This window comes from Hermetia illucens, chromosome 3 (genome assembly GCF_905115235.1).
Source record: "Hermetia illucens chromosome 3, iHerIll2.2.curated.20191125, whole genome shotgun sequence".
Lineage (NCBI taxonomy): Eukaryota > Metazoa > Arthropoda > Insecta > Diptera > Stratiomyidae > Hermetia > Hermetia illucens.
Genome location: NC_051851.1, coordinates 63687703 through 63819778, shown reverse-complemented (window position 1 = coordinate 63819778; position 132076 = coordinate 63687703). Strand labels below are relative to the sequence as shown.

Here is a 132076-nt window from a genome sequence, read left to right as displayed (position 1 = left end):
GAACTCCACCAGGGTATATCCCGTTTCTGATATTATCGCCCCTTTGTAGATGAGCCATTTTGAGCCCCAATTCGTTCTCCTGAGATCATCTGACACTGTCCAATTCTTGATCACCTTGAATCTAACTTATTGTTAAGAATAAATTCAGAAGATACCTCTTCGATTAGTGTCTCTGCTTTCCCAGACTTCATGATGGGTATTGACATCGAAGCGGTAGAAGTGGTAGAGCCTTCACCTCACAGAACTTCACCAATCTAGCGACTAGCTCCGGTGGGATCCGGATGTCGTCTCCTGGGAAATAGCCCGATCCAACAACTACTCCCTGAGTTCTCCCCCGGTTTCTAGTGAAACTTGGACAGGGACAAGGTATCCATTGAGAAACTCTGACAAAGATTTATATTTTAAATTACATTTAAGAATGATGTAAGCTCTCAGTTTCTCGCAAGATAAGTCCCAAATTACCTGCATACTTCCTTCTTGCACACCACGAATCAACACTAACCCAATATTGACCTTGGAAAATACCTTGCAATCATTGCAGATGCAGCTCTTGTATGATGGAGGTTTACCTAGGCTATCTTAGTGCTGGCCGTTGGCTCCGTAGATGTTTGGAGCTGTCCTTTCAGCTTCTATGCGTTTGAGATTCCTTCGATCCTTCCCTTCCACCTCCTCCGAAGTATCTTTTCTCGGCTTCTGCCTGTGCATATGCAGAGGTATGATGCCAAATCTGCAGTTTATATAGCAATTTTGTAATTTGATTGCTTCCAGGGGTCGGCAATCTAAGTACCCTGATTGAGAGGAATTTGGCTTTGTCTCCACAATCGCACATGGACGACATGATTTTGAACAATAAGGAGGTCCACAAGACTCTCCGTTTCTAGCGCTGCGACTTTAGGAAAAAATACTACCATGTGTGTGGAAGGGTTGATATACCATATCAACCCTTCCACATGTTGACAATTCTGCTCCTTCCCAGTCTGGCAATTTAGAGACTATGATCCTAAGCCACTTTTCAATATCTTCCGTCGCGCAGTCCACCAGTATATGAACTAGTCGAAAGCATATGTCGGTGAACACGAGCTGCTCTTGCACATCTCCTCGACGACAAGGTCTTCGATAATTTCTTGTTCCTCATGAGTGAATATTTACTCCGGAAATGTTTCCGGCAGTGTGAGCGGTCGAATGCCCTTGATGGCACTACCATAGTTAATGGCCGGCCTCCTGACTCAAGCGGGCTGATCTCCACTGCTCCTGCTTTCTTGGCTCCGAAATCGAAAGCTTAGGTTTGTCCTTAGCCCTCTTAAAGGCATCTTCTGGTTTTTGGCCCTCTTCAAACAACGTAGATAACATTTTGAAATTGCGCCACTGAGGCCTATCTCCTTCCTCTGATATGAGATTGTCCATGTCTCTGTTGGTTGCGGTCTTCGCAGTAGGCCAATGTTGACCTTGGTTCCACTGCTTGACTCCTCAAGTTCTCCCTATTTGGGACGTAATCACCTGGCTCTCAATGTTGCGGAGATGTGCCCCCGCACGGTGGGCCAGTTAGTATGCGGTGCCGGGTTTCGTCTGTTTATTATCATTTGTCTTTTTTAAATTACTCATTCATTTGATCAAATTTATTTACTGCAGCCAGTGAAGTATCAGTGAGGCACCGTTCGGATACAGTCAGTTACCCACGACTGCAAAATATCCATTGGGCATGGGCATGATACTTTGGAGTGAGGGAAATGTTTTTCGACTCCCCAGTCCAGATCCGTAGCGTTTTGTTAATAGTGGCTATCACCAAACATTAACGGTCTTGGTAGAATGGAGATTTGGGTCCTGGAGAGCCACATATCGTTCTCGATAGGTTGGCTCCCAGCTGTATATCACCTTCAAAGAGAGGCAGGTTTGGTCCCAGGGAGCGTCAGTCTATCCTGCAGTCCATACGAACCTGCTCTTAGGGAGTCTTAGAGGATTTCTTGTGGCATTACTATTACATTTTATTAACTCTATACCTAAGGATTAGGTGGATGTTATCAATATATGTAATTCATATAAGTTTTAATTTAAGTTTACGCACCCGGCACGAGATCAGAACACCAAACCTGACGAAAAACTCCGAACCTACTTGGTTTGTGCCTCGATTACAAAACTGTAGAGAAACAGCAATTTTCGATGATATTTACTTTGTTTTCCCGGAAGTTTACATAAAGGTGGCGCTGCCATGTATTGAGTTTTAATATTCAAGATACAGGTGAGCAAACTTGAAAAAATTGAAAAGAAGAATCACATTTCTTTCCCATTTGTCAAAAACGGTGTTAAAAATTTGTTTCATGTATAAAATCACTACGTAAATTTAAGAACACATAAATAAGGTTTGTGGAAATCGCATCATGAATTGCTGCAAAGTGATCACATGTTGTCATCTTGGGGGTTTTGTGCGTCCGTGAAGAAATCTTGTAGAACTGTCGGTGCAGGTTAAAGTTCCCAATTTCTGCTGCAATGTCGTGCTAGAACCTCGAAATTACGTATTTAGCACTCTCCATTCGCCGCTGATACTCAAAATGCGTTCAATCAGGTTTCACAGCTGTTCGCGCAAATACTCTTAGATGGCAACTGCGCTCATAATGATTATATAATTCGACCGGACGGCGCCAGACCCGCCAGCTTGCTTTGCATCTACTTATTCTAATCGGAAGATTTACATTTACTTTCGATTTCAGAAGACACCATGGAAGAGTACGCAAGAGAACCATGTCCATACCGTATCGTGGACGACTGCGGTGGCGCCTTTGCCATGGGTTGTATTGGTGGCGGAGTGTTTCAAGCAATCAAGGGCTTCCGGAATGCCCCGTCAGGAATAAGCAGACGAATGGTAAGGGTAGCTTGATACATGGTGGACGGTGTGCCTGATGCTCTGTTTGCTTTCAGCTCGGCAGTTTAGCCGCTATAAAGACCCGATCACCAATAATAGCCGGAAATTTCGCTGTCTGGGGTGGGATGTTTAGTACCATTGACTGCACATTAGTTCACTTACGAAAGAAGGAAGATCCGTGGAACTCAATCATTAGTGGCGCAGCGACAGGCGGAATCCTAGCAGCTAGAAATGGTAATTTGGTTAGATAGAGTCTTATATCAGTTACTCGACGCGTTCAAGGTCAGCTTTCTCCGGTAATAGCTAGGGAGCGCTCCCTGTATGGTGCATCACACGAACACGTTAGGACTTTATTTTGGGGATAACGTGGTGGGCCGAACACAACAATATTCCCAAAGGGGCCTTAGAAGCTTCGATTCTTTTTTATTATCTTGATTTATCGTTTGATTTTAAAGAGATTCCATTACATAAAATGGCTAACAACGAATAGCACTCAAAGACTAAAAGTGCTTAGCTTGCGTTTGTTCAAGATTTGGATTTATATTGTCGGACAGGCTCCGATTACGCTATGTCGGTAAACGTTCTCAAAACGGAATTTTTTATCAGAATGATGATGGCCGGGCATTGTTGCTACCAGCACCCAAACGGAAGGCAGAATAATGCGAACAAACATTATTTAAATGGAATTGCTAAGATGCCGAGTGAGGACATCTCACATATTACTTACTCTTCAAATCATTCGGACCTCACAGGGTGCAAAATAGTGAACATTTTTTATTTTATGATGTAGGGCTTTAAAAAGCATCTACTTTCTTTATGAACGTTATCTTCATGCTGAAGAGAATAGGAAAAGCCTTGATGATCTGTATTTCTGTGGGATCATTACTTCAGCATTAAAGGCATGGTGGTAGGTAGGCATCAGTGGTCACTTCGAGGAGCTCAATTAGGGCTGTGGTGCGCCGTTTTGATGCAATGACTGCGGTAGCAGAAGAAGAAAGGAGGCGGAGTTCAGTCTTTTCAGATCTCCAGAGCCAATCCGTAGCATTCACGAAGGACTGCAACTAGAGACCTCTTTGAGTTCCTCAAGGCCTTCCTAGTGTTTTTAGCCCGGCTCTAGCTAGAGCTGGGTAATTGCAAAAGAAGTGCCTCAGGGTTTCTCTCTCTTCTCTGCAGCATCGGTATCGTGAATCGTAGAGTATGCCAAGTCGGGTTCTCCAACAACTTCCAATGAATTTGTGCTAAGTGAAAAAGTAAAGCGCTCAAATATGAGGATTTTATTTCCACAAATTTTCATTTACGGATTTGGCATTAGGAAAAGAATTTGCGTGTCATTTACAGCTGATAAAATACAGAAAGCAGTGAGACCCGTTGTAGAAACGGAAAGGACGAACCTTTCCATAAGCTGTTGTATCCTAGATCCCTCCACTGTTTGCACGTGGGAATAATTCATACCTAAGCGCAAACAACGCACAAAATTTGTTACACTAGGTTACTCGGTTAAATTCTACAAAGCCACTACGAAGATGTGACTTAAATGATGAAGTGATAAATGCATTGCAATCATCATCCCACCAATTCGATATCCCTAAAAGTTGTCTGGCGTCCTGGACTACGCCATCGATTCATCTGAGGCAGGATCTGCCACGTCTTCCTTTTTTATCATACATATTGTCCTTATAGTTTCTGGGCTGGACTATCCTCTTCCATACGGATTAAGTGTCCGCCACACCCTATTGAGCCGCATTTGGTCCACAATCAGACGGTCATGATATCGCTCATAGATTTCATCGTTATAAAAGCTACGAAGTCGTAAAACCTCATGTAGGGGGTCAAAGAGTTCGCAATTTTGCTTGCTAAGAACCCAGAAATTATCAACGATCTCAAAGTTGTAGTCTTCTACCTTTATTGTTCTTATTAGACCAGTACCATTTGATGTTGTTGCCTCTTTGGCTTTGGTGCTGACGTTGCCATCATATATTTCGTTTTGCCTTCGTTAATGTGCAGCCCAAGATCTCGCGCCGTCTGTTGATCTGGATAAAAGTAGACTACATGTCTGTTTATTCTTTGCATAATGTCAATATCGTCAGCGTGGGCCAGTAGTTGGGTGGATTTGAAGAGGATGGTGCCTCTTGTATTAACATCTATATCGCGGATCACATTTTCTAGGGCTAGGTTAAAGAGGACGCATGACAGGGCATCTTTTTGTCTTGACGGTTGTTGATTTGAATGCAAGGTTAATAAATATTACTAAGGAAAAGAAATGAATGATAATGAAATAATTTAATCGCTAAAAACACCGCGAGATTACACTTAGACCGTTGTTGATGTTGCATGGTCTCAAGAGTGATCCTGCTGCTTTTATCTGGCCTCGCATATTGGTCAGAATCAGCGTAGTCAGTCTTCTGAATTTCGTTGAGATAGCGAATTCTCTCATGGCCGTGTACAGTTTTACCTTGGCTATGCTATCATACGTGGACCCTGAAGTTGATGAAAAAATGGTGCAACTGACGGCCATGTTTCAACAGGGATGCTTGCCACAGGGAAAAATCTGATCTGTTGCTGATTTGACTGGAGTCAAGCATCTTTTGTATAAGCCAATGAAGTTCTGAGCATATGAGGCTATCTGTCCTGGCAAGGTGACGGAGAATATTTTATAGTTATATATATAATTGCTACACTGCATAATATCCCCCTTTTCATGTATGGGACAGATAAAGCCTTGTTGCCAAACGTCAGGCACCTCAGCATAAGTTGATTAACCGCTTGGTGTAATTGGTCACTTCCATATTTAACCAATTCGGTTGTAATTCCATCGGCTCCTGGGGGCTTATGATTTCCCAGCCGATGAATTGCACGAACTGTTGCATCTATACTTGGTGGTGGGAGTGTTTGTCCGTCGTTTTCAATTAGCGGCATCTCCATGCGCTTCCTGCTGAGTTGTTGTAAAAACTTTCGTAGCTGGTGCGGTTGCTGCCTGTATTTCTCGAATTTACAGACTTATTGGTTCTTCCAGGCTTCCTTTTTCTGTCTGTGAAGTCGTTTCTGCACTCGGCGGAGTTCGTGATAGCTCTCTGCGCGTGCCCACGTTCTTTGAGAGTGCAGCATTGCCCGGTGTACAGCATTCTTCCGTTCTCTTGCTAGCTTACATTCATCGACGAACTATTCGTTCCGACTTTTTTTGCGATTGGGGCCAAGTATGTTTGCATGCAATGATTGCAATGTCAAATCACATTTCGCGAGTGGCACTCACAAGTGCAATCAATACATGGAGCACTCCAACATGAATATGGTTGCCATTATCCCCTAAATGGAGCATAGGGATCAACCACACCATCGCTGTTGGTTCGCTGAAATGTGCTTCTGCTCTTTCCAGCTTCTCCCGAGAAGCCTACACTCTATTGTTCTGTGCCATATGCTTCTGGGATAATAGATACCACTGCATGACATAGTCAGCAATGAAGTTCTTGCCTTTTCTTAAAGTGTGATTTATCCCTAACCACTTCCGCCTTCTAGTCAATATGTCTTTCGGTACTTGATCCGTCCATCAAAGTAATTCAGTCGAGATTGTATCGGAGGAAAGTATCTCAATGGCACGTCAGAAATAAGTGTTAATGAAGGTTCGGAAGCTAGTGACTAGCAGAACTGGCCACTTGCCATGTGTTGCGGTACATTTCAATCAAATTTTCCTGCAATGTGTCGAGTAAAGATTTTTATTTCCCATTTATCCTTTTTTTTAATTAATCGACGCCTTCAAATGCTCTACCTATTAACGCAGATTGGAAGGTCCTTCAGATTGAGAGCCTGGAGTTTGTTGGTATTTGTTTTCAGCTGAACAGGCCACAAAGTAACTTCTGTTGAAGACATACATACATAGTGAGGTTTTTGCACCTCAAAGAATAAAGGTTTGCCATTCAGAAATCTATTAAAGGGCGTCAATAAGATCGGTTTTAAAATATACAGCATCTGAAATCGTCCTTTAAGAAAATCAAATCTACAACTAAGGAAAGGATTGAATGATTCTTGAAATACGATATATGCTTTCAATATAAACATGGAAAGTTTTTACAATTGGTTTCATTTAAAAGACCAAAAATACTCAGATTCAAGAGTAATGTCATCCATGTATGAGCAATAACTAAACCTTCTGATCAAATGTGAACCAATTCTAACTTCTATTGCAAGTCGTCAGTGGGTCACTAAAATCGTCATGTGTTCATGGAAATTGTAATAGCGATCGGGAAATCATTGCCCGAAACCATTTGTCCTAAGGGAAAGTATGTGTCCTCATTGGACATCAACTGTTTTTGAGTATCAAGTGGAGTAACCCGTGGATAAAAGTATATTCGATAAGTCGTAGTAAAGCCTGTGCTAACCTGGGTTGGCCAACGACGGAGCTAAAGCAAACTATCAAGAAACTGCAAGCTTCACTTGAATGACATGTGGACACTTTGGGCATACGAGGATATCAAATTCATCAACGTAATAATAAACCCAACCCCGTCAATTAAATACTGCTCTGACTTTAGAGAGAGCACTGGAATAATTGAAATGATGACCATTTGAGGAACTACGTACTGTATACAAAGATAGGGCCAAATTAGAAAACTGGTCTGGGATTAGGACACATGAATTGAATCCAAGGCACGGCATGGTGCAGTCAACAAACCACTATTTTTCAGGCAGAGATGTATCTGATAGGCTTGTCTCCCAGGGATAATTTATGAAGGAAATAAAAACGTGCTAAAATCCACATCCACTCGGACAGCCAAACCGTTTTAAAAGCAACAAAACGTCAAACCACTGGCTGCCAAAAATGATCCCTTAGTGGGGTATAGCGCGTCAAGTACACTTGGGACAACCCCTCTGTCGGCTATCTTTGGAGAGTAGAATCCACTGTATGATGTAGCCAGCAACATATAACATAGAGAGAACACTAGCATAGAACACGTCTCAACTTAATTTTGGTATTTTGGTGTTGAGATAACTGCGTTTCCAGATTTGAGGTAGGCAATGAACGTAGATCTAGCACTGTTAATGCGGCGGGCAATATCCACTTGGGTGCCACAGTCAGCAGAAACCACGCCTCCCAGATATACATATGTGAGCTCGCGATCAAGCCTCATAGTTGGTTTTGAATCCGTTTGGGATTCTTCCCCGGCCCACCAGGAATTCCAACTGTGTTCCGGCTACAGTCTGGATTTGCATGCTGTTTTTCTGCCACAGTCAGCAGAAACCACGCCTCCCAGATATACAAATTTATCAACGCCTTCGATGCTGTGCCCATTAGTGCATTAATAAGGAGAGTGCGATGACCCATCAGCCTGAGAACCTTAGTTTTTTTGGTGTTTATCTTCAGTCCAACCTTACTTGCCTCTCTTTCCAAAACCAGAACCATTTGGCGAAGATCGGTACGAGAGCAAACAGATGTCATTAGTGTAGTCAAGGGATTTGAGGAAAGATTTCATCGTCCATTGAATTCCTCCACATCCTCCGGACAAGGTATCATGAAGAACGTCACCGATAACAAGAAGAAATAATATCGGTGACAGGATGCAACCCTGACGGACTCCGCTTTGGACTTTAAAATCCTCCGAAATTTTACCTTGGTGGAATACGTGACATTTTGCGCAATCATATCGCTCTGATAGTAGCTATTAGTTTCTTGCGAATGTCTCTTCTGCGTAGAGCAGTCGAGATGCACTCCCTGTTCACGCTAATGAAGCGACCACATACAAGTTCTTTCGTGATGCGGTATGCACTTCTGAAATCATTGCGTTCTGCGGCAATATTCCGCTTCCTTTCTAAATATAATGCGAAAATGAGTGATCTGATTGCTCGTACGGTGTCGGCCAAATAAAATCCAATTTACCTTAAAACAAATTGACAAATCAGACGCTTCCTTACCCCTACCCTGGGAGCAGCGTGACCGAAAGCGGCAACAGATGGTATTCGCTCCATTTATATATAATCGTAAACACGATATAAGTGTAAGTGGTTAGCTCTGTCATCAATTGGATGCGGACTTCCTGCATCTTCAACCAATTTACCTTAACGCTTGAACGATGTGCCACCAATGATGCTCTGGTTGTCGAGGAGCGTGCGCGCATTTCAGAAATCAAACATAGTTCGTTTTCGATAGCCAAAGGCCTTCAGCGTGAGGTGAGTCCTTATCCTGGTTGCTGACTCGCAAATTTCTATCTCTTTTTGGTCGCGTCTTACGACAAACAAGGAAGAGTTTGAGTGTATTCTTGAGTCCCAGCTTACAGGGCATATTGATTGAAATGACAAATTTTTGGAAAAAAAACATCCCAAATACCATTTGTGGGACCTGAATCTGCATTTGTAACCAGCAAAGCCGCGAACATTTGCATACGGGGGAAGTCTAAAAATAAAGATCCAATATGCAGACTTTGTAATGAAGAGGACGAAGCAGCATCCCTTATCTTATTGGATTGCCTTGTACTTGCGCCGTGGAAACACATCTCTTAAAAAATAACCAACCTCGAGGAAGGGTATGATCGGTTGTACCTAGCCTTACAGGTAGAATGGAAGTTTTTACATAAATTAAGTTTGGTAAACTTACTCGGAGGAGAAAATCGCATGTACATTGCTCGATTTTCTGGGAGTTTTAATGTGATTCAATTGAAACTACGTTTCGTTAAAAATATTCAACATCCCCACAAAATAAAAATCAAATCGGGTAATGTCTTTTTTGTGGATAAAAACCATTATTTCCAAATTACGACCGTCAATTTTATGGTAGTGCGAAAAGCTTAATAATATTTTTAATCAGTCAATAGCATCTAAATGTGAAATCTAACGCGGAGAGCGCCCAAAATATATATGTGTAGATGGTCTCGTTCTCAGAATCTATTCAAATCTGAAAAAATTCACCAAGTTGCATCAACACGAAATCTAAGCCTCAAAATACATTCCATTTCGATATCTGCTCAAATAAAGTTAATAATTGTATATTACCACATTTTAGAAATTTTCTAAAAAACCCCTCTTTATATTCATCCCAGAAGTACAAACTTTAGCACCCTTAATAATAATATATACACAATTTTGGAAAGTTTGAAGAAAATCCAGCTAATATTAACAAAGTTAAGGAAGGTCAAAATTTGGTATTTCACGCGAACATTATCATATAATCATTATCGGTGTCCGGATAGCTGAGTGGTTAGGGCGCAAGGCTGTCATACGGAAGGTCGTGGTTCAAATCTCACTGGTGGCAGTGGAATTTGTATCATGATTTGACGTCGGATACCAGTCGACTCAGCTGTGAATGAGTACCTGAGTTAAATCAGGGTAATAATCTCGGGCGAGCGCAATGCTGACCACATTGCCTCCTAGTGTACCGTTACGGTCTTGAATGAAGTGCTCTAACACACTTCAAGGCCCTGATCCAACATGGATTGTTGCGCCAACGATTATTATTATTATTATTATCATATAAAGTGAACTCATTTGAGCAAAGGAGTTGTTGTTTCATGTCATGGAATGTTTTGAATTTTTAGCTCTTCAAGAATGGAAAAACATGCATAGGAAATTTCTCATACAAGATGAGCCTTTATACCCGAAGTGTCCAGTTTCTGGTACTTCAATTCCACCAAACTTGGTATTATCATGCTCAATATTATAACCTATATTACTGCAAAATTTGATTCTGGGATAAACTTAGGGGGAAGGGTTCCCAGTCAAATCTTGAAAAATATAGTAATATAATGTTGTTAACTTTATTTGAACAGACATCGGTAGATAGGGAGGGATAGAATTTTGAGGCCTAGATACCATTTGTTTGGACCACCATAATTTAAGAGTAGTTTCTAAGAAGGGGTTCTTCAAGAAGTACCCCGGTCGAACGCCTAGTTGGTGTGGAGTTGCCTCTACTTGCTGAGACTTGTTTGACTAAACGAAACGTCCCTGAGGTGTACACCAGGACTCTTGAATTTCGTTTTCCAGTGAAAAGGCTGACAGACTGGCTCGAATAGGGTGTGGTATCACAATGTTGAGAGCTTTTTGCGTTCGGTTATCCATCGTCAAGTTTATTCCGAACGTTGTTAGAGAAATTCGTCGTAAGACGAAACGAAAATCTTTGTGAAGGAATCGGAGACCTCTAGAGTGGCAATTTTTTGTCCTTTGAATACAAAACCTTTATACCCAAAGCATCCAACTTCATCCCAATTTGTTTTCTCTAAGTCAGCGCTATCAGCAAACCTTATTCAATAGTAGTTGGCTGTTTTAAAGAGCATTCCCTTAAGTTATAAAACTAATTTCCTTCTTTCTCTGTTCACAGGTGTTCCAGCTATGGCGGGAAGTGCCATTATTGGCGGTGTTCTACTTGCCCTTATTGAAGGTGTCGGTATCTTATTCACACGATTATCAGCTGAACAATTTCGAAATCCTGCTCCTCCCACTGAGGATCCAGCAGCATTAGGTGACCCAAATCAAAGCAGTGTCGGCGGCGGAGGAGGCAGTTTTAGTTTTGGCCAGCAACCACGACAATACCAATAGTTTTTTCCTTTTACCAGAAAATTTAGTTAACTACTTTAATTTTTCATTAACTCTTAAAAGTGATTTTCTTGTTTTCTCCCTTCTGTCTCGTCACGAGAGAGAAAAACTGAAAATTTCAGTGCTACTGTTATATAATAGAGTTGACCGAAATTGAATGCGTTTGATTGAGCTAATGAATGGGTTTTGAATGTGTTCTCAAATTTACAATGGCTACAGAACAAGATCTGTATAAGTTCCGATAGATTTTTAGATAATTTCTTTCAATGTAACGATAAGCGAACTTTCACGGAAGGGGTGGCGAGGGCTAACAATAAGATACGAATTCAGGGCGATTGTTCTTCTTGTGTGCCTACGATAGCTTATTGCTAGTTTTTGCCACAGTGTATAATATATAGTGCAAACTGAATTTAATCGAAACGAATTTTAATTAACAGCCGTTTTTGATTAAACTAGTCACGAGTGTAGACCAATGGGAAAATGTAAAAAGATTACAAATTTATCTTAAAATACGACACCGCAACTCGAGGAAATAAAAATTTTCCATTTTTCATTTCATTTTGTTTTATTTAAGACTAATAAAATATTTCCATCGTATATTTACAAAATAAAGGTTGTTTCAGTGGTACTATAGTCTTATAGCGCTTGCCTTAAGGATGTTCGTTGTCTGTAACGCCGTCATTGGAACTTGTTTCGATTTTATACATTGATCTGTTCGGGTGAAATGCCTGTTCCACTATAGCTTTGAACGCTTCGTCAGTGGAAATCAGATGCTGACTTGAGTTTTCTAAAGCCTGAAATTATAATGCAAAAGAAGAATGAATTTGTGGTTTGTTGTTTATATAGTAAACTGCAATACCTGCGCAGCTAATTTCTCAGCTTCCGTCAGACTGTCTAAAGAGTCTAAATCCAAGTTTTCGGGCATGCCGATTCCTGAATGTAAAACCAGTTGTTGCAAAATGTTAAGGCACTCGGCAGATAAGTCAGATATATTGCTTGTAGGGATATTCAGTGTCCTAATCCTTGCTAGAAACTTCAGGTTCCTCAGAATATCAATGATCATGTTCCTTGTTTGTGACACCAATTGGAGCATTTGCTTATTTGATTTCGTTAGCAAAGTATTCTTATGTGATAGGTCAGCTTTCCATCGCGCTAGTTCCTCAACCATTACACTGCTTGCGAGGAATTTACTTCTCCAAACTTCAGATTGTCCCGCAAGATATTCAATTTGTTCCTAAAACATATTTATAATGAAGGTGCATCAATAATTGATAACTATCTTCGAAAATTATGGTCAAATGCAAGTGCGTGCAGTAGATTTTCATTCGAACTAAAGGAACATTTTCGATGAATTAGTAAGAGGTCCCTTGGGAAACCTGGGAACTACCCCGCACGAATTATTCTCTTCCCCTTCTCACCCTGCAAAATCTGCATACCGCGGCGTTCATTTCGTTTTTTGATTTTTTTAATTTTTAATTTCAAGTCAATAATTTTTTAATTTATAGTTTCGGTTTTATAACAGTTTTAAAATGATACAATATATTTATACGAGCTGAAGCTAAAGATAGGCATAGGAATGTAAGTAGAAACAATTGAGTACAGGAAATACAATACCGCCGGTTTTAGCCTAAATTGAAGACGGAGTTTATAATGGTTCGGCGGTAGAGGCAATTGAGCTTTGGCCTATCGATTCGCTTGCCTCAAATTCGAATTCTGGCTTTCATCACGAATATTAGTATACTTTTTTGTACATGTCTCCCTGCTATAGTGTTATCATTGGCACAGTTCTAAGGATGCTAATAAAGAAACCGAAGCATAATCTCATGGAAAGTGGAATAAAAACGAATAAGAAAGAAAGGGCTATATGGCGGGAGGTAAGGCAGCTGTTGCGTCGGATCAACAACCAACGTAACGATAAGGAAGCTCTGAGAATCTGTATCAGAAAAGAGACTAGGTTCTGCAATTGGATAAGGGTTGCGGACAGTTTCTGTCGTAAATTAAGGAAGATGTCAACTGAGGAAGTAAGAGGTGAAAGATCAAAGGTAGCAAATAACCAGAGATCGAAAAAAATATCCGCGCCTTCAACCCTTTAAGAATTAATTAAATGCAATCAAGGTATCTTAATGTATAAAGATTGACTACTATTACTTCATTTGCCATGTCAAGTGAGGGTTAGTTGCGTCATATTCGACCACCCAAGGATTGTATCGGAAATTCATGTTATGCAGTACAAGTGCAAGTTTCAGATAGTGGCATATAGAAAAGCGCTAGACTGTACAGGTATAGTCCTTGATAATGAAATAATCGTAAGTCAACCTTTTATAAGTGTGCCTTCTTAATCAGTTATTCACAGTTGTTGGTGTACTTTTTGGTATACTGATATGATCTAAGAGCCCGTAAACTGTTGTCAACGAAACTTCCGCGAGAAGAAAACTGAACCAAGCGTTCTAATCGGCTTGCTATGACATGCTTGGACACTGCACAACTATGGATGAATGGTTTTTCCTGATGAGGGAATTTGTTTTAGTATCGGACAGTCCATAACTATGAGGACTGAAAGAGTAGAATTGAAAAATTAGACCTGCCATGGAGCTAGTACTGTACATTTTAGTTCGCCCTGTGAAAATTTTCATTCGTTTTCTCCTTAATGCATGTCCAATTAACAGGTAAAATTTAGGCATATAGTCAATTGTATGGCCAAGAAATAGCCTAGAAAACTTGGGGGTGAAGCGAAATGGCAATTACAGAAAAATCGATGACAAACAGTTGCGGGTGAGATACATTAAGCAATGTTGCGAGACTATCCAGGCTAGAGTTCAAATCCACTTCCCCTTTCCGGGAAGTTTTTTCAATAGCTGCGATCACCGGAGAGAGATTACGGAAGTTTTGTAGACGTAGTGTGGAAATCGTTGCTGGCGATAATTGTGAATTGTCAAGCTGACCATTAAAACCAGGAAAAATGTATGATATATGATGAACGAGCATTTCCCCATATAATATCTTCCTCTTGTCATCATAACTGAACTGACTCATAGCTCGGGGCTCATTAGTCATATGTTACTACCCTTAGATGTTTATTGAAACCATTTCCTGCCTGAAATGTTCACATGCTCTCTTATCTAATACTAAGTACACACGGAGAACCAAGTTGGTAATCAAGTTGCTGTCTGTGGGTAAGTTACAAGTTGATATTTTGGGGGCGGGGCTTCTGAATGTGAACGAGTTCGGTATGTGCTGTGTGATTTGAAAACTTGCTGCGAACGATCGAGCAGTCGAGATGTTCGGTTAAATGCGAACATTCGCTGCTAGTAAGTTTTGAACAGCATAGTCACTGTCTTTTCAAAGTTTTGAGTATAGCGACTACACCGATTGACCCGAATTTTGGTCGAAAAGTGGAAAATATGAACGCCCATACATGCAGTGCGTTACATTTTTCCATATTGAGATTGCGGGGTGGTCCCGGCACAAACAAGAGGATTGGTGTAAAATTTTTTGTCCACCGAATATAGACATATGGGGTATCAAATTAAAGGTGTCGATTGGTGCTTTCTAAAGCCAGCCCTAGTTTTGGCATTTCTTGAAAAGGCGCGGAGTACGGGGGCCTGAAAGTAATCAATTTTTGCACGGGCAGATTCTCAGAAACTATTCAACCGAAAAATGCGCGAAGAAAACGGATGAGTCTGTAAATTATATGATCTACAGACCTCAAAGTGAGGTTTCACCTGTTTTCCTGGTTAGTTGATTTCATTTTTATGGAGCAGTAAGATAGTCTGAATGCCGCAGCCAAATTTGCTGAAGCCTGTCGAATTTTTGGTTATTTGCGGCACATAATATAACTAGTCCCCTGCTCTGGGTTCGTCATAGTTGTCTGTGTTCGTCTTATGTTTGCCTCGCTGCTGTGCATAGCTTTAAGTGTGATGAAGTGAAACTGAAGCACAATCTGACTGCGTGAATGCCCTATACTCCACCAAGGAGTGAACAGAAAACACTAAACCAGACGATGCGACACGACATGAAAATGGGCTTTATTATGGATCTGCAAAGTACATTCCTGAATATTTGCCTGACTACATTATAAAGCTTTTAAATGCTCTACTCTGTCAAGTTTTCGCAGTATAACGAAAACACCTCGATAGTTACAACGGCTATATCGTTCCCAAATGTTTGGGCAGCGACACTTTTCTCTCACAGAAGCCATAAGAGGGTATCCACCGCCGGGAGCCATGACAATAGAAAGAGAACTCTTTCCCGCAGAGAGCTCCTAAGACACTCAAGCACTTCCTCTCGTCTACAATGCGGATCTTCTTCCACTCTAGCATGTGAAGAACATAATTGATTAACAGTCGATTGATTCCATAGCGTCTTGCCACTTCACAAGTCACTTATTTCTGCCTTAGGAATTATATCATTTGGGCCTGCCGATTTATTTCAACGGATCAAGTCGAATGCAATTCAAAGATTTCTTCTCCAGAATATTGCTGTCAAGATCCTATCAGTAACCGGCCTTCAGACCAAAAGAGTGTGGATTGCGGTAGCATTCAGTAACAATCCGACGTAAGATTCGCGTCTGCTACACCACTTAGCATTCCAGAGTACAAAAGCGCAGTACGGCAAAGTCCCATCATTTCACTTTGCTTAGGCCCAGAATCTACAGTTTATATCGTTGGAATTCTGGCAGGGGCTGGAGAAATTACGCGTTCTGGAGACCTTCGATACTGTCGTCGAGAAGGAGGATCAACCATTAGTCGTTTTCGATAGCTAAAGGACATTTGACCTTGACCTTATCTGGTAATTGTTGCCGTTTCAGTAGCAGTAAAGTTCCGAAATTTGCAGGTAGTTAGCCCACAAATGTCTATTCCTTTTAGTCGCCTTTTACGGCAAACAGGGAATACTTTGAGTGTATTCTTAGTTTCCAGCTAACAGGGTGCAAACTATGTATACTGCAAATCTTTGTCAAAACCTTAAAGTTTGACATCAAGTGGATAGGACCCAAGAACCCTCAATCCTTAAATAAAAAACTTGCCCCGGCCAAGCTTGAATCTGCTGCGTAGGTGGAAGGTGATGATGTTTCTTTGAAGAGGGAGTGCCTTGGGCGAAATTGTTGCAGTTTGCTTCAGTGGAAGATGATGTGGTTATTGGTTTCAACTTTGCCCGGTCCGTGATTGAGGCACCTATCCTGACCAGGAAGACTTTGTTGAAGGTATGGTTGGTGACACGGCGGGTAACCATTTTGGTGGTTTCAGATTTTAGTTCTAACGTGGGGAACTAAGCCAAGGAATTCGTAGGAAGATATTGGCTAAGACCTTTTCTTTCGTCCTGAAGGTTTGTTGGTACTCCTTATTCCAGGTCTCCATGACCTGTTTGGTGATTGTTGCCAATCCATCGTGAGAGGACGGGGGGACGTTTGAGGGTGTGTCTGCTTGGTGTGATAGATCATTAATCGGCACCCCGTTGTGTGTTGAGTCCAAATTCTCCTCAAGGTGAGAATCCTCAACTAAGGCTTGAATTTCTGCACCTTAGTAGTGGGTGGATGTTTGAGATGCCATGGATTTACACGCTTAGAGATCTCGGTCCTGTGCTGCACGGACTGCAAATATGATAGCCGTTAGCTCAGCGGTGAGGATCGAAGCTGCACTGAGATTGAATAGTAAACATTCCCGAGATATAGAGAAAATAACAGTGCTGCTTCTGGAGCCCGCCGAGCATGTTGCATGAGTTCCAAGCAGATGGAAGCTCTAATTTATGAGTTCATTCACAAGCTGGCCATAATTTGGGGCCGTGACTGGTTAGTTGGAGTGTTGTGTTCCAATATGGTTTGGATTTTGGTGGACTTAGCGGGAGTTCGACCGGGTTTGATTTGATGAAAGATGTTCCCAAAGGCTCTGAAACAGTGCGTGTGACCATTTTCAGTTGCAAGGTTGGGATCGATATTCTCAAAAACTTTCCTGTTGTAGGTTTTTAATTTGATAAGTTTTTTTCGCAGTGAGAATCATTCTTCGGTGTTTGGCGGAAGGTTCGCCCGAATTGGCGAAGATGGGATGTGTCGGGATGGAACTAGCGAGTCCTGCACAACGTTGCAGCTGAGAGGCTGCAAAGCTGTCTAGCTTCTTGTTAATGGCTGTGAACAGCGGACTCTGCAGCATATTCAAGCCTGGGTCTGATAAAGCTCCTATAGAGCGTTAAGTTTTTGTTGGAATGGAGTCCACACTTTTCGTAGAGCGTTGGTTGCAGCTGATGCATTTGTTAAGATATCGCCAAAATGTGAGGAAGCTGTTTATCGTTCTTTCAAGGATATGGCTGGTGTGTGAGATCAGCTGATCTCCAACTCTGATATTGATTCTTACTTTTGATGTCTGACAAATCTTATGGTGCTGGAGTTTTCGACTTTGATGGGGAGCGCTAATCTGTTGTATAGGCTGACGAATTGATTGGCCTTCAATTGGAGGTTGTTGGCTGCAATTCTCTTGTCTTCCCGGACGAAATTATGAGGAAATCGTCAGCATATTGAAAGATTGCTGTTGAGGCGTCTGCAATAGTGTGTAGGCTAGAAGTATCCAGATTGAATAACACAGGACTGAGGCAGCTGCCTTGTGATAGGCCATCCTGAATGCGTGGCAGTTGCCGACTTTGAGTGTGTGTTCATGCAGGAAGTTAAGAATCCACGACAAAAGATCTATATGAGTAGCCTGAGATTCAAAGCAACATTTCAGTTGGTTTAACTCAACCTTTCATAGGTATTTTGGATGTAAAAGGAAAAGGCAGAAACATGCAATTTTTCCTGTTTTTCTGAAGTTATGTGTAACAGAAGTTCATTCAGACATGTACTTGTGAATTTTTGCTTCCTATACGCATAGTGTCGGCTTAGTAAACATTCAAAATCTTCTAGGAAATTGTAAAGCCGATCTTTAATCATTGCGTTGAGTGTTTTGACAAAAACGTTGATTAGCAATATTGGTCTGAAATTGCGGACATCCGTGAGATCTTATATCATAGCATGGGGGATGCCATCTACCCTTGGAGAGGCTGTTTGGAAAGTACTTTCATCAAATCCGCAAGTACAAAAGGTTGGGGTACACCAGCCGTGGCCGGTTTGGGCGGAGGTAGCCGCGACGGAGGGTGGTATTGACCCATAACCAGATCAAAATATATACCGTTGTTTTTAGTCATTCGATGAGAATTTTGATTGAGTTTCTTGTGAGGAGTTCCGGATTCGTTTCATGATGTTTCAGAATTTTGAGATATTAGAGGATTGAGTTATTTCCTCAATTTGGGCGTTCCAATGTTGATGGAGATGAAGCATCAACAAATGATCTTCACAATCACCTGGAAAACGTTATCATTGATATGGCCACAAAGATACTTGGCCCCAGCCGCAAAAAAAGTCGGAATGTAAGCTAGCTACCTGATTGGAAGAATGCCGTATACCGAATAATGTTGCATTCTCAAAGAACGCAGACACGCGCAGAGACTTATCACGAACTCCGTCGAGCGGAGAAGCGTCTTCACAGGCGGAAAAAGGAAGTCTGATAAATAGTCTGTGAACTAGAAAAGTACAGGGAGCAACCGCACCAGGCGCGGAAGTTTTACCAACAAGTAAGCAGGATGAGGCCTTATACACCTCGATGCTCATCCTGCCGAGACAAAGACGACGGACAAATACTGCCGCCACCAAGTATAGGAGAAACAGTCCGTACAATTCATCGGCTTAAAAATCATAAGTCGCCAGGAGCCGATGGAATTACAACCTAATTAGTTAAATATGGAGGCCACCAGTTACACCAAGTGGTTCATCAACTTGTGCTCAAGGTATGGGATAGCGAATCAATGCCTGACAACTGGCAACGAGGCATTATCTGTCTCATACATAAACAAGTCGGGAAACCGGAAGCTTGACGCTTCAGGTATAAAAGGTTTTGTGTTTCGCTATGTGAGAAGCATAACGTAGTTCTCCATTGGCTTATAGCATTGGTCCGACATATTTAAATCGCTCAGTTCTGGGCAGGTTACGACCATTGCCAGAACTCAGCGATTTAAATATCTGGAGGGGCAGATTACTGCCATTGAAAGAACTGAGCGATTTAAATATCTCGAGTCAATGCTACCAGCCAATGGAGAACTGCGTAATGAAATGTTTCAAGCACTAACGCCACCTGGATGAACTGGTGTTCTTTGTTATCGACGTATCAGCGCACGTCCCAAATCTAAAATTTACTGCAATGTCGTCCGCCAGTCCCTCTTTATAGTTTGAGTGTTGACTATAAAGGACAATGAACGGCGTCTTGCGGTATAGGGGACAAAGACGTTGCATTGCACTGGTGGCGTGACACGTTTTGATCACGTCTGAAATGAGAATATCCGCGATCGATATGGGTTTGCACCGATCGTGGAAAAACTGCAAGAGAGGCGTTTTCGATGGTGTGGTCACGTAATTCACGCTAACGAGAATTCAACAATCAGTATTGGTCAGAACATCTATTTTTTAGAAAGTAATTTAAATAAATCATTTGATGGAAAGCCCTGTATTGAAATAATCGCTTCACACTCTGAGTTTACTATTATTAGCAAATGCCAACAATTTAACCAACATCAAATATAAATAAGGTTTTGTTTTACACAAAACCTTAAAACCTATGCTGGTACAAAATTCAGAAGTCCTAGGAGGAGGGGAGGGGGGGGGGGGGGGGGGTTTTTCAGTAAATTTCTAAAAAGTAGTAATATACTATTAGTAAGTTAATTTGAGCAAATATCGGAATGGGACATATTTTGAGGCCTAGATTTCATCTAGGCGCACCACCCTGATTTTTTTCGGATTTTTAGGTTGGCTAGTTTCCGAAAATGAGTCCTGTCTCACTTCAAGTGCGTACATTTTGACTCATTACGCACGCACTTTGCAATTTCGCAGTTTGCAGTTTCGGAAAGTACAAATCGAGGCCTTTCATTTGATACCCTACACAACTATATCCGGTGAAAAAATTTTTGAATCCTCCCTTTGCATGTATGGGGAGCCCCCCTTTAAACTCCACCTAAATTTATGCCACTCGCTGTATGCGTGGGATTTCATAGTTCCCATCTGTCCACCAAATTTCGTTCGGATCGGTTCAGCCATTTTGGAGAAAAATGCGTGTGACAGATAGACAGACATTGAATCGATTTTGTTTGTTTTACACAAAACCTTAAAAAGAAGATATCACACGTTGCTGAGTAGCATCTATAAGATATTCTTCGCTATCTTGCTAGGCTGGATAGCCCCATACGCCCAGAACATCACTGGCCCATACCAAAGAGGCTTCACTCCAGGCAAATCAGAAACAGATCAGATATTCACTCTGCGGCAAGCGATAGAAAAACTGTTGGAATATGGACATCAGTTGCACCATCTATTCATCGACTGTAAAGCCGCCTATGATAGCATAGCCAGGGTAAAACTGTACACAACCATGAGAGAATTCGGTATTCCGACGAAATTAATAAGACTGACTAGGCTGACCCTGACCAATGTGCGAGGCCAGATAAAAGCAGCAGGATCACTCTCAAGACCATTCGACATCAACAACGGTCTACGACAAGGGGATGCCCTATCATGCGTCCTCTTTAATCTCGCCCTCGAGAAAGTGATCTGTGATGCTGAGGTAAATGCAAGAAGTACGATCATCTTTAAGTTCACCCAACTACTGGACTATGCTGACTAGACGTACAAACTGCCTTCATCCAGATCAGCAGGCGACGCGAGATGTTGGGCTGCACATCAATGAAGGCAAGACAAAATATATGGTGGCAACGTCAGCATCGAAAACCAACCAACTAACAACATCAAACCCCACTGATTAAATGGGAAGAATAAAGATAGGAGAATACAACTTTGAGACCGTTGATAATTTCTCCTATCTAGGGTCGAAAATCACAACCGATAACAGTTACGATGATGAAATCCGCACACGGCTTACAGCTTACAAAAACTGTTCCGCTCGAAACGTCTCACCATAGGGTCAAAGCTCTTACTGTACAAGACTATGATCTTGCCAGTCCTCATGTATTTCTCGGAGACTTGGGTTCTTAGCAAGACAAATTACGAACTCTTGGCCGCGTTCGAGAGAAGAATCCTGCGAAGAATTTTTGGCCCCCTACATGAGGATGGACGATTCTGTAACGTACCTAACGACGAAATCTATGAGCGATACCATGACCGTCAGGTTGTGGATAAAATCCGGCTCAATAGGTTACGGTGGGCGGGTCACTTAATCCATAGCCCGGAAAGTCTATAAGGGCAATATCTATGGTAGGAAAAGAAGACGAGGCAGACCCTGTCAGAGATGGAGCGATGGCGTAGGTCAGGACGTTAGACAGCTTTTAGGGATATCGAATTGGTGGACCTCGGCGCAAAACTGGAATATCTGGACTTCCTTATTAAGGCAGGCCTAGACCGGGTACCGGTTGCTGCGCCGTTGATGATGATGAATGTTGACGCTTGGTCTCCCGGACTTTTCGTTCTCATTCCTCTGAAGCTTTTTTGAATAAGCTAAAACTAGTTGAATTTAATATGGCACAAAAGGCTTTGTAGTAACGTTGCTTTTCGTCGAAAAAAGGTTTTAGAGAAGGATTCCACCAGACTTTTGGCTTCCTAGAGTTGTTTTTAATGTGAAAGGTGACTTTACGCACTTCGGACTGTGGGCATGAGGTTATACAGTTTATTTCTGCAATAAGTGGTATGTTCTAGTAGTTTGTGACTTTTGGATGGTAGAAATGGATGATAACTCGCTTCCAAACAAGGCAAAGGACTGTTGAATTGGAGGTGTGGAGGGCACAATCAGAAACCGCTGTACAAGATATCAACTAACTGCCAAAACATTTGCAGTGATTGTTTGGGATTGGTTCAGTACAGGTTAGCAAAAGGTTTTGACTTCGTAACTAATAAAATTACTCCGAGCATCTTTTTACTTACAGTGTGTGTTGACAAATTATTTGCAGTGTCCAGCAACGCACGAGCCAGTTGCAGTTTATCTTCAGTGAGAACATTAACTCTCGTCTGTAAATCCTCACCAACCGCGGCCACCAGCAAATTTTTCAGCTCCGAATTCACCTGAACCTGGAACTTCAACTGCGCCGTCGTTCGATCCTGTTGCTTTTTCAATTCCTCAATTTCCTTTTGTAAGCTTTCTTTTTCCTCCTCAAATACCGTTTTTGTTGTCTCCAAATCATTGTTGGGTCCCTCGTTCAGCTTCAACTCGGACGTTTTCATGTTGCTCATTTGCTCAACGAGCACGTTGATATCTAACTGGTTCTTATTCGGTCGTGGCATTTTCTTATGCTTCACTGGTACGATTGGTTTCACGGCCGCCTTGTACGGCTCGAACGGAATGAAACGTGGCTCCCTATTGGTTGTTGACTGCGATTTGTCCTTGCGATGCACTAGTCTCGGAATTATGAGGACAAGTTTACCTTTTGGAATGACTGGCGGCAACGACACAGATTCGTCGAATTCAGGTCGGTAGATGGTGTCCTTACCAGGGATTTTTATGGGTTTCTTACTTTCTGATTCTCGTCTCTCCGGAATTTCTTTTTTGTACGTATGTTCCACTTTCAATGTCGTATTTTTTGGTGCCACATTACAATTCTCCGCTTTCGACGAAGGCTCCTGTTCCATGCCATCCCCACTGGTACGAGCTGATATCCGGAAAATTTCTTAGATTTATTGCGGTAAAAATTATGTAGACGTCTTACTCATTGCCAAATTGATTATCGAGCTCATGTTGATGATTTAAGAAAGGAAATACACGGACAAACTTTATCAACTCCTTTGTTTACTCATATCAAACTATATTTTCTGACCCAAATTGTTTTGACGGGAGGTGAAACTTTGCTGGCAAATTATTGACATCCAGCTGTTAAGCTATGTTCACAATGGATGACAAGCAAACCTTCTATCTAAAAGGCAAAAATATTAGGACAATATAGATTATTATTATAAATTATTAAAAAAGGTTATTAAGTTTTCTAAGTTACAAAATTATAGTTTTTCAACACTTTAATTTAGTTCAAGCGCGTTCCCTATGGATATCTTCTGAAAATCAAAACAAGGAGGGGTTGTGATTGAATCTATTTTCAGAACGCGTCATCAAGCCGACATATTCATACTTGCTAGTTGACTGACGGTCTTCGGCTCATCTCTGGTCTGATTAATCGGACATGGTAAGTAAATATCCATTCAATAATAATTTTGAGGGAGTCATTCTAACGCTATTCGAAATCTTCACATATTTGCGCAGATGCTTTTTATGCTGCTTTTCAGTCGACAAGGAAAACTCCGGTTACAAAAATGGTACATGGCGTATCCGGACAAAGTCAAGAAGAAAATTACACGCGAACTGATCACAACAATATTGGCGAGGAAGCCGAAAATGTGTTCATTTCTGGAATGGAAAGATTGTAAAATTGTGTATAAAAGGTATAACCTCACTAGGCAACGTGTATTTGCTTGGATAGTTAACATTATCATTGCATTCCAGATATGCAAGTTTGTACTTTTGCTGTGCAATCGAGCAGAACGACAATGAGTTGTTGACTTTGGAAGTTATTCATCGATATGTGGAGCTTCTTGATAAATATTTTGGAAGTGTAAGTATAGATAGCGAATGCATAGAATGAACGTGAAAAAAATGTTTGGATTCAGCTGGATTTTGGATTTCGCTAAATTCGGTTAACTTTTTCAACGTCGGGAACGCTACATACGTTTATGTTTAGGCCAGTAACCCATTTATATGTAGGAAATCGCCATCAATCAATGCCAGTTCATTCCTCACGCAGGTTCTTGGCTGGTCTAATTCGCAAGAGGGCAATCAACGGTCGCTATTGAGGTGCGATGTTCTCATAGGGAACGGCTTTGTAGTTAGTGACAATGATAAAATGTTGGCTTCTTGTCAGGATATTGTCGATTTGCGTTTTACTATTCCCATTATGAAATGTAGGAAGATGGAACAATTCTTAAACTATTTATTAACAGGTACAAGGTAGGGAGTATCCGCAAAATCCACTATAAGCCACCCTCATTGCTTACTGCAAACCCTTTCTTTCTATGGCACCTGTTGCCGTGTAACTTTACACCCACATTACCATTAAGATCGCCCGAAATGGAAATGGAATCATCAGCAGGCACACTACAGGCTTTCGTATAGAGAATTACCAGAAGTGTTTTTCTCTGTATGAGGTCATCCTGTGTGGTGTGTATGCGGTGAGTGAAGTGAGTGAATCGTGCGATCAGCTGATATAGTGGTGAGCTTCATCAACCGATCATCAAATCGCCCGACTTCTTTAATGGCACCCCGGAAACCCTCAGAGATAGGGATGCCCACACTATATTGTGTGTGGGGGCTACCAAAATAGAGAAGTTTATAGCCACTCTCACTACGTTCGCGTTCTATGTCGCAGCTTTTGGCACCAAACTATCGACTTTCAAAGTGCTTTTTCCGATGGGTTTTTACGAGTTCCATCGGTTTTCTAGTGAAGGTACCAATATTTAGTATGAAAACTCGCATTTGTTTCGCTGGGACTGATTTCCATGAGTCAAGAATCCTTGCTCAGTTTTCAATAGGACCACGGCCCGTCCTGCCTCGGCGACAGAGGTGAATGCCATAATATTTCTCTGAGGCTTTGAATTCAACACGATAATTTTCATTTTTAAAAACATTGCGTGCATTGAATGCATTTTCTTTGATCGGCCTGTCAGGGGACCTGTCACCAAAAGAGATCTCTTCCCCTGATCTCATTATAGTAGAAAGTACGGGGTATCAAACCATCCCCCTGGATTCGGGATACAGGATTCGCAACGATTTCTCGAACATTTCTCATTTTATAACTGGCGAATAGGTTACATATAGTGGTCATGTTTCTGGCAATATGTTTTAGTTTCTTTCTGGATTTCCCAGAAGCTCATTCTTTTCTCAATAGCCGCGTTTCATTAAGCGCGCGACATTCGGTATGCCTTCAGCACCGTTTCATTTGGCGCCGACATCTCGGAAACACTGAAGACCCCGAAATAATACATTTGTTTTTTTTAGCCCGTTAAACTTTGGCTAACTAGCACCCTTTTAACTCAAACCAAAAATGAGTAGTTCAGACGAGGATGTATCACTTCTTGTTTTAGCACTTCAATGCAACAGAACAAAAAGACAATGTTGGGTGTATGATATAAACGGAAAAGAAGAATTTTTGGAGAATACAATCGGCTCAGTTATGAACTGCAATAACATGAAGATAGGATTTTTCTAGCATTTCTATTTGGCTTGAGAAATTTTAAAAAGAATTACATCGCCTATTACAACCTAGCACTGAAAAGTATACAATGATGGAGAAAACAAATAGAAACGAGGGTAAGATTAATAATCTGTTCAAGGCAAATCATGGAAAAATGCTTTATAAACAATTTAAATTTCAAAGATTTTACTATGGAAATTCAAAACAATACAAATATCACCTTCTTTTCTTTCGGACGCTGGTTATTACCTCAAGTCAGACTACCCCGATGATACCACACAAACATGAGTTGCTGAAAACCTGTAACTTTTGTGTAACAGCAATAATATACTGTTTCCATATAAGAAGACAGAGAAAACATTGGCGCGCGGGAACTTCGGAAAAAACGCTATCTAGATATGCGAACCCTGCTTTGCCCATTTCTGCAAATAGAAAGGATGCGGTGGCTAGTCAGACTTTATTTTTTGTAGGTTTTGATCTTTAGTTCGGCTTCTCAATATTCAGAGTCATGGACCCTGGCATGACTTATGAGAAATGTTATTGAGTTATGTTATTGTTATATGAGAGCACTTGGGCAAAGCTGATCTGGCCCATTGAAATGATCCATCCAAGACAGCATAAACGATGACTTTGGTAACGAGATGAAAATGTACACTGTACACTAGTGAATTCCACATTGGATTTCAAATTCTCTTCTTTAGCTTTTTTCCCGTTTGGGTTTCCGGAGTCGGGTCATCTTGATTGGATGCGCACCTCTTTTCGCTAGCAGGCTAGCGTATAAAACCAGTTTTAGCCGGCTTTAGCCATTAATCACCAAGTAAGATGTTGAGGTCAATTGTAACAAGGGAACTCTGGTCAATGCAAACTACCTAACAGTAGCATTGAAGATGTTTCTCTGGTAATGTTCTACTATGATTGCAACCCCATATGAATCGCGAATGTCCTCATTTCGAACGTCTTTTTTAGTCTCAATTGCCGCGAGACGGTATTTGCTCAATGTTTGTGGGTCTGCACTCGAAACTTTAGAGCCCAACTGCGGTACATTTTGGATTTAAACTTTCGTTGATGCGTCGATTGTAGCAGAACATACAGTGCCGGAAAAAAACGTGCTCAAATTTTTTAATAATTTTTTTCATTGAAGAACGAATGTGTGGCGCGGCAGGATCTGCAGCATTCGAAATTTATTTCGGATGTTGCGGATGCGGACGGGTAGATGGCGCTGAACTCAGAAACTCTCCACTCACTCGTTTTCAGAACGCACCAGGGGAGTGGAGAACCAGCGGTAAAAAAATGCCGTTGGTTGGGACAGTAAGGACCGCATGGAAATAAGTCGGTCTCTTCTGTTTCCAACCGCGGCGCTATACACTTCGGCTCGCTCGTGACTTAAATTCAAAATAAATAAATACTTAATACTCATCTTTGGAAGTTAAATATATTGAATTTCAAAACTCAAGTATAAATAAATTCACTAAAAAGTAATACTTAAGTGGTGACCCCGATAAAAAAAGAAAAGTGACAAATTGTCCGCCATCGCCGCCATTGGTGAAGTTCTATTAACGACAAAATTCGTCCGAGCAACACGGCAGAAATAGAACTTCCAAACACTGAGAAATCCATCAAAAGTATCAGTAGACCTTACGGCAAGCGATTTTCACACGTTCGCATCTACAGTTGAGTGTCGAGTGCCGTTGTAAACATCGCAAAAACGTGTCGCATCTCCACATCCCGAGTCGGAGCAGAGGCAAAAAAAAAAAAACGCGAGAAAACTTTCTCTACACAGTGTACTGCGCGACCCACGACGGACCCTCACCAGAAGTAGATTTTCACGCGACTTCCCGTACGCGCGCCCTCCTGCACAACACCTTTCACGCACCGGACCAGCCATCATTGCCACGACCTTCCGACAATCTTTGCAGGAAATACTATCCGCGCTTCAAAAGTGTTCCCAATGTGTGTGGGCGGATTAATGACGTAAAAATAATAAATCCGGAAAATCAGAATTGGGCAGAGTCCAGCCCGCGAGCAGGTTCAGAGCAATTTGGCGCTGCAGCGTTCGGAAAGGATAAGTAGAACAACCGCCCGGTTTCCTCGCAGTCAGTGGCCGCGTCATTGCCGTCGTCATTTTGGTGAGCACATTTTCCTTGAGAATTTAGGAGTAGTACATCGGGCAACCGTGAGCACGAACGGCAGAGTTTTCCCTACTCGATCTCATACAGGCGGAAAAAAAAAGCGAACGCAGTGGACATCGCAAGAAGAAGTAGATAGAAAAGAACGCGCCGCGCCCAATCCAATCAAAATTCGTTGCTCCGTGTTTTGAGAAACATTAAAACTTGAGATAAACGAACCACAAATGATGGAATTGAATGCAGACCAAGTGTGAATTAGGTGGAAAAAGAATTTGGCGACGAGTCGATAGTGGTTTGGTGTAGTTTGTCACGACAACGATCAACAACAGCAGCAAACGGACGTCCCCAGCACCGCCAACGCCGCAGCTACAGCCCGACGAATTTGAACCAGCGCCGCCGTCGAGGAGGACCCCAGCTCGGCTTGAAATTATTATATATATTATTATCTCATTATCTCATATTATCTCATCTCTGTAATCATTTTATATCCAAATTCAATTGTAGCATTAGTTGTGCACTATTCGCACTAATTGTTCATTAGATTAAAAGTAAAAAGTGATAATAAAATTAAATCCGCTGCAAGAGACGGCGTTGAGGTGTTTAGCATCGCGAGTTCTCCGTTTTCTTTGGTGTTTTTGGTCTGCGCTGGAGAGCGTCCGCTTCGGTTGTCGTTTTTCTCGTTTCGTGCGTGCATTTGTGGGTGCGGCCTGCCGTGTCGGTGTAAAGTTCACCGCGTTTCAGTATAAACTCACCGCGTTTGCATCTCAATCTCGTACTTCTCGGTAAGAAAAATGTCGTTTGACAATAAAGACGCGGCAGGCCCATCGGACCCACAAGTGACCGCCCTCGCCGTACGCGTTCCTCCGTTTTGGCGGCGGAACCCCGAGCTGTGGTTCGTGCATTTGGAAGCACAGTTCCAAATGTCCGGCATCACATCGGACGCGACCCGTTTCAACTACGCGGTGGTCGGCCTGGACGAAGAGTCCATACTTCTGGTGTCCGACGTAGTGAAGTCGGCATCGTACTCTCAGCTCTAGAGCGAGTTGATCAGGCGCCTGTCGGCAAGCGAGTCGGCAAAATTAGATCACTTGCTGGCGGGTTTAACGTTGGGTGATCGGACTCCCAGCCAATTGCTTCGTGAAATGAGGCAATTGGGTGGGAGCAAGATCGGCGACGACCTGATCAAGTCGCTCTGGCTGCGTCGGCTCCCGGAGGGCACCCAGGCGATCCTAGCCTGCGTCTCCGGTTCCTTGGTGGAACTAGCAGCAACGGCCGATCAGGTACAGGAGGTGTACGTTCGCCCAACCATAGCGGCCGTTCAACCACCGTCGGATGAGGTCAGCGACTTACGGCGCGAGATCGCGGCCTTAACTGCCAGCGTGTTTAACATTTAGATATAATTTTGTAGAATATTTTATGTGAAATAAGATAATGTTGAAGCATGGAGACGGCAAGCCTAAAAATCAGATTTATTGGGAGTCCCGCTCGCTTTTGCTTATTGGCAGTGCATAGGTTAGTTGTTTTTGTGAAATTACTTTCTCTGGTGTTTTTGTCAACAATTTCTCAGAGATGTTCAATGGGATTCAAGTCCGGGGTTTGTGCAGGTCATTGAATGGCGTTTACATCGTTGTTTGCCAGCCAACTCTCGGTTATTCGAGTTGAAAGTTTCAGATTATTGTGGTGTATAAAAATCCAATCGTTGCCAAATTTGTCGGTGGCATAGGCCCCGATTATAAATTACAGTCTTCGGCTGCAGTCACTATATCTACCAATTGTATCACGAGAAAAACAAGATCGTACCATCATAGATCTGCCTCCATGTTTCACCGTGCGTCTTAACCTTTTCCAAAAGGTAGTCTAACATGACAAACCCCTTCTGTTGAAAGGGGCATATATTTTAATCAGCTCAACTATAAGTGCTGCACCGCCGTGGTGCAGCCTTTGATACTCGATTAACGTGCTCACGAATTTTGCGTAATAATTTTTTTCTCATGTTTATAGCTTTCGAATGGGCCGAACAGCAATCGGTTTGGCATGCCTAGATATACAACAACATAATGCAACATAAATTAGACATAAAAAAACAAATTTCATTGTCAAACACAAAATATTTCCAGTCACGCCTGTCGTGACTCACAACTTCCACGAGTTGTCGGCCTAATCTGCGACATGGGGACGCCATTTTAACCGATTTTTTTTACACAATACGGACAAACAGATGGATCCTGGGTCTGAATTGATTTCCTCGGGTGTCCGCTTCTTCTTTCTTGCAACGGGGTTGGTGTTACGGAATCGAACTGCAAGATGTTAAATTCTCTAACAACTACTCTCTAAATAGGGTTTTTTGTACCACTTTAGCTATAAAGGGTTTCAGCTCCTCGGGCAATTGTTTTCTTTCAACATATTAGATCAACAATGAACTAAGAAAATTACTTTGAGCATGTTTTTTTCGCGATAAATCAACCATAAATTGGAAAAATTACTTTGAATAAAAGTTTTTTTCCGCCAAAAAAAATTGATGAAAATGGCTAATTTATGACACCTTTTTTACGCATCTAATTGTATACAAGATATGCAACAAAATCATATATAACATAGATAGATAGATTAAAAATACATTCGTTTTTGAACGGAAAATTTCTTTAGAAACTTTGATTACCATTTTTTCTGGCACTTTAATGATATACCTGCCACAGCCCAAACTTTTCAGATCGCGGTGTTAGTATTTAATCAAGCATACGCTCCTCTAGCACTACGTGTTGACGCAATGCGTACCAGATGAGTTTGTGTGGCACACGGTTAAGAATCTCTAGATCCAGGAATGACGAGTAACTGCACATCGGGTATTTTGTTATACGTCTATATTTCTTGATGATTTCGGTAATTTGATTGATGTCGCGAATGCTATGGGAAAACAATTCATCTGACTCTAATTTGAGCATTCCATGTTGAAACGATTGTTTCCTGATTGTGTTCTTCCCTTAATAACGTGATTGAAGAACTGGCTGAGCCAGAGTGTTCGGGCCCAGCTATCCGCTTTTTAGAACTAAATTATGTATGCAGTTCTGTTACTTTATCCGGTTTCTGAGGCGCTGACAAGTGGAATTGCTTAGGAATGTCCTTTATGTCGAAAGCTTTCTTGAAGTCGATGAAGAACAGTTCCATACATTGCTTCACATTATTTTGAAGGGTTGTTATGTCAATTTCACAGAAGGATAACTCCATTTGTTGCACTTATGACGGTAGCCCTTTTCGGGAGCTTAATGATTATTCTCTTTTTCCATTCTCTAGTAAAGATCTCATATTTCCAGAGACTACATGGTTGCAAAGAACAGTTTTGCGGTGAGACAGTAACAGTTGACTTTACCTCGCTTGGATGCATTAATGCTCAATATCGCTTGTTTGAAGTAGCTTGCCGATAGCTTGCCATTTATCAACGAATTGTGGGGCTTCGGAAGTTATTCGATTTAGAATCGTGGTGAACTTAGGATCATCTGCAAGCTCTTTGGTGTGTGTTATTAGCGGTAGTTTCTACTTTCCTGGGAATAGTGGAATTCCTTTTGTCATGCTATGCTCCACTTATCTACCAACTCAGCTTTTAGCGCGTTACGTTTATCGATCCACCTTCACGTTTTCACAGTCAGCCAGTTCTTTTGGGCCGTGGCCGACAACTTGACCTGTAAAGGCACTTTTGAAGGTGGCCCAGCGCTTACTAATATTTCTCTGGTTCAGATTTTGTGTCTTTTGAGATACATGAAAGCTTTCTCGAATTGGTGGACCTCGGCGCCAAACCGGGATGTCTGGAATTCCTTATTAAGGCAGGCCTAGACCGGATACCGGTTGTTGCGCCGTTGATGATGATGATGATGAATGCTTTCCCAATACTCGATGTGAAAAGGGCGAAGATGCCTCGTATTGAATTTGGGGGCGATAACGATGTGTTTAATTCAATTTGGTTGGCTAGCGCCTTTCTTGGTCTGCTTCATCGAATGTGAATTTTCTAATCACTTTACTTGGTTTGAAAAAGCGGCTTTTTGATGGTCGTTTGTTCTGGGTTATTTTAGTAATTATCTTCTGGGACTAAGGAGGAGCAATGAATATGCAGAACTGTAACTCCGAAGTAATGACAATGTTTGCTATTATTATATTTTTTAGGAAAAGGGCCTGAATCATGAAAAACGGTGCAAAAAATATTTGTCATTGAATCATTGGTCCCTTTCCTCTAAACTACGGGGTGGCGCAAGTTTCTAGGTCTTTTGTTTTTTGTATAAAACTTAGGTGAAAGGGATATGTGCCCTACTTAATATAAAAATAATAAGAAGGGGGTTTTCTTCTGTTTTTATGTAGCCTAAAATTTGCTATATGAAACTTTAGGTCAAATTTGGTAAAAATTGCGTCCTACCCATTCGTTCAACGACTGATACCTACAGTTGTATCCACGAGTTCTTCGTAAACGCTCGACCACGGGCGTTATCATCAGGCAAGCTCGAGTTTAGGAGCTTCCGGCGGAATTTCTGGCGATCGCAAAGGTTTTTTGCTAGAAGTAAAGGCACGTATGTACGTCTTTTAAACCTCTTTGGTTGATCGAAGGCACCATATAGTTTGCATCGGCACTTTTTTACCGAGCGCATTCAACCGTTTCCCCATAGTTCGCGTGCCTATTCTTGGCTTATTGTCAACGTCCGGATCTTTTCGGTTCTATAATACCTAAAGTGACCATGGTCAATCACATCTTTTGCTGTCTTCAGCATTTGCTCCTTCTGAGAAAATTCACTTTTTCATGGTTTACTGGGGGTATTTTAAAGATTGGTGTAAACAAGCCAACGCGTCCTTGCAATTTGCATTCGTTTTTGGATTTGGATGTTCACTATTAATGTCGTCGTCGTTGACACATTCAAGATTTGCAGACTTAACGTTGTTTTATAATGCTTACCTGAATGGACAATGTTAATGTCAAATGACGGTATCTACTTTTTAGAGATCCATACAAATCATCTTCAAATTTTCTCGCCTGTTCTTTGGGATTTTTATATATATTCCCACCTATGTAAGATGTCAATGTTTCCATAATTAGAATTCTGGTGTTCGCTGCTCAATCAAACATTCGCACCTTCTTACGAATGGAACGCATAGCTATCATGGATTTGTTTCACTTCATCGCCTAACACAAAAAGAAATAACCTGCTTTGATTGAATTTATGGCTCCTCCTTCCAAACGATTTTCGTTACAATATTCCGTCAGCTTGGCTATGGAAGCAGAAGGTCAGGGTTCATATCTCACTGGTGGCAGAGGGATTTTTATTGTGATTGTATGTCGGATTCCAGTCGAATCAGCTGCTACAGTGTATCGTTACAGCAAATGAAGTACTTTAACATGCCCAGTTCCAATTGGATTGTCGCGTCAATTACCTTATACGAGATGACAAACCGAGAAATATTTATCAGTATTTTATTATTTTTCATCTCCACTCCAACTGAGGGCTTTAACACCATATATCTATTCTTACGCTGAGGATAATTTATTTTTCACTCTACTTTATGTCCGGTCTATTATTTGAGGATTTGCGAACAATATTTTCCGAAGATGAATGGTCCAATAATATGCTGTTGTGTTAATTAGGCGATTGTTCAATGATGGTTCGATTTCATGATATGTCATATGAGAGCAATGTTAAAAATAATGCCTGGAGGTATTAGGATTTGATTTAATTACTGTTTGAGCAATGCTAATTATAGGTAATAATAGATTGACCTGCACCGATCATCCACTTGAAGGTGAAGCGGACCAGTTGGGGAGAAACCTTCGGTTTCTTCTAGGGCTGCAAGTCGTCTGTCCTTAATAACCACTTCGGTCACGCTGTTATCAAGACAAAGGTGCGGCATCGTTTGATGAGTTGCCTGAGTTGGGCGAAATCGCAAGTCGTATGATTTTTAAGGCTTTCTGAGACGAAGAAGCATCGGATGAAAATGCGATCCGTTGTCCAGCTTTCCATCTCCTTTCGGATGCAGTGTTGTTACATGTAAGGTTCAAATCGGCTATAAAGATATTTCCGTCTATCGGCAATGGGAACAGTCATTTTCAAACACTTAATAATAGTCGATTTTAGGCAACCTATAAAAAATTAAATTGTAGTCCTGCTATTTCTAAACCACTTTTTACGTTCTCATTTCAGGTATGCGAGCTAGACATCATTTTCAATTTCGAGAAAGCTTATTTTATACTCGATGAACTTCTCATCGGAGGTGAAATGCAAGAAACCTCTAAAAAGAATGTATTAAAGGCGATTGCATCGCAGGATCTTCTGCAAGAGGTCAGTACTCCAGATGATACATATGATTTGTAAAAAAACATGTTTACCGGCTTATTTGGTTTTGATTGAATTGAAAGCATTTTCGAGAATTTTGGACATCATTTTTTTGTGAGAATTGAATACGCTTTAATTTCTGTTGCATCAATTCTTAGTTCATTATTGAACAACAGCATGCCATTCGTATGTTATAATTTCTATAATTCGTAACTATTTAGAGACTTGAAAAACAGCAAATATTTATATGATGGAATTTATTTATTGTGTATCTTGAATGGTTGTGAAATATCCATTTTTAAAATTTTCAAATATTTTATTCGTTACCCGTTTTATATATGAATAATTATAACTTTGCTTGCCATTCTAAATATTTACTAATAGACCTTGATATCTTTAACTATTGGTTAGCATAGCATTTTAGGTGATATGAATAATCAATCCTTAATCAGAAAGATCCGCATGCCCAACAATTAGAAAATTTACCAAACAATAATGATAAATCACACCGAACAGTATGCATCAATGACTGGGTTAAATTTTTTGCTATGAAATTGAGTATGAATAGAATGAAATTTACATTATTTTGGTGTCCGATACCAATACGGATTAAATTCCGTACTCCATCCGATAAATTTTGAGAAAAAATTATGAGAAATCAAAAAAGTTTATTTATCTATTTGGGGTCAAATGAGGTTTCGAAAAGCTTCTTTAATAGGTAATATATTTCTTGAGGCGAGGAAATATCTGAATCAAAGTATTTCCCGCATCATACGCAGAGTACGTTTTAACTTCTGACAAAATTGCATTTCCTTGGTATTGCACCTTTTTTTCCCGGATTCACTTGGAGTATCTTTGGATTAGGCTTTGCCGTGGATCCAATTTCTACTATCAAAGTTTGATATAAGAATCTCCTTTACTTTTTACTCTTTAAACAGTAAACCACACGAAATTTAATGCCTTTTTGACTTTTTGTCCACTTCTACCACATTCAATTACTGTACCTTCAAATGGAAATAAATGCTGAAAAGTACCCTGTAGGGTAATATTCTAATCTCATTTTACTCATAATTTAATTTTTTGACGTCCCCAGCATATTCAACATTAAATCTTTAATTCCAAATTAGCCGAACCGTTACAAGCTTCCCATGAACAATGCACATTCTAAACGTCTGATTTTTTTCCTTTTTCGGCACAAGCGGCTTAAAAATTATGTTTGCACGTGCACCAAATCACTTTATACGTATTTTTAGCACTTTTATATACAACCTTATAGCTTATTGCACATCCGAAACAAAAATTTAAGAGCACGTGCTTTCAGCAAAATGATTGCAAAATATTTCCAAATGTTTATGCTGAAAATTATTCTTTCAAATCTTCATCTTTACTTAATAACAGTATGATTTGGTTTAGACACGGATGGTTTTATACCGAAGTGAAATTTAATTGAAATTTCTTAGAAATCTCAGAAACCAGTACTTCCTGGAGTTTTGCTTCCATAGAAATGTTTATGAGTAATCCTTTTTATTACGTTCGAAGTCAATCTCAAGTTCTAATTCACTCACACTCGATTTTCCACAATGAATTGCTTCATAGGAAATTTCTCCATATGGAATCATAATAATTATTATTTAGAAAATATAACGAGAGAAAAAAATAAAAAATATGCAATGGCTCTGGATTTGGAAAAGATCATCTAAATGTTATTATTATCTTTTTTTTGTTTACTTAGTCTTTACATTTTAAAAATTTTCTAACGAGGACTAGACAGGCGGATTGTCTTTTGCATGTATATTTGTTGCATGCTTCCTTGTTTATGATACGTAATTTTGATGTCCTTTATGCCATATATACATAAAACAAGTAATATTTATTGATTTCTCATGCGTCCTTCTGAGGCAGGATTTCAATGAATACTTGAATTAATTGAAAGACAGCAAACACAGTACACAAAATGAGTCCTCAACTTTTATTCACAAAAATACATTAATGGTTTTCGTTATACATATGTGAGAAACCGACATTTTTGATTCTAATTTCTCGACTTTTTACGGGTAGTTATCTCTCTCTGTAATCATTGTTTGGTGAATTTGTTATTGATTTTAGTTCTAGATGGAAACATTTGAAATAAATAGGATATGACAATAACAAGAAGATATGCTACGTAACTTAGAATTAACCAATAATTTGAACCATTGTAATTCTTTGTTAAAATATACTAATTCAGCGTATGAGGCAGATCTATGGATATGTCACCTAAGGGATTGCGCATATTATCCAATTACATATTTAAACTACTGACAAATTGATTGCATAATTTATTGAAATGCCTAACAGCCACTTATTTATAAAGACTAAAATAAAATTGCCAATCGTGTTTTATTTCTTAATTTTTAATTTGGATCTCTTGCACGTTTCTACGTGATATGTAAGAAATTGTATTACAGTTTTTAGCTGTACAATTCAAGCAGATGTTTTGACGATTGGTATTCTGGTAATGTTGTGTTAACAAATGTAGGTAATATTCGTCGCATGCTTGAGTTTCCTTGTCGCGAAACAGTTTGGGTTTTGACTGAAAATTATAAAGACAACTTCGTCAGTTTGCATACAGTAGGTTCATACTGTTTTCAGTAGTAAACATTTATATTTTAGGACAAGCCGGATTATTGGTTGCAAAATTGTCATCATAGTAACTCAGTGCGCAGAGTTGGCTTTATTAGAATATCATATGAACGCCAGGCTGAATTCTGAGTGGTTTTTGATCACTTTATGAAACCGTTTAACATAATTCTACATTTCTGTCTATAAACGCAGAAGCAAGGAATGTACTTTGGGGTATCTGTTTTTATTTTAACTCGTTTCTATTGTATTTACATAAGACTACTTTACAAATTTTGGAAGTAGTTGCTAATCTACTTTGCGCCAAACTGTAACTGCACATTGCATTTGCGTCATAAATATGCATCAGAAGCCATATTTTTACCTAACTGGAATTGAAGGAATCCTAAGGGGAAAAGTACTTCTTGCAATTTTATGCAGCTTCAAAACAAGTTGAAATCCAATGGAATAATATCTGTTGAAAAAACTATTATAGATAAGGATAATATTCTATGGTTGGTTCCTCTAGACCTTTCTCCAGGAATACTCGGTAATCGGGTATTTACTTTTAAATTTGTCGAAGTCTATTGTCGACAACAATTTCTAGTAGTAATTCTACATTGTTTTAAAAATATAAAATATTATTATTATTATTATTTCGTTTCCATGTCGAAGCACTTAATTCATTTGGTCCTATCCAATGTTTAAGTTTTTTTTTATCGATGGCCAGTTTTATTTTTTATCATGTCTGTGAATAGTTTTGGTAGTCTACTGTTTTCCAGTGCTGTCATCGTCGCCAAGGTTCTACAATTCTTCCCGAACCTTTCTCCGTCTACTCTCCTTTCGAATATTGTTTTGAGGTCCAAATTTCCTTCATACGTTGTACACGGCCAGCTCACTGAAACTTTCCAACTTTATGCGTCTAAATACCAAAAATTGGTCGAATATTCATCCGTCTCCTGGTTGTACTTGTTTTGTTATTAGTTCGTTCCCATTCCGTTCTAAGAAGTTTGGGTCCCGTTTTGTTTCTATTATTCTCATGAGGACTTTCATTATTGGTTTATATAGTTTTAACTTTATGTTCATGTTATGTTTATGGATTTTGAAATCAGCAGGACCGGGTAGAAATTCTTATTCGCAAACGAGATCCGTAGTTTGATTCCCTCTATTGTTCTCCAGATTGTATTCCATCTTTGATGCATATGCTCAATCTAATTGACATAATTTTTAGAGTTTTATGAAGAAACCTTATTAATATCCGTTCCTTGACTGTCCGTCTGTTTGTTTCTTTTTGACCGGAGAAAATCCATCGTGGATACGCATCTGTAATCGAAGATGCGCATGTCAAACGCCCACACTCTCCCCGCGAAATCACCGTTCGGGTATTGCTTCGCTTGGCTGATCAGTCGTTATCTAGTGACCCTAAATGAATTAGCTGCTACGTGTTCGCGATGTTAATTGCAGTAGTTTTCTCTCTGTACCTCCGTTTCGCTTCTGTTTCTTTCTCGCTTGGGTGTTTTGCCGTTGGAACTAACGCCCTGTATTCGATTCCACCATGTATCTTACCAGATTTTCACCATTAAACGGGTCGTTAGCACAGACTAGAGGTGTCTGCTTGAGTTTTCAAATCTGAGGCATATGTGGAAACATATTCCACATATTCGGCTGTATCTTCGGATTAAGGACTATCTGGTGATTCATACAAGCCGAACCTATGTAGATATTTCCTGTACTCACATTGTTCGCTTACGAACTGGGTCAAATCATAACGTGTTCCATGCCGTTTTTTTCACTCACTTTGTTTACCTAGGCCGCGTCCTACTTCTCATATAAGCTTGCGTCGTCGGCTAAGATATGCATTGGGATCATGTCCCCAATTATGTATGTTATCTCACACGATGTTGTATGGTAGACGCAGCATGCACGGAGAGCGTTTAGCCGATATGCAGCTTGAAGCTGTCGGCATTTTTCTGAAATGTTTATCCACACTGGTGGCGTGTGTAAAAGAACAGACATGACGACTCGCAATAGAAGTAATCAACGGCTTTTAATGTGGTTCGAAGCACAGCTTGGCATTGGAAGTTACTCCCAGGCATGTGTACTAATATAAAAGCACTAACCCAGTTTTGTGTTCGACAAGTTTCAGCCCGAAGATTTCAAGCCAAGATTTGATCGTCCAGATAGTCTCCCTTCGTCTGAATTATGGAGTAGCTTTTGCTGTTGGAAGTTGTCGAAAATTATAATTAGTATATAGTTGAGCATTTATGCCGCGATGAGCGCGTTGATGATACGGTTTCATCGGCAGAATTGAACGCGTTATTGATGTTATTGCGCAGTATTTCCCTTCATCAAAGGCTTTAATAATCATTTTAGTAGCATCAATCGCTGATCGAGCCTCGAAGAAGCCAAACTGTCTATTTGATAACTCACCGGCGCTATCAATTATTAAATATAACCGGTTAAAGATTATCCTATCGAGATATTGTATTCAGAAGGCAGATAGCTCTATATGATGTTGGTTCATCAACAGCTTACTCAGCTTCAGGATCAGAACAAGCTTTTGTGATCAGTCTATAGGGAATGATCCTTCTCTTAGGCAGTCTCTGAACATCTGTGTGATCATGTTTGGTGCCGTTCTAATTGTCAGTGTCAGCGCTTTGTTAGGAATTCTATCAATGTCGTCCACTACTTCGTCTTCGGTTACTGGAGGAATACCTTCGGTACATGTTAATATCGTTGGGAAGGCCATTCCAAATATGTGTTTCTTCCGCGTTGACTTCGTCTTTTGGACTGTAGTACGGCATTTCGCTATTTCAGTGTTCTACCAGTGGTTGTCTTCAGCCATTCCAGTAAAACTGGTATTCCTCCGCAAGAGAAATACTAGATCCCCGTCGAGTGATTTTGATGACCAACCTGTTCCTGTTCTCTTTAGGTTAGGATTTACTGCTCTGGGTCACTTATCAATCGTGATATATATCGCCTGGTGATCACTACGCGTATACTCTTCACTGACATGCCAGTGTATACGGTTGACCATCGATCCACTTACGAAAGTAAGATTCAGGACGAAGCCTAGTTCTCCACGCCTAAACGTGTTAATATTGCGAGTGATGTTTGAGCAAGAGAAAATGTTGAGTTAGATCCTTCCCATTTCATTTGTTTCTCTTCTTCTCTACTCCACTGCCTCTACATTGAAGTCGCCGGCAATAATCTTGGAATTATGCACCTTTTCGTCTCTCGCTAGTCTGTCTAGTATGTTGCAATATTTCGGTGTTGACATACTTAATGCGTCATGATAGTTGTAAATAGAGTGGTCATCAATCTCAGCCCTCACGAAGTTGCAAAACTCAATTTCTACCGACCCACACCCCAGTCTTTTCATTTTCGACCGTTTCCAAAACACTTTGATAGATTCTTATTTGTACACAGACAATAGCAACATGGATTTCTTTTTCAGCAAGTCCTCAACACCTTGGCAGTTGTTTATTTAAGGTAAAGTGATCCTGTTGGCTGGACGGCTGGTATTTTTCGTATTATGGTTGTAATCGCGATGCTTGACTTTTCTATATAGAAAAAGTGAGGGTTTTAGCACAGTTCTTCTCTTAATAATTTTTTCCTTGACATCTTCAACACAGCTTCGATCGATCAGCGATATTAGTGCAATCTTTCGTAATGTGTCTTACCCGAAACATTTAAATAATTTCTCGAGGTTTATTTACTTGCGTAGCTCATCCGATGCTAACTTCACCCGCAGACATGTAGATCTTTCTTAGTTGATGTCGCGCATATAGTTTAGGTTGCTGTACGCTCTGCTTTGGTTTTTTAGATACGTTTCCTGCACGTCCTCCAGTTTCAATTGGTCCCTGAGCGCTGTTCTTGTTTTCTCCCTAGCGGTGATCTCGTGAAGATCTCTGCGCCGAGTGAAGCCTGAATATCTGTCTGCCAGACGCACTTTTCTCAGAATTGGTTATACTCATTAACTTGAAATTTAATTGGAAGGTTGGAACTTATGCAGAGCCTCAATTAAATTAAATTCATTCTTGAATTATAAAACTCTGTAATAATGTAAGCTATAAAATGGAGCACGGTATTGTCGTAAATCCTAATACTGTTCACAAAGTTTCTTCTTATAAAGAAAATCCACAACACCGCCCGTACTTCAAGCGCCGAGATTCTGATTTTCGGCTTGTTTTTTTGTTGGTGTCATAATTTTCGTTGCATTTTCATTATTAAATTTGCTTGCTGTTTGCACAAGTGTTATGCAAATCTCCCTTCCAATCACATTTCGCAGAGTTATTGATTTCACTATGGAAATTTGATTAATTTGATAATAAACGGAATTCTGCTTTAGAAAACTTAAATTAGGTGCTTATTCGATTCATAAAAGAGACTGTTTTCTTCCGTATTTCAACTATGTCCACATTGGATGCATTTCGATGATTTCCAATGAGTGCGCTTAAAAAAAAACTTTTTCGCCGGCTGGTTAGAACAATTGGAATAGTGATTCCATTCCAATGAATTTAATTTCTTATAGACTCAATTTTTTTTATATAAAAATAATGATATTCAGATCCCTATTTAAAGACCTACCCTAGGCGAACATTATTTCATCAGTTTGGCGTCAATCAGAATGTCAAAATTATAGCAAATTGATCATTTATGATAATGACTGATGGATTGATTAATATGATTTTTTCAAAATAAAATCGGTTAGTCCTGCTGAACTGATGATAAGCTAAGTGTACTGTAGTTGTCATAATGTTGTTAGCGGAAACATAACCTCCGATTCGTTTGGATGTTAAAATTTATGCGATGAAAACCCTTTTTTGCCATCATTTTTATACTAATACATCAGGTTCCGGTCAGTCAATTTTTGATGCATTGACTTATGACAGACTGATGAAATACTGACCATGTAGGGTAGGTCTTACTTATGTTTTCAGATTCTGTCAAGTGATTTCTAAAAAATCATTGATTGCCGTCCATTCACGCTGTGTTAGTTTCGTTTGTATTTGTTTTCTTCATGCTATAAATTAATTGGGATGTGAATCTTGTGTACTGGCGTTTCTACAAATTCAGGATTCATCTTTCTAAATGGTCATTATGATATCTGGAAGCGATTAAAAGATTGGGAATAGATATTTATTCGAGCATCTTATTTTATTGCACAGAGACGTCGGTCCACTTTCGCTTATATCGGAAGTTCTGCGAATCAGCCATAATTTTTTCGCAGTTTCAATAAAGCCATACATATGTTGAGACCAGCGTCTTCCGTCTTTCACTAGATGAAGACTGGTGTTCATAAAAATTTTCGTGTTTTGGACAAGACATTATCGCTGGACTTTGTGTAGTTAGTTAACATTTTTTCTTCAATCCATACAAATAAAAGGAAACGGATTTTCATTGCGTTGTTATTGACACGAGTATTTGTGCGTTTCCGAACAGTCGTTTTTTTCACTTCACTTCACTTCATTCACACATGTAGAAAACAAGCGTCTAGATGAAATAGAAGGGATTTCTTTCTATATCTCTAACATCTAATTGTATACTACTTCCTTCATTCTCGTCAGTAAAAACTCTAAGTACAATCTGCAACATAATTCTCTCCTACTTTATTTGCGGTTACCCTGCTTATAAAATCGTAAAGACAATATTTTTCTTAGTCACCTGCCTACAGTTCTAAATTCCCTCCTATGTCATTTGATATATATATTTCCGTTTGCGTAGGCGTGGATAATGATGCCCACTCACGCAGCTAGGTGCTCCTTTGGAATTCTTTAAACTTTAACCTAACTAACTGTGGACTTATGGTTAACTAACTGCACAGATGCAACCATTTATTCCGTTCGTTATTGTTTTTATTCCTGCGGCAGCCAATCGATAAAATAATAATATATTTATCGGTTTAAGGTTATATATTTGAACTCGTGCCTATCGGAAAATTCCACTCTTCCTCAGCTGCTCTTCGTCTTACAGCCTCCATACCGTCAACCACCCAGCTCTATTGTTAACGAGATTCTATTGCTAGTCATAATTAAAATAATTACAAAAGGCGCATTTTCTTATTAATTTGTTGGCCACTTTCAAACTATCACGTTTCGGCTGTGGTAGCTGTCGTTTCTAAAGTTGTTGCGGCATAGCATTGCAAAAATTAAATTAGCTCGAATCAGCCTTAACTCGATGATGAGGCATTTAACCATAAAAAGTGCCGGATTGAACAAAAATAGAGATTATCGTCTCTAATCTCCGAAAATTTTACCGTGCTAAGATTATTAACAGGTATCGTGGAATATTGGGAGTCCAATTGCTCGAAACTTCGTTGAATGGAAAGGTAACGTTTGAAGATCATTTGTATACGTTTGTACTCATATATTGAGCCTTGGGGAAAACACTAAACAATTTATTTCTTTAAATGACATGTTGAAAACTTTAAAACAAATTCCAGGAATGGTGTTCTGATAATAGTACATGCGAAGTTTATGGTTTCTACGGTATCGGTCGTGCTTGTTACTGTTCCTATGTTCGTATGCATTAAGTTCAATCGCGAATATGTGTTTAAATACATTTTGTTCATATAACACTCACCCCATCAGTGTTCACTCCTTATGTTTAGGTCGTGCCCATGTATTTTATCATACATTGTGTTGAATTGTGTAGTAATGTTTACAAAATCATTATCAATTTGCTAATATTGAATTTAGAAAACTATGTTAACGAAATTCTCGTCCGTTTTCTCATATAGGATGAAGCTGTTGAAGGGGCTTTAAGAGATATTGGACTCCTGTAGTCTTATTGATTACATTTTACTATTGTTTTGTAACTAATTTTGTTTTCCTTTTAATTTCGTTGCTGTTGTAGTTTTTCATAGAGTAACCTACTTACTCATGTATAAGTTTATTGTAACTATCTAATATTTGCTTCAATAGGTTTGTTGTTTAACTCTTTGTTTAATTGTATTCTGTATTATTTTCCATGTTTTGAATGTTGTAACTAGAGGTGATATAATGCGATTGCTTTGTTAGTTATTTGTACGTATTTCATTGAATTTTGAATACCGTGATAAGTCCCAAAGTTTAATGATTGGAAAAGTAAGAAGCAAGATAAAAACTGTGATTTACGGAGTCAGGTGAATTCAGTTTTACTAAATTGTTTCAAATATCATTCCTGGTTAAAACTTTTGAATTTCTAACGTCATTGCTTTTAGAATCCGCGTTTTGCTAAAGTTAGAAGGAAATATAAAATTTAGGAACGACCAATTTAGCAAATCAAATAGGAAGCAATAAGTTTTTTGGCTTTATAAATAGTTATGTCATTGAGAAAACAATAAAAAAATATTATAATGTCATTTAGATTGTATCAAAGCAATGAATTACATATTCTACATATATGTTTGAACGTTCACTTGAAAACTTCACATACATGAATTTATTCACATTTCAAATAAAATTTTTTCACATAATTGATTTGTTCTCAAGCACAAAATTCAATAAAATTTCATAGAAAATGTAGAAATTGAAATCACTAGCAGATTAAAATTAAGTCAATTCCATAATTTATTTACAGGATGAAACTCCTCAGGGTTTTTTCGAGGATCATGGTCTTGGTTAAACTATCAGGATATGTTTAAGGATTTATGTTACTGCAATTAAACAAAAAAAAAAAAATGCAAAATCTTACACATATATTTATTGCTATCGCACAATATTCCATCAAATCTTTAATTATAGAGACACTATGTGCAAGATACATATCATAAAGTTGTTTTAATAAAAAATTTACTTTTATTTTTCCCTTGATTATTTTCGTTATTAGGATAGCCGCTATTCAGGTTTATATAGAAAAGACACATTTGTGTTGACAGTTGATTGTAGTTTACTTGACCAGAATTGTAATGACATTTTCGCTAGTTTATGTATTCTCGTTTTCAGAAATATATAACTAACACATGTACAATATGTAGTTAGTTGAAGCTAGGAAAACGTCAGAAATAATATTGCTAAGTTTATTGTTTAAGATTCTGATAGTTGCAGAAGAATTCGTGTCGTAGGCTTCCATCGGATATCAGTGACTTCAATTGCTCATACACCCTTCAAGGTCTAGGTCCAAATTGAATTGTTGTGTCATCGATTATTATCATTCCCGCAAGTATACTACTTTGATAAAAACATATGCTTGCTCTTCGCCCCTTAGTGGGGTATAGCACATCAACTACACCTAGCTTCAGCTCATGTCACGACTTCCCGGGACGCTCATACTCGTCCTCTACTGTTCTACGCCAAGTGCCCATAGGGCGACCCACTTCTTGTCATATGGCCGTATCTTAGGAGAGTCGATTGCACTGCATGCCATAGCCCGCAATGCGATTGTCGCCCCTCCTTAATATGTGACCTATCCACAGCCATTTCCATCTTCCTATCACATCACATACCAATACCAAGCATGTACCGTCCAAGTTCCGCGTTTGAGATAGTGTCAGGCCAGCATATTCCGATGATACGACGCAAACAGGTATTGACGAAAACTTGGAGCTTTTGAGTAACTGAAGTTTCTTTCCATGTGCTACTCCCATATAGCAACACAGAAATAACACTAGCACAGAACAGTCTCAACTCGATTTTGGTGTTGAGATAACTGCATTTCCAGATTTTAGACAGGGCAGCGAAAGCGCATCTAGCACTGTTAATGTGTCGGGCAACATCTGGTTCGGCACCGCCATCGGCAGAAACCACGCTTCCTACAGATAGGAAGAGCGCGACGTTCCGTCAGACTAAGAACCTTAGTTTTGCTGGTGTTTATCTTCAGTCCAACTCTACTTACCTCTCTTTCCAAATCTAGAGTCAGGTCCATAACCCGGTGAGAGAGCAAACAGATGTCGCCATCGTATTCGAAGATTTTGAGGAGAGATGTAGTCTTCATTGAATTCCACCACGTCCTCCGGACAAGGCAGCATGAATAATAATAAAAAATAATAATAATAATCGTTGGCGCATCAATCCATGTTGGATCAGGGCCTTGAAGTGTGTTAGAGCACTTCATTCAAGACCGTAACGGTACACTAGGAGGCAATGTGGTCAGCATTGCGCTCGCCCGAGATTATTACCCTGATTTGACAACCCAGTGCTCTAACCATTGAGCTATCCGGACACTAAGACAATAAAAAATAATGGTAATTTATAAAAAAGATTCCGAAATTTATTCGAACAATTTAAAATACAAGCTTATTCATCAAGATCGATATTGCCCCCTTCAAAGTAAATATCATCAATTAAAGCGCACTTAAACCATCTAAGCCTTCAAAACATTTTTATATTTGATCTTTGGTAGGTTCATCAGGGACATTTTCAATTTTTCTATTACTTTCTCTCGGTTGCTGAAACACTTTTTCAGTATTGTTGTTAATCAGATGAATTTGGTGCCCGTTAGAAGTATTCATTGCATGTTTGATTAAAAATTTGCGATTATGGTGCAGAATTAATGAGTTGTTTACCCGCGAATCTGTTCGTTTTTGACACATTCCTCCAGTCAATCGTGTCATAATTCTGCATCACTTCTACCCTGGGAGCCGCATTTATTTATGCGATTTACGTCCGGAGTTTCTCAAACATGCACCTGTTCGCTAAAATATTTTAAAGGTTTATGAAACAACAACTAGAGGGTACAGATAAACATAAGGTTCGCTATCTCCCTTCTTGTTTTGAAGTTGTGGTCAATAAACGTTATACTGATTCATATGAATGATTATCAGTGGTGTCAAAAGACTGAAATATATCTCTTGATTTGCACAAATTTATGATTAGATTCATACGTTATTGCTGTTACTTACTTATTGATCACATACTTCAAATATGGTCAGTTGTTTGCGAAAATTTAACTTTCCTTTAACAAAAACTTTTTGTTGAACAAATGCATGTTGTTGTTCCTGATAAGTTGCTTGTGTTATTAGGCAACTCGAAAAATCCGTAAAGAATAATTTATCATTTTTTCCTTCTTCTTTTCTATGTGTTACCTTTATATACTCACAGAAAGAAGTAATAAAGGTTGCTACATCAGCCGTCTAAAACTAAAAGTAGCATATTAAAGACTGATAATCAGCCCTCAGTGTTTTAAATTTATCGAAGTCCTCGATACCATTGTCGTAGAAAAATGATAATTCGCTGATGATATAGATTGAACATCTTTATTAGCATTTGTGTTCGTTTTGATTCTCAAACGGAGTGCTTTTAAATTCCTCACAAAATTTATTTCTTTAAAGATTTGCCTATGAAGGTAAGTAATTTAGTGTAAATTTCACATTTCTTTTTTATCACAACAAAATACTGTGAATTCGACATAGAGTAATTGAAAATATAACGGAACGGGGATAATATATGTATATTTTGCGTATAACCTCAACATTGACACGCTACTAGCTTGCACGTTTTGTCACTTATTCATGACGACCAAATAAGCTAGGATTTACCCCGAACTTGGTAAGCGGCTTCACAGACAAGAAAATAAACCTGGGAGAACCAACATGTGAATTTGGGAAAAACAGGGAGCGACCGTACCAGACTTGGAAGTATTACCAAACCAACAGGATGAATCTACGTATATCTACATGCTCATCCTCTCGAGACAGGGAGAGAAATGTGATTTTCGACCATATAAGCATATTGCAACACTGGGTTGAGTATTTTCATGAACTGCTCAACAACCACAATATCGGCGAGTTGGAGTTTTCGTAACTGAAGACGACGGACGAATGCTATCACCACCAAGCATGGCATAGAATAGAAATGTTACGTTGCTAATACCGTCTATAAGATATTCTCGGCTGCTACGCTGAATAACCCCATATCCCAGGAACATTTAAAATAGATCATACTTTCTTTCTGCAGCAATAGAGGGACAATCAGTTGCATAAACTTTTTATCGACTTAAGTTCGGCTAACATAATAATATATAGTCAGGGTAAAACTGTACACGCCTATGAGAGAATTCCATGTACTGACTAAAATAGTAAAACTGATTAGGCTGACCCTGAAGAATGAGCGGGGCTAGATAAAAAGCAGCACTCACGAAGATGCGCCATCATGCATCCCATTTAACTTGGTCTCACAAAAAGTGATTTGTGATCCTAAGATAAATGCGAGGGGCACTATTCTCTACAAGTTCACCCAACTATTGGTTTATGGTGACGATATTTACATAACCTGTATTCATTTTGGGCTGCACATTAATGAATGCCACACGGAATATATGGTGACTACGTCAGCAGCAAAAATGGAGACTACAAAAACATCAAATAGTATTGGCCAACTGGAAACAATAAAAATAAGAGAGTATAACTTCGAAACTGTTGTAAATTTCTCCTATCTAGGGTCGAAAATCATAACCGATAACAGTTATAACTACAAATTAGGAACCACCAGAAACTATTTCAACTGACGAAAACTGATCCGCTTGAAAGTTCAAAGGCCCTACTGTACAAGTCAATGATCTAGCCAGTCCTCAGTCTTAGCGACGTTCGAGAAAGAAATTCGCTGAAAAATTGCTGGTTCCCTTCAGGAGGTTGGGTGCCTATATAACGATGGAATTCATTAGTGATATCATAACCATTCGGTTGTGGATAAAATCTGGCTCAGTAGGCTTCGGTGGGCGGGTCACCTATTGCGTATGGGAAAGTTGATATGGACAAAATCTACGGTAAAAAATTAACACGTCCCATACCCTGCCTAAGATGGAACGATGGTGCAGGCCGATAAGGTAGTCATCTGTTGGGGGATGTTTGGAGTCCCTTATTAGGGCAGACCGACGACCAGTTGTCGTGTCATTGACGGTGATTAAATAAGCCTGGAAATTGAAAAAAAAAAAAACAACCATATTTTATTTTGTTGGATGATCTTATTTTTGATCATTAAAAATTCAAATTCGGCTAAATTCAATTTTCGGATCGTACACTCATGAAAGCCTTACTAAACGTTATTTAAAAAAAAAAAACAAATTCATCTGTAGTTCTAGCCCATTTTTTAGGATATGGAGTGTAAAATGTTAATGGTTACTACTATGATTAAAGCACTTTATCAAACACATTTTTTCCATTTTGTCGCAGCTAATTCTATGGTGAAACTTCGCACTTTAGGAAGTCAATGGTGGCTTTTTTTATAAAACAAAGTTAAACTCCATAGCGAGTGAGCGAGTAGGTCCACTAGTACCTAAGCGCAAGGCCACAGAAGTGATCTTTGTCAGAGGCTTGCATATGCACAGGCCAGCTTATTAAGGAGGACGAAGTTCGTCACTTTGGTCCTTCATGTTGTTAGCCAAAAGAATATGAATCCACAACTCTCGGTATTGCTTTTTGACCACGATAGCAAAACTCATCACAATCGCGCCCGAGCTACAAAATGTAGAGTGATATTCTTGCTAGGGGCTTGGAAAGAAGAGGCATCAAATCGTAAAAGGAGAATCTGAGTAATTGGTTATTTACATAACTTTCAATTTAAGCGTTTTCGCAACACTACATCTAATTACTAGCTAACTCTACCTAGGATTTGCCAAGACGGTTGTGCTTGCCATGGGTAACAATTCGGATCAAGTAACAAAAACTAAACTACAGAAGAAAATTAATATTTGATTACAGGCAAATAAGTTAGAGAATAAAGGAAACATCCTGAAAGTGAATAAAGGAAACATTATGAAAGAGATTAATGCTGGTAAGTAGTATCCAAGATAAATTATATAGGCCAAGCAGTGTAGGAATATCCGATAGCTATTCGCAAAAAGTATCCAAACTGGTGTTGAACAGGTTTTTTGGTAAATTTTCAGTTATATTTGTTCAGTAAGTTTAGAGACCGAAATTTATTTATCCGAAACGAGAATTTTATTATAGCCTTAATTGGCATAAAATGTCATAATGAAGGAAACATAGTCATTCATTGAAATGAAAAAAAGTGGACAAATCCACTTTCATTCGGGTGTAGAGGTAGCAAGGACGAATAATATTCGGTGAAATTCCATCTCTTATAGATGATATGGTAAACCGCCGTAACATGTAAATACTAATTGCTCCTCTAACCTGAAACGAAATTATCTTTGCCACTAACACGCTTAAATGAAGCAAAGTCGTAGCCGTGATGGGCTCCCTCTGCAATTATTCAGAAATGAGATCTTTTCGAGTCCGACAACTGAGGGTGCGCGCTTTCTGCTGCCCAGAAGATAACAGCTTAAACAATCCCAGGCCTCAGAGAGTAGGTTGGTTTCTGGTACCAATCATATTAGCCCTCTTTAGATCATTGTGGAGTAGTGCGCGGACTTTAGATTCTCGTTTCACTTGGATTATTGTCATATTTGATCGTCTTCGAGAATCAGGGTGGCATATGACGACACAAATGGTTACGTGCTGTATTGAAGTAAAACCCTTAAATAAATTTGAAGTCCAAATCGGAGTGCGCCAGGATTTGTTTTTGTTCTCATTCTCAGTACCGTCCTTCACATTCCACACTGGCTGAAGGGCGTTTAGAATTTCAATGAAATATGTAACTCTTTCTTCAGACACCTTTACTATGCAGTTGATATCTGCTTGCTCTCTCACCGTTAGGAACCTCGGTAAAGTGGCTCTGGATTTAAAGCAGGAGGCAACAGAATCAAGAAAATAAATACCAACAAATCAAGGTTCTGAGTATGATTGATCATCACTCTCTTCCAATTTCATGAATGAGCAAAATATCGAATAGTCTATGTAGGTATCTAGGAAACGTTGTTTCTGCCGACAGCGGCACTTCAGAAGTCCCTGAAGTGAGCTCTTACTATTTGAATAGTTTACAAAGGAGTAGCAACTACAGTTTTGATTCTAGCGAAATAAATTGGCATCACTGATTTTTTCTGGCTTGCCTTGTGGATGGACTTTCTCTTCCTGTATTCTACAACGTGAACTGCTGTTTGGTTTCCGGATTGTACTTATAGAACAAAGTTTCATCACCTGTAACGATTTTATTGAAATTGCCAGACGAGCTGGAAAAGATATTTAGAAAAATAAAAGTGTGTTTCTTTTGAAGGTCATTTAAAATGGCTGGAATCCATTGACCAGATTTTTCCTTGATCAAATATTCATGACACAGGCATGGAATTTAAGCTCAGTTCATTACCAATCATTTCTCGGGTCAGCCTGGAATCTTCGTCTATTTTAGCTTTCACTAAGGCAACATTCGTATCATCAGTGGAAGATTTTGGTCGACCTTCCGAGCTGTTCGTCTTCTCGAAAATGTCCAATCTGGAATCTTCCAAACCACCTTGATAAAGCTTTTAGTAAAGACGCATTAATTCTATCTGCATTTTAGCATTCATTAAAAATTTCCATTAATTAAAATGTCAGTTCACCAAGCTTCTGCTAGACCTTTTCATGATCTCATGATAATACCAGATGAAAACGTTTCCACTGGTTTTTTTATTTCCATTGTCCTGGCCAGCAGTTTAAACAGTCTTGTAGTTTTGCGCTCATTTTAAACTACCTTTCTTCAGGAATAAAGCCGCTTTTGCGTTGCGACCAACACGACAGGGTCGTTCATATTCAAAATTTCTGAAGATACAATTAATATCTAGATAGATATGGCCAACATTGAGAATGGTGTCACCCATCTGTAAACTTTAGATAGCATAAATTGATGTTCAGCCACGCTCCCAGGAAGAAAATCGGACAACTTATTGAAAAACAAAAATTAAAAATCGAAAAGATTCCTGGTAAGCAGATCCACCCAGAGGGGCGGAAGGAGAGGTATTCCTTCACACCGTGTTTTTTAGATTAGCTGTTCAATTTCAGGTTGCATCATTTTTACCCCGGCCCGTGACGGTCATAATTGCTTGGTGAAATAACTTCATTGATCAGTGATCGTCGGTATACTGCTATATATGTGTATACATTAGAAAGGTTAACAAGCTTTCCGTAAAATTCGGATAGAGTGAAAGGAGCTCTCCCCAAAAACGTGTGGCTTTCAAACACTTCTGCTCAAAGATGAAGACGTAAAATTGCTGACAGGCTTGTCAAAAGAGGGAAGGAAGGGTGTTAGCGTGAGCTAATCGTTCAAATAAATAAAAAAAATAGGGATTCAAAAATAAGCCATTTATCCGGACGTTTTATGGGCATTCAATGGAAGTAAAAACAGGAGATAACCCGAATATACCTCTTGCTCTCCCTCCCTGAGTCGATTTCATCGATGAATAGGAACAGATAAAAAAATACCTTCTGTTTGTTGAAATCGAGTAGAGGCACTTATCCATGAAAGGCAAGACATCTCCACCCCATTCTTCAACGTGGGTCGAAAGCTGAATTTGATCTAGCGAATCTATTGCTCAGCGCAACCCAGCGCACTTATGGCAATGGAAGCCTTCCACTCGGGCTAGAAAGTGATAAATCGTGAGCTGTCATGCAGACTCAACTGCTTTCTTTTATGATAGTTCTGGAACAATTTCCTGGTAGAAGAACCTCTTACTGACGTACGACGAATATCTGAAATTTTGGAAAATTGAGATTGGTGGATTGAGAGAAGCTCTAGGTGTTGCACACTTGACAACCTTAGAGAAAAAATAAGGTTCTTGGCTGCTGACTGTTGCCACGAAGCTTACCGAACTTTATTTGGTACCATCAGAATTGGGATAGTTGTCTGACGCATATGTTTCAGACGATTTCTTGGGCAGTATCCTTCTGCGCCTTGTGCAAGATCATAAACACAACATGATAGCATTGCCTCAATGGACTCCCCGCCGAGGACTACTTTTTATATGGCTTTATTTATTTTTTATGCTATGTTTTTACTTTATCAATGACAAGGTGCTAAATCGTCCTGCGAAAATATATCTGGACGCTCTGCTGATAACTCCTCGATAGTAAGTATAGCACTCTCCTGTTGTTAATGTTTACTATTTTTTGCTAATCACATAAGGTTCTCGGATAAATATGGCTTAAGCTCCGGCAAATAGTTTGACAGTACACACATCTATCTATCAGAAAAGCGTTCTCGTCTTCTGCCCCTAACTCGGGCGGACACGAGGCTGGTTGGAAAACGGGACTCACCTGAATCGAGAAGGAATGCACAAAGTAGAAAGATTTACAAACATAAAAGCGAAGTCTATCAGTTTTGGTGCTTTATTTTCATAAAACCTAAAAAAAATATATTAAATTAAAGTGATTAATTTCTATATAAAAAAAGTAGTTTTAAAATAGAACTTTCTACAAAGAGGAGGGGGAGCGAAAAATGTTCACTCCAGGACGGATGATTTTCACCCGGGGTCCGGGCTTCTCTACGACCCTAATGTGATGCCATTACATTATCTTCAACCCATACCTTTGGTCCGTTGCGTGGCAAAAATTATTACTGAATCTTGTTAAGGTACATATGAAAGGGGAGTGTACATTTTTTTTACCAAATATGGTCATGTGTGGTATGAAATGAAAGGACTCGATTAGTACTTTTCGAAAATGTTTCTGATATTGGGTGAAACATAGAGGAGTGAGGGCTCAAAATGTGTTCCCAAAAAGTGAAGCAGGTCTCGTTCTTAAGACCTATCCAACAGAAAAATCTGGAAAAAATCAGGGTGGTGCGTCTTTACGAAATCTAGGACTCTAAATACATCCGGTTCTAATATCTGCCCAAAAAAAGTTAGTAATACTACATATCCATATTTTCGAAATTTACCCGGCAAGTTAATCCTAAAAGTGCAAAATTTGGTGTACGGGATAACACAGGGCACAATTTAAAGAAAATCCAAATATTATTAACAAAGTTATATTGCCATTTTTTGCCAATTTCGTGCATTCCGCAGCGTATATGATGTCATTATCACATATCAAGTCGTTAATACCACAACAAAGTGAGCTCATATGAATGGAGGTCGCAAAGAAACATCTTGTTTTAGTTTTTTAGTCATTAATATCGATTATAGATATATAATATATACGAGCTAATGAAGTTTGCGGGTAGTGTCTAATTCAGATAGATATATTTGTACATTAAACCAGCGGTATTCAATATAATTACTATTTATGTACATATGCATGTATGTCTTTGTGCACGAAGTAAATCGGAAATATGGGTACGATCAATTTATATACGTATGTACAGTATTCGGTAATAGGCAATTTGTTTGCTTAGGGTGAGGATAATATCTATGCCTATAATATGTACATATACCTTAAAATTTGGAAAAAAAAGAAGTATAATGGGTTTGTAGCTATATACAGATGGAATACACATAAGATGAACACAAAACCTTTATATTCGAAGCATCGAGTTTCTGGTATTCCGACTTGTTTTTCTTTGGTTTTTTGTTTGCCCAAATTTAATTTACTTGAGTTTTCGATTTACCGCCTTCAAAATTCATCGAGAGAGACTTCTGTATCTGGAAAAGCTGGAAATTATGTACATTTTGCAATTCAGGCGAACTTTTTGAAGGGTTTCCGACTGCTACTGTTGACGAAACGAGAATCAGACACAAGATTATATTGCAACAGAACTTTCTAAAACAATCTTTATTCAATTGATTTTCCCAATTAAGTATTGAAATTTGAAATGGTTACTTAAAATTAGTTCCCTATGGTATGATTCAACGGCAGTGCCATCTACCCGGGGATTTACGAAAGGCTTGCGAATTTAGTATACGAAACGTAATAGTAATTTGGAAAGTTGCTGTGTATGTTACTAACTACATTCCAGGAGTTCTGAATGTTCAAAAATTTCCTTCTTCCTATCACGCATGTGGCAAGCGTAAAGCTCAGCTTTTGCGTGCTAAATCGCAACGCCCTGGCGTCCACTCGGCCTCCAACCCTAAACTAATCGTGCTGGCCGAAAGCACATTTGCCAACAACAAAGTCATAGTGGAGAATATGAAAATTACACAAACTTGGGTCGCACTCAGCCTGGGGAAATGTATTATCAGGCAACTGAATGACGAGAAAGTTTTCCGCTTGGAGACTTTTCCAACATGTTCGGCGCTTTTCCGAGTGTTTCCACCACAGAGCTGTGCGCGAAGTAGAGAACACGACAAGAACTTTGGAACACCCCGTGAAAAGCTGAAAAGGTGTGTTTTATTCGTGAAGGGTTTTTCCAACGCACAAAATAAGCGCACCACACGGAGAGAGGAAAATCGAATCGAATAGTATAGTAGGGAAAAAGTGAATATTTTTTCAGATTAAGAAAACCAAGTTTTGTGAATAGATACAAACTAAATGTAGTGAAAAAGTGAAAACACAAATGTCGAGATTGAGGAAAAGTTCAGAAAAGAAAAGGAAAAATAAGGGAAATCCTCGCGACCGATGAATTCTTCTTCTTCATTTCCCGTTTGGTGGTAGTGTGAAAATTCTCCGTTTTCTTGTCGTCGTGATTTTTCTTTCTGAGCTGAATTCAGTTCGCGAGGAAAAATCGAAATCGAATTCGTTTCGCATGTGCGTGTGCCCGTTTCGTAGATATTAAGTGTGTGAAAAATGTTCTTGTTTTTTCTTGGTTTTTTACGGTTGTAAGTTTGCAGAGTTTTCGCAAGTTTCCCGGAGTTTTCGCGAACGCAAATTCCCAGCGCAAGTTTTTTTCGGGGGTAGTAACTAAATAGGTTTTCTGATGAGACGAAATATGTATCCGGAAATTCGCGAGTGATTTTCAAGGAACTGAAAACGCCCCACAAGATGGATTAGGACAGACAGTGGCTATGGATAACCATTTCATCGGACCGTAAGGGTAGCAAAAATCCAATAAGTTTTGGTACCTTTCACGGGCAACGGTCATACTTGCGAGGGGTGGGCACTATCTTCGGAGCACCTTCCCATCCAGATCCATCTCAACATTCGCAGAATTTTCGGGTTCTACAGTTTGGAGCGTACTCGGTCAAAATAGGGAAACGACGTAAAGGTGGATGCGGGTCGAGTAAAAATCCAGAATAGGGGCCAAAATGGATGACGATGCCGTATCGAGTCGTCCGCACTTGATTCGAGTGGCGTGAAGTCTCGACGACCGGCAGCGGATCCGTGGAATTTCAATTCCGTACACTTTCCACACAAAATGGCGGATGGTGGACACTCATTTGGAAAGAAAACGTTTCACAAGCCTACCTATTGTCATCATTGCTCGGATCTACTGTGGGGCCTGATTGGACAAGGATACATTTGTGAAGGTGGGCTATTTACAGAAATTATAAAAAATCATATTTCCATATTACTCAGACTCATCAGGCTCAGACCCTGGATTCCATGCTCAACTTTTCGGAGGCACCCTGTCCCCTTACTCCTGTTCCTGCCCGAGTCAGAAGAAAGCTCATTTTGGCTTACCAAATTTTCTTTCATGCATTACATTACTTATATTCGTATGTTTGCGCTGCCAAGTGTATTTAAAGTATCTTCAGAATTATGTATCTAATTGAGTGAGTTTCCTGCTGAATATTTGCGAGAATTAGAAACAAGTCTTTGCACAAATCATGGCAGTTAGTTCAAATTCAGACATAAATTTTGCTCTTTCACTCTTTTTTTCCCACAATGTACACATGAGCAGCGAAAATCGCTATCCTGTATCTATACCTCTATACCAGCACTAGCTCCGTGTGCTTTATATCTAGTCTTGTATCAGTGTAGGGAAGATTTGCACCACCGATGACCGAACGAATCAACATTTCTGCTGTTGCTGGCTCTTTCGCACTCTCTGCCTGCTTTCCACTTGTTATAATTAAAAATAGACAAAGTTCAAATCCAAAAATACATACGTTTATTTTTTAAACGTATGTTAATGGTAAATGTGATTTGAGTTCGGATCGTGTGTATATCATAAGTGCCTTTTAAACAATTTTTATTGACAGCGAATTTGATTTTTATGCTTCAATTTTCTACGGTTATTACAAATTTTCGGTGGGACTGGGCTGAAATTGGGTGGAAACTTACCATACATTCTCAAGTGGCTGATGGAAAATTGTTGCCAATAGTTGGAGAGTTCGATGGGGAAAGTGAATGGTACCAGTATGGTGGGGAGAGAATCCTCTGTGTTATCATGTGATTCAGGTGCATCTAGTTGCATCTAAAAGATGGAAGAGGAACCTTTGGATGGGATCCTTTGTAGAGCTAGACGCTTGTACCGTACCTCCATAGGCGTTTCAAGGATCTCCACCTTACATCCATTTGTGTGAAAAATACTTTCAGTATAGTGCGAGAGAAATGTCGGAGCAGGACTCCTGAATTTTTTTCCATCTTTGCAAGTTTTGGATCAAGTTTTCAAGGATATTCAGATCAGTTACAAATTTACTTATATGGATAAACTGTCACGTACGCACGACGGGAAACCAGTGCTTCTTAGGAAGGTATCACCTTCTCTTGTTACCACATTCGTAAATTTGATAGAATGACGAATCCTGGGGCAAATTCGATTTGTAAACTTGACGCGTTATTAGTCATTCAATAGAAATTCACATGTTTCTCAGTTCTGTGTACGTACATTCGTATCGAAATGAAGCTACTTATTAAGTTTAAGGATGTTTTAGGGGCATATCCATATATGTATATGGTATGCTTAGAATTACAATAAAATGTTGTCGTCGTCTTTTATAGATATTTGAAGTGTTACTCATGGAAATTTAAAATTTAGAAAAGAAATAAACAAAGGAAATTCAAAGGCTTTTTTATAAAACGCTCCAAGGAACTTCTTGTATTTCAAGATGCTTTAAAATTCCACCCATTCCGCATTGTCTCTATATGAGTATGCATCGAAGCTTTTAATAGAGGGTAGTAGAGGCTTGCAAACTTTCAAGTGACCTGATGGAACAAGGCTCATCAATAGAGTGGCTTTATTATTGAATTCTTCTTTGAAAAAGTCAGTTTGTCCGACCTTCTTGTCTATAAGTATGGAAACATACTTATAAATCTTCAATTGAAGTTTTCAACGTTGTTAATATATTCACTTTTTTCCAATTGTTATTGGGTTGATTTTTGCAATTTTTGTTATGGATACCATTATTCTCGTTAATGTCCTTTCATAGTATGATGCAATATTTTCAAAATATAGTATATGTGAGTGACATCTACTCAATCTGATGTACAATACGTTGGCAGACACTCTATGCACTTTTGTGACCGAACTCTTTTTATTTGGTCGTGCTTGCCCGCTTCGCTCCTCACTTGCTTTAGTATACAAGTAATAGATAAAGCTCTTACACCGAAATAGGAATTAATTTTTAAAAGTACAGTACGAGATACGAAATCGGCAAACAATTTATCTTGCATCCAAATCTACTCACACCAGTATTAGGGGAATTCCTTTGGAAGTTGTGTTGGAAGTTTTCATCATAAACCTATATTAGGAAAAATAAAGTTAAATTTAGTTACTTTTAGTTGTTGTAATCATCTAATAAGGGCAACGCCCTAGCTGTTCCTGGGATAATTTTTCGGATTCATCTTCGATTCCTAAGTACACCCTTAATAGTCTAAGTTAAACATTTAGGAAATATAAAGAAAATGAAGTACTATAATTAGGTTTTACTCGATTGTTGCCCATTGGGTCATACCCAATAAATCGTTACAGTTCTTTAATTGCATTTCACCGCTTTTTATATAGCTTTGTGTTTTTTAAACTCATACCTTTATTCTCAGTTATATTCAATGAATATCTCAAATCTAAAATTGATCGCAATGTCGTCCGTCCTGTCGCTCTCTATGGTTCTGAGTGTTCACTAACTATAAAAGAAAATGAACGACGTGTTGTGGTGATAGAGACAAAGATGTTGGGTTGGAGTAGTCGTGTGACACGCTTTGATCAAATCCGAAATGAGGATATCCGTAATCGATATGGAGTTGCACCGATTATAGAAAAATTGCGGGAGAAACGTCTGCGATGGTATGATCATGTAATTCACGCAAACGAGAATTCATTCGCCAAGACTGGTCTGAACATCAAAGTCGATGGTAAGCGACCAAAAGGTCGGCCGAAACAACGGTGACTTGATACGCTGAATGGTGATTTGAAGTCCTCACGACTAGATCCAGATGAGGCCTTTGATAAAAAAAAATGGTGCAACCGATCACGATGAGCCGACCTAGCTTGTGAACGAGGCAAAGAAGAAAAAGAAGAAGATGCTCAGTCTTATTCAGAATAGTTTTTACACCCTCAAAAATGAGTGTCTACATTCTTTTCGTAGAAAGCGGCAATCCGGAAACGCTGCGCTCCAGGTTTTGTTTATTTAATATGTGAGAAAATTTTGTTACATAAAGATTGTATTTGTATGAGCGTATGTATACACTATGACTATTTAACGTCCATAAATTTGTCATATGTGTACTGCCTAGGGATAACAGGAACCACAAAATAGTATGATTCCCTTCAGACTTTCCAATATTTTTTTTACAAAATTCTGTAATCTTGGGATGAATTTAAGGAGAATATCGTAACACACTATTATTAGCTTAACGCGAACTGCGTTTTAAGCCTTCTCTCTCATACTGTGCAACCGATATCAAATCTGACTAATCAACACTTTTATCTAATACTCCATACGATTAAATCACAAAATATTGGGTTGGGGAAAAATTTGTGAAGTTTATGGGTCCGATACTGTAACGATTTGCACAGTACAGTGTTGGTTCGATCGATTTCATTCTGGTGTAGTGGATGTCGAAGATATACCCCGTACTGGCAGGCCAATCGTCGTAGAAACCGATAAAATCGTCGAAATCATTCAAGTAGACCGGCATGTCGCTCGATTGACCAGGAATTGGGTGTAGATCATAAAACCGTTTGGAACCATTTGCAGAAGATTAGATTCCAAAACAAGCTGGATGTATGGGGTGCCACACGAGTTGACGCAAAAAAATCTCTTGGACTGAATCAACGCCTGCGATGCACTGCTGAAACGGAACGAATTCGACCCATTTTTGAAGCGGATGGTGACTAGTGACGAAAAGTGGGTCACGTAGGGCAACCTCACGGGAAAAAGATCGTGGTCGAAGCGAGGCAAGCCGGCCCAAATCATCGCCAAGCCCGGATTGACGGCCAGGAAGATTTTGCTGTGCGTTTGGTGTCCGTTGAAGAGAATCATCCACTATGAGCTGCTCAGCTATGGCCAGACCCTCAATTCGATCCTCTACTGTGAGCAATTCGACTGTTTGAAGCAGCCGATTGACCAGAAGTGGCCAGAATTAGTCAATGGGAATGATGTTGTGTTCCACCAGGACAACGCTCGGCCTCACACATCTTTGATGACCCTCCAGAAACTACGGGAGCTCGAATGGGATGTCCTATCGCACTCACCCCTTCATATAAAGTTATGTCGCGATTTCACCATGTATATGTGTTATTAACCTTTTAAACACCTCTTTATTTTTATCTTCTCTATGATCTAACGTACGATTGCGAAACTATGTTACTTTATTTTTATTTTCAATTCAATGGTTACTGAGGTAGTACTTTTGCAAAAGCATTCTTTTGAAAGCATCGAGATTCAAAATTTTTAAAAGAAAAGCAAAAAGTTTACACCATGACCTCTTGAAGCTATTTGGAATAAAACCAGTCCAATAATCAATGACATGCAATACAAAAATGAGTTTGTTTTTATTGAACTTATTGTTCAACACAACATTCAAATGACAATTTTTTGATTTTCGTTCAATTCAGTTCAGTTCAAACATTACTGACCACTGGGTTTGTCGTCTTGGTCTATCATTATTTTTGAGCCACCATTATTCAGTACATCCATTACTAACACCTTCATCAAAAATAGCGCTAAAATTTTGAGTCATTTCCCCTCCTTTCCTGTCGTTTTTGAAGTGAAACAAAATAAATGGGAAGTTCGATGCTTCAGTATGAAATTTTTTGTGGATTTTTGATATAAAAACATTTGGGTTTTTGATAATTAGTATAGTAGTTTCGGTGAATGTCTCCTTAATTTAAGTGACCTTTTCAAGCGCTCACCGTTACTACTGACATTAAAAATAGAACCTGCTTCTGAAAGTGCTAAGATATTTCATTTGATGGCCACATAGTTCCGTCATCAGACGCTACATCACCTTTGCCCTGGGAGCAGCGTGGCCGAAACCTGATGAGTTGCCTCTGCCCTGGTACGAAATCGTACGCTGTCTTCGCCTCCTTTCAATTTTTGATACTTGAATGTTAAACCCGAAAAAGGAGTCTGTGACGTGGGAATTAGTTGCTCTCTGTTCGGTCCGGTTCAACATCCAGCTGATGCGGGCTTAGGACTCCTCAATCCCTAAGCAAAAATCTTCAAATATTTGATGAAACTCATGGTTGTATCTGATTCGTTATTGATCGTCCTCTCGTTTAGCTCTTATTATTTTCCTTAGGACACTCTTCTGCAAGGTACTAATCAGTTTTTCGGAAGTTTGTGGTAGGATCCATACTTCACATTCGTGTTGTACCACAAGTGTTATTATCGTTTCGAATACTCTGACCTTTGCTTTGTAATGTCTGTAGTTGGCTTTTAGAATCGGCAAGACCGAGTAGAAGGCTCTGTTTCTGAGCTGACACGTTATATTTCCACCACTTCATTTCCATCTTTCGTTAGTTATACACTCAAGTAGGTAATGGTGTCTACATTCAAGTTCAACATGGAACGATATCATTCACACCATGCATGTGGGTTCCAAGTTCAGTAGGTATACCAGTTTCGGAGAACAGTGCGCGTCACAGACAGATGGATAGTAATTGGTTTCCCCGAACACAACTGTTGGAGTTTTACCTTTTCGTTCATATTGTATTCAAAATTCAGAAAAGAATAAATACGTTTGTTTTGGAGAAAAACTTATACCAGTTGCATTTAGCGAAAGTAAAAGCAATTAAATATTAAGCTATTTGAAGGAACAGCTTCTGGGATCACATTACCAGACACCACAGGAATATTTATAAAAACCAAAGAATGTATACTTCTAGGGTTTTTACAGTGAAGATTATTAGATTTTCAACAGCCTCCAGGTCCCTATTCAAATTTAAAACCAATTCGACTGTCCGTGATGTTTTCTGCTCTACCTCTTGATCATGGGGATAACAGGGTGACTTTCTTGCCTTCTGGAGATGAAGATCCCAGCACTTAGTGATATACAAGGTTTTAAATTTCAAATAAAACTAAGCAACCCTCTCGCTATCTACACTAAAAGATCATCTACTCTTCTATCATCTCTTGGTCGGCGGCAGGCCTGTCACCCGCAAAGTGATCGGAAGGGGGAAGTGGCAGTGGATAGGTCACACATTAAAAAGGGGCGACAATTGAATTACTGACTTCGCTATACAATTGAACCCACTCTCTAGGAAGGCCGGCGAGTGGGTTTCGCCCAAGGGCACTTGGCTCAGAACAGTAGAGGAGGAGTGCGGATATCTCGGGAAGTTCCCCTAGCGAACCGCGAACGATGGCGCGTATGTGTGGTTGACGCGCTATACCTTACCAAGAGGTAAATAGCAATCCAATATGTATGTACCTATATCATTTGAAATAAAGTATACTAATGGATTGAAATAATAAAACTTGTTGTTTCTTTTTCGTTGGTGTGGGTATTTATTCTTGCAGTTGTTTGCACTGATGAAGGGAACAAGTGGTTCCCGAAATATCGGAATTTGCAAGAATAAATACCCACACCAACGAAAAAGAAACAACAAGTTTTATTATTTCAATTGATTAATCGTTGGAAACACCGCATAATTTCACTCTGATACTAATGGAGTCAAGATCATAATTTCAACTATATAGAATTTCGTCTTTATACTGAAATCAAAGACAAGAATAGTGGGAAAATGAAAAAAATAATTTTCGAAGCTGTTGTTCCCAATTTTGATGATTCTGGACAGTACAGGCTTATACGCTACTATATAGAGATACGTCTTTAATTACTCGATTTTGTAACGTGAATTACTCTGCCAGTTGCCCAGTATTTCTTTAGAAATTACGGTTGTATATATAGAGAAAAACGAATATAAATTATTTCAGTTTGGGGTCTGAAGTCGAATTTCGCCACGCCCTCATTCTGTTTATTCTGCTTGTATACATTATTTAAGAGTTAAAGCTGAATAGTAATCTTTGGTTCTAGACGTCAATTCTATGGTTTCATATTATTTATTTTACAGAAACATGTTTGTGTGAAACAAAACCTTATTAAAATTGATTTTGTGCATCTGTCCTTCTATCTGTTTGTCCGCGTGTCCGTCCGTCTGTCTATCACACCTAATTTACTCGGAAACGTCTGAACCGATTGTTATCAAATTTGGGGAGAACGTATGGTTTACTGGAAACGAAAGCGAAAGGCTGGAGCAAACATTTTTTTTCATTGAATATGCTCATATGGTAAGAAAATAATATTCTTTCTGACATTTTGTGAAACGCAGGGAAGTGAGGACTCAAAATGTGTGACTCAAAAAGTGAAACAGGTCTCGTTTCTCTGAAAAAAATCACAGTGATGCACCAATACAAAACTGATCAAACCGGTCAAATAAATTTATTAATAGCATATATTTTTGAAAATTTACCTGAAAACCCCCCTTTAGTTCATTCTAGAAGTACGAAATCAGTATAAGTGATAATATAAGACAATTCAGGAACGTTTCAAAACAATCCAACTATTCCTAACAAAGTTATAGAAGCTCAAAGTTGTGTATTCCACGTGAATTCATTGTACTTCGACATATGTGACGTCGCCATTATAAACTGAATTCATATCACACGCCATCTACTATTATAAATGGCGGCCGCACGAATTTAAGTAGTAACTCGCTGTATGTATCTATATATATATGCGGTAATAGAAAATGTTTGTTTAGAATGAGCATAATATTTATGTCTTTAATGTGGACATATATCTGAAAATTTGGAAATACATATATGAAGGAATACTTCTGTAGCTATCTGTAAAAAGAAAAGCGTGAAAGTTCCTCACATAAGATGAACACAAAACCTTTATACCTTTAGGGCCCTGCTTTCGGTATTCCGACTTGCTTTTGAACGAATTAACAAACTTTTAAAAACCACTACTTACAATATATATGTACTTATATTGTAAGTAGTAGTATGTATTTCATAAACAGAAGGAAGGATACCTATTGCATTCTTAAGTATTTGCATCATTCTTCTAGGTATTTAAAGTATTCCTTGCTCGAATAAAGCCGTGAGTTTCCCCATTCTAAACTCGCTGGAATTTATTTTCTTTTATCTGATATCAGATTGCCCAAGCCTTTCCAACATCTGTACTCCTTTTCTATTTCTCATTTTCAAGTTGCCCTCCGAGTTCAATACAGCACTCTATATAATTTCCGTCAACCATTTTTTACTAATCAATGCTAACTATACTGCCAACTGTGCACTACTAAAGTAGATAAAAATCTAATTCAATCTTAATAGAGGATGGGCTAAAGTGGATTGCCTATTTTTAACCCTGTCAATTAAGTGAGACAGAAGAATGGAGCAAAAACGAAAAGTCCATACCATTTTATGACAAATTTGTTGAACAATACTCTCAAAAGATCATTGTCAGGTCGTTTTTTGTATCCGACTAGCCTTTTCTTGGAATTTTTAATTACGTTCTGGAGAATCTACTTCGCAATTTTCGAAATTTCACTCCCGATTTAAGGGGCTCGAGATTTCTTGGCTTCTTTAAATACACCTTGCTCTTCAAATGGGCCCACGGTAAACAAATTTAGTGCCATAGGATCTAGACTACGCGGCAGTAGGTTTAAAACTTCAGTACCAATATGCGGAGTCGTCGCGTCTTGTTGGAACCAAATTCTCAACAGAAATACTCATTTATTACACAAAGCTGGGATAAGTGACTTGTCTAACATGTGTAAGTAATGGCTACCGTTGACGGTGAAGTTCAAACTTTCTTCTTTGAGCCTTACAATGATCCCCTTTATCGAGACCGCCCATCACACAGTGATTGCAATGGAACGTGAAAATTTTGCATGAGCTATTCTCGGGGTCTTAGTAGCGTAATATCGCGTGTTTCGCTCGTTGATATCAAGAAGGAGGAGCCAATTTAGTTTCTTGGCGGCATGGAATGTCATTGTATATACACGGGTTGGGTACGAGGTAGCTATCTGGCGCGTCTGACGATGACGCCTAGATGGTTTTCTTGTCTATGGCTCCAAATCCAATGCATCACATACATGACACTAACACCATAGTAAATACACGAAATTTTTCATGCGGAAGTGGTTGGTAAACGTCGAACATGCGCAATGCTTTTTTTCCACCATACAAATTGAAAAATGTGCCGAGAGGTTAATGCCAGTATGTAGTCTTCTTGGTTGAGACTAAAAAATATCTTCAAAATTGATCAAGTTTTCGTCAATCATGTCTAAAGTTCTTTCACAAAATTCCAGTCTTTTTGTCTTTTGTATTTTGTTGTCAGCTGGTTTGAACTATTGCGTCAACTGAATTTTATTTAGGTGTATGTTCAGATCCTCCTTAATGATTCGTCGCAAGCAGATGCAGGGAACTTTCATGGCTAGGAATGTTGACGCACTGATCTGTACGGGCTTCATGTCAACACTGCTTATACGTTTTCTATAGTGTTATCGGTCCTGGGAGACTTCATCCACGATTCATAGCACGCACCTGTTTTGCGAAATGTTTTTTTTTACCGTATTCAATATGATTTTATAATTGGGGGATTTCCATGATTTTTTAAATTAAATGCTTTTTTGAAGCACGCTGCACAGCAACTCACTAGGCTTAAATTATTACGACGATGAAGATACATTATGTTATCTTGCTATCCTATGGCATGATGAATTCTAACCAACTATCTTCGCATCAAATGGTATCGTCGTTACTACCTAGGAGTGCCTGTTTCGTTATTCTAACCCTAATCGTTTTTATATGCTAACTACTTAAAAAGAAAGAAACTGTTTTGGTCCACTCTGTGCATACTTTGTGTTTGGTCTCACTGTTGTAACGCTTGTTATTTGCATTGTACTAAGTGCAATGATAATGAAACGGAAACATAGACGCATTGAACGACGAAATAGGGGAAAACTAACATAAGAAAAAGGAGAGGCGGTGGCATATTAATTATTAATTTATCCTTCTGTGGTGGCCTTATAAAATCTTTCTGGTGTTAATCTGGCATCAATCGTACGCAATGCCTGATGAACTAAATTGACAAAAATGTTCAAGTAAATCTGTCAGTCTGGTATGGTGGGGTTTTCTGATAGTGGATTGAGGAAGATACCAGAGCTGCTCTTTGGGTAATAAAACTTCAAGATTAAAAAATTTTCATTGCCGCCCCTTTTGTCAGGATAGATTGACTTCTTTTGATCATCGTGGGTAGCAAGGGATGCAAGGAATATCCAACATTTCTGTTCATTAAGGGAAAGCAATCTGAAACGATAATACGAGTATTCCGTTGATGGTTTTATAGGAACATATGCAATTTTGAAATGTTAAACCTGACTATGAAGAATTTTTATGTGTTCCTTTAATTAGCACAAACTACGCAACGTAAAAGGACCGGACAAACAAACTTCTAGCCACGGAAAAATTGTAGTTGTTGCGAAAATGAAGGAGATATAACTCAGAGTGTTATTTCAGTTTATTGACTGGTATTGAAGTTCACATTTCCAAGCGTCCGACGTTGAACTTCGAAATAAAACTGAATACCCAAAGCCATGCATTTTTGAAGAGATTAGATTTTCGGTAGGGTTAATTACTCCTCGAGTAATTTAAAATGTAGGTCATTCATAAAAAGCTCGTAGCGAATATACATATCTTTGCCCGAAAAAAACTGAGAGAAAAGGAATAATGTTGGGTTTTCATACTTAATCTTACTTCTCCTGGGTAACTTTCCATGTTCGAGATAAAGTTGTTTTCCTTTGAATTAGGTTATATACCTTTGTTGCGCATGCCTGGTATTTCGTGTTTGCGTATAGTTGCGTGTGCATGTAGGAAACTACATATGTATTATAACGTGAAAAAGGAGAGGTGCAAAATGGAAGTATAATCACATCTCAGTCTAGAAAAAAATCACTGATCTAAGCATAGATGACGATGAACATTAGCAGTTATTATTTTTATCTCATACGTCTCATCATATCAAATAGTCTCCTCTAGAAAAAAGGACAAATAGCTTCTAATTGCAAGTGTTAAATTTTCATTGCGGATTAGAAGTAGAGACTTACATGGGAAGAAGGAATTGCATCCGCTTCAAAGGGAGCTTCATTGCCATGTTAGTTTGTATGGATTCATGCATTTCAATTTACATACTTGCACGTGATCCGCAAATTCTGTTACATCTACAAAAAGTGAATGAGGCATTCATTAAAAGATACAGATTGGCTGGAGCTTTTGCAAGAAATGCTATATTTTTGCACCACTTATTCGGGGTGCGGCACACGTCTCATACTATATATAGTATACATTTATATGTTATATACGTATATATATCTATTGCAATCGAAGATATCAAGTATTTCTAATAATCTATTACATTGTAGAATATAGTAAATAAAATTCCAATCAATAATAAGTTTAGTTCTGCTGTTGTGTACTTAGTTATAGGTGTACAAAAAAGGCTGATTTAGTTTTAAATTAAGATTTACTGATGAAGAGAGCAGTCCTCCAAATATTGATATCTGTGGAAGAGAAAATTACACTTTTAATTATTGTGGCATTGCATTTTTTTAGTCTAACATTCCCCTTCTGAACTCCACTGCTAAAAGTAGCACAATATAGTTCTATGTGCCAGCTTGACAAGAATTTCAGTTAACTTACAGTTCAGTTGACATACAAATGTATATTATCGAGGTTTTGCAGATGGACCTCTAGTAAATTAATAAGTCGGCGAAGTTGTTGGGTGTTGGCCTTTCGATGTCATTGGCCTGGGTTCAAATCTCGGTTCCACATAAATGTCTGTTTTCTACTTTGTGCCTGCCTTACGTCTCTAGGTTTGTCGCCTGCACAGAATGAAGTGGTGATAATAAAAGTGGAGAACGTCTCAATGAAAAGTGAATGATAAAAAATAACAATATGAAAGATTCTGTGAATATATTATGCTTGCTAACTAAAGGAGTAAATAGTGAACATATCTAAGAGAATGCTATCCTCCTATGTTTTAAATATTTCTTTGTATATTTTCGTTCTTTTATCTACTTTTACAATGAAGTATGGGGGTGATTTTACATTTCTCAAAAGTATAGGTTAGAAGTGCCTGCAATTAATTTCACTTGAATCGGTATCACCTTTCCTTTGGTGGTCAGTTCGTTCCACAAAAGTTTTCCGTCACAACTTTTCTTTGATACGTCATATTTTTTTTGACCTTAAGCTGCATAATCGCATAAGTATAACAGTTTCGCAAAAAGACTATTAAGTCCAACAAGAATTTCCCTTGCCTTGATTTACACCAGAAGCTCGTCCTTAAAAATCTTTAAATTGATTCACTAGATATATGAACACAAATTTTCCTTTCAACGTTTAACAAAGTATGTTACAATATCATGACTTAGAAGCAGTCAGATTACGCAGTCAACCACATCCAAGCTGCTGAAAAAAGCCCCCATGACCTATTAAGAGAACTCCGCACAAAATGAGTAACGGTTAACTCATCTGACATCTATCTACAACTTTTGTATGAGGCATAGGCACAATTACTCGTAGTCCAACTATCCGCACCTAGACTCTTTAACGATCTTCGGTTGGTTTTGCGGACAAATATCGAGGCACATTCTAAGAGAGGAGAGAACTATTTAAAAAGTTTCTAATGAACCTCAAGTTCGTAAGGGTAAATAAATGATCACTATTTGCCGCAAACTACAGTGATATATAGCTCCGCCCCAAGGATTGACAAAAGTCAATTTGTTGATGGTTCTCACTACGAATGGCGCCTAATGTGGGGCCCAAGCATTGACACAAAGGTGAGACACAATGAATAGCCTATTCTGACTCTAAATTTGTTTTTGGATTATCATATAGAGACCATATTAGTCTCCAAAAACTTAGTTGCCGTTCACTTGTTGTTCACTAGGGCAGTAGCTCTAAATTTATCGGTTTTTCACCATGATACTCCATGAAACATATGTGATGTGTGTTAATACACCCTGTCGGGTAAATAGAGTTTTTAAGGTTTTGATTGCAAAACAAAACCTTATTAAAATCGGTTCAATGCCTGTCTGTCTGTCTGTCACACTCACTTTTCTCCGAAACGGCCATACCGATTGACACGAAATTTGGTGATAAGGTGGAAACTGTGCACGCCCAGACATGCAGTGAGTGATATCCTTCTACGTTGAGATTTAGGAGGGATCCCCATACATGTAAAAGGGGGGTGTCAACATATTTTTCACCGAATATAGTCACGTGGGGTATCAAACGAAAGGCCTCGATTAGTACTTTTTGAAGTCAGTCTTAGTTTTGAGGGTGTTAGAAAGGCAGGGAATGGGAGGAGCGGAAAGTGATGATTTCTGTAACGGACCCATTCTCAGAAACATCCCAACAGAATAATCTGAAAATCTGAAGCTGCCACTATATGGTATCCAGGCCGAAAAAAAACTCTCCATATCGATATCTGTGCAAATTAAGTTAATAATAGTATATTACCATATTTTTGGGAAAATTGAGTAAAACCCCCCTTAAGTTTATCCTAGAGTTATAAATGCTGGTAGTAGTATAGAATATAATATGCCTCATACAAAGTTACAGTAGCTCAAAGTTGTCTTTACTGTGCAAATTTACAAGCCGAAGTACTAAATCTGACATGTTAAATGCATATACATAACGGGCTACATACAAATGGGATAGTTCTACACTCAAATATACTCACAGAAGAAGCCAACAAAACCTTTCATACTTGAAGCGCCCAGCTTCCGGTTTCCCGACTTGTTGGCATTTACCTTAAGAATTTAGGCTCCATAAATGATTGGATTCTACTAGTTTCAAGCCTACAAGCCTATGATGATATGGTTTTTCGTTCTAGTTTCTTGGAAGTGTCTTTCCTTGTGGCGTTAATAGTAAGACTTTTCGCTTGATATTTATGAACTTTTTGTCGTTTTTTCTTCCTTATCGTTAGCAAGAAGCGGATATTTGCTAATAAGCTTGACGAGAGATAAGTGGATAAGGGGGGATTCCTTCAAGGCCTGGAGTTTTCTCGGGGGCTCGAAATAGAAAGTTCAATGAAAAAGTGGATAATGCAATTTTCACCGCGGCCTAGTTTTTTCGCATAGTTTTCTACCCAGGCTCGGATATAGTGAGATAATTGGTCGATGCTGTTCTCTTTCGTTCAAGGTGTTTCACATCCAATTAGTTTTCAGGTTTCAAACGAAAGGAATATTCCATGGTAGATGTTCTCCTCTTTAGTTTTTCTTTTGGTAACTAAGCAGATCTCATGTTCTGGTCCTTAACGTATCTCATAATAAAAACTAGTGATGTGTGATGATAGTGATGTGGAAATTATAAGAAACTGAATAATTGTTAAAATTATATCTTCACTTGATTGTTGTATTTAAGTAGTTGGTTTGCAAAAAACTTATCTAGAAAATTAATACAATTGCCTGTGTGATCTTGTTACTAGAGGTGTCCCTAAGATTGTTCGTCCAGTTTAGTGTTCTAATGGGGAAAGATACTGTCTAAATCAAGGAATGACTTGAAAAGTGCAGTCAAGACCTTACCTCTACGAAAACAATGATATGTAAGTGAAACATATGAATAAATTTTGTGTCGATGGCTACCGCATTTTATTACAACTGATCGAAAACAACGAAATGCGGACGATTCAGCTGTTTCAGTGTAATCTCGCATACGTACGATAATATGGGACAATGGACAAGACGATTCAATAAAGCCCAGACAACAGGCGAAACTGCCCAAAGCTACCGAAAGGGGCGAAAACAGTCGGGAACGTGTTGGCCAGTATTTTCTGGGATACCCATGAAATTGTTTTTCTAAGTAATCTCGAAAAAATTGTTTTACAGTTGCAGGACACTATTAGGTTGTCATTGAAACGATTGAATAAAGAGATAAACAACCCCAAGTGAAGACCATGATAGTGCATTAATTTACACATCTGAAAAAGGGATGCCTAAAATCTTTCCCATCGACCATACTCCCCAATCATAGCACCGAGTGGGTAGTTTTTGCTCCTGAACTTGAAAAAGTGGCTACTGAGCAGGAAATTTTATTCCGATGACAAGAGGTTTATTTTGGGACACTTGACAAACCGGCATTACGAAACGTGTAGAAACGATGAAGGCTTGCTGCAAAAAAGTGCATTACTTTTAAAGGGAACTACGTAGAAAAGTAAATACAATTTTCTGAAAAATATGAAATTTTCATTGCGATCGTGATCCTCGATAATAGTGATACTAAATCGGGGTATTAGACGACTGGGTTCAGCGTCAGTTTCACAACTTCATACCCTGTGTTCTAAATCTAGTTCCGCTCATAGCTGTTTGCGTTTGTCTTTGCATTTGTCTCATTTTACGATAATGAAACTGAAAAATTACAAACAATTTTTTTTTCATTAAACAACATTTCTGTTAATAAATTTTAAAATATATTTACCGTAAGGAATCCTACCACCCAACCAGGTCTGACGAGGGGGAGTGGAAAGAGGGGGATTCCCCTGGACGCGGGATTTTTCGGGGGCCCGGAATAGAAATTTCCTTGAAAAAACCGGATAAGATTGATACAATTTTCATCCGGGCCGATTTTTTTGCATAATTTTCACCACGGTCCTCTACGGCCTTGCAGCCCACTTAATCTAAGGTTATAAGGTTTCAGGAGTGTGGCGATAGATTCAAATTTCATCTGCAGATATGACTCGACGTAATAAAATCTTGTTCCAACAACTCCTTAGAAATGACAATTCGAATAAGTTTTTGGACCAAAGTGAGCAAATACGTTGCCTGACGCACGGTTACCTTACATACTACAAATTTCACGATAAACATCATTCAATTATATACATAATTCCAACTATTTTGTAATCTGAGTGAATAAATATCCACACCAACGAAAAAGAAACAACAAGTTTTTATTATTTTAATTATTTTGTAATCGCTTGACTCCTCGATTGTCCGGCACTATTCGGTGAACTTTTACGATATTACCGCTTATTGCCGCAGTCCGTAAATGGCCGTCTCAAATGTCCATCAATAATCAATCTGTAGCTTAACACCAATGACTATCAATCAAGGGTTGAACCTAGAAAGAATATCGATGGTCTACTTACAAGATCCAGTATGTTAAACTGTTGAAATTACACTGGGGAAAAGCGAAACGGCTTCCCTCTCCAAATAGAAGCAGAACATATGAATTTTAACGATTCCATGTTAAATGGGCTGTATTTATCATCCAATCAAAAAGAAACTATAGAAAGGAGTGAGGGGCCGACATGAACCCATAGATACCTAAAAGAAAACTTTCTGAAAAAAGTAGGACCTACATGAATTTAGATCCAAGGTATGCAATTATAATATCAAACTAAATTTTAAATACAAAATCTTCAAGCACATCCTGCATTTACATGGTTGGTTTTCCCCAAAACTTGCTTCACCGCCATTATTTCTGTTACGTAGAAATGAAAATACTTTTCTACCATCTGTGTTTAAGCTACTGCTGGAAACAAAACTTTAAAAGGGTTCACTTTCTTCTTTCTTCTTTTCGACTTTAGTCCATATTGCCTTCAATTTCAAAATATATTGCACGATGTTTTAGGGTGTTTCGGAAGCTGCTGCCAATCTCGGGTATTGATTGGTATAATACAATATGGCGAATCGTCATGCCCAAATCGTTAGAGATGATCCCCGTGTCCGTTCAAAAGCTGTGATAGGTCGAAATCTTCTTCGCCATGTCGCTGGATCCATCTCCGAATATCGCATATGACTCTGCGGGTTCACCGGCCTTTTTCTGACTCTCCCACTTCTACTGCCTTTCGCGATAGTTTCACTTCATGTGAACTGTCGCCGACTCGTAGAAGATTATCCAGTGAGGAACGTTCGATCGTAATGAATTCTCTCGTCAGTATATCAGGGAGATCAGCGTTAATTCTTTATTATACATCCATAAGAGTGGGCCTAGGACGGATTCTTCAGTGGACAACGATACGCACCAGGAACTTCGGCTCGCCAAAGTTGATTAGGGACTCAAGTAGTTTGCCCCTTTTTGTGGATTTGAAGGAATTCTTCACATTTAACGTTGCCAACTGTTGCTTTAGGTATGTTAGCCACTAGGGTAGCTGCATCGGTCGTAGACCTCGTCTTTCGAAATCTCACCTGATTCTCAGAGAAACCGCATTCCTTTTCGGTAATCGGAAGTAATCTGTTATAAACTATTCATCCGAAGAGTTTGCTAGTATAACTGAGAAGGCATGCCGGTCTGAAGGACGAAGTTGCACCCAGAGGTTTGTTTCGCTTGGGAATAAGAACCAGAAAGCTTCGATTTTTTTTGGCTATTTTTTCGCAGATTCTAGGATGTCTTCCTCTCTCACGGGAACTTCGGCGGTATTTATCTCAGTGGAAAGTTTAGCGGTACTCACATTCTGAGGAAAAAGATTCGTCACTATTTCATGAAGCAGGTTAAGGCAGGAAAGTGGTGGAGAGCGTTTGTCTTTGACTTTCAACATTATTGTTTTGCAGGCGATTCTGTCTGCATGTAACACGTACTTGTCTCACAAACGGGTATTCCTATTGACACCAAATTTGGTAGAAACGTTCCAATTGTGAACTCCCACACATGCGCATACATGAAAAAAACGGCTGCCAATAATTAAATTCATAATTAGGAAACCAGGATGTGATCAATTTAGTTAAATATTTGGTCATATGGTGAGATGCTGTATGTCCAACAAACGTATTGATGTGGAAAGCGTGAACCTTATCGCTGCTAATATTTGATAAGATTCACAAACTTCTTTGACATTTGTGCATGTGTTCCTCTTTATTCTTAACTTTAGTCTTTAAAATCACCCGCTATTATTTCCACATGAATTAGGACACACTATTTTCTGAATGGAGCATAAAATGCATCCTCATTTAGAAATCTTTCTAGTCTATAGATTGAAAATATGAATGTATTTACTACTTGGGTTGGAGCCTGCACTTACTAGTTTTTAATGGAATATTAATCAGCAATTTGACGTTAAATTTTAAAGACTACACAGTAATATAAAATATTTTTGGCTTTGTTTTAATGTTCGCAGGGATGTAGTGTAGTGTACAATCCGCAGGAGAGGGCCGGGCAAGGCAATGATTTTCCCTGGGATTGGAGTTTTTCTGGAGCCAAAAGTAGAATTTTTTAAGGAATTAAGGAACAATAGAAGGCCTCGCATATTCTTCAGCCTGGAACTGGGTTTTTTCCATAATTTTTACCGTGGACTAGGGTTTTCTCTATATGGCTCTTTTAAGTGGAATGAATAATACAAACCTCGAGGAAATGGTCCTTATTTCCAGAAGTATTTAATCATTTATGATCCACTCCGGAGTTCAAACGAGAGGAAATGAAAATATTGCGCTGTCACGAGAAAGTGAAGGAGCGAGGGGGATTTCCCCCGGTCTCGGAGTTTCCACGGGGCCCGGAATAAAAATTTCAATGATAAGAAGGGTTAATAGGGAGCGCGCATAATTTTCTCCCCAGATTGGTATATATTTTACGCCATGCCCCGTTTTTCCGCATAATTTCCGCCCCGGGCCCAGATTTTGTCTCTACGCCCCTGACGACGGTGTGAACTGTTATTGTTACTAAATTATTGCAATCAAAATATACGAAAGAGCGGCAACCGAGTTAGTTGAGTGTCAGCCTCCTGGTCTTGTATCCCGGGTTCGAATCCCAGGTGCGTAATGGATGTTTTTGCTCTCTATGTCCCTGTCTCAAGAGAATTAAGGTGATAGCAATGAAATCTCATTGAAAATGTAATGAAGAATATAGCAATATGATAAAAGAGACCCTTCTATGTCATACGCTCCACAAACGAGTAAACAGCAGACATATTATTAAAATATACAATCCAGATATTATCAATTTAGTTAACTAGAAAATTTCTACATTTTGTAGCCGCTTGGTAATTTACTTATTTCTTAAAATAGTGACTGGATTTGAAGTATGTTTTGGACTTTACTATGTCTTTTGTAAAATTTTCTTTTCAACTGTCTCTCAAGTGTCTAGCTTTTCCTTACTGCTATAGCTAGCGAAAACTGTTCTCATCCCGTGCTCTGTAAGAAGAGATCTTCTAATTTATTCTATATGTTCATATTATCATTTTCCGGATTCTTTTTATCCCTCGATTTTTTTTTGGTACATTAACATTGTATTCGATCATAATCCCTTTCAATTCCCTTCATTTCCCACTTTGATTCATATTTGTAATCGTTTCCACAACTATGTATATTTGTGCTTCCACTTCAACAGTGTCAATGATATTTTATTATGAAATAACGAACCCTCCCAGCATTTTATTTAGCCTTATTGCAATGTTATACATCAAATGTAACATGTTAAGTGTCATCATGAAACATCATTTTAGTGAAAAATGCATTTTCTTCTCTGACGTCATTTAAATTGATATCTGTCTCTCTTTCTACTGCATTTTTTATTTAATTATGTCACAGCACATGAAGCTTTAATAGCATGTACATAACAATGTATATAGAATGGCAAGCGGGGTAGATGAATATTTCGAATAAAATGAAGTGAAAGCTCCAAGTGTGGTGAAAGTAAACAGAAAAAGCTTTAGTCACAGGAAAATAGGAAAAATTTCTCCTTCCGATTGTGATGGCCATAGAAATAAAATTTCAAGATGAAATAAACTGAATATGAATGTATGAGTGCTTGTACTCGTACAATATTATGATATGTATGAGTGCGCATAGAAACATTTTTGAGGGTCCGTTTCCGTTGGTTGTGTGGAAGGAAAACTCTTGCGCGGGTATTAAAGAAGAAAAGAAAAGCAAATAAGCTATTTCCACGCAGGCCAAGAAAAGATGACACTAGGTCACGAATAATTTCTCGTCGTTTTTTTCTTTTTTTCTGTTTCTGCTTTTGCCACGGCCTTTCAGCTCTGATATGTGCTGAAGAAGAAAGAAACTTTGATATTAGATGATTTTCTAAATGACGTCATTGATAGATAGGTCAGCGGCCTGCATAATATTAATATGTGATGCACTGGAATTTATTTTCCAGAAAAGTTTTCTGATGGGTATGACCTTTTTAGTTTTTCATAATAATACATTCTTAGCGCATAAGATGCACTCCAGTCATGATCATTTAAAAGAGAAAAAACTTGCAAATTCAGCCATTCAACGCTATCTGACATTCCGGAAAATTTTGTCTTTTTATTGAGTTATATATTTGATTATTCAGTTATCCTAATATATTCACCGATAGGAAAAATAATTTTTTTTTATTAGATTCCGGGAGAATTCTTAATGTTCATTTTAACCGATTTTGCATTCGTGGATTATGTTTAGTAGCTTAACAAAATCACCTGAAGAAGGCTATTTTTGTTATTTCGCATATGATGTTTTTTGACAAAACAAAAAGTGGGTTTCACACGTGTTTGGTAGGAGCTGTAAAAACGATTGCGTGTATGGTAGATGGAGAGCAGCTATTGGAGGTATTAAGGATATTTACGAGATTATCATTTCATTTTTATTTCCGTCGTACCAATGCACACTGAAAATCAATGACGAAAAGATATTCATTGAAAGTCAATTTACACTTTCAATAGTTTTATTTTTTTTCGGTTTACGGAAGAAGCTACATTATCTATTTGCTCATAGAGAGCCAATTTTTTAAAATACTATCGGCGGTTAGTTTTCAAGTGTAAAGTGTAAAACAAAACCTTATTAAAAATGGTTTACTGTCCGTCTGTCTGTCACATGCTTATCGGTTCAAATGAAATCCTGGGGACATATGGCAAGTATTGAATCTAATGCATCGTGAGTAACACAAATTTATGTGAAATTTAAAGAGGGGCTTCCAATACATACAAAGGGAGGATGTATTCACCTGGGGCATCAAATGGAAGGTCTCAAACAATACTTTCACAAGCAGATTTTAGTTTCGACGTAAGTTGAAAAATGGACGAGTAAGGTCAAAATGTGCAAACTTAAAGTGAGCAAGAATTTATTTTCGAAAGCTGCCCAACTAAAAATTTGAAAAATAAATCAGTGTGGTGGAATTTAAGCCTCAAAAAGCATCCCATCCGATACTATAAAACAAACTTAAAGGGGGAAACCACATTAGAAGGCCTTTTTTCACGTGCTTTTTTCAGATATTTGGCCATTATGTTACTTTTGAGAAGGCCGTATCTGGAGGTCCCCACCCGCGAACCGTATAGCGGCTCCAATTTTTGCCTAAAACTAAAAAGTTTTCAATTTTACATTACCATTTTCTAAGAATATGAACCTCACTGCAGGTGAGAATAGTCAAATTTAAAAATTTGTAAAGTATTAGAAAATATTTCAATTTTCGCCATTTTTTAAATTATCAATGTTGGTTCATATTCTTCGTAATTTTGTGAAGAATCATGCTTCCAAATTTTTGAAAGCTAGAATTGTCGCAAATGTGAAAAACGTTAATTTGGGGAAAAACGCGTTTGAACAAAAATTGTTTGGAAAGTTCCCTTTTGGATATGAAGATATTTATCACTCTTCATTACGAACGAAATACAGTTACAATAAATAGAAATGCATTCGTACAATCAACTTATGCAAAATATTTATAAATACACTATTTATATAACGCTACAAGATTTTGTAAGGACATAAAGCGACTATCTCCTGGGCGTTGGACTGTGAGCCTGTACCCGATAATCGCTCCGTTCAACACTTATAAAATCTAAAGGACCATCGATTTCACTTTGAAATTTCTGCAAAATTAAAAGAAATTGGTTTTTAAAACCATCTAATGTGGTTTCCCCCTTTAATGACCGGAAATCCCCTTTAGTTCTAGGTCTATCAAAACGCAGTAGCATAGAGAGAGCTGTCGCGCGTAATACTGGAAAGTTTCTTGGAAATCTGCCTATTAGTATTAAATTTATAGCAGTCAAACTTATCAATTTCGCGCGAAGTATGCTAACGTCACAGTTAAGGCTTACGAGTGAAAAAGTCCCATATATGAAGAAGATTCTTTTCTCCAGTTCTTTTGTTCTCAACAAAACCTCATTAAAATTGGTTGACTGTCTGTCGGTGTGTCTATCTGTCTGCCTGTCACATGCAGTTCTCTCAGAAATGACACAACACGAATTTCGATAGGAAGGTGGAAATTGTGAAAACACACACGTTGTGAATTACCTTACTGCACGTTGAACGGGAAGGGGGTGGGGTCTCCATACACGCAAAAGAGGGATGCAAAATGTTTTTTCACCGAATATAGCGGGTATCAAATGAAATGTTTCAATTAGTACTTTTTGAAGAAGATACTATTTTTGACATTGGTTGCAAAGGCGGGGTTATTTCACGATTTCGGGATTTTACAATTTCATCGGTTTTTTTTTAAATTTTTTATATTTAACTAAATTGATTACTAATTTGTCGGTTATATTCTCCATTATTGTGAAGGATTTTTCATTTTATTTCACATTTTGAGAGAAAATATCATTTCATATATAACACCAAAACTGCACACGCCTCATACATGTTATGTTAGCTGTAGTTTTTTCCACAAATAAGATAAAATGCACCTAATCCTCTACTAGAAGATTAACAATTTAAGTTCAGCACAACATTAACAGTTTCAGTTACAATCAACCAGAGAAACAAAGTCACTTTGTTCCAATTTCTCAATTACTTGAATTTTGTAGAAGAATATTCTGTGGGGTTCATGCAGATTGATGCTCTGACCAGAGGGCAATTAATGTTTCCAACCGAAAGTTCTTTTCAAAATTTTAACTATTATATAATATTATGGCAGATTTCTTTTGGGAAAAGTTTTAAGCATTTTGTAAAAGTTCTTAAGTATTTTAGTGTCCATTTTGCACCGCATAGACCTTGCACCGGATTTCTTTCAATTTTCTGAGTAAGAAATATAATAGTTTGATAAAACCATGGACTTTAAGATTAACTATAAGTTATAGTAAAATTTTAATAACGAATACGGTCTCCCATGAACCATCAGATCAAGGTCAAACAATTTTAACTCTCTAGTGCAGAGTGCAGCATATCTGGAACATACATTTTTGAAAACGCCACTGGAATGTGCTGTGTATTCAGGAAATAGGGTGCACATATACATCATATGGTTCGTTCAAAAGTTAAGTTGCCGGTTTTTTGTCTGCAGTGATAAAGTGAGAATCGCTTCTATAGCTTGTTAGATAATAGCTGCTGTTAGCCCTTGTATATGGAACAGTAATTTCCAATCCAGCGTCTTTTGTCTGTCTAACACACGTACTTTTATAGGAAACGACAGCACCAGGGAAGAGAGGATGTAAAATTGTTCTTTTCTAAATATAGCCATCTGCGATTTTCGACGATTGGTTTCGATTAGTATTTTACAAAGCAGGTATCAGATTTGGCATGAGTTGAAAGGTAACAAAATGCAACCTTATTATTATTTAAAAATTTTTATTTTTTAAAAACTACTGTGCCAAAAAATCTGGAAAAAAAAAAAATCATGATCTCTGCCTGTCTAAAATTTGGCCTCGAAATACATCCCATACCGATCTATGTTCAAATCAAGTCATATTTTTAAATTTTTTCGAACAACTTTTCCAAAATTTGGCAAAAACATAAAACACAAATTCTAGTGAACAATTATTTGTTTTATTTTTACTTCCCTTACACTGTCCGGCAATCTCACTCAAAATAATACTACTAATATCATTGGGTAGTTAGAAGTAGTTAATATTTTCACATGTAATTACTTTACTTTGATTCATTGACTTATAAGCACATCCGGTGCATATAATTTTGTAATATCGGAACCCAACTCTAGTAAAGTAGGATCGAAAATATGGGAAGTTAAAGTCTCCTAACAATTTTTATGACTTGTTGATAAATAGTGACAATGACGGATCTAAGCAAATGGATTCTTTTAAAAAACAAATTGAGAGGAAAGTTACATAATATGTTGCACACAACTTCTTCTATAGGAACTGTTGATAAGGGATCACAATGCGACGAATTACGGTGAATTCTTAAAAAATTTTCACTTGCAATTTTGGCATATTCGACAAGAAAACACTATGTAACCTCTAATGCAAAAGAATATGGTTTTGGAGATATGGGAAATCATTTCTCTTTTTTTATGTCAATAATAATGAGTTTTCCACAGCTTTTTTTATAGAAACCGTCATTCCAAACATCAAAATATTCCTTAATAAACACATCGCTGTACTTTTCTAGTAGTCAGGCAACTAAGAAGTCTTTACCATCCTTATTTCATGATTTATAATTTATTATATATTTTATTTGTCTGAAACTGATTTTACAAGATGACCACAAAACATGGATGATTGCAGTGGAAGAAAGGGGAAAGTAGTTGGAGTATTCGCTGCTGCAGAGGTGAAGTAATTATATTGGAACCCCAATCATTGATAACAACCGGTGTCCGATCTAGATTTACTTTAGTAAGGAACTCCAAACATTCCAGCTTTAGGCTGAAGTGTACCAATTCAATATCCCTAGCAGACGACATAGATATTGTCCCTATAGACTTCCTTTCCTTCTCCTTTCTGAATTAAATGACCCGCCTATCGCAGTCTATTGAAGTTATTCAAATGCTCTGTCTAAGATCTCGCGCTAATCGCCATCGATTCCGTCAGCATAGGCCAGCAATTTCTGAACTTGAAAATGATGGTCTCTCTGCCTCTCACCTCAAGGTCACGGATTGTTTCCTAGGGGCTGGATAGATAGATAGGATATTTTAGACCGTAAATAGTAATAAAGTTCTAGAAAGCCTTGCATATTGACGAGGGTTAGCCTAGCCAGTCTTATTAATTTTATCGGGATTCTCCCACGGCCAAAGTTTTACCTTGGTTAAAGTACATAGTATGTAGATGCAAAGTGCAAGTGAAGGCCATACGCTAACTGTATTTCGTTCGACTTTTGCAAAGAGAAAATCTTATCTGCTGCTGATTTGCTTGAAGCGAAGTCTCTGTTATGGGACGATAATATTTAGGGTGTATGCGGCTATCAGACCAAGTAAGATAAAGGAGAACGTGCACCCCTATAATTACTGCACTGGGTAATATCTCCTGTCCTACATATGGGCCAGATGTGCCATTGAGTATAAGTTGACGAAATTTAATGCAATGTTGAAATACAATATCACGAGAGTTGCATTTGGAAAACGCTTGTAAAATTGCAAATGTTGCATTTCGAAAGCAATACGAAGTTGTAGATTGTTTATGCTGTCATTAGGGAAGCTTAGAGATTTCACTATTAGTTGTTTTTATAATTATTTAGTTAATTTCGCATATATTTAGCTTGTCTGATTTTTCATCATCATCATCAACGGCGCAACAACCGGTATCCGGTCTAGGCCTGCCTTAATAAGGAACTCCAGACATCCCGGTTTTGCGCCGAGGTCCACCAATTCGATATCCCTAAAAGCTGTCTGGCGTCCTGGCCCACGCCATCGCTCCATCTTAGGCAGGGTCTGCCTCGTCTTCTTTTCCTACCATAGATATTGCCCTTATAGACTTTCCGGGTGGGATCATCTTCATCCATACGGATTAAGTGACCCGCCCACCGTAACCTATTGAGCCGGATTTTATCCACAACCGGACGGTCATGGTATCGCTCATAGATTTCGTCATTGTGTAGGCTACGGAATCGTCCATCCTCATGTAGGGGGCCAAAAATTCTTCGGAGGATTCTTCTCTCGAACGCGGCCAAGAGTTCGCAATTTTTCTTGCTAAGAACCCAAGTTTCCGAGGAATACATGAGGACTGGCAAGATCATAGTCTTGTACAGTAAGAGCTTTGACCCTATGGTGAGACGTTTCGAGCGGAACAGTCTTTGTAAGCTGAAGTAGGCTCTGTTGGCTGACAACAACCGTGCGCGGATTTCATCATCGTAGTTGTTATCGGTTGTGATTTTCGACCCTAGATAGGAGAAATTGTCAACGGTCTCAAAGTTGTATTCTCCTATCCTTATTCTTGTTCGTGCTTGTGTTTGACCAGTGCGGTTTGATGTTGTTGGTTGATTCGTCTTCGGTGCTGACGTTGCCACCATGTATTTTGTCTTGCCTTCATTGATGTGCAGCCCAAGATCTCGCGCCGCCTGCTCGATCTGGATGAAGGCAGTTTGAACGTCTCGGGTGGTTCTTCCCATGATGTCGATATCGTCAGCATAGGCCAGTAGTTGGGTGGACTTGAAGAGGATCATACCTCTTGCATTCACCTCAGCATCACGGATCACCTTCTCGAGGGCCAGGTTAAAGAGGACGCATGATAGCGCATCCCCTTGTCGTAGACCGTTGTTGATGTCGAATGGTCTTGAGAGTGATCCTGCTGCTTTTATCTGGCCTCGCACATTGGTCAGGGTCAGCCTAGTCAGTCTTATTAATTTCGTCGGGATACCGAATTCTCTCATGGCCGTGTACAGTTTTACCCTGGCTATGCTATCATAGGCGGCTTTAAAGTCGATGAACAGATGGGGCAACTGTTGTCCATATTCCAACAGTTTTTCCATCGCCTGCCGCAGAGAGAAAATCTGATCTGTTGCTGATTTGCCTGGAGTGAAGCCTCTTTGGTATGGGCCAATGATGTTCTGGGCGTATGGGGCTATCCGGCCTAGCAAGATAGTGGAGAATATCTTATAGATGGTACTCAGCAACGTGATACCTCTATAATTGCTGCACTGTGTGATATCTCCCTTTTTATGTATGAGACAGATTATGCCTCGCTGCCAATCGTCAGGCATTGATTCGCTGTCCCATACCTTGAGCACAAGTTGATGAACCACTTGGTGTAACTGGTCGCCTCCATATTTAACCAATTCGGCTGTAATTCCATCGGCTCCTGGCGACTTATGATTTTTTAGCCGATGAATTGCACGGACTGTTTCTCCTAAACTTGGTGGTGGCAGTATTTGTCCGTCGTCTTCAGTTGGCGGGACCTCCAACTCGCCGATATTTTGGTTGTTCAATAGCTCATCAAAGTTCTCAACCCATCGCTTCAATATGCCCATTCTGTCGGAAATCAGATTTCCCTCTTTGTCTCGGCAGGATGGGCATCGAGGTGTATAAGGCTTCATCCTGCTGACTTTTTGGTAAAACTTCCGCGCCTGTGCGGTTGCTCCCTGTACTTTTCTAGTTCACAGACTTGTTGGTTCTCCCAGGCTTCCTTTTTCCGTCTGTGAAGTCGCTTCTCCGCTCGACGGAGTTCGTGATAAGTCTCTGCGCGTGCCCGCGTTCTTTGAGAATGCAACATTACTCGGTATGCGGCATTCTTCCGTTCCGTTGCTAGCTTACATTCATCGTCAAACCAGCCGTTCCGACTCCTTTTGCGGCTGGGGCCAAGTATATTTGTGGCCGTATCCATGATAACGTTCTTCAGGTGGTTGTGAAGATCATTAGTTGATGCTTCATCTCCAGGTCCTCTATTGACTGCGGTTATTGCGGCATCCATTTCCTGACTTTACAGTAGTATTAGATATGAACATCAGCGTGTGCAGCCAGTTGGGTGTATTTAATCCGCTTTGAATATAAATGTAGATATTCATATTCGACTTTTGAGCCTGCATATACTGACAAAAAGACTATTGCACTTTTTAGGAAAACGTACCACGGTTTTGTCTAGAGCAAAAAAAGCAGTGCCCGCATCAAAAAGCTGGTAAACGCTTCGTTACCAATTGGTGCTATCGGTGCGTTATTTACTGAAGGCGCACTCAGAACTCCATTTATCATAATAAAGAAATAAACAAGTCGGGAAACCGGAAGCTGGACGCTTCAGGTACGAAAGGTTTTGTGTATTTCTTAGTACGTAGCACGTAATATATCCATATATTATGTGAGAGTATCCACTTTCGGGTGATATTGACATTCATAGTCTTCAATTTTCAAAGAAACAACAAATTTGAGGTATTATAACTTTGTTAGTAATAGTGCGATTTCCACCAAACTTGGTAAGATCATGCTCTATATTATAGCCTATATCATTGCAAAATTTCATGGTGCTAGGATGAACTTAAGCGGGGTTTCTAAACAATTACAAAAAATTGTAGTAATATGCTATTATTAACTTTATTTAAACAGATATCGGTATGGAAGGTATTTCGGAGCCCAGGCACCATATAGTGGCAGCCTCCTGATTTTTTTCAGATTTTTCGGTTTAGTAGTTTCTGAGAATGGCCCACTTTCAACCCCCTGCGCTCCCCACCCTTCCAACGAATGTCAAAACTAAGATCGGCTTTGAAAAGTACTAATCGAGACCTTTAATTTGATACCTCACATGACTATATTTGATGAAAAAAAATGTTACACCCCCCTTTTGCATGTATGGGGACCCCCCCTTAAATTCGACGTTCACAGTTCCCACCTTTCTACCAAATTTGGTGTCAATCGCTATAACCGTCTCCGAGAAAAATGCGTGTGACGGACAGACAGACAGACAGTAAACCGATTTTAATAAGGTTTTGTGTTTACACAAAACCTTAAAAATGAAACTACTGGTTGGCTAAAACCAAACTGTCGTAAAATCACTATAAAGAATAATGATGAATTGATAATGTTAGCATACTTTTCACATATTAGGCTTATTTGGATGATAATGAAAATATCATTATAAGTGCTCCACACCTTGATAGTTTCGAATTTCTAAAATTCAACTATATGCAACTTATATTCCCAGTTATAGTATTAACTCGCTCGGAATACCCCTTAGGATTTTAAGAATATTATTTTCATTTAAATTGAAGTGAAAACAAGGCCCTACTTTCTGCAGTTACTTTTTGTGAAATGCGTTCTGTGGATCCAAGGATGAGCCTTATTTAAGGTGACCTTGACTATGGAATTACATTAGAAATACCACCACTTCGCTACAAACTCAATCTACTCCTGCGCAGGATCTTCGCAACATATATAGCCCAGGTTGGGTGTTCTCGATGCTCCTTGGTAACTAAAGTAGATAGATAAAAAGGTTATTCCCACATAACATAAAATTCGATCACCTTTTAATAGGTATTGCACAATGTAGAAAAGCACAGTGGTTGTTAGAGTTTTTTTATAAAAACCGGATAAACACTAACGATAAGTATAAGGGTAATATGTTGAACAAACCAGTAACTGGCAATTGGTATGATCGTAGCTGGACGAGATTGGTGGTACACTCGATAAAAATTCCATTATGTTTTACATCAGTCTGTTAAATTTGGTTTTAGTTTAGACAACTTTTTTAATGGGCTTCGAACCAAATATACGTTCTTAAAGATTTAAGCAGTCTATTCTTTTTAAAGGATGAAGCCAGTACTCAGGGCTTTTTAAGGGGTTATCTTTGTTTGAAATTTGTTTTCTCCATTTTTTTATTGGCTTAAAATAAGCTAAAACATCCCAAGATTCAAAATGAATAAAGTTTTTGTATAAAAACAATTCGGAAATATTTTGAAAATTCGTTTGCCTGGAGTAACTTCTAAGAAGAAAACCGCAACAAGCCGCTAAACACTCACTGACTTTTCACTATGGCAAAGAGACCCGGCGCAGCATTACAACAACCAGAAATGAGCTGTAAGAGCAAAGTATGGTTGTGGAAGGGCAACCATGTTTTCGAAATCGGTGAACAGTAGAACTCCAAGAGTTTTCATCCGATCGACGTGAAAATTTAATTGTGAAGTACACGTGATTTTGACAATTAATGAAGAGCATTTTGTTTAATAACCAATTAAAGTCAAAATTGTTGGTCAAAAACGTGAAAATTTCTAAGCTTTGCCATTTTGCAAATAAAAATTCTAAAATTATAAACGTCTGTACTTCACTAGCCAAACTTTTGTAGTTTAAGAAAAAAAAATCAGGTGAGTTCTACTACTCGCCGTGGAGGAATTCCAAAAAAATCTTGTTTTGTTTGTACGGTCCTACAGCTGGCATTTTGTCAATATTGTTAAATTGTCAATAATCAATTTTGTTCTTACTCCTGAGCAGCTTTTCAATTGATTGACATATTGCCTGTGTACCTTAATTTGAAAATATGTTCCTTTTTTGAGAGCTCAAAACAAATTCTACTGTCCTATCTCCTTTAGATACCCATAAACGTGTATGAAGGTGGTTGGTATCACAACCGGAAACATGAAGTCGGTGTTGCGAAACTGACGTCTCAATCATTTTGCCAATCTTAAACAATCTAACATTGTTTGCGAACTAAAACTAAGACGCACTATCGCACTATAAACTTTAAAATTAAACTTGACCCACCTATAATGCCATTATGAGTATGCAGCTTTGCATATAGGCTTTTCCCTACCCAGCTTGAGTCTGAGCCGAACATACTAGGGTAAATTTCTCGGAGTACATATTGAAATATTTCTTTGTTCTATATTTCAGTATGCAACTTTATTGTCCACGAACGATGCGTGACGAGTGTTGTAACACCCTGTTCTGGAATCGCTCCATGTATAATCAAGGTAAGTACTATATAGTGAATTCTAGATATATATATATATATATATATATATATATATATATATATATATATATATTTTCCAAGGCGACTCTCTAAGCCCACTGTGGTTTTGTTTGGCTTTGAATCCGCTATCCCATCTTTTGCATGAAAGCAAATACGGGTTCCAAGTCAAGCATGGCATATTGTCGAAATGTACATTAAGCCATTTAATGTACATTGACGACATCAAATTGTATGCCAAAGACGAGAACCAACTTCGCTCCTTGCTGGACATCACCATCCAGTTCAGCAGGGATATCGGCATGCAGTTGGGTTTGGAGAAATGTCGCATAAAAACAATTGTTCGGGGAAAACACACCGACAACGAAGGATACAGCCAAAATAACATCCGAATTGAGGGCATGGATTCGGACGACGTCTACAAATACCTCGGCATATTGCAAGCAACAACACCTGCTGTAGCAATAATTAAATCTAAGTTGCTGGGGGAATTTGAGCGGCGTCTGGATCTTGTCCTTAAAACTGAGCTGTACGGGAAAAATAAAATCATGGCAATCAACACCTTTGCCATTCCCGTCCTTCTATACACTTTCGGTGTGATACAGTGGAGTAATACTGATTTAGAATCTGTCAATAGACGGGTAAGGGTAGTTCTTGCAAACAATAACATGCACAATAGAGCTGCCGAAAAATTGAGGATCACTATCCCACGTCATCAGGGAGGAAGGGGGGTACTTGATTTAAAAACGTTGCACTACAATCAAGTGCATTCTCTTCGTGAGTTTTTCTATGAGAAACAATCCTCTAGCCAAATACATCAGGCTACCGTCATGGCAGATAATAAATTATCTCCTTTGAACTTGAGAAGCAGAGAATGGGATCCCATGTCGAATGTTACTTCAGTCCAACAGAAGATCGACATGTGGAAAGAGAAACCCATTCACGGAGGTCATATAAAAAATTTGTTGTTGTCAGGCATTGACATCGAAGCCTCCAACAAATGGTTGACAAATGGTGTACTTTTCTATGAGACCGAAGCATTCCTAACTTCAATTCAGGATGCTTCGCTCCCAACAAAAAATTATAAACGGTACATTCTTCACGACTCCTCAATCACCAACTCCAGTTGTAGGTTATGCAACTGTGAAGAGGAGACCATCCAGCACATAACATCTGCGTGCAGGATGTTGAGCGGTACCGAGTACACCAATCGTCATAACTCCGTCTGCAAGATTCTCCATCAAAACCTTGCGTTGAAGTATAACTTAGTGGCAACCTACCATCCTTACTATAAGTATACTCCGCAGAGAATCTTGGAAAATGATCGGGTCAAACTACTGTGGGATCACACTATTGCCACCGACCACAGTGTAAATCATAACAGACCCGATCTAGTTCTGCTTCTGAAGGAAGAACGAGCGTGCTTTATAATCGATGTAGCCGTACCGTTGGACCGGAACACTGTTGAAAAACAGCACGAAAAAATCCGGAACTACGGCCCCTTGGCAGACGATATGAAGCAGACTTGGAGACTACAAAAGATCCAAGTAGTCCCAGTAATAATTTCAGCGACGGGATTAGTCCCGCAGAACTTACATAAAGCGCTGAAAACGCTCGATCTTAGGGCTGGACTATACATGGAGATGCAAAAAGCAGTTATCCTTGCAACCTGTGCTATAGTCCGAAGAGTCCTGTCCGGTAACAATCTGACCTAATGGGTTTCAGTCTTGATCCGCACTGTCTTCAATATAAGATCCATGTCTCTGTAGTGTAGGACCTCCGCGTCATTGGCTGAAGTGTTTGCGACAATCGGGATGTAGCAATACATTTTCGCATGGTTGCACACACTTTGCGTTAAAACGCATCATCGCTGTGATGCGGGCCTTTGGATGTTGCCTTCAGCCCATCCTTAGGTTGGTCGCCCCTCGGTCCGGTTGGGCGGGAAGAGGGTCCGTGGGCTTTTTGAAATATATATATATTAGGTTTACTATCTATTAAATTTGATTTTAAATTTATGCGCCAATTCTTAGATCATCATTTATTTACTAATCCCTACTTTTAATTTGTAGAACCCGGTGGCCCACTGTTGGTCAGAGCCAACCCATCACAAAAGAAAATTTTGTACGGTCTGTCGAAAGCGTTTGGATGAATCATCAGCTGTCCATTGTCTAAGTACGATTTGAATATTAATTGATTAATACTATTGGACTTTAAACACAATTCTTAAATTTACAGTTTGCGAATATTTCGCCCATATTGAGTGCCAAGATTTTGCGGTTCCTGACTGTAAAGAAAATGCAACCTATGTTCCCGGAAAAGAGTTGTTAAATGTTAAACATCAGGTGAGCGACCACATAATATAGATATATTTTTTTTTCAAATAACTGTGTCAATAAACCTGAAATTATTGGAAACTACTTCTTAAAATATGCATTAAATGAAATCGTCACTTATGATCAATCCACTAATCTAGATTCATAATGAAGCCTTCGGCAAAATAACAAATTCAACCTCTTAAAACTTCCGAATTAATTTTGAACCAATTAGAATATATTAAAACATAATGAATTAAATGCTGTTCATCATACAAACATTCTAATTTTTACCAAAAAATATTCTAAGGTGCTTAAATGATAATTCCCCCGAATTCGATACAAAAAAATGATAATGCTAATTTTAAAATATTCATGTAAAATTAGAGACAAAGGCTGAGAACTCTAACTGTATAAAAATTACCGCTGAAGGAGGCTTTTGAAGAAAAATATATAAAAATTGAAAAGGCATTAGCAGGAGACATCTAATTAATCATTATAGAAAGACGCTGAATGTTTAGACCCCAACGCAGATGTGAAGGAATATTGTATAAATGACAATTTGCCGCACAATATTTCAGTATTAGCCATTAATATTCATGGCTATCATGCAACTGTCAAAGAAAACGATGAATAATATAAAAGTGGTTGTGATGCCACTAAATACTGTTCCCATATGGCACAACATACACCAAAGCGTAGCTACTGGTCGTACTATCAACTTTAAAATATACGACGATTGAACAAAATCGCTTTGCACAGAATGTGTTAAATATTTTCAGATTGGGAAGATTAAAGGAAATAGATGAACAGGATATATCTAAAGTAGTCAATCCTCTGGAAGAAGCGGTTTTTAGAGAGGAATAGTAGAAAACCCAACGTCACTTCAAGAAAATTAAAACAATGGAAAAAGAAAGAAAGAAAAGAAAATTTTTTAAACATTTTGAAAACTTACCTACGCATGTTAATTCGGATATCTTATAAGCGACATACAATATTTACCCAAGAATTATGTTTAAATGTATAAATTATTTCCCTATACATCCATACGAAGACGGGGTGAAAAGTTTCCGGAATGGTGCTTGTTGGTTTAATTCTTTACTGGTATTCTTCACGTCTATCCCTGACTAGTTTGTATACCAACTTTCATGTCAATGTTAATATACGTTTGAGAGTTTATGGAAGAAGACGCCACCGTTGTACTATCATCAAATACTTCTTTTTGAAAGGCCAAACGCCACTCCAAATCGAAGAAAAAATAATGAAATGATGAATGACTCTTCTCAATGATTTTCAAGAAAAAGTGAGTTTCTGAATTTAATAAAGGACGCATGGGCATTGATGACATATTTAGTTTAGGACGCTTCGTTGAGGCCACAACAATGAGTGAAAAAATTCATAAAATCGTAGAGGATTGCGAATTGGAAGTACGTGAGATAACCGAGACAACTGATCGTGCGTGCATGTAAAATGAACATTTTGACATGGAGAAACTCTCCGCTAGCGAAATATCGGCGTATTTTTGCGGAGATTTATGAATGAAATATGGATTCACCACCACATCCTTGAAACCAAACAACAGCAAAACAATTAAGTGGATAGATGAACCAACGCCAATTTTTTTGGCAACCGTTTTTATTCGAAAGAATAAATCCATCACTGGTAAACACTACGTACAGCATCGACTGAAGGATGAAGTACAAAAAACGACCCCATCTGGCGGTGAATCGTTGCAATGACTAAAATCAACGAGTAGAAGTTCGAACTGTTCTCCCATACAACATATTCAGTGACAATTATTTGTTTGCTAACCTCAAAAATGTCAGGGAGGTAAAAAATTTGGGAAAAGCGAGAGGTATCAATACTATAAATGCATATTTCGAGGCACTTGATGATTCGTCATCATCAACGGTGCAACACCGGTATCCGATCTAGGCGTGTCTTAATAAGGAACCCCAGACATCCCGGTTTTGCGCCGAGGTCGACCAATTCGATATCCCTAAAATCTGTCTGACGTCCTGACCTACACCATCGCTCCATCTCAGGCAAGGTCTGCTTCGTCTTCTTATTCTACCATAGATGTTGCCCTTATAGACTTTCCGGGTGGGATCATCCTCATCCATGCGGATTAAGTGACCCGCCCACCGTAACCTATTGAGCGAGATTTTGTCCACAACCTGACGGTCATGGTATCGCTCATAGATTTCGTCATTATGTAGGCTACGGAATCGTTCATCCTCATGTAGGGGGCCAACAATTCTTCGGAGGATTCTTCTCTTGATGATGATGATTCAAACTATTAAAATGGCATCATTGCATATGAGCCCGTACGAAAAACGTAAACCAAGATCTCATTGAAAAATAAAATGAAAAAACAACACAGAAAAAAACCTGAAATAATAAAAAACTTGTTGTTTCTTTTTCGTTGGTGTGGATATTTATTCTTGCAAATACCGATATTTCGAAAACCACTGCAACAACCAATAAGCCTACAGATGAGCAAACTTGTTAGCACTGATGAAGGGAACGAGCGGTTCCCGAAATATGGGTATTTGCAAGAATAAATATCCACACCAAAGAAAAAGAAACAACAAGTTTTTTATTATTTCAGATAATTAATCGTTGGAAACACTGCATAATTACACTCAGACAGAAAAAAAGTTTTTCTTTATCAGGCCGGAAACTTATCACCCGTCCTTGTATGTTACATACTCGTATATGTACTATATAATATTTATACATTAAACTTCAACTTACATACTTCATTTTTTTTATTTGGTTTGTAACCAATTAGAGGCTGATATTTCTGCGTTTCTGAAACACATTATTTGATTTGTCGGTAGCTATTCTCAACTGCTGATGATGGCTTATAACATTCATATAAAATTAGCAACTCTCGTATCCACCTCTCCAATTAATACAATCACTCAAAAGAATTTTGTCCTATGTCCTATGCCATCCCATATGCTAAATAACTACGATGATCGTCTGAGGTGCATAGGAAACACCCATATTGATTGTGGGATGTCCGGCTGACCTATTGGAAATCAAAAATTTCGGCAGCATTTTAATCCACAAACTTGTAGCCATAGAATGAGCCAGGGTTATTAGCAAATACTGAAAATTGAGTAGTTCATGATTTCTTCCGATAATTTTGTTTTGTATAAAACACCGCTGAGTGTTTTCAAATAATTTGACTTTATCCTACAGCTATACATGTGCCGAACCTACCATTAAAATTTCCAAACAATCGATCACACCATTTTTGAGATATGCCGGAGATAAATTGTAAAAACACTGTTTCCAAAAAACTGGTTTAAAACTCAAGTACAGTCTGAACTCACTATTAAACCGTAATGTCCAGTCCAGAATATTGTGCCGAAATTTCAAGTCGATCGGAGTAAAATTGACGAACTTATTAGTATTTGAACGTCCGTTGCTCCAGGTCGGATTTCTTTACTGTTACTCGTTCAATTTAAAACTCTTTGCAATAGAAGTTTCTGGAAATATTGTTCAAATGTTTCATTATTACATGGAAATTGACTAAAGAAGTTGGCACTATCTGCATCTGCAAAAATAAGACCTTAAAAACGTCACCAATATTTTTATAAATCCTGAAAGATAATAACAGTGCCAAGCCAAGACTAAATTAAGCTTTACTTATTTGTTTATTTTCGCGAGTTACCACAATCTCGGCAGATACTGTACTTTACCTATTACTGACACTAAATGTCAATAATTTAAGCAGACTGTGTGAAAGTCCCAGGTCGTGCTCCACTTGGTCTTTCATAATCAGGTTTTTATAAGCTCGACAGTCGACTTCTAAGATGATCATCAGTACCAGCATGCAACCTAATGCCATCTAAGTGCATCAATTGTGTCAGCTCGCACTTAGCACGTGGTCCAAAATTTATTGTGAAACCACCCCCTCTAGCATCATTTAGTAGTCAGTAGTAGGACACTTAATGAATCACCTCCGTATGCGAACGGATTCTGTCGTGTTGATAAGGTAGTATACCAGCCTTTCATGACTGTCACCAAAAACTTATTAGCTTGGGATCAATGCAATACAGATGTAGGACATCGATCAGCTAGGCGTGCCCGGCTTTGTCAAAAATATTGAAGTAATCGATATATCATACAACTACAGAGACTTCTTTGGCTTCTAGTTGCCAGTCCTACTACTGTCGAGCTGATAATGATGATAAAAGTAGATAATAAGGTTAAAAAATCGTAAACATTGCAATTTTTTCGCTTCCCCCGGGCCCAGATCTTTTGGAGGGCCCGGAGTAGAAATCTCCATGGAAAACAAAGGATGTTAGGGGGCCGCGTAATTTTTAACCCCGACTTATATAACTTTCAACCCGGGGTTCATTTTTCCGCATAATTTTTACCCCGGGCCGGATTTTCTCTCTACGGCCCTGCATATATACATATATTTTTAAAATGATGGCGCTACAGTTTGTGAATGCAAATTCTAACACCTTAAAAACGTCGTTCTCGACATAAATGACAAAGACAGAGAAAGACCTGATAAAAAGTTCAAAGATACTAAATTGTAAGTTTTGCTAGATAAAGATCCGTATCAAACCTATATGGAATGGGAAAGATTCAGGAAGAAGGGAAATGGCTGGCTTACGATTTGCCGCACAGAGACATGAAAAGCGAAAATGACCTGTGGAATTTATTTCAAAATGACAAACGATAGTCTTTTCTCTATTGAATTGTTGCCAGAGGTGGAAGATGGATTTATTTTGATAATCTTGAACGAAAAAATCAAGGGTTGATCCAAGTCAAACCCTAACGAACCAAGTATTCAAGATTTGCCATAATAATGGACGAAGGTCGCAGATAATGATAATAATAATATGGCGCAACAATCCAATTGGATCAGAGTCTTGAAGTGTGTTAGAGCCACTTCATTCAAGACCGTAACGGTACACTACAGGATTATAGTACCAACGTGATCCAAGTAGGAGTATAGTACCAACGTGATCAATATTGCGCCCGAGTTTATTACCCTGATTTGACTCAGATACTGGTATCCGACGTCAACTCACCGTATAAATTCCACTGCCACCAGTGAGATTTGATCCGCAACCTTCCGCACGACAGCCTTGTGCTCTAACTACTCAGCTATCCGGTCGCAGATAGCGATGCCAAATATTTTGGTTGATAATACATATTCCGGTTGAAATAAATGCGCAGAGTTCTGGAGAAATCGTATATAGATAAATGTTCCTTTTCTTCGGTTTACGTGTTATTTTACTATTTCCCTTAAATGAAATCTAATAATCATGATATCTTGGATAGACATATTTTGTCCGTTAAAAATGACTGAAAATTTAACAATTATGGTTCATAATTATTTACTATTTAATAATTTTACACCAAAGCTAATGAAGAATTGTTTTTTTTTCTGCAGCATCACTGGCGTGAAGGCAACTTACCATCAACTTCAAAATGTGCTTATTGTAAAAAGACATGTTGGTCATCAGAATGTCTAACAGGTATGCGAATATCGGGAAATATCAATCCTAATAAGTACATTTAATACGCTGTTTTCCCATATATTAAAGGTTATCGTTGCGAGTGGTGCGGGATCACAACTCATGGCGGCTGTCGAAATTTTATCATCAGCGATTGTACATTCGGTGTCCTGCAACCTATTTACCTGCCACCACATGCGGTTTCCATACCACGAACAGAAGTGCCTATGGAAGCCATAATAGGCGTTCAAGTGAAATCGAAAAGTACACCACTGCAGAGGGATTATTCATGTCGTAAGTATCTTTCTTTCGACCAGCGGAAACAATCTACTTTCTTTATTTTGTATGCTATCTTCTGTTCTCTACGTTCTAAAGTTCGAAATACTTCCTATTTGTCACTATAGTTGTATGCAATGTTGTTTCACATATAAACCTTTTTTTAGTAAATTATGTCTTCCTTTCACTTCTATTACATAATGAGCAGTAATTGATAATTTAATGTGCTATTGCAATGCTAATGTTGAATATATTTTTATAATTTGTAACCGGTGACAATTATCGTCCAGAGATTAATTTAAGTTTATTTATGGGAAATTTTTTGTTATTATACTTGCTTCGTACAAGTGGGAGCTCTCTGCACTTTTGTACTTATGATAGTAGGAAAAGTCAATTCCCTAGTAACTATAATTATTATAAATAAACATTTGAATAGAATTTTTAAGGACAATAAAAACTTTCCCATATTGTACATAAATTCATTTACTTATTGTTAGTAACTTGAAATTTAACTTTATTTAAATCATTTCATTTTTCATTTATCCTAACTATCATTTAACACCGGTCGAAAATGAAATGATACATATCAATCGAATAGCGGAATTGAGAGAAATTAGTTTATCGAAGACCTTCGACAGTGATATATCTATTTCGCAAACGGGCAGTAATTTAATATTACCGACATATAACAAAGATGCATCATCTTCGCGGGAGATCGTTATGGGAAATATGCCTAAGCCTAGCAATTTAAGCTGGGATTATTCCGCAATGAAATGTTTTAATATTAAAAATAGTGATATGTTTCTTGGTGCAAATAGTATTCATGGAAGTAATAGTTTAAAATTAAGTAATTCGTCGGTAAGTTCAGATCGTAGCGGAAAGAATCCATGCGGAAGTAGGTCATTGTTTTATGTCGATTTAAAACCCGTTAAAGGTGATTCAGTTGCCCGAAGTAAATCGTTTCAAGAAAGCAGTGTACAAACGCCGGTTTTGAAAAATTCACGATATTTTCTAAATCGGCCGCATCCACATCATTTGTGTCCACCCGACGAAAGATGTTGTAAAAGTGATTTCAGCCTCAATGTCACGTCGCAAAATATTGAAATTACAATTCAGGATGAAGGTGGTATTATTGAAACGACGTACAGGGGCCGATCGCCCTCACCTACCGAGAGCATTCTGAGTGATGAGAATGTTAAAAAGCGACATGTTTTAAACCGAATACTGAAACAGATGCGTAGATTTTCATTGGGTTGGCGGAAATTTCGTTGTAAAAATCAGAGAGGTGAATGGGTTTTATTTTTAAATTTTCATTTGTACATCGTGAGGTTGATAGACCAATCGATCTTTATGAAATTCGAGTGGTTTTTAATTTTTGAACGTATATGTGATCGAGACAGGCGTATCTAAGAGTTGGACTTTATTCGTTCATTCAAATACATATGTATGTCGACCCTATGTCACTTCCAACTGACCAAATTTCCAACCACCAATTGCCAAATTTACCTCAACAGGTCGATCACATATGCAGTAAGTTATTGATTGGTCTATCGCCCACTTGGTTTTATTTCTCCATTTTTCTTTTATTTATCATTGAAGCTTTGTGTTTTGAAGATATACTTTAACTTTATGTAGAAATCATAATTATGTATTATGAATTGTTAGTTCTGTTTCCACTACACAACCCCAAAGATGAGCGTGTTGCATTCAAATGGAGTTCTTTTCACTGGAAACTGCCTAATTTCATTTCGTTTTTACAGTTTAATTGGTTTGCATGCTGTTTGTATTTAAAAGCTTTAGCGTTTAACATAACTTATTGTTCTGCTTTTTTTTATTTTTTTGTGTTTGTTTGACCCCGTTTTTGGCATATATTTATTTTAATGAAGTAATAGTGTTTTTGGTACATTTCCCGCTTCAATCCAATAATTGAGGATTATTACGAAATTTGAGTTAGTTTAAATCATCTATCCCAACGTAAAGTCTATAGGCTATTGCATCAGTTCAAATAATTAAGAGCATCATCATCAAATTTTCCATAATGGCGCCCAATGTGGGAATGGCTTCCTTGATCTATTATTATTGTCATGAATGAATAATTTCACATCCTTGAGAATATTTTAATATAATAAAAACCGAACTATTAAATCAATAATGTAGAGTCCCTTAGTTATAGAAACCATTAGATAGACGGCGAATGTTGTCGCCCTGTAATTGATTCATTAACTGACTTTGCTATTATGTTTCCCCAAAATTGATGATTAGAATACAGTCAGTAGAAATCACGGGCTGCGTTTTTTCACCTAGTATTGACCGAATCCCAGAACACTTAAAAATTGGTGTTACTCTTCATGCGATTGTGGATCTTATTCTATTAATTTTTCCTGATTTCATCATCGTAGTCAACGGTGATTGCTTCAACTGAGATAAACTTCATTTGACAATTATCCATATCCACACAAAATTGGAATTATCGAAATAAACTGGAGAGCTTGGTCAGATGAAATTATACATTTAGAGTTAATGGTATATAAATAATCTCATTTTTGATTATGGCATATATGCCAATTTCATTATGGAGGGGCTTTCTGTTTGAAGTTTCTTGTCACTTTCATTTAATTCTAAATTTTACTGTTTTTAACCCATTTGATTTCCAAAATAAAATACTTTATAAATGTAATAACTTGATTTGTTTTTACTTTGCCAAATAACTGAAGCGATTAAATTTCATTGAAATTCACATAAAATTATAATATTAGCAAAAAAATCTGGGTTTTTTTAACAATATATTTGTTCTCGTTTCCAGCACGAAGTATTTCTGAAGAGTTTAGTAGCGGAGATACTGCAGCAAGATTTCGTGATGAGGATAAAACTGATACAGCAGCTACGGCAGGTGGTAGTGGAGGAAGCGGAGGTGGCTCTTCATCCCATTATCGATCTGAATCAGCCCATAAGACTGATAAAGACAAGGATAAGAAAGATAAAGATAAAGAGGATCGTGATGAAGGTACTATTTATTGACATCTAAAAGATGGGTGCCCTATTAGATTGCTAAAATTTGCAATTTTTTTAGAATCCATTAAAGTTTTCGATGGCAACTCTTCGCTAAAACGTCGGATTTATCGTGTAATCACAGTGTCTCGCACATGTACCTTAGAACAATTATTAACGACAGCCTTAAGAGCATTTCATATAACTCGTGATCCAAATGTAAGTAAAATATCCATGGTATAATATTAGATATTTAATGGAAATGATAACAATTAAGAGGAAAACTTTCCCTTTCGCGTTTACTCTTTCACAAATACAAATTTTAAGTTTTTTCCCTTCTCCTTCTGGTCAGTTTTAATTTAAAATTTAATAAACACCCTCATATCAATAATTATCATTATCATTTTTTTCGAGAATCTTGCAAAAAAGTGCCCATAGGTGCAAAAAAGCCCACGATCCTTCCTTCCGGCCAACCAGTCCGAGGGGGACCAATCTAAGGAGGGGCTGATGGCAACATTCAAACATTCAAAAGCCCACATCATAGTGATGATAAGTTTCAGTACAAAGTCTGTGCGGCCATGTAGATCGTAAATAGAAGATATCGCAAATTTAGAGTAGAGCCTACTAGGCCAAACTGTTCCGGGACAGAGTTCCTTGGACTATAGCTCAGGTTTCAAGAATGGTAACTTTTTGCATTTCCAGTTCCCTAAGACCGAGTATCTTCAGAGCTTTATGTAAATTTTGAGGATCCAATCCCGTTGCTGAGATCACAACTGGGGCTACCTGTTTTTTGTAGTCTCCATGTCTGTTTCATATCGTCTGCCACGGGCCCGTAGTTACAGATCTTTTTCATGCTGTTTTTTAACAGTGTTCCAGTCTGACGGTACAGCTACATCGATTATGAAGCTCGTTCGTTCTTTCTTGAGAAACAGAACTAGAAGTATTATACATGACCTTCGTTATTATTTCTTATAAAAAATTTACTAACACAGTGCATTTGATTGTAATGCAAAGCTTTTAAATCGAGCACCCCCTTTCCTCTCTGGTGACGTGGTGACGTTCGAATCCATACTTTAAACGCACTTCACTGTTGATATGTTTTTTCCGAAAAGGTTTCTTCGTTCGTCATTAAATGACGATGTCGAGATATTTTGTTTTTGGTGGACAGTCAACTTTACAACCGTATCGATTAAAAGCTGTGCTTCACAACTTCTAAAACATTTTACGCGTTCTTTTTGCTTCTCAGTTATTATCAATTTGTGAACATCAATATGTTTTGAGATGTTCGCGCAGAGAACTGAAGTAAGAACCTTGTAGATGGCGCGAAGACAAGTAATTGGTCGATATTTTGAGGGTCAAGAGTCGCTCTGCTTCTTGGAGATGCGATAGATTACCCCCTTGGTAAAAAATGGTGGAACTAAGTTCGGATCAGCGATCATCTGATTCAAATGATTTGATAATACCCTGTGAGTGCTTTGAAATCGCTTTAGCAAGCAGTTGTGAATGTTATCAACTCCTGGCGCCTTCCAATTACCTGTCCCAATGCCAAATTCTGTTATAATAGGCGCGGCTATTTCGGGTAGAGCCTCGAATGAACGTTTGTGGGAGCCAGGCTGTTTCCCTGGGTTGGCTCGAAACACTTCTCCAAAATTCTGTGGCTTGATCCAGATTGAGGTTACTTTCCAGATCTAAGCTAGTGAGATTTTTGTTATGCCCTCTTGTTTTGAAAGAAAAGGTGTCATCTGTCTTTCACTGGAAGCTCTTTTTGAAGCTGCAGATGCGATGGGAGCATATCATAAGTTTCTGCTTCAGTACCTCCTTGATTTCAGTGATTGGCATATTATTGGAAAGATGGTAGTTTCCAATGATATTCGTAACACATCTATGCACTGTTGGTGATGTATTTCTAAGATGGTTTTTGTAACGCGGTCAACCTCATTTCTCAATTTTTCAACTCTTTTGTTGTTTCGGCAGCCTCGACATAGATGAATTTATGAACCCCTGTCGCAATAATCTCGGTGGCCAAACGATCACCTAAAATTCTGTCAACGGCAGCAATGATGTTGTTAGTTGCCGAAGTAAACTTTAGTTTTGGGATCTTTGGCAAACCGTCTAGGAGAATATCAGCATATTTTCTGAATGCGACGGATAAAGCCTCAGTCTCAGTTACTGAGCTCCCTCTACTACAAGGAGTGCTTTACAAATGGAGTATTTGAATTGCTCTTTGGTCAGTCCGTCCAATTGAGACTCCATACCGAGCTCAAGTGAAATTTCCAATTCAGAGTTATAATATTTCAACATTATTTACCTTTGGATAAGGATGGAGCTGGGATTCTTTGCAAAAACCGGGCTGTCCATCAATATTCCATCATTATTTGCTTTGCACGTTGCATGGGAAGAAGAGCACTTTTGGTGGCGGCCCAGTGTTCATCAATATCTTCGGCGGGCTGTTCAAGATATGTGTCCCCCGATTAGCAAGATAGTTTCCCCACTGCCGAACAACAGCTGGTCCCGTAAACAAAGCGTGTTGAGCTTCGGGGTTCGAAATTCCTCACCTATGCAAGAAGATATTGATCTGATGCGGAAGCGAAAGTAGGTGACCATCAAGTGATGGTCTCGCTACGACGGTTGCCCAAAGGTACCCGGCCTAACAAAGAAAACACATAAATTTTGGGAAGAAAAATGTTTATTTTTCAACGTAATCTCCTTTCACTTTTCCAAGCGATGTTCAATAAGTTCGATTTCCTTTTTATAATACGAACTGTCTTACTCCTCAAATTAGCCATTAACTCCCGATATCACTTTTTCTTCATTGCTTGATTCCTTCGCTCAAATTTTGCAATTATTTCGCATAATACTCGCCGTAGATTATTTTTCCCTTCTCGAGATAGTCTATGAAAATTATCCCACGGTCATCCCAAAAACCGACGCCATGATCTTACCTTCAGATAAAGCGTCCTTTGAGTCCATTGTTTTGACTGTTTTTTTTCTCGGGTGTGAAATTATGCACCCATGGTTATGAAATGGCGCAAAAATTCTGCTTTGTTGCTGTAAAACTTTGCTAAACACTCAATTCAAACATCTTCACGGCACTGTTTTTGTTCGAGTGTGAGCAAACGCGACGACCATCTTCCACACAACTTTCTCATGTCCAAATTTTCAGGTAATATACGAAGCGCTGTACTTTTTGCTAACTGCTAACTCGCGCACTTTCAATCGACTATCATCCAATATCGCTTTGTGGATTCTCTTCACCATTTCTGAAGTCGTTACCTCATTTGGCCGACCACTGCAAGGCTCGCTTTGGCAGCTCGTAAGGCCCTGTTTAAACTCTGTTACCCAATGTTTTATTGTTGTAAATGACAGAGCAGACTCACTCAGAGCTGAATCTAGTTCAGATTTTATACCGATTGCACTGAGGCATTTCAAACAAAAGTACTGTATCACCTAACCGATGGCTGCAAACGTTCACTATTGATGGTTGATATTTTTCAATCAGCTATCGCATCTCTATGTCAGGCCGACTATTTTTTGGACAACTCTCATAGAGGCCGATGTCAGTACCAGCGAAATTCTGTCTTCCAGAAGGAAACTCCTAAATCAACTGCTGATTGCGATGTGGGGATCTGATTATATGTACGTTGCGGATCGGTTTAGATCCAACTTATGCCAGGCTCTGTGCTCAAACAACATATCACCAATGACAAGGTGGTGGAAGTTGAATGAAAGCCACAAACCTCTCACCATTATTTGTGTGGTCTCTCTACTACATGTTCGAGTAAGATGTTATACTATCTTGACATTCAGATCACCAATTACAATCACAATGTCGCCTTTAGAAAGCCTCTCCTGGACTGCATTCATGTGCGATCGGAAAGCCTCCTTCTCTGCATCGTAAGTCTCCGTTAGTGCGTAGCTATATACCATTTAGATGTTTCTAATCCTGGACCGGAATCTCGCAGTTAGAATTCTGTCTTATACGGGTTTCCAGGAAAGAAGGCGCGCTTAGTGGATGCAATAGGCATCAATCCAACACGGGATTCACGCTAACTCTCCCTACCTGATCGAGTGGCAACTTCTTTCAATGCGCTTCTTAACCTTCTTTCTGGCCACAAGGAGTAGTCATTAAGCATCACTATAACAATAAATTACGGGTGAACTTCATACACGTTATATGCATTACTGAAATCTTCCTGGATGACAAAATGTTGAATTCTCAGCTGAGTTGAATTTTCCTTCCGAACTGTTCCTTTTTTCCCGCTACTGTTCTATACGGCTGTTTCCAGGATGGACCTGAGGCTCATCAGACGCCTCTGCTATGGGCAAAAAAAAAAACCTTTTTTAAATCGATTTACTGTTTGCCTGTTTGTCATATGCACTTTTCTCGGTTGAAGCGAAACGAAATTTACTGGACATATAGGTAGCATGCATTTGTGTAAATGGGATCAAATAGTTTTCTCCAAATGTATCTAAAATTCCAAAAGCTTGACTTCCCACGGACACGGTCAGTCTCGCTTTTTGTTCCTTAGTAACTTTTACTGACAACCCACATTTATATTCGGTAGACTTTCATAGATTTCATGAGTAAAGGATATTTTTCACCAAAGCTGAGCATTGGATATAATCTAAATATTTAATTGTAAATCTTTTTTTTTCAATTTCAGGCATTTTATTTAACGGACCTTTACGCTCAAACAGGCGAAGATACAATACTTCAAGATCCGAATCCTGTTATGAACCTAACACATATTGAAGGCAAACGGCCAGCAATTTATCTTAGGTTTCATGACAAAGAAAATGAGAAAGGATTCGTTCGGGTTTATCCGGGTAAACTTCAGTGTTCGCTTGAAGATCCTTTCGTTAGTGTTCCTGTAGATAATGAAACTACTGTTAAAGATTTGATTCGTGATGCATTAGATCGATTCGGACTTCAGGATAATCAAATTCAAGATTATAGGTAAAGAGAGAGATATTTTCCCGATGTGTGATTGTATTCAGACGTTCGTTTGTTTTTATATAGGTGTTCAGAAGTGTTGTTAGATCGTGGTGTAACAGAGCGCATCCTTTCGTGGAACGAACGTCCATGGGAAATTATGAAACAATTGGGGAAAGAATCAATTCGCCAAATGGAACTCATGCGATTTTATCTGCAACATAAGCAAGATCCACATGGACCAAACATAGCACTATTTGTTGGAAATCTACCACCTGGCTTATCGCAACGGAATTATGAACAAATTTTAAGCAAATACGCCACCGAGGAGAATAAGTTTACAAGTATCGGTCCCATATATTATGAATACGGCTCAGTAGTTATAACATTCGAAGATGCATCGAAAGCGGTGAGTAGGCTATTCATTATGAATGTAAGTACTCCATTATCTGATGATGATCCAATGCAATTACACTTTTAGGTGCGAGCATTTTACAATCTACGGGAAACAATTGTGGAAGACAAAAAATTACTTGTGTTATTACTTCCAAACATAGAACCTAGTATGATACCACCGGATGTACGACCATTATTAGTTTTTGTAAATGTTAAATCAGGAGGTTGCCAAGGATTAGAGTTAATTTCTAGTTTTCGAAAGCTACTAAACCCCTATCAAGTTTTTGATCTTGACAATGGTGGACCATTACCAGGGTAAGTTCCTGCACAGGTTTTGGAGTACTCATGGGACTCGTCTTTTAATTTATATTTTTTGTCCTCGCAGACTGTACGTGTTTCGACAAATCAAACATTATAAAATTTTAGTGTGTGGTGGGGATGGTACTATTGGTTGGGTATTACAGTGTCTCGATAATGTCGGGCAAGACTCTGAATGCTCTAGTCCTCCATGCGCAATAGTACCATTAGGAACTGGTATGCAAATTGAGTAGTTATGCTTTGGAATGTTTAACGATTTATCTGCTTAAGGTAACGATTTGGCACGGGTGCTACGATGGGGACCTGGCTACACTGGTGGCGAAGATCCTCTCAATTTACTCCGAGATGTTATAGAGGCTGAGGAAATTCGATTAGATCGATGGACTGTTGTGTTCCATCCTGAAGATAAGCCCGAGGAGTCAGCGCTTAAGGCGCCATCCAATTCTACTGGTAAGAAGAAGAAGGTTCATCAAGCACAACTATCACAACAGAATCAGCATCATCAAATTCCGGCCATTACATCGAGTGATATATCAGGTCATTTGATGTCGAAAACAAAACAAACAAACAATCTGAATATTTTAATACGAGAAAGTCAAACGTGTGGATTATGTTGGAAAAATTTTTTGAATTTATGTTTAACAACTACTTCTGTTGTAATTTTGTTGGTGGCTTTGAAGCACGAGGAAGAAATTTTTTTGCAAGTACCCATTCAATGTTTAGTTGTTATAGTGTCTGCATGCATATGATAAATGTGATAAATGCAAAAGTTTCACTTCAAGAATTGTAAGTATGAGCATATTTGTACAAACAATTAGTTGAGATCTAAGGCTAGAGTGGGAATATCCATAAATATTCTATTGACGCTGAAATTTTCCGGTAAATAGAATATTTACAGAGTTACATTGACCTCGCATCCTTATCGCTCGTTCTTGTTCGGTGTCGTCTGTGTAATTGATCTGTTGTGTTGCTTGAATGTTAGATTGGCTCTGCTATTTATCATGTATATCGAGAGTAAACCAGATAATTTTTTGATTATCTATTGTAATGGGACTCTGATTCGATTCTTCTATTCCTCGAGCGCTTTTTAATTTGGGATAGCAAAGTGTTTATACTTTCTAGAATATCCCTTGGGGAGTTTTGTCACAATGAATTGCCAGTATATAGATGGGAAAGGTATATAAGTTTTTAATTGGGTTGGGACTATAGTGTTTTAGCAGAGTGCAAAATTTAGGCATGCTTTACTCTATTCAGATCGCTTTGTTCAAATGCAGTGTATCCTTTCGCCGACTTTCTCATAAAACTTTGATTGTTGTATTTTTTTTTAAATCAATTCTTCCTGATGCTAGCACTACTACTTATCTCCTTGCTTTAGAATAGTATGTTTAAAAATATCCTCTGTTACTTCTGCCAGTATTTTCTTTTCATACTCCAAATTGGCTGGAGAGATTATTCATCACTGTGGTGCTCGGGGTCTTTTAAATGTGTCCCTTAACTCAACTTCCTCACATTTTAGGAATCTTTTCTATACCTTTTGCAGCATGATGTACACAGCTTTTTAGGTGGAAATCTTTTGAGTGATCTAAACGCTTCTCAAGCATGATTCTTCTTCGTAACACCAAAAGAAAGAATGTTTAAAATGATCTCCCTGATTGCAAATCGATCTACAATTCCATAAAGGCTTGAATTTGAGGCTAAGTTCAAATCTGCATTTGTGGGATATTTCTATGGACATAAGCGCTTTCTCGGGACATGTGTTCCATCCCTCATTTGAATATATCGATTGTACAATACACATTTCGACTCGAAAGTTAAGAACGTCGAATCGAAATGAAAGAACGTCACTCGCAGGAAAAATTGATGCAAATGGCAAGAATTAAGAGCAATCCAATAACTTTAGTTCCACTCCAACGACGAGAATTCTAACGCACAATAGATATGTAAAAAAGCATGAAGGCTTTGTATCAGCATTTAGAGCCTAGAATATTTGTTGTCAAGCATTGTAATTTAAGCTCCCCTTAATATCTTTTGGAATTCTAAATACGACATGTTGCAGTAGAAATAAATTATACAGCGATTGTATAACTGAAGCAACGATAAAAGCATATAAGCCATGTAGCTGCAATACACCTGTGTACAAAATTATGTAGAAACTTACCTTACAATTTTCCAATTTGAAACACTTTATTAATTTGTCCTTTCTATTCCCAAACAGGAGGTGGCACTCAAAGCGAAGATAATTCGCAAATATTCGTCATGAACAATTACTTTGGTATCGGTATTGATGCAGACTTGTGCCTGGATTTCCATAATGCCCGCGAGGAGAATCCAAATAAATTTAATTCTAGACTACATAATAAAAGTGTTTATGTGAAAATGGGCCTTCGGAAAATCGTTGGACGTAAAACTATCAAAGAACTCCATAAAGAGCTACGATTGGAAGTTGATGGAAAAGTAGTCGATTTGCCACCCGTTGAAGGAATTATTATATTGAATATTTTGAGGTAAAGCAGCTTTCGAATGATATTTTATGACATTACTAATCGATTTTTCAGTTGGGGTTCTGGTGCAAATCCTTGGGGTCCAGAGAAAGATGATCAATTCACAAAACCAAATCATTATGATGGTATGCTGGAAATAGTTGGCGTGACAGGTGTAGTACATTTGGGTCAAATTCAATCCGGTTTACGTTCTGCAATGCGTATTGCTCAAGTAAAATATTTACTTGTGAAGTATAATAAGATTTTTCCATTAATAATAATTCTTCTGCAGGGTGGCCATATAAAAATTCATTTACATTCTGATATACCAGTTCAAGTTGACGGTGAACCATGGGTACAGAGCCCAGGAGATGTTGTCGTATTGAAATCCGCACTGAAGGTCAGTACTTCCAAAAATTCTATGAACTATTAAATGTAATATAAATACATACATATATAGGATTAATAACAGATAAAAATGCATATTTTGAAATGTCAATAACTAAGAGCAATCATTTGGTATTGAATATAACTGGAAATTCGTCAACCAAAGATAAGGTAGCCTTTCTTCGTCTAATTATTTTTCTTCAGTAACCCGACAGACCAAACGGTCCTTGCCCTCCAATTCTAAATGCGTTGTATGTTAAGCTCATATCGAGCCACTATAATAAAAGGATGTACCATAGCTATATGTAAAACTAAATCATCTCTTTAAAGCTAGCAAAGTATGATAAAACGTGAAATACTTGGATTCCTAACTCGAAATATAGATTCTGTTCAGAAAGTTTGAAAGCTCTACGATTCCCAATGAATTGACGAAATAACTGGAGTATTTCGCAGATATTCCCCCTCCCAGTGAATGGAGTAGGAGCAAAAAAAAAGAAAGTGATCAAATTTGCAAACATTTATGAGGAGAAACGGTTCAGTTTCCTTATGATTCAATTCCATAACTTTCCTTACTAAAATTAATACGGAAGATATCAAAATCTGTGACTTGTCAGCATATGTTCTAGACCGAAAGAGATGTTTTACTTCAAAATAATGCATTCTGGATACTTTCTGAAATTGTTTTTGATTGATTATGCCTTCGAAACAAAAATACAATCCTTCGAGCGCTTGTGTTTCTACCAACCCAGGGGCTTCCTAGATTGTTAGGTTTCTGGTAAGTTCGTTCAGTATAGTTTCCTCATCTTCATTTCTTAATGCCTGTCAGAGTAGCAGTTAATCAGCTGCTGATTTAAGCCGCAGGTTATTGCTTTGTTCTCCTGCCCTGTTAGTTCATCGTGTTACAAATTCTTAATCGAAATGAAACCTCATTGTAATGTTATCAGTATCGGGATACCGATTAGAAAGAATTTTCTCGTTTATATCCCATGTTGTGTAGTTGAATGGACTTCAAATGATCAAGCTTGCGTTTTCTAGTGGATGGTACTATGATGGCCTTCGCTGAATTTATGCACAGCTCCGCCCTTCTACACCAGATACTAGTAATGTTTAATTAAATTTAGATTCTATCACATAGGTTGTCCTCATATTTTCACGTATAGACTAATACAATATTGTCAGCGTAATCCTGAAAGCAGGTCCTTGATAGCTCTTCTGGGTATTCATCAATTACTATACTACACATTAGCAGTAATCCACATTGTGGGCAACCTTGAGTAGTGTTTATGACAAAAGAATTGGCACCTATTGGTACTTCTACATGCAAAAACGTTAGTTTTAATGTAGTTACCCAAACCTTCTCTACTTTTTTTCAGCACAAATTGTGTCTGATAGATTCAGGATGAAAAGTGCTGGGGAGTCATTTTAAAATTTGCGTGAAAATCAAACCGACACTTAAGAGTTAGAAGTTAATGCCAATGTTTATTTCACAGTAGTTGATCACTTACATGGCATGCCATTTCCCTATTCAATCAATTCAAAATTGAACCGTTGATATGGCTCTATTTTCCGATAGAATTGCAGTAAAGCATATATTTTGAGAAAACCATTCCAATGAATGCCCTGGTAATACCACTATCGAACGTTACAACGACTTTCGACTTTGGTTCGACGTAGATTAGTAACCAACATCCGTGACGATTTTTGTTTTGTACTCTCAATCGATTCAGACCGAATATTCCGAAGCGACTGTTTACTTGTTAGCATGCCATAATCATACACCCATGTCCACGATATACGTGGAATGGAAAGTAAAACGATACAACTTATCTACAAAGACCTGCTCACGATAGCACTTGTTAAAGAAAATTTTGCTCTTTTGCAACGAGTCTTACAGCGACACCTCTTATGCTCAAATTATTGGCCAAAACCAATGAAGGGACAGTTGAATCCGTGGGTTTCAACTGGACGTAGTATGACTAGCTTCACTTTTTCGATGTTATCTTTAATTAAATTTATGCGGTTTTACATTTAATTTCGCTCGTTGATAAACCGTCTCAGGATAGCGTCCAATGATAATTGAAGTTCGAGTGGTGTATTTCCTGAGAAAATTAATTGCAGGTTAGAAATTGTAGAATTGGGAAAACTAATTGTTATTTCGGAATATTACGATGTAAATGTTAGCCTGAAAGAAAATACGAGTTGTTACCTATAATACGTGAGAAAAGTATTCGATTCTTTAAAGAAAGATAAGGGACGTCGACCACCACAGACGAAAGCGGAAATGCATATGACGAAATTAGCGAACATTACAGTTTCTTGTCATAATAATGAAATTGTGGAACATATTAGGCCTTATTTTCAGAAAGTCCTCGGAATAAATCCATCTGAAATCTCATGTCATTTCCGCACTAGCGGTTTCGACTGCCGTAGGTAGACAATGAATAAAGTTAGTCAATAGCCAGTATTTTCATCTTAGAATTATCTTCGATTGTATAAAAGTGCAGTAACATCTCTATGAATTATATAGTGAAGTATTTCACTCGAGTACCTCACAATTTGTCTCCTAAACTTTATCATCATTGTCTTAGCAAGCTTTCATGTACTACATTCAAGTGTACTACAATATATTCTTGATTGATGTCATTCCGATATAGGCCAATAACGTTCCTTTTTAACAAAGTCTTATCAAACTCCATTTACTGTCTGTCTGTTTTTCTAAGAAGGAAATCTTCAAAAAATACTTGGTACGTGCACTAGGTTTTCCGGGACCCCATCGCAATTTGAGCAATCAAGTATTGACGGTATCTTCCATAGCCCGTGAGAAACTGCATGAGATTATAATTGATTGATATTCGAACACACCCTTAGAAATTGTTACAACACTAGAACCGTATACAGCAAGATGGACTTATAACCTTAACTATAAGCAGCCTACAAAGCGGAAATATCAATCCCCGCTATGGACTTCCGTATAAGGCTCTAATTGGCCAAATTGGACAAACTTCATGTCCAGGGTCACTATCACCACCCTTTCTGTGAATTTCATTTTCAATAAGTATCTGTCTGTCTATCTGTCACACCCAGTTTTCTCAGAAACTGCGATACCCACTGTTATCAAATTTGATAAAAATACATTCATATATGTAGTTATGGACATCGTCTTATGTTGAACTTAAGGGCGTTCCCCTACATGCAAAAAGGGATTGTAAATTTTTTCTTGACCGAACATAGCCACAATTAGAACTTTCCGGTATTTTTTTTGATATTAATTGTAAAATGGTGAAGTGTAAGGATAGAAAGAGGTCATTTATATTAAGGAGTCATTCTCAAAAACTATCTACACAAAAGTTTTAAAAAATGTAAAATGAATTTCTGGGTGTACATTAGGGATTTCCGGTAAAATGTTTTTGGCCATACTCTCGACATTATTCGCTTTTCTTCGATGATTGGCTCGGTGTACGTCATGAACGTTTTCGATACGAAGAGGGGACAATGAGTTACTCCTCGAGACACTTGATGCTATTTAATAGAATTTCTATCGGAATGTACAATAATTTTTCCTCATTCAAAGTGATGATAAAGTCATATATGTTTCCATCGATTTACTCCATTCAATTCATGTTAGCTGGTAGATTGCTTGTTTAAGAAGCGTAAAGACGGTATGCCCTTGAAAATAATTGATTTTCGTATTTGGAATCCAAGAGGCTTGCTATGCCATGGATCCAACGCAACATCTTCGTCTTCATTATCGCGAGGCGCCGTTCATTGTCTTTTATAGTCGGCCAACACAGAGAACCATGCAGGGTGACAGGGTGGACGACAGTGCGGAATATTTTGGATTCGAGATGTGTGTTGATACATCGATCACAAAGAACTCCACTGCCTCTGTCTGAGACGATAAGACGATCATTTTTGTACAAGTGGCTCAAGAGCAGCTTTGCTATGAGACGTTAGGAAAACATCCGCATAGAGCAGTGTGTAGGGCGCTTTCTTGATGAATGCGACTGTCACACGAAGCGGTTTTGATATACCTGCCATACTTTGAACTTTACTCTTTGGATCGTGGTAGAGCAATTTAACCCAGCACACGGGTTCTCCTGGCGTTAGCTGTTGCCGAAGAGCATGCTAGATGAGTTTGTGTAGCACACGGCCAAAAGTTTCTCCATGAGTAAACGCGCAGCGTGTACTGTGTCAGTAGTTCCGCAGTTCTTGACAAACCCGGTTTGATTCACTCTTATTTGGACGATATTGCAAATACGGTTGCGAAGAATGCGTTCAAAAATCTTCATCCGATCGGACGGTAATTTCAACATAGTACTGGACCATCTTTCTTTTCTCCAGTCTGAGCTTCTTGCCTGTTAGATGGCGTTGTATCTTCCTGAACTAGAGCTCAGATCCGATGTCGTCAGGTCCTGTTTCTTTCCCCAATTTCATTCGTTTTATTGCTTCCTCGAGTTCAGTGGCACTGACAGTTACGTCACCGGGCTTAACGTGAGTACTTGTCTCGTGAACTTAATTCCACGGTCTTCTTAAGACACGGATTGATTTTGTGACCAGAATCAGAGCCCAACCGCAGCAAGCTACGACGGTACTAGTCTATATCGAGTACATGGCTCAGAATTCATACTGGTGGATGCAAGACCTACCAAAATCTCTACCGAACTAAGCGCTGAGACCCGAAGGTCTCTGTTCGCTTGAACCCAACAACAACCCCCATGAAGTTCCCACAAGGGGGCCAACCGCAAACAACTGAGCTGAACGCACATACAACAGGAGTTCACCTGAAGTATGCGAATTCAGGGGCTATCCCGGTTCCCATTGTACCAGTATACTCCTGGCAAGGTTTCGTGACTATTGCCACTTCAGTCCAGTTTATCTTAAAGATCTTTTTAATGAACTGCTCGAAACATAATTATCTCAAAACTAGTTTTCAATGTTTCCTAATTAGGTTGCTTTCGAAATAATAATCAAATTAGTTAAGGAAGTTAAACATTACTTATCAATTTTTATTTTCAAAGAGTAACCTTAGACGGTAATTTTTCGAACTGTCAAAGTGAAGTCTCGGGTACTTGAGTTTAACTTGGAAAAATAAATTAATAGTGTGTCAGTTATCATTCAAGATATGCATTTTTAGAAAAATGATTCCTTTATTTAACATTCATGCTATGAAAATACACTTGAATACTGTACATGTAGTGATTATCGTCTTATTTCCCATTTTTTCTCAATTTATTCCCCTCAAAAATTTCTGTTTCTCATACTCAAATGATAGTTTCAATAAATTCTGTTTGCATGTTGAAATTCGAAAGATATATCATAAAAACCTAAGCAAATATATCTCAAAGAAGGAGCATGCAATTTGACAAAATACTTTTTGTATAGTCTCCAACTTTTTGTTCATTATTAGATTGCGTTTCTGTTGAAAATTTTCATTTCATTCAGTTAGGTTTTTATTTTTAACTTCCAATGAATTCTGTATTTCCCAATGTACATTTCCTCTGCTAATAAATAAGTATTAAATAACTAAAGCCGTAAATTCGTCTGTTAAGTATATCCACTTAATAAATATTAACGATTAAATAAAGAGAGTCGAAACTAGAACCTCTAATCCTAGTTTGATGTGTGTTTTGTTGTATTTTTAACGAAACTGCACTGGTACAGCGTACTTACACACCAAACATGTTACATTCAGATTCATGATTTATAACAATCAGAATACAATTCAAAAGACAAAAACCACAAACAAGTACACGTTCATGAATATGCGACAGCGAAAACGAATCTTGATTTGAAAAACACTTTCCACCAAGCTACACACGCTCCTCCTGCGTTTTTATTGGTTCATTCATATTTCACAGCATATTTTCAAGCTGGACACTAAAATAATGTCACTAATAATAGATTTTTTGAAATAGGTTTTTTAAAGAAAAATACATAGAATTTCTCTCAACTTCTATTTTCTTTTCTTTTTTCATTTTGCTCTATAAAACCGCCAAAAATTCGAAAAATTTGTTTCAAACAAAAACAAAAATATACCCCCGGCAAATCAATTGTTGTCTACAACATTTTTAAAACGGAAAAAAAATCTATCGAAACCATTAAATCGGAATAAATATTTGATCAAAAATACAAAACAAACAAAAAAACAGGCAACAATGCTGAAGAAAACTAAAAGCAAACGGAGATTAACGGAACCGCATATAACACCGGCCGTGGCGGGGTCAGCGTCTCAAGGGGGACCGCCGGAAAATGGGGACCGTGATCCCCTTGGCACATAGAGAACCCGTCCGTCCGGTCCAAGTTTTCTTTTTTCCTGTTTTTTGTGAAGTTCGCTAACCGCTCTATAACAGTCTCCGCCGAATAAATATACAGATATATATAAAAGAAAATGGAAACTTGAACATCGAGACGAAAGTTAAAATATGCAAATTAAACAGAATAAGTTCCTTATACTTATTTTTCCGAAAAAATCACTGAAACAAAAATCAAATATGAAAAGCAGTTAAACATCCAATCTACAACAAACCAGAAACAGTTCGTATTGGGAACGATGAACATCTCTTGATTTACCACAAGTTGGATATATAATACGCCATCATTTAAATTAGTTGAAGCTACAAAAAACAGAGAATAATTGTTGAAATGATTGAAAGAGAAAAATACCTCCCTCCACTTATTGTTGATTTATATTTATTTACTTTTTTATAAGAAATAAACTTTGGTTATAGCTTCCACTTTGTTATTTGATTGTTATGTTTAAATATTATATATACAAGTATAAACGAAATTGTGTTATATGTTTCTTTTTTATAAAAATATATATTTATGTAAACAGTATACAAACATTTTAGAAGTTGCTTTTACAATATATGAAAAATTCATACCCGTTGTCACATTACGGATAGGTTCTATCTTTTTTCATTATACTCTTGTTGTATTTGCCTTTTTAAGCTCATTTCTTAGTCTCAGCTAAAAAAATTATATCAAATGCTAGCTTGTAACTGACTAGAGGTAGGCAAATTTAATTACATTGAACAATGAAGCTAAGACAGAATGATTTTCTAGAAAAATTTTATTCGACAATACATGCAAATGTTCCTATCGCTCCTTATTAAATTCTACCTAAGGGGACTTCTAGAAATCAAAGTGTACAACCTCGCAGTCGAGTAGGTTGATTTTACTTATATAAATCGGCACTGTTACTTGCCAAGCATAAAGGTTTGTAAGCAAGCGAAGGGTATATCTATTGCTATTCATAATTGCTTGCTATCTTCTATTCCGAAGCACGCCACAAGTGCTCCAAAATTAGCGAAGCAATGTCATCAATCTTTTCTATAAAGCAGTTGACCTGCCTTTCTCTTTTCAGTATGTTACCATTGGAATTTTCCTTCAAATTGGAATATTTGAACCAAAGAATTGCAGTTGTTAAAGAATTAATGAATGTGATATTTTCATATAATATATACATATATGATATGAGCATTCCACTATAATTCATTGTTCGATGACGAACAACAGTCATATCTATGTACTTTGGGTAACATTAAGGTTCTTTCAAGCGAGAAATCTCCAATATTAAATTTAATGTTATGCCGTAGTTATCGTAATGGTTGTTTCAGTGTCCAAGCCTACTTCTAATTCGAATTGAAATTTGCCCTCTTTGTTCCCATAAAGTTGCAGGGCAGTTAGTGCTTTCATTTGCCATAGAGAATTCACAATTCGTATATTTAGGGGTAGACCTTTTTCACGCATTTGTAGTGTCCAGATAGTTACGACCCAATTCAGTTTCGATCATAATATGGTGTAATTGTGTCATTGTGTAGGCGCAGTGGCTTCACTACTTATCAAGACAAATTTCTAAAATATGAGACTACAAAAGAATTTGCAGAATTCGATTGAATTCAGCTGCTCTAGGTTGATATCCGTTATAAGACTGGTCAACCCATGGCATGATATTAGAAGATAATATGAAAGAACAATTGCAGGGTTGGTTATATGAATTCATAGAACAAAAATTTCATTGCTTAACGTAATAGATTTGTCTACGACTAAATTAAATCCCGGTTGACTTTTTAGTAATTCCTTATTTTTTGCTATACATTCTCCATCATTTTCCACACCTAAAGTTATTAATAAAAGTCAGCAAAAAACCTATGTATCTTCTAGAGATTCAGCATTACTTTATATAGCTGTTCTAATTTCTATGAAATTGTTTTTCGTAAATTGAATTGGTACTTGAAATATTTCGCATTTGAAGATTTTTATTGCTTGTTTTCTAGATTGGAAGATACTTTTTTAAAATATCACTCTAAACCTTTTTGCCCAAATAGTTCATTGAATAATGTACACATTGCATTTTATTATCATTCATAAATATAACATGATATCTTTGTTTCGTTGTTATTCACACAGACTTGCTTGAATTTTGTTTTCTTGGAAGATTTATATATTACCTTATTTCGATTCACAGACACAATTATTTATTTATATGTAAAATAATTTTCACATCAAAATAACTCACAAATTTTTACTTACTTTTTTTCCCTTTTATACAAAATGTCGTACACTATTACCTCCATTTATTTTTGAATTCTAACAAATATATCGTAATTCGAGGGGTTACCCTTTTTAAAAGAGTTCATGAAATTCAAAAATATATAGGACAAAATTATAACCTCTTTTTCTCATACCTTCTTTCTTTCTTCTCTTTTTTATCGCGTAAACTTGCAAAATAATATTTTCAACGCATATTGAAAAATACAATTAAATAAAATTTATCATGGAATGGCATTTATTGTATTTTCCTATATAACAACATAAATATGTACTGGCCAATTGAAATTATTAAAATGACGTACGTTTTCTTTTAATCGCATAATGATGAATAATGAAACGAATATAATGGAAACAAAATTTAATGAATTTGTTTAAAAAAATATATCTAAAATCGAATGTATCGAAATCGTATGGACCTACAAAAAACAAACTGTAAAAAAATGCAAAATTATAATTTTCGCTGATATTTTGGGACCGGACGGCAGGCCACAATGTTAAAAAAGAATAAGGCGAAAATGAAGCGTCGCAACACAGAACCTACAATGGCGGTTGCGGGCTCAACAGCTCCATCTATGTCGCTAGCAATCGCGCCGCAGGAACAAGACGAAAACTCTGAAAATAGTACTAACAACACAGACTTCTGAATATGGTATAACGAGCGACTAATTTAGCGTGCTAATATATATAAATTATATTTGACGTTCGTAGTGATACGAATGATGATGACACGGTTATGATTATGAATAGTTACCAGTAACCAAATGTAGCCATGAATTCCTAATTGAAGCTTTTATTTTTTAAGTGGTATATTTTTCATAAAAAAAATAAAATAATTAGTGCTTACCTATAACGTAATCCTAGTGAAATTCCTATGAATCTAAGTCGAAATTTTAGATAACGTTATGTGTAATTATTTTTTTATAAAAGAGAAATTATTTAAAAATTTTATGACCCAGTTGTTGCAGAATATCTTGTTGATTTATACATTGAATTTGTTGTCATATCTATTAGTACGATAAAGTAGTTGCTCTTACACACTTTTTGTTTTTCGTAAATATTAAGCTAACGCGAAGATTGGAAGAAAATATGTGCGAATAGACGACTTTTGAAAATAAACTAAAGCTTGACACGAAATCTTTCCATAAGATTAAAACAAGTGATCCAACCTACTAACAAAATCTAAACAATGCTTTTGAATATAAATCCGTAACTTAATGAAAACTTATTCCTAAATGAATGGAAATAACATTGAAATATAAAAAATAGTATGTGTCAAAGTGTGAAAAATTAAATTCTAAACTTCACTTCTGACGATTGCTTGTTGTTATAGTGCTACTAAAAACCTTACAATTAAAACAAAGGAATGAGTAGTAAATACATTTGGATCGTCAACTTTTTTATGCAACATTGCTGAACACAAAACATTACAACATTAAATAGCTAAGTGTGAGAGAAATAACCAGTCCATCATCGCACATATTCATAACGTTTCATATTTACGTTAATGGATATCATATCTTTCGGTGCAATTTTACAATTGTTTGCTCGTCAAAATATTTCGAAATTTTCAAAAAGTGTCAAAACCATGTAAAAATTCGAAATCAATCTTTAGATTTATTCGATTGTGAAGTAGATAATGGTAAATGCATCGATTTTTTGAACAACAAAGAAAAAGCCTTCTTTATTTCACACAAGCTATAATCAATTAATTTCTAGAAAGACTGTAATAGTTGTTTACATGTAACTTTTCGATGGTATGCCTGATGAGTAAATGTCTTGAAAAATAATAATAACTAGAACTTCATTCTTGAATTGATAAAACTATCATACAACATCGTACATTTTATGTTTTAGTTCTGGTGCCGGTAAATTTCTTAAACTGAAATTCGTTTTGAATGAATTTGATATTTTTAACTGCTCGTAAAATCATAAATCGGCAAAGCTATACAAATAGTTTACTGCATGAATAAAAGTTTGAATGAGTTCTACTACGATGTTGTATTGAGCTCTCGAGCTTACTACTAACAATGAATTGGATTTGGAAATTCAATTCCCTTAAAAATGAATCAATTCATATGAAAAATAAAAACTGACAAGAGCTAAAATAATCAATTTCAACTACCAGAATTTTAATAAAAGAGAAAAACGAATAAATAAGAAAATTTTCAAATTAGTAAAATAAGAATTATATACGCTTAATAAATATCGTCAGATATAACTAAATATTAAACAACACTTACTAAATTACAAAATGGAAAAATATTTACTTGCATACATGCTAAATGTTACCGTCATTCTTATTATATTTTCTTAAAATGTTTTCTATACAAGTCTGTATACATGCATACATGCTATTCTCTATATTCATTTGCAGGAATTTTGTCACTCTAACATATTAATCATTTCATTTCATCAATAAAAATGAAGATATTTATTTTTTAAATTGAAGATAAAAGAAATATATTATTGTAAACTGTAATACTGATATTACGTTTTGTATGGTATTTTACCAATAAGTAAATGCAAAGAAACAAACAAAAAATAAACAAAAAACGAACAAAAACAATGCTAATGGTATAAAATTAAAGAGAAACAAAATTTAAGCAAAACCAAAAAATCTACATAGAAAAATCAGAATGTATGTACCACAACAATTCGTATATTTCACATATGAGACATGAAATTTATGTACATATAAAGAAAGAATTTTAAAAATTGTTTACCTTTCCAAAGATATATACATTGACATTTAAACAAGAAAAAAGAACCTATACTAAAACATAGAAATAGTACTGGAATGAAGGATGAAATCTTAGAATGTAATATATGTAAAAAATTATAGTTACAATAATTTTTAGAACATTTTTTCCTGTAATGTAAAAGGAACTAAACTGACAAGCAGACACACAAAATGCAAAATAGAAGATAAAGTTTAGAAAGGAACGACTACTTAATGTCTATTTCTATATGTGCAACACTTACTAAATAAAGGAAGCAGCAAAAAGATTAGGACATTCATCTTCACACTCGCACCATAAAAAGTAACAACAAAAGTACCATTCAATTTATAGCGCAAGAGAAATAGCAAAATTAATTGCAGTATCCTCACCAAAGAGGCGAAACGATTTGCGACTTTATTTTTCGTCTTTATGCAAATAGAGAGTAAACGCAAAAAGTGCAAAATCCGTTTCCTTCTCTCAGTCCTAATAAATATTTGTATCTCCATTCAACTGATTTTAATTATTTTTTTAAAAATATCTTTATCATACTTTTTACGGTTTCTCGATTTTATATGAATATAAAAAAAACACGTCGTATAGCTAGAAGAGCGATAAGGAAAGTGTGAATTTGAACATTTTTAAATTTAATATCTTGATATATACATAGTAGAAAAATAAAAGGAGATATAAAAAAATTCAAAATGACCAAAAAATATTAGAAAAAATTCTAAAAACGAACTGGAAATGAACGAATGCCTTATTTTACAGTAAAAATGAGGCAACGACCCTTTCTCGGACACGACCATTAAATACCAAATTAATTTCCGGTTTCAATGTTAAATGTCTTGCAACACAACTCGTTGCAATGAATTGTAATCACGATTATCAGCGTTCGTGAACTTTCCGGAACACATAAAATCTTGGACAGAACCCACTTTTGATGATTTACATGAGAATATTTGGGCTAAATTGTGACTTGGGATTGAGTGATACCAACTGAGACGAAAAAAGGATGTATGAAACGAAAGCTTGCCGCATTATTGGCGGAATGCTAAAATAATGGTAGAGAAACGAAGAAACAAATTGAAAAGTATGTAACTGGTTAGCATATAAATGGTGGACGCACAATTCCTTAATATTCTCTGACATCATCAGTCTTATTTAATTAGAGATAGATTCTAGATATGAGAAGGCCAAAATATAGCTTTCTCAGAAGTGTAATGATAAGAAGCCGTTGCTTTTCATCAATGCATTTCTTTGGAAATTTCCTGAGACAAAATATGATTTTGGAACTTCTCGTCGTTAGAAAGCAAAAAGTGATGGGGTAGGAAAGTTTAATTCCTACTACGATATTACCACCCAGAAATAAGGAACAGGGGCTCAGTGAGATAAATTGAAAGCTTATGAAAACTTGGCTATACGCCTAACACTATGTTGATCGTGTACAGCTTATTTTTCACAGAGATTTATTTCACAACACCCTTATTTTTGGGTCGTACGTTCTATCACTTTTCCAGAGACATTTTATTTTCTAAAAACAAAATTAGAAAAATTTAACGTATATATTATTCAGAGATGAATAATAAAAGCAAAAACCAACATTCATTATTAAAAAATTACCAATATTATACCCATATAATTATATAGAAATTGATGTAGTGTTTAAATAAGGAAAATAAAGATTATTAAGTATAAAACCAACAAAAACTATCTTTTCCCTAAAAAGTGAATAAGCAAAGAAATAAGAAAAACTATATTGACTAAGAAAAATGGAACGAACGAAGAGATTTAGTGGTGTAAACGTTAAGAAATTAAAGATTCTATCAAGTAATAACTGTAGCAAATCTTGAAATTATATTTAATTCTTAACAATACAACAAATCATTCCAATGAAAGGAAAAAAGTTTTTTTTCCGAAAAAAAAAGAAAAGGAAAATGAAAAGGTGAGCGTGTAGTCACTTTTGATCGCGGAAAACCAAATAGAATATCTTCCAAAAAAACTAACAAAAACATCAAAAAACACGCGATCTAGTTCAACAAATGCAAAAGCAAACTACCGCAATCGCAATTGAGCAAGAAAAACAAAACCACAGTAAAGAAGAGATTCTATACATAAAGCACACCGAAGAAATCTGAACAAACAAAAAACTAACTTTTCTTCTAATTGATGGTTCTTATGTAGAATATATATACTCGTATTTTACTTGAAACAAAGTAAAACAACAAGAAGGAAACTGAGAAAGAATGTAAGTGCCACAATTCAAGGTACTTTTTGATGTGCTTCTATTCCATCAACCATTCATACGTGTTGTATGGGATAGAGACAATAACTCAAAAACTTACCGAAATCATCAATCAGAAGGTATATATGAAAATAATCAAAAAAGGACAAAAAATAACAGATTCACTACAAAAATATATATAAAAAAATTTTAACAAAAAACCAATGCATAAAAAAAACAGAACAAAAATAGTTGCCACATAACACAAGACATGAATAAATTAAAAAAATTAACTAAACAAACCAACAAAGAACAAATATTACATTAAAAATCAATGAGAAAAATATATTAATGTATGTGATTATAAAATAAAGAAAAAAGGTAAAATTACAAATATATAGAACTACAAATAAAAAATATATATAATTTGTGAAATAGAAGAAAAATGAAAAATAAATGTAACTAATTAAAACTAAACTGTGTTTTCTTTGTTGCCTGCTTTTATGGTGATCAACCTCGTACCTCTGAATCCTGATTGCGTCATGGATGTTTGTATTTGGTATTGTGCTTGTTTCGCTGCTGCAGACTTATTAGTTGCACAGGATCAAGTGCAATGATAATTAAGCTGCAGCACAGTCTCGCGAGTTTAACAAATAATACAAAATAAAAGACCATGGGGATGCCCTGTTCTCCACAAAGGAGTGAACAGAAAACCTAAAAATGATTTCAGTTCTAGCTGATTTGTGATGAAAACTACAATCCAGCTCCAGTGAAAATTATGCGGACAAACGGGAACCCGGGGGGAAAATAATACGGATCTGAGATGAAAGTGTATTTATATCGTAAAATGTTACAGTTAAACTGTGCCGATGAGAGCACGAATTTGGCTCAGGCAATACTGCTCCCCTCTCAGCGATGTGTAGAATAGTGCCCGATTAACCCTGAAGAGGGTCTCTTCAAGAGGAGAAGCAAAATGGTGCTGAGGTTCTAGAAAAACTTGCCCAGAATAACCTCAATACCTCCAGCTGGATACTGCTAGGTAGTAAAATAGAAAAGACAGCCGATAAGCAGGGGACTTTCCTTACTATTAGCGTTCACGAGCCGGATATTAAAAAGTTTCGGGAACAAACGGGCTATCGGCTCTTCTACCGGCTTATCGTTACTAAAACGAAGGCGTGCATAAATTCATCACTTATTACAAAATAAAAGCTAAGAATCAATTTATCACCACAAACAGAACAGAACAGATGTTTCAAGTCACGGTACGAACTGTGGCACCTAAATTGCGCTCGCATGGAACAATGAAAGGGACTGTGCCATTCCGGCTCTTACAGACTTTGCATGAATCTCTGCCACCAGATTTTGAAAATATTAAGGTATGTTTTCCATAAAATTGTAGTGTTGGCTTCCTCCTTAAATAAATAATGCTCCCAGGTGTACTTTATACAAGTGCCGGACACTATCCCGGAATATGTATGGAGGTTGCATCGCTCTTTCTCAAGTGCTAAATTATCACTTCAATGATCAGCGAATATTTCTACTGTGATCCTAAGGCTCTTCTTAGTAAGGTTTAAACAACCCAGCGAGCGTTTATTATTATTATTGTTATTGCCTTTATTTTTCCTTTCGAAGTTGAAGGAGGCAATCTATCTATGGTGCATATCTTCCCCCTGAAATATGCTAGTACGTTTACTCATAGGTTCAAAGTACGCTTTTCTTGGATGAAAGATTCTTGCGACCGTTTTCTCTGTTGCTCCATTGTGTTTCAAATTTCTTGTCGAAATGAAATCTCATTGTCATGCTATCCCTTGATATCAGTAACCTAGAAAGAATGTCAATTATTCTTCGATTTAGGGAGTTCTCCGCCTTGTTTATACCCCTGGACATACTAGAAATGACCCTCTTTGCTTGCATCTGTATGTGAAGATGGAGGTGAGTCAACCAGAAGAATATTCCAGGTATGCCGTTGGGCGCGTCCTCATCATCCCAGTGATGGACACACAAGCCGGCCTTTCCTAGTGAGAGTACTATGTGGGCCTTGATAAAGTTGATGCAAAGTCCCGCCCGCCTACACTAGTAATTCTTAGTTCATTTTGGATTAATCCTAGACCTATGTTTCAGTATTTGTTAGCTCTCCTTGAAGTCCATCAACTGTGATACTCCACGTTAGCGATAATAATATCTCACCCTAACGACAACCTTGAGTGATGTTCAGTACAATAGAGTTTATATCTGTTGGCACTTCTAGTTGCCTATCCTCTGACATCCTGCCCTTTCAGAAGGTAAGGGTGTTTCCCACTCCCTTTCGGATCTGTATAAGAAGTAGGAAAGGATCCTCTTTACCCACTTTCGGCCTAAAAATTACTTTTGCCCACCTTCCTGCACTTGGGAGATGCTATGTGCCAAGAAGACATCTTAACATGAAGTAGTGTTGGAAAAGTACCATCCACTCAGAGTAAATTCAGTAGTTTGAAGGTTTCCACTGCCAGTATTATCCGAGTTCCGCAACATACCTCTTTTGCTAGTATCCGATTTTCCCTGTTCCTCCTTCTGTCTGTTATTGGGGAGTCATGCAGATTGTTGTTGTCTTTCACTGTGGAGTAAAACCCCGGAAAATGAGTTCTGAGAAGCAGATGTACCCTGCCCTCCTTATTCTCGGTAAATATCCCACCCTCCTTCTTCAGACAAACAAAAGCTATTGCCCTATCTTTGGCTATCTCTTTGTGTAGGGTGATTGTGAGCTTCGCAAAATTCCCTAAAGCTGGTTCGTTTTGCTTCTCTGATCACGTTATCATACGTCGTCAGTACGTTTCTGTGTCTCGGTCAGTCCTCGGTTTGTTTTGCGCGGTTGATGAGCTTTCGGACTTCTGTTCTCATTGTGACTAGGTTCCTCTACTGCGAAGGAACATTTCTTGATGACGTGACTGTCATAGTGTGATTGCTCGCCAGATATGCGTCAACTTTGTCGAGGTGTTCTCCCATTGTCTCCAGTTCCAGTTCGCTTCTGATATCGCTCCCCACTTATAGGTGAGCAATGTTATTGTTAATGTGAATAAAATCCGGCTCAATAGGTTACGGTGGGCGGGTTACTTAATCCATATAGATGAGGATGATCCAGCCCGGAAAGTTTATAAAGGCAAAATCTATGGTAGAAAAAGAAGACGAGGCAGATTCTACCTAAGATGGAGCGATGGCGTAGGTCAGGACGCCAGACAGGGTATCGAATTGGTGGACCTCGGTGCAAAACCGGGATGTCTGGAGTTCCTTATTAAGGCAGGCCTAGACCGGATACCGGTTGTTGCGCCATTGATGATGATGATGAATGTTATTGCTCGTGTGCCTTGTATAGGAGTCCCAATTTGTTGTCCATACTATTCCTGCTACTTCAGAGTTGCGTTCAATTTCGAGTCTGATTATTCTGTGAACCGATATAAAGGGTCATTCAACACTCTCCTATTCTTAACCTGTCCGTTCACCACAGTGTTCCCTAGAGTTATTTCTAGTACCTCTTGTCTGGTGCTGGTCTTATTGCTAAGAATAATTTCAAGAAAATACTCACCTCTTCGATTAGGGTCGCTGTTTCCCTAGATCTTATGATGAGCGTCGGCATTGCAGCCGAAGAGAATTGGTAGCGCCTTTCTTTCCCAGAAATTCCGCAGTCTAACGACTAATTCCGGTCAAATTCCGGTATCGTCTCTTGGAATGTAACCGGATTCTACGATCGCCTCTCGAGTTCTCCTCCCAGCTTCCAATGAAATTTGAACAACCACAGAGTCTTCAGTTAGCAACTCTGAAAGACATATATATTTTAAATTGCCTTTAAGAAGAATGCATGCTTTTGGTTTTTCGCAATAGCTGCATGCTTCCTACTTGCAGACCACGAATCTGCTCCTGGCGTGCCTACAGTTCTACAGCACTATTCCAATGTTGTACTTAGAAATTGCCCCCGCAATAACTGCGGATGCGGCTTTTGCATGGTACAGGTTTATCTTTACTATCTTAGTGCAGACCATTGGCTCCATTAAGGTTTGGAGCCCTCCAATACCGGAGTATCACAGTCCAACATAGCACCTACCTGCATATAGTTGTTCACCTTGAGCCCTTGAAGATCCAGGTCTTGGTTGTCTAGCTTCTCCTTCTTGGGGAGCAAGTTCATGTCCCTGCTCGATCCTACTCTTTCGGTCTCTACGCTCTTCATAATTCCTTCGGGGATCTGGGTAGGCTTTTCACCTAATGTATCCTCCAAAGTATCATTCCTCGGTTTCGCCTTGAGCATATGCACAGGAATGGTGCAGTGAGGAATTTGATTTTTAGCGCATGCGGAAATCCTTTTTCTGAGCAATAAGAGTCGCTGAAGATTCTCCTTCTCTTCGATGATATCCTACTCCTTACGAGTGAGTATTTGCTCCAAAAATAATTTTGGCAGTATAGCCAGCCGAATGCCTTTCACCACGTTAGCCGGGCATCCTGACTCTTACGTTCACTCCTGACCTACTCGGACTCCCTCCCTCTTGTGAGCAGATCTCTGCAAATCTGCTCTACTTTGGTTCCGGTGAAGGCTTATGTCTATCCTGAGCCCCCTTAAGAGCCTTTTTTGGTTCCAGCCTTCCTTCAGATAACGTAGATACTATTTAGCATCTGTGTTGACGTCTGATATACTAACTTCAGACGTAGTTTTGCCGGTTGCTTGGTTGTACAGTAGGCCAAAGTTGGAGCTTGGTTCCACTTCGGTAAGGTCCAGCTTACTCACAGAGGTGACCAGGTATCAATGAGACTTCGTTCGAATACAAACAATTACCCAGGACTGCAAACTATCAAATGGGCACGGTTTGCATAGAGGAGGTGTCTAGATCCGTAGCATATTAATAGAAGGGTCACCTCGCACATGGTGTGGCTTCACTTCATACCGCTCTAACGGTTTTGGTAAACGAGAGATTCGACTCCTGGAGCCACAACTACAGAGAGAGATATGTTGGGTTCCACAGAGTCTATCCTATAGTCTACTGCTTTATCCTTCACGTTAGTAACATCTGCGAATATTATCCTCCGTTTTCCGCACTACCAATTTCCCTTCCCTCCAACAACCCAGTACCTTGTTTGATACGTACTCTTTTTTAGCTTTATAATTATCTAATGAATTGCTCCGTCTTTCCTGACATCATCTCTCGCGATGGGGATATTTTTAAGATTTTTTTCCTTTCGCTCCATGATTTTGAGGTATGTCGATGTTAAGGTGTTAGGTGCTCTGCAGCTAAGTTTCCTTTGCAAAAGAGTTTTGACCGCAGAATAAGTTACTTACTTTCCTTCGCTGTATCCTTTCTATTTCCTTAGAATTAATAAACATCCAGGAGCTCAAAATAAGTCCTAAATAATTGGTACGCAATGTTCCAAAATACTGCCACCACCAAGTTTAGGAGAAACAGTCCGTGCAATTCATCGGCTAAAAAATCATAAGTCGCCAGGAGCCGATGGAATTACAGCCGAATTGGTTAAATATGGAGGCGACCAGTTACACCAAGTGGTTCATCAACTTGTGCTCAAGGTATGGGACAGCGAATCAATGCTTGACGATTGGCAGCGAGGCATAATCTGTCTCATACATAAAAAGGGAGATATCACACAGTGCAGCAATTATAGAGGTATCACGTTGCTGAGTACCATCTATAAGATATTCTCCACTATCTTGCTAGGCCGGATAGCCCCATACGCCCAGAACATCATTGGCCCATACCAAAGAGGCTTCACTCCAGGCAAATCAGCAACAGATCAGATTTTCTCTCTGCGGCAGGCGATGGAAAAACTGTTGGAATATGGACAACAGTTGCCCCATCTATTCATCGACTTTAAAGCCGCCTATGATAGCATAGCCAGGGTAAAACTGTACACGGCCAGGAGAGAATTCGGTATCCCGACGAAATTAATAAGACTGACTAGGCTGACCGTGACCAATGTGCGAGGCCAGATAAAAGCAGCAGGATCACTCTCAAGACCATTCGACATCAACAACGGTCTACGACAAGGGGATGCGCTATCATGCGTCCTCTTTAACCTGGCCCTCGAGAAGGTGATCCGTGATGCTGAGGTGAATGCAAGAGGTATGATCCTCTTCAAGTCCACCCAACTACTGGCCTATGCTGACGATATCGACATCATGGGAAGAACCACCCGAGACGTTCAAACTGCCTTCATCCAGATCGAGCAGGCGGCGCGAGATCTTGGGCTGCACATCAATGAAGGCAAGACAAAATACATGGTGGCAACGTCAGCACCGAAGACGAATCAACCAACAACATCAAACCGCACTGGTCAAACACAAGCACGAACAAGAATAAGGATAGGAGAATACAACTTTGAGACCGTTGACAATTTCTCCTATCTAGGGTCGAAAATCACAACCGATAACAACTACGATGATGAAATCCGCGCACGGTTGTTGTCAGCCAACAGAGCCTACTTCAGCTTACAAAGACTGTTCCGCTCGAAACGTCTCACCATAGGGTCAAAGCTCTTACTGTACAAGACTATGATCTTGCCAGTCCTCATGTATTCCTCGGAAACTTGGGTTCTTAGCAAGAAAAATTGCGAACTCTTGGCCGCGTTCGAGAGAAGAATCCTCCGAAGAATTTTTGGCCCCCTACATGAGGATGGACGATTCCGTAGCCTACACAATGACGAAATCTATGAGCGATACCATGACCGTCAGGTTGTGGATAAAATCCGGCTCAATAGGTTACGATGGGCGGGTCACTTAATCCGTATGGATGAAGATGATCCCACCCGGAAAGTCTATAAGGGCAATATCTATGGTAGGAAAAGAAGACGAGGCAGACCCTGCCTAAGATGGAGCGATGGCGTGGGCCAGGACGCCAGACAGCTTTTAGGGATATCGAATTGGTGGACCTCAGCGCAAAACCGGGATGTCTGGAGTTCCTTATTAAGGCAGGCCTAGATCGGATACCGGTTGTTGCGCCGTTGATGATGATGAATGTTCCAAAATAATCGTCACAATTAAAGAATTGGGATTTTACTTAATTCTTACTTTTGCAGCATCAGTGAAGGAAAGAGTGATTTGAGATTGCCAAAAAAAAATTTGTAAATATTCGAGATGTTTTTAACGGTATTCGCTTAGTCTCTCTAATGAACAATAAGACTTCATTACATGTGTGTGAAAGTCGGAAAGCGTTCTAGCTGATTAAATCTGCGAGATACAAAATTGGTTATAGATTTTTACTTTTCTCCTCAAGACTCTTACATAGTATATCATAAACATACCGCACCTTTTCCAATAAATGTCATAGGTAATTAAAAGAGCTTAATAAAAATGCAACCTACGGTGAAATTGCTGTGGCGGTTCCAAATTCGCGCGTGCCATTTTTCCAGTTCAATCAAAATTAGAGATATGATGACAATTGCGTCTAACTTCATGCATAGTTCTTTATTACTCATTGGTCATATGAAATCTGTCAAAACACCGTGAAGAAAGCAGTTCACTGATACTTTCCAATCTGAGAGCAAGGATGGCTTTGGCGAATGTTCTAACTTTAAGCCAAATTGCAGGACATGTCATCCTCTTTATCCTTTCTCTATGCATGATCATACCGATGACCATGCACCTCCACGAGTTTAGGTGAGAATTTGTTACGCTTTTATTACTTCTTTGGAGGAATGTAAAATTTTGCTGATATTTACAGTGGACATTGTTTATTGTTTGCCACCGGAAAATGGAGAGAGGATGACGGTCTGTTCGATGCTAGGTGGGCCTCAGTTAGTTTTTGCGAGTTTCCGATTGTGACGGGAGGTTTCCTATTCCTTGTGTCTGCGGGGCAAATTTACAGGTAAGGGTTCGGGCGTTGTTTAGATGAAAGTTTGGGTTGACAATTACGACGCATTAAATTGAGCGAAGATTCGAGACTGTGCTGCTCGGATCACGGGTGTTTTCAAAGCTCACTGATAACATGCATTTCTTTGATTCAAATTTGGGTTTTTAGGAAGACAATTATCAAAATTAAACCTTTGCAGGTACTCTCGCTTGGCGTACAAAGAGGAAGAGAGCTCCTTCCTAGGACTATTCCTAGACGTTATGGTTGGCATCATTATGTTGACGATGTCGGTCATCTCAGCTATAATGATCACTTTGGGCTTTATTGTGTGGTGTTCAGACATGACCGAACGGTTCCCTTCGTGCGAAATTGCTGCCGGCCAGAACATTACACGGGAAGAGGAGAAAATTGACACTTCGGGATTCTACGTTGAAATGGGAACAGCCCAAGTAAGTTGAAAAACGTCCGCCCAATTTGACTGATCACGTTACTTTCTATATCGACAGTTCGGAGCTTGGGGAGCTTTCGCAACGGCTGTTGGCGTGGCGGTTATCGCACTCCTGAAACTAATCAACAATCACCAGATTCAAAACATGAAGGTATCAATGTACCTGGAAAGGCAGAGGTTGGTTAACGAATATGCACAAGGTGGCAGCGGCGATGGCCAGACGACGCCTCCGACTGAACGAGCGCAAAGTGACTGAACAGGTTCTTGGGATTTAGGAAGTCTTCTACGGAAGTAGAAGCCTTTACTTATTGCAATTCCATAATCTATTATATTTGTTTATACGTATCTTTACAATTTATTTTACCTTGTATTTTAAGCGGTTAAACTATACAAGTATTAGGAAAAATCTCGTTAGGCTGATGAACATATTAATATTAATGTGATTGTGATTTATAACATATGCAGAATATATCTGACATTTAAATTGTCCAAAAACGACTTTGCATTGGCACATATTTCACACATTTTCAGACCTTTTGTTTTTTGTATAAAATTTAAATGAAAAGAGGAAATTTAATTTCTATAATTTTATTTATTATTTAAAGGAGACATATTAGTTTACATAATATACACTTAATTAATTAATAATGCTTATTATGTAGTCCAAGATTTGCACATTTTTTTCAGATCTTTCTCAGCCTTGGTCCCGTTCATATGCATGATCTAGCCACCTTTTGGTCTTTTCCATCCACTTCGATGCTCAGACCAATCTTGGCAAGTGAATTCTCGCGAGCGCAAATTACGTGACCATGCCCTTGTGGATGCCTCTCTGGCAACTCTTTCACGATCGGTACAACATCATATGTATCGCCGATATCCTCATTTCGAATGTGACGTAATGACGTGTTACGCCCCTGGTCCAAGGTAATATCTTCTTCTCCTTTATGGCGAGACGCCACTTACTGTCTTTTATAGTCGGCCGACATTCAGAATCATAGAGAGCGACAGAGCGGACGACACTCCGGTTAATCTTAGACTTAAGTCGATTAAAACGGACAACAGTTGTGGAACACCATTTCATCCAGGTTGCGCTAATGCGTGAAGCAATTTCTTAGTGCAGTTCACTATTGGCTCAGTTCTGGGCAGTCACTGCCACTGACAGTAAAAGTGCCTGCTTCATTAGGATCGGTCGTGTTTTATTCAGATTCAATCTGATATCTTGTTGCTTAAGGCGATCATTCCATTTTTGAACAGTTTGCTGGAGATCAGCTTTGCTATGAGATGTCAGGAAAACATCATATTTATAAAGTAGTATTTAGGGCGCTAGAAGTCGAATGTCGGATGTGGCAGTGTCCATGCCAAAAACAATGAGGAGTGGTGAAAACGCTTCCTTGATGAACACCGATAGAGACAGGAACCAGTTCCGATGCGCCCGCTACACTTCCAACTTCACTTTTCGGATCGTGGGAGAGCAATTTAACTCAGCTCAAAAATTATTCTGGTACTGGGCTAGGTGTTGCCGCAGAGCATAGTTGATGAGTTCGTGTTGCATATGGTCAAACGTCTTCCCTAGATCCAGATCCAGTTGTTGAAAAACGCGGCTTGATTCACGTTGTATGCGTCCAAAAATCTTCAGATGGTGTTCTACCTTCTTCAAAAGCCCGATTGAAGAACATAGTGAACCACTGTGTTGGGTATCAGCTGTTCACTTTCAGAAGCCCAGATGCGATGTCGTCAGATCCTGTTGTTTTCCTCGAAATGATGGCAATGCTTGTGTAAACAAATCCTTCCATTGAAATCTGCAGAACTACAAGCGTTTGATATCCTGTTTCCGTTGGTGTTGGCTTTTAATAAGTCAATAGAAAATTCTCTGGCTGTCCCCAATGTTGAATTTATCGGAAAAAATCTAATGTAAATGTAAATTTTGAACCGCTCGGCCAAAAGCGATGACTTTCTTTGGTTCCCGATTGATATTCTTGTAAATTTTGGACATCGTCATTCCAAAGTCAAGTATTTCGATTAAACCGCTTTCCCAGCATAGCGATCCCGAGGGTTGCATAGCTTGCATAGGCCGCTTGTGGATCGCCACCATTTAATACGCGGCGGGCCAGTGCGTTCATCATGCTATTTGATCGCCGGCTAAATTCTCAAGACAGCAACCGATGGTCAATGTTGAAGTGCGATGGTTTCATAAAGAGCGGCTTTGCAGTCAGTGATGGTGATAAAATGTCGGCGTCTTATGAGCATATAGTTGATTTGAAGTTCGAACTTTTCGAGCGAATACAAGTGTTTATGAGGGGTTGTGAAAATTCTAGTACATTTAATAACATTTTGACCTGTTCTTTTCTTTTTTATTGTTATATGGTATTATCCATAATAAGAGACATTAAAGTGAGTGCGTTAGGAAGCGCACGGTGGAGACGCGAGAATGATACTTCTGAATATATGTTTTATAAGGACAGACTGAAAGTGAAACGTGCGGCAGATATGTCAACCACCAATAAGTTTCAGCCTTTGGCTACCCTTATAGGCGATGAAGTGAACGCTTCAGCAGCACCTAAGATGGCGAAAATATTTAAAAAGATAAAATTGCCTCCGATTACGTTTCCCATATTGTCAGGAGAGACCATAATAGCGATCATGAATGAGCTCGACATCAAAGATTTTAATATTAAATTGACGTCAATTGGCACAATGGAAGGGAGGAGTATGAAAAAGTCCGCAATCACCTAATATCTAATAAGGTAAACTTTTTCACTCATTGTCATCCGGATCAACACCCTACAACAATAAATTTGTCAGAGCTCCATGAAATGTTCTGTCATGATCTCAAAAAAAAAACAAAAAAAAAAGGAACCATGCACACTGCCACATTGGGAATAACACATACGGCAAAAGAGTGTGCCCACACAATGTTGTAACTGCCAGTTATGGGGTCACGGAAGTTCTCATTGTCATCTCCCTGTTAAATATTTTACATGCAGTGGAGATCGCAGGCGCACAATCAAATATGTCAACTGTGGAGAACAGCATGTTGCCAATGATATATCACGCCAGACAGGGTAGCTTATATTGCTATCAAGTAAAAACTTGCAAATAAATCGTTGAGCTACACGCCCCATTCTAATGTATGGTCGAATCAGCAATTGCTTATAAACGAAAGCAACTTTCCTCGGCTTCATAACCAGTCACCGACGCAAACGAACTTGCAAAAAGAACAAACTATGTATAGCCAAGTTGCAGGTAACTATACAATTTAACCAACGGAAACTTTTCAGCCATGACCTGAACTAGGAGCGTTTCTCACTTGAGGAACTAACCCAAATTTTAGGGAAACTAGCTAGAGGGCTGAAACCAATGCAAAACGAAAGCAGACCAGCTGAATGTTCTATTTGAGATAGGGATTAAGTTTTTATATAAATGGTTACTAATAGTTTAAAGTTGCTTAAATGGAATGCTCAAAGTCCTCACTTGTCGGTACTAGCTGTCATTAATGATGATTTGCCCATTCTCCGCACTCCGCAAAAAATAAAATTACCCTTCAAAGACACAAAATGGCAAGAATTCCGAGGACTTCTTGGCGAGGCTACCACTTTGAGTAATTTAAGTCTTCTGAACGTTGTCGAAACTACACAAACAGATAATATAGTAGCAACATTTACAGACAGCATTACTCAAGTTGTGTCCGGATAGCTGAGTGGTTAAGTCAATGGTGGCAGTGGGATTTGTATCGAGATTTGATTTCGGATACCAGTTGACTCAGCTGTGGATGAGTACCTGAGCCAAACCAGGGTAATAATATGGAGTGAGCGAAATACTGACCACATTGCCTCCTACAGTGTACGGTAGTGTACCGTTACGGTCTTAAATGAAGTGTTCTAACACACTTCAAGGCCCTGATCCAATTGGATTGTTACGCCAAAGATTATTATTATTACTCAAGTTCTTCGAAAAAACCACACCCAAAGTTTATGAAGATCATGGATCACGTTTCTTTTAGCTGGGCTTTCACACACGGAACTTTAATTGTGAGCGAAATAAATTGAGAAGACAGTGGCAAAGAAATCGAGGCCCGGCTATTAAGAATAGAATAAATAAGTTATGTTGGGAAATCAATAAAAGGATATCAGCGCAGAAGAACTCAAAATGAAACAAAGTGATTTCCAGTTTAGAAAAAGGTTCAGCCATATTCTAGAGGTTATATAGACTGTTCCAGCGAAAGAGGGTTACTCAAATACCTCGCTTGCTTAACAGAAACTTGTAAAATTTGAGTTTCCTTTATATTTCAAAAAAATTCTAGAGTCATTTCTAACAAATCGTCGGTATACAGCAAGAATGAATACCTTTTTATTCCTGAATCGTGATATACCTGCTGGTGTTCTGCAGGGGTCATGTCTTAGCCCAATTCTTTTCAATGTCTATACCTCGCGCATACCAGTGAAAGCTGATTACGAGATACCGATGTTCGTGGATAATACATGTCTTTATACAGAAGGGTCAGACCCAACTTCCTTTATAAGCAAAGTAGAAAATGGACTCAGTCTTATTTACCAATATTCTCATCATTGGCGTATTAAAATAAGTGCAATTAAGCCAACTGCGATATATTTTTCGAAGAAA

The 132076-nt window shown here is 38.2% G+C and overlaps 5 protein-coding genes across 10 annotated transcripts; 4 read left to right on the top strand and 1 right to left on the bottom strand.

Moving 5' to 3' along the window:
- Positions 1-2196: 2196 nt before the first annotated feature.
- On the top strand, positions 2197-11924 carry LOC119651263 (mitochondrial import inner membrane translocase subunit Tim17-B). Its single transcript, XM_038054763.1, has 4 exons — positions 2197-2357; positions 2706-2857; positions 2914-3091; positions 11157-11924. Exons 2-4 carry the CDS (start codon positions 2714-2716, stop codon positions 11372-11374), a joined length of 540 nt encoding a protein of 179 aa, XP_037910691.1. The 5' UTR covers positions 2197-2357; positions 2706-2713; the 3' UTR covers positions 11375-11924.
- Positions 11918-23265, bottom strand: LOC119651262 (golgin-45). Its single transcript, XM_038054762.1, has 4 exons — positions 23090-23265; positions 22311-23032; positions 12231-12605; positions 11918-12165 (listed from the first exon to the last, which is right to left on the bottom strand). The coding sequence occupies exons 1-4, from the start codon at positions 23115-23117 to the stop codon at positions 12022-12024; spliced, it is 1269 nt and encodes a 422-aa protein (XP_037910690.1). The 5' UTR covers positions 23118-23265; the 3' UTR covers positions 11918-12021.
- Positions 23266-23415: 150 nt separating this feature from the next.
- Positions 23416-44404, top strand: LOC119651264 (AP-1 complex subunit sigma-2). 2 transcript variants are annotated; one of them, XM_038054764.1, is made up of 5 exons: positions 23416-23557; positions 23635-23813; positions 23875-23983; positions 33918-34055; positions 44211-44404. In XM_038054764.1, exons 1-5 carry the CDS (start codon positions 23555-23557, stop codon positions 44253-44255), a joined length of 474 nt encoding a protein of 157 aa, XP_037910692.1. In that variant the 5' UTR covers positions 23416-23554; the 3' UTR covers positions 44256-44404. The 2 variants fall into 2 exon arrangements, with proteins under 2 accessions (XP_037910692.1, XP_037910693.1); XM_038054765.1 differs by lacking the exon at positions 44211-44404 and adding an exon at positions 43390-43992.
- Positions 44405-54646: 10242 nt separating this feature from the next.
- On the top strand, positions 54647-119494 carry LOC119653217 (diacylglycerol kinase theta). 5 transcript variants are annotated; one of them, XM_038057791.1, is made up of 18 exons: positions 54647-54962; positions 55143-55778; positions 86034-86113; positions 88182-88284; positions 88348-88454; positions 93850-93934; positions 94004-94207; positions 96993-97193; positions 97260-97396; positions 101842-102134; positions 102198-102519; positions 102592-102821; positions 102892-103040; positions 103095-103361; positions 105040-105328; positions 105380-105536; positions 105597-105704; positions 114733-119494. In XM_038057791.1, exons 2-18 carry the CDS (start codon positions 55667-55669, stop codon positions 114889-114891), a joined length of 3003 nt encoding a protein of 1000 aa, XP_037913719.1. In that variant the 5' UTR covers positions 54647-54962; positions 55143-55666; the 3' UTR covers positions 114892-119494. The 5 variants fall into 5 exon arrangements, with proteins under 5 accessions (XP_037913719.1, XP_037913718.1, XP_037913721.1 ...); XM_038057790.1 differs by having other exon boundaries at positions 55136-55778; XM_038057793.1 differs by having other exon boundaries at positions 54647-55778; positions 103095-103274.
- A 7146-nt stretch (positions 119495-126640) lies between these two features.
- LOC119652851 (transmembrane protein 179) lies at positions 126641-127951 on the top strand. Its single transcript, XM_038057204.1, has 4 exons — positions 126641-126815; positions 126880-127023; positions 127208-127457; positions 127515-127951. The coding sequence occupies exons 1-4, from the start codon at positions 126706-126708 to the stop codon at positions 127710-127712; spliced, it is 702 nt and encodes a 233-aa protein (XP_037913132.1). The 5' UTR covers positions 126641-126705; the 3' UTR covers positions 127713-127951.
- Positions 127952-132076: the final 4125 nt, after the last annotated feature.

What these genes read in the sequence shown, in the direction of transcription:
- LOC119653217 (XM_038057791.1), top strand. Translation starts at nt 55,667, where the DNA reads ATGGCGGATGGTGGACACTCATTTGGAAAGAAAACGTTTCACAAGCCT. An exon ending in ACAAGGATACATTTGTGAAG is followed by an intron (nt 55,779 to 86,033) that starts GTGGGCTATTTA and finishes TCTATATTTCAG; the next exon opens with TATGCAACTTTATTGTCCAC. An exon ending in TCGAAGATGCATCGAAAGCG is followed by an intron (nt 102,520 to 102,591) that starts GTGAGTAGGCTA and finishes TTACACTTTTAG; the next exon opens with GTGCGAGCATTTTACAATCT.
- LOC119651263 (XM_038054763.1), top strand. Translation starts at nt 2,714, where the DNA reads ATGGAAGAGTACGCAAGAGAACCATGTCCATACCGTATCGTGGACGAC. An exon ending in CAGGAATAAGCAGACGAATG is followed by an intron (nt 2,858 to 2,913) that starts GTAAGGGTAGCT and finishes GTTTGCTTTCAG; the next exon opens with CTCGGCAGTTTAGCCGCTAT. An exon ending in AATCCTAGCAGCTAGAAATG is followed by an intron (nt 3,092 to 11,156) that starts GTAATTTGGTTA and finishes CTCTGTTCACAG; the next exon opens with GTGTTCCAGCTATGGCGGGA.
- LOC119652851 (XM_038057204.1), top strand. Translation starts at nt 126,706, where the DNA reads ATGGCTTTGGCGAATGTTCTAACTTTAAGCCAAATTGCAGGACATGTC. An exon ending in ATGCACCTCCACGAGTTTAG is followed by an intron (nt 126,816 to 126,879) that starts GTGAGAATTTGT and finishes TGATATTTACAG; the next exon opens with TGGACATTGTTTATTGTTTG. An exon ending in TTGAAATGGGAACAGCCCAA is followed by an intron (nt 127,458 to 127,514) that starts GTAAGTTGAAAA and finishes CTATATCGACAG; the next exon opens with TTCGGAGCTTGGGGAGCTTT.
- LOC119651264 (XM_038054764.1), top strand. An exon ending in TGTAAAATTGTGTATAAAAG is followed by an intron (nt 23,814 to 23,874) that starts GTATAACCTCAC and finishes ATTGCATTCCAG; the next exon opens with ATATGCAAGTTTGTACTTTT. An exon ending in CGCAGGATCTTCTGCAAGAG is followed by an intron (nt 34,056 to 44,210) that starts GTCAGTACTCCA and finishes ATTTATTTACAG; the next exon opens with GATGAAACTCCTCAGGGTTT.
- LOC119651262 (XM_038054762.1), bottom strand. Translation starts at nt 23,117, where the DNA reads ATGAGCTCGATAATCAATTTGGCAATGA. An exon ending in GATAATCAATTTGGCAATGA is followed by an intron (nt 23,033 to 23,089) that starts GTAAGACGTCTA and finishes TCCGGATATCAG; the next exon opens with CTCGTACCAGTGGGGATGGC. An exon ending in CTGAGAAATTAGCTGCGCAG is followed by an intron (nt 12,166 to 12,230) that starts GTATTGCAGTTT and finishes TTATAATTTCAG; the next exon opens with GCTTTAGAAAACTCAAGTCA.